General features: G+C 42.0%; 3 protein-coding genes and 1 pseudogene across 4 annotated transcripts; 2 read left to right on the forward strand and 2 right to left on the reverse strand.

Moving 5' to 3' along the window:
- Window positions 1-390: 390 nt before the first annotated feature.
- trpn1 (transient receptor potential cation channel, subfamily N, member 1) lies at window positions 391-46,790 on the reverse strand. The gene is made up of 30 exons (XM_020500105.2): window positions 46,270-46,790; window positions 45,771-45,872; window positions 41,049-41,144; window positions 39,375-39,488; window positions 38,869-38,973; window positions 35,180-35,278; window positions 34,874-34,975; window positions 34,315-34,416; window positions 33,162-33,260; window positions 32,713-32,913; window positions 32,435-32,536; window positions 32,148-32,246; window positions 30,613-30,741; window positions 30,155-30,283; window positions 29,630-29,746; window positions 29,333-29,431; window positions 28,768-28,968; window positions 28,285-28,383; window positions 27,587-27,793; window positions 24,654-24,755; window positions 24,298-24,396; window positions 24,036-24,185; window positions 23,806-23,913; window positions 12,012-12,209; window positions 9,656-9,865; window positions 8,594-9,048; window positions 6,384-6,806; window positions 4,292-4,749; window positions 3,466-3,612; window positions 391-3,177 (listed from the first exon to the last, which is right to left on the reverse strand). The coding sequence occupies exons 1-30, from the start codon at window positions 46,405-46,407 to the stop codon at window positions 3,005-3,007; spliced, it is 4,863 nt and encodes a 1,620-aa protein (XP_020355694.1). The 5' UTR covers window positions 46,408-46,790; the 3' UTR covers window positions 391-3,004.
- Window positions 46,791-47,186: 396 nt separating this feature from the next.
- LOC109903417 (cilia- and flagella-associated protein 20) lies at window positions 47,187-50,923 on the forward strand. 2 transcript variants are annotated; one of them, XM_020500103.2, is made up of 6 exons: window positions 47,187-47,557; window positions 48,054-48,133; window positions 48,235-48,346; window positions 49,069-49,257; window positions 49,706-49,816; window positions 50,071-50,923. In XM_020500103.2, the coding sequence occupies exons 1-6, from the start codon at window positions 47,474-47,476 to the stop codon at window positions 50,074-50,076; spliced, it is 582 nt and encodes a 193-aa protein (XP_020355692.1). In that variant the 5' UTR covers window positions 47,187-47,473; the 3' UTR covers window positions 50,077-50,923. The 2 variants fall into 2 exon arrangements, with proteins under 2 accessions (XP_020355692.1, XP_020355693.1); XM_020500104.2 differs by having other exon boundaries at window positions 47,199-47,557; window positions 50,074-50,923.
- dgat1a (diacylglycerol O-acyltransferase 1a) lies at window positions 50,311-77,202 on the reverse strand. Its single transcript, XM_020500102.2, has 17 exons — window positions 76,832-77,202; window positions 75,490-75,577; window positions 65,866-65,906; window positions 65,619-65,704; window positions 65,300-65,352; window positions 62,877-62,982; window positions 62,549-62,677; window positions 61,169-61,243; window positions 60,914-61,017; window positions 60,726-60,764; window positions 60,310-60,351; window positions 60,161-60,205; window positions 53,950-54,062; window positions 53,631-53,696; window positions 53,334-53,421; window positions 52,831-52,893; window positions 50,311-52,683 (listed from the first exon to the last, which is right to left on the reverse strand). The coding sequence occupies exons 1-17, from the start codon at window positions 77,074-77,076 to the stop codon at window positions 52,537-52,539; spliced, it is 1,530 nt and encodes a 509-aa protein (XP_020355691.1). The 5' UTR covers window positions 77,077-77,202; the 3' UTR covers window positions 50,311-52,536.
- Window positions 77,203-93,070: 15,868 nt separating this feature from the next.
- LOC109904404 (TBC1 domain family member 20-like) lies at window positions 93,071-130,643 on the forward strand (annotated as a pseudogene).
- The last annotated feature ends 13,536 nt before the right edge of the window (window positions 130,644-144,179 follow it).

A 144,179-nucleotide genomic window follows, 5' to 3' on the forward strand; every position in this document is an offset into this window, starting at 1 on the left:
GACAAGACACACATCTAATTAGACAAGATTAAACACACATGAAACTATAGACAAGTCAAGACACACATCAAACTACAGATGAGACAAGACACACATCAATCTATATTCAAGACAAAACACACATGAAACTATAGAAAAAACAATACAAACATCATACTATAGACAAGACACACATCAAACTATAGACAAGACTAAACAAACATCAAACTATAGACAAGACACTCATCAAACTAGAGAAAAGACAAAACATAAACTATAGACAATACAAAACACAAACTATAGACAAGACAAAACACTCATCTTTTAATCTTTCATAAATAACACATTTTGTTAGTGTGTGTGCGTGCGCATGTGTGCTTGTGTGTGCATGTGTGAATATACCTTACATTACAGACTTAAAACTTTATTGAAGTTTAGGTTGTATAAAACATATCAACAATACAATAGAATGAGGGGTTACGGATGTTTTTAAAGGTGTCTATGAACCATAGAAGTTGGCTCAACAAGTCTGGACATTTTAGAGTCAGTGAGTACTGCAAGGCACTCAAAGAGGTGAGAAAGATGAGGAACTTGGGCTTGAGTCCCAAATGGCACCCTATTCCCTATACGTATAGCACACTACTTTTGACCAGAGCCCTATGACCTTATGGGCTCTGGACAAAAGCAGTGAATAAATATGGGGAATAGGGTGCCATTTAAGATGCACCCTGAGTTATTTACCTCCTATTTTCATTCTCTGTTTAGAGTTACGTTAAGCTGAGTCCTATTCATTGTGAATTCTTATGTTATATGCTTCAAACACATCAATCTCACTCCCCAGACACACTGTACTTATCCTGGTCTGACCAGGTAAAAACAACATCCTCGCAGTTAATCTAGAATGAGAAGAACGAAGGGTTTCCCCCCGTATCTCTGACGTAATTAATGGAAGAAGCACAGTTGGCTACGGTGTTAAGTTTAGTTCAATGATAAAGAGAGTGGAAGGTACTACGTTTACAGGCCTGTTTCCTAGCTCCTGGCCATAATGTCAAGATAGAAGAGGGAGGGGAGAGAGAGAGAGAGAGAGAGAGAGAGAGAAAGAGGGTGGGGAGGGAGGGAGGGAGGGGAGAAGAGAGAGAGGGGAGGGAGAGAGGGGAGAGGAGAGAGAGAAAGAGGGTGGGGAGGTGGAGGGGAGGGGGTGAGGGAGGGAGGGGAGAGGAGATAGAGAGGGGAGAGAGAAAGAGGGTGGGGAGGTGGAGGGTAGGGGGAGAGGAGATAGAGAAGGAGAGGGGAGAGGAGAGAGAGAAAGAGGTTGGGGAGGTGGAGGGTAGGGGGAGAGGGAGGGGAGAGGAGATAGAGAGGGAGAGGGGAGAGGAGAGAGAGAGGGGGGAGAAGGAGTGACCCATAATAAAGTAAATGATGTGACAGAGAAAGCAGACTGGTTTGACCTCCTATTGCTCTATTTCACAGGTTTGACCATTTTCATTAAGTAATGGAGTTACTGAGTAACTCATGTTATATCATGATAATACAATTATACTTTTCTCTAAACACATCACTACAATAAACACTATTCATAAACATGTTATAAAAACATATTTAACTGTAGAATGAAGCATGATATAATGTATATTGTAAAATAGGAGGCTTATGTGGACATAATTGGCCGACATAATTGGCAGAGTTGACGTAGACACTTATCTACTGCCATTGAGTAAACAAAATAAACAGGTGTTTCAGTAACACCAGGTTCATTTGTCAAAGAACAATACTGTCCCTAGAAAAGTGTTATTATAATGAAATGCTACGCCATGCATAATCAAGGCACTGTCGCATGAAAGTAATGATGATAGTACAATACTACACTATAATAGTGGTGTGGCAGATAGCCTAGCGGTTAAGAGTGTTGGGCCAGTAACCGAAAGGTGGCTTGTTTGAATACCTGAGCGGCAAGGTGGAAAAATCTGCTGTTCTACCCTTGAGCAAGGCATTAACCCCCAACAACTGCTCCCCGGTGCCATTGAACTCGATTAAGGCAGACCCCTGCACCCCTGATTCAGAGGGGTTGGGTTAAATGTGTTAGACACATTTCAGTTGAATGCATTCAGTTGTGCAACTGACTAGGTCTCCTCTTTCCCTAATAAATCACATCTTCTCTCTCGCATGTTTTTACAGGCTCATACGTCTGTCATACGGCTCATCAAACGACCCTGACAGAAAGTTGTCTCACAAGAACCTCTACTGGACAATATCAGAAGCTACACACTATAAACCATAGCCTGGGACAACTTTTTCAAAAGTTATCTGATCGGATTTCGGCAATCGGATAGGATTAAATGCATAGAAATGGAACGAATAGAACAGGTGTCCCCATTTAACTAAATTATATGCCCTTTCTTTTTATTCTATTTCTTTGCATTTAATCAGATAGCTTTTGAAAAATGGGGCCCTAGGCACTGGATCACAACTGATTTCCCATTGTGGACAATCAGGTCAATTGTGAGTGAGAGTAATGTATACACGGACAGCTGATAATAAAAGGCAGTGTGTTTGGTGCTAGTAGTTCTGTTTCACAGGTTGTTGCTGTGATGTAGTAGGCCATGGCAGAATTGGGCCATTGGTAAGGCAGGGCTGGAGTCATACTGTCCAGTAAGTATTCAAGGCTCATGTTAATGTCAAGGCTGGGGTCCTGGGAGTCGGGCTAAGTTGTGTGCAGGCTCCTAAAGATGCTGGGTCCCGACAAGGCTTGGCTAAGGTCCTAAGGATACTGCTGGGTAAGGCTCTTAGGCTGCATCCCAATTCTCCACCCTTCTCCCACAGTGTGCACTTAGACTTTCTGACATGGATTTTAAAAGCATTTGATTGGATAAATCATTGGAAGGATCTTCCAATATTGTTAAATCCATGACAGAAAGTGTGCAAGAGCATACTGTGGGAGAAGGGTGGAGAATCAGGATACAGCTTAATAAGTCAGGTGTGGGTGAGTTAGTCAGAGACACTGAGTCCTGGTTCCGGATGGACTGGATCAGTCAGGGTGCTGGGCAGGGCCAGTACCAGGGTCCCTCTCCTGCATGCCTCTGTCCCCCTGTCCTCTCAGCGCCAGGTAGCGTTGGACTACCACAGCCCAGTCTGTCACTTGCTCCACACGCACCTGGCCAGCCAGCCTGGAGCTGGAGGGGAGGGGCTGGGCCTGGCCATCTGGGGGGCATAGAGAGAGCTTGAAAGATAGGAACAAGAATGTAGGAACTATATGTTTGTTGGAACTTCGATTCATGAGAATCAAGAATGTAAGATGCTCAAACATGATTTTTTTTTCACGTGCCATGCATGTATGTATCAGATAATATTAGAACACCAAATCACATGCGCATTACCAAATTATTACTTTGAACAGTTAATTGAAGTGAATTGAAATACATGAAATATGTGAATCTCAATCAATTGAAATCAGTGAATTGAAATGGATCAGTACAATCAGAGCCTCACCCTCAGGTAGGATCTGTGTCCTTTTGTTGGTCCTCATCCAGCCCAGGGAGGTGTGAGCTGGTATGTCCAGAGAGCGGGGGTCAGGCAGACCCTCTGCATCCTCCTCTTCAGTCATCAGGTCCCGGCCCTCTGTAGAGCAGATCTTACCTGGGGGGTTATACATAACACATACTGAGTGTACAAAACATTAAGAATACCTTCCTAATATTGAGTTGCACCCCACCTTTTGCCCCCAGAACAGACTCAATTTGTCGTGGCGTGGACTCTACAAGTTGTGGAAAGCGTTCCATAGGTATGCTGGCCCATTTTGACTCCAATGCTTCCCACAGTTGTGTCAAGTTGGTTGGATGTCCTTTGGGTGATGGACCATTCTTGATACATACAGGAAACTGTTGAGCGTCAAAAACCCAGGAGCGTTACAGTTGTTGACACAAACCAGTGTGCCTGGCACCTACTACCATACCCCATTCAAAGGCACTTAAATCTTTTGTCTTGCCCATTCACCCTCTGAATGGCACACATACACAATTCATGTCTCAATTGTCTCAAGGCTTAAAAATCCTTCTTTAACCTGTCTCCTCCTCTTCATTGAAGTGGATTTAACAAGATAAATCAATAAGGGATCATAGCTTTCACCTGGATTCACCTGGTCAGTCAATGTCATGGAAAGAGCAGGTTTTGTACCGTCAGTATATATATAATACATGATGTAGCATTACACTCATGGTTTGCCTCTTTGGGTAACAATAATTTGTAGTGGTTAAAACTGCCGATATTGAATCTATGAATTCCCTAAACAAGGTAGGAACACTAGTATGAAACTCACCTCCATGTTTGCAAAGCACCTTGGCGAAGAAGAAGAGGTTGGTGAAGAGGTTGAATGGAGACGGCGTGCCCGACTTCCTACTCATGTCCCGTATGAGCACGGCCCGGCCAAACTTCCACTCAGTGTCCGAGCGGGCCTGAATGCGCTGGTAGGTGTCACTCATCATGGCAATGAGCAGGTTGATCAGCACGATCACCGTCACCACCAGGTAGATGCCAAACGCCAGTTGGGCCACCACGCCGGCAGCCGGGGGTGAGCCCACCAACGTAGGCATTTCTTTAGGCTCCGTCAGGCCGAAAAGGGCGAAGAAGAGCAGGACGGACACCTCCCGAGGGGTGTGGCCTGCTGTCTCCGGCTTCACAAAGGTGGCATTGTAGACGGCACACAAGCTCATGGTGAAGGCGGTGTGGAAGAGTGCCAGGATGACGGCAAACCTTCCCAGATCCTTCATCAGGTCACTGATGAGGATAGAAAACAAAATAACTAAAATAAGGCCTAATTATTGCAGATAATACTTAAGTGAACAATAAAAACATATTTACAGAGGTACAGTGCATTCGGAAAGTATTCAGACCCCTTGACTTTTTAAACATTTTGTTACGTTACAGCTTATTCTAAAATGGATTCAATAACGTTTTTCCCTCATCAATCTACAGTCAATACCCCATAATGACAAAGGGAAACAGGTTTCTATAAGATTTTGCAAATGTATTAAAAATAAAAAACAGAAATACCTTATTTATGTAAGTATTCAGACCCATTGCTATGAGACTCGAAATTGAGCTCAGGTGCATCCTGTTTTCATTGATCTACAACTTGATTGGAGTCCACCTGTGGTAAATTAAATTGATTGGACATGATTTGGAAAGGCACACACCTGTACCACAGTAAGGTACCACAGTTGACAGTGCATGTCAGAGCAAAAAACCAAGCCATGAGGTTGAAGTAATTGTCCGTAGAGCTCCGAGACAGGATTGTGTCGAGGCACCAAAACATTTCTGCAGCATTGAAGAAGTTTGGAACCACCAAGACTCTTCCTAGAGCTGGCCGCCCGGCCAAACTAAGCAATCGGGGGAGAAGGGCCTTGGTCAGTGAGGTGGAGATGGGAGAAACTTCCAGAAGGACAACCATCTCTGAAGCACTCCACCAATCAGGCCTTTATGGAAGAGTGGCCAGATGGAAGCCACTACTCAGTAAAAGGCACAAGGACTCTCAGACCATGAGAAACAAGATTATCTGGTCTGATGAAACCAAGATTGAACTCTTTGGCCAAATGTCACATCTGGAGGAAACCTGGCACCATCCCTACGGTGAAGCATGTGTGGCAGCATCATGCTGTGGGGAAGTTTTTCAGCGACAGGGACTGGGATACTAGTCAGGATAGAGGGAAAGATGAACGGAGCAAAGTAGAGAGAAATCCTTGATGAAAACCTGCTCCAGAGCGCTCAGGAACTCCAACAGGACAATGACTTTAAGCAAACAGTCAAGACAACGCAGGAGTGGCTTCTGGACAAGTCTCTGAATGTCCTTGAGTGGCCCAGCAAGAGCCCGGATTTGAACCTGATCCAACATCTCTGGAGAGACTTGAAACTAGCTGTGTAGCGACGCTCCCCATCCAACATGACAGAGCTTGAGAGGATCTGCAGAGAATAATGGGAGAAACTCCTCAAATACAGGTGTGCCAAGCTTGTAGCGTCATACCCAAGAAGACTCCAGGCTGTAATCACTGTCAAAGGTGCTTCAACAAAGTACTGAGCAAAGCATCTGAATAGTTGTGTAATATTATTATTATTTTTTTTAATTTTATAAATGCGCAAACATTTTTAAAAACCTTTATTTGCTTTGTCATTATGGGGTATTGTGTGTCGATTGATGAGGGGAAAAAACTATTTAATCCATTTTAGAATAAGGCTGTAACGTAACAAATTGTGGAAAAAGTCTAGGTGTCTGAATACTTTCCAAATGCACTGTAGGAGCAGAGGAAGACCTGTTTAGTTGAAACATGTTGCAGTATCAGTCCTGCTGACATGTTGATAGGCTCCTACCTAGTAAATAGCCTACTTGTATAGTTTTTCCAATGATCTTCTCTCACCTGATGATGATGGCCCAGGGACCGAACAGGTGGTGGAAGGTCAGGAACTCCAGCAGCTGGATGAAGCCTAGAGTCATTGCCACGGCTAGTAGGACGTTCCGGGTGAAAAGGCAGTGGAGATGGGAGGGGGGCCAGAGCTGGAGAACCAGGGCCAGGAGATGGCAGAGCAAGGCAGCGGCGGAGAAGCCCAGGACAAGCACTCGGATCCAGGCTAGGCCGTGGCGCTCCCCTGGCTGGGTGAGCTCAGACACCAGCATGCCCCCCAGCCAGGCCAGCAGCAGCCACTCACTCCATCCAGGCAGAAGGTGACCCAGGTGGATGGGATTCAGTGGGGGGTAGGCGATGGTGAGGATGAAGAGGGCCAGGAGAAAGACGTGGGACACCAGGTAGCTCATGAACTTCACGATGGGGATGGTGTTGAACCTGGTGTGGTTTTGAAAGATTGTACATTAAATCCTAAAATAATATTCAATCCCAAGATAATATTGTCTGGCAATCAACTATTATACAAAACTGTCATTGATTCCCCGGAGGAGTTGTTATGTTTTAAGTTAATTGTTGAATAATTGATTCATGATTGGTCAAAAATAACTTAGTCTTAGTTCTCTTTTTGTAACTGGTAGAGTTTGAGATACAATGTTTACAATGTTTGAATGTAAACACATCCCACTCGGCACAAAACTGAAACGTTGTTTCAATGTAATTTGTCAATGTACTGTGACAAGGCATCTAAGTGAAAAACACATTGGATTTGAAAAAAGAAACTGTTGTTTTGAGGGTGGAATCTCAACCACATGATTATGTCATCATTGTAAAAAAATGTACATTATTATTTGGTCTCCCATGCAGGGTTTAAATCAAGCCTGGCCCCGCTTAGTGTTGACATTGGTCACTGACAACTACCAATGTGCTATCGCAGGAATGATTATTGAGAGATCTCTTAATAACTAAATATATTCACTGTTGCTATCTAAATTATTCCAAAAGATAGGTTTAAAGCAAATTAAATGTAACCATACTTTATAGGTCATATATTATCAATGAGACTATTTAACTCTATACAGCATTTGGGAAGTCATCAACAGCTATTGTTTCAATTCAACCCAGGGTTCAACTAAAACTAGACAAGACATATAGCACTAGGGTTCAACTAAAACTAGACAAGACATATAGCACTAGGGTTCAACTAAAACTAGACAAGACATATAGCACTAGGGTTCAACTAAAACTAGACAAGACATATAGCACTAGGGTTCAACTAAAACTAGACAAGACATATAGCACTAGGGTTCAACTAAAACTAGACAAGACATATAGCACTAGGGTTCAACTAAAACTAGACAAGACATATAGCACTAGGGTTCAACTAAAACTAGACAAGACATATAGCACTAGGGTTCAACTAAAACTAGACAAGACATATAGCACTAGGGTTTCAAACTTTGGTTGATTTCAAATGCAATCTTCAAGTTAATCATCAATATGTTAGAGTCACGTCTCCATCTCAACCAAAAATCTAAGTTAAGAATACGACTAAATCAAATCAAACTTTATTTAAATACATTTAAACTTCGATAAGATTAGATTTTGTCCTATTCTTGAACTTAGATGTTTGGTTGAGTTGAAGATGTTAATCCAACATATCAATTATTAATTTATAGGCAAACCGGGTATTGAATTGTGTTTGTTGTCAACGCAACCAAATATGAACATTTAAAGGAGATGTATCTTCTGCTTGGATAGTTCCATCTGTGCCACTGATTTAGTCTGGCTTTAATTACAGTTTGACTACAAATTAGTAATTGATATGTTCGATTCACATCTCCATCTCAACCAAAAATCTAAGATAAAGAATAGGACTAAATCAAATAAAACTTGAAATGCAAATTGACATTTTTGCTTTTAAATGGTTGAAAGCACAGTGATAACACATTTAGATTAACCAAAACCCTGACATTGTCTTACCATTGAAATTGGTTCTGGTTTTGATGGTTGAAAGCATAATGATAACACATTGGTAATTCTACAAACTTCTGGCTGACTTTTTGAGTTGGTAACTAAAGGTTGACATCTCATTTATCAATGTCTACCAAATATTACCCAAATTTCCACGTTGAAATGACGTTGTGTGTCCAGTGTGTTAGCCTCAAAAGGGCTCCCATTAATAAAGGCTATGAACCTGTATCTGTCTATGAAAGTCTACTCTGTACCTGTGTTTGAGAGGCAGTGAGAGGAACAGCCACAGTGGAGGGCAGAGCAGCAGGCCAAAAAACAGCAGCAGGATCCTCCAGGAGTCCCACTGCAGACTGCCATACCACACCTCCGTCATGTACTTCTGGACAGCCGGGTGGGCCACCACTCCCTTCTGCCTCCCCTCGATCAGGCAGTCCAGCACGCTGGCCCCTCTATGGTCCACCGCCCTGAGTACGGCGCCGGCCCCTCTCCCCCCGGTTGAGGCCATGCTGAGCAGGTCGGAGGCCAGGTTTTCACAGTGGTGGGCTGCTGCCTGGAGGTCCACGTAGCGCTCCTTCTCCCTGAGGGCGGCCAGGCCCAGGGCTCGGGACAGACGCACGGCCGTGTCCAGGGGAGCAGCAGAGTGAAGAACTAGCTCCTCCAGAGTAGTGTTGGAGTTCAGCTTCCCACACACCATCAGGTCAAACACAAACTACAGACAACACACCACATCACACCATCAGGTCAAACACAAACTACAGACAACACACCACATCACACCATCAGGTCAAACACAAACAACACACCACATCACACCATCAGGTCAAACACAAACTACAGACAACACACCACATCACACCATCAGGTCAAACACAAACTACAGACAACACACCACATCAGGTCAAACACAAACTACAGACAACACACACCATCAGGTCAAACACAAACTACAGACAACACACACCAACACACCATCAGGTCTAACACAAACTAGGTACTCATCAGCAACATTGATTTAAAAACATGTTTTGGCAGTGCCTGTTCTATTAAAATTGCGGTTTGCTGACATCTTGTGGTTAGACTACAAAGAAAGTAGAAAGTATAGGGAGAATATTGAAAGGGAAAGGGGATACCTAGTCAGTTGTACAACTGAATGCCTTCAACTGAAATGAGTCTCCGCATTTAACCCAACCCCTCTGAATCAGAGGTGCGGGGGGCTGCCTTAATCGACATCCACGTCTTCGGCGCCCAGGGAACAGGGGGTTAACTGCCTTGCTCAAGGGCAGAACGACAGCCAGAAAGAGAGAAGGAAAACCAACCTTCCTGTCCTCCAGCAGTCTCAGTATGTTGTTCTCTTTTCGTCGTAGCAGGAAGCTAACCGTCCCCTGGTGGTTATCCCCGGCAGCGTACTGCAGTGGTGTTCGTCCCCCCTGGCACTCTACACTGGCCGACGCCCCACTCTCCACCAGGAACCGCACCATGTCCAGACAGCCTGCTTTTGCTGCGTAGTGGAGTGGGGTCCAGCCACTCTAGAATTGGGGGGTCAGGTGTGAATGGAATTAGTGTGTGATCTGGCATAGTTTTTTATTATTGTCACCATAACATCCCCATAATGTTTGTCACATCCTCATAACAGTGTCACACTCTCCCCATAATGTTTCTATAACATCCTCATACTCTCCCCATAATGTTTCTATAACATCCTCATACTCTCCCCATAATGTTTCCATAATATCCTCTACTCTCCCCATAATGTTTCCATAATATCCTCTACTCTCCCCATGGCGTTTCTATAACATCCCCTTAACATCCTCATACTTTCCCCATAATGTTTCCATTACATCCTCATACTCTCCCCATAATGTTTCCATAACATCCTCATACTCTCCCCACAATGTTTCCATAATCTCCTCATACTTTCCCCATAATGTTTCCATAACATCCTCATACTCTCCCCACAATGTTTCCATAATCTCCTCATACTTTCCCCATAATGTTTCCATAACATCCTCATACTCTCCCCATAATGTTTCCATAACATCCTCATACTCTCCCCATAACATCCTCATACTCTCCCCATAATGTTTCCATTACCTCCTCATACTCTCCCCATGTTTCCATAACATCCCCTTACATCCTCATACTCTCCCCATAATGTTCCATAACATCCTCATACTCTCCCCATAATGTTCCATAACATCCCCTTACATCCTCATGACATCCTCATACTCTTTCCATAATGTTTCCATAACATCCTCATACTCTCCCCATAACATCCACTTACATCCTCATGACATCCTCATACTCTCCCCATGTTTCCATAACATGTCCTTACATCCTCATAACATCCTCATACTCTCCCCATAATGTTTCCATAACATCCTCATACTCTCCCCATAACATCCCCTGACATCCTCATACTCTCCCCATAATGTTTCCATAACATCCCCATACTCTCCCCATAACATCCCCTGACATCCTCATACTCTCCCCATAATGTTTCCATAACATCATCATAACATCCCCTGACATCCTCATACTCTCCCCATAATGTTTCCCTAACATCCTCATACTATCCTCATAACATCCTCATACTCTCCCCATAATGTTTCCCTAACATCATCATACTCTCCCCATAACATCCCCTGACATCCTCATACTCTCCCCATAATGTTTCCCTAACATCCTCATACTCTCCCCATAATGTTTCCATAACATGTCCTTACATCCTCATGACATCCTCATACTCTTTCCATAATGTTTCCATAACATCCTCATACTCTCCCCATAACATCCACTTACATCCTCATGACATCCTCATACTCTCCCCATGTTTCCATAACATGTCCTTACATCCTCATACTCTCCCCATAATGTTTCCATAACATCCTCATACTCTCCCCATTACATTCCCTTACATCCTCATACTCTCCCCATAGTTTTTCCATAATCTCCTCATACTCTCTCCGTAATATTTCCATAACATCCTCTAGGGTAGCCTAGTGGTTAGAGCATTGGACTAGTAACCGAAAGGTTGCAAGTTCGAATCCCCGAGCTGACAAGGTACAAATCTGTCGTTCTGCCCCTGAACAGGCAGTTAACTCACTGTTCCTAGGCCGTCATTGAAAATAAGAATTTGTTCTTAACTGACTTGCCTAGTAAAATAAAGGTAAAATAAATTACATCCTCATACTCTCCCCATAATGTTTCCATAACATGTCCTTACATCCTCACACTCTCCCCATAATGTTTCCATAACATCCTCATACTCTCCCCATAATGTTTCCATAACATCCTCATACTCTCCCCTGACATCCTCATACTCTCCCCATAATGTTTCCATAACATCATCATAACATCCCCTGACATCCTCATACTCTCCCCATAATGTTTCCATAACATCATCATAACATCCCCTGACATCCTCATACTCTCCCCATAATGTTTCCCTAACATCATCATACTCTCCCCATAACATCCACTGACATCCTCATACTCTCCCCATAATGTTTCCCTAACATCCTCATACTCTCCCCATAATGTTTCCATAACATGTCCTTACATCCTCATAACACCCCCATAATGTTTCCCTTACATCCTCATACTCTCTCCATAATGTTTCCATAACATCCACAAATTCTCCACATAACATCTCCATCTCCAGGTCAGTCTCACCTCTTCGGTGTGGTTGATCTCGGCCCCCTGGCCCAGCAGCACTCTGACCATGGCCACGTGGCCGCTGGCGGAGGCCAGGTGCAGACAGGTGCGGCCCTGCTTGTCCCTCAGGTGCAGCAGAGAGCTGGAGCGGCTCAGCAGCAGCCCCACCACAGACATGTGACCACTCTGGGCAGCCAGGTGAAGGGGGGTGGAGCCCTGAGGAGAAGGGGGAGGGACAGGAGGACGGTCACTGACAGATCCCCACAAATATATACCGTACACATATGCTCACACACAAGCTTGCAAAATGTGTACATGAACAAAAACATTTACACATAAACCCTTGCACAAATGCATACACTCATGTAAAATGCATTCAGAAAGTATTCAGACCACTTGATTTTTTCCACATTTTGTTATGTTACAGCCTTATTCTAAATTGGATTACATTGTTTTTATTCCTCATCAATCTACACACAATACCCCATAATGACAAAACAAAAACATTTATTTTTTTGCTAATTTATTAAACATAAAACACTGAAATATCACATTTACATAAGTATTCAGACCCGCACCTTTGGCAGCGATTACAGCCTCAAGTCTTCTTGGGTATGACGCTACAAGCTTGGCACACCTGTATTTGGGGAGTTTCTTTCATTCTTCTCTGCAGATCTTCTCAAGCTCTATGAGGTTGGATGGGGTGCGTCACTGCACAGCTATTTAAAGGTCTCTCCAGAGATGTTCAATCGGGTTCAAGTCCAGGCTCTGGCTGGACACTCAAGGACATTCAGAGACTTGTTCTGAAGCCGCTCCTGCGTTGGCTTGGCTGTGTGCTTAGAGTCGTTGTCCTGTTGAAAGGTGAACCTTAGCCCCAGTCTGAAGTCCTGAGTGCCCGGGAGCAGGTTTTCATCAAGGATCTCTCTGTACTTTGCTCCATTCATTTTCCCCTCGATCCTGACTAGTCTCCCAGTCCCTGTCGCTGAAAAACATCCCCACAGCATGATGCTGCCATGCTTATGCTTCACCGTAGGGATGGTGCCAGGTTTCCTCCAGACATGACACTTGGCATTAAGGCCAAATAATTCAATCTCGGTTTCATCAGACCAGAGAATCTTGTTTCTCATGGTCTAAGAGTCCTTTAGCTACCTTTTGGCAAAGCGGGCTGTAATGTGCCTTTTACTGAGGAGTGGCTTCCATCTGGCCACTCTACCATAAAGGCCTGATTGGTGGAGTGCTGCAGAGACGGTTGTCCTTCTGGGAGGTTCTCCCATCTCCACAGAGGAACTCTGGAGCTTTGTCAGAGTGGCCATCGGGTTTAAATTTTTTATTTTTTTTTCTCTTTTATTTTTTATTTGTTACATAAAACACAAGGAAGGGGTAACATTAAAGTATTAGAACATGATGGACAAACAATACAGCATCAAGACACTATCAAACATGTTTAAGTCTTTCCGCAACAGAGCCATCCTTATGTATGAGAGTGTGTGTGCATGATAGTGATATAAAATATATGTAATAATTTCCTTTTTCATGATCACAATCTTGTGAAACCCGATCCCTCCAAGATCCCCCCACAGTTCCCCAATAGCTGTCCCTCAACCATTCACCACCCCTACCACAGCCCCCCCCACCCCGGAATAAAAATAAATAAAAATAAGATAAAATCAATTCCATTCCCCACCCCCAAGAACCCCCCAATGCACCAACAACCAAGAGAATTAACTAAAGAGAAAAAAGGAAAAGACAGAAGCAAATCAGCAAACAATAATGCAAAAAAATTTAACAAAATAATAAATTTAAAACAAAGGACATCAAGGACAACTGAAATCATAACAGCAATGCCTACTTTATATGTTTGTGTGCATGTCTGGCACTATTACATGTATGTGTGTGTTCTTGTATGTGTTTATTTCAATGAGAGTGTGTGTATATGCATGTGTACAAACACCTGCATGGCATCAGCCTCAGGCAAACCGGCATTAGTTGTAAAAACGCTGCTACTTAGTGTCATTCAAATGCACTTTTATTATGTTTTATTTAGACTTTTTCCCCTTTATCTTTTGACCATCATTCTCTCTCTCACACAGCAACTCCACTCCCACTTGTCTCCAATTCCACATACCAACCCTCAGCTTCCCTCAGTCCATCCCATCATTCTCTCTCTCACACAGCAACTCCACTCCCACTTGTCTCCAATTCCACATACCAACCCTCAGCTTCCCTCAGTCCATCCCATCATTCTCTCTCTCACACAGCAACTCCACTCCCACTTGTCTCCAATTCCACATCCCAACCCTCAGCTTCCCTCAGTCCATCCCATCATTCTCTCTCTCACACAGCAACTCCACTCCCACTTGTCTCCAATTCCACATACCAACCCTCAGCTTCCCTCAGTCCATCCCATCATTCTCTCTCTCACACAGCAACTCCACTCCCACTTGTCTCCAATTCCACATACCAACCCTCAGCTTCCCTCAGTCCATCCCATCATTCTCTCTCTCACACAGCAACTCCACTCCCACTTGTCTCCAATTCCACATACCAACCCTCAGCTTCCCTCAGTCCATCCCATCATTCTCTCTCACACAGCAACTCCACTCCCACTTGTCTCCAATTCCACATACCTACCCTCAGCTTCCCTCAGTCCATCCCATCATTCTCTCACACACAGCAACTCCACTCCCACTTGTCTCCAATTCCACATACCAACCCTCAGCTTCCCTCAGCCAATCCCATCATTCTCTCTCACACAGCAACTCCACTCCCACTTGTCTCCAATTCCACATACCAACCCTCAGCTTCCCTCAGTCCATCCCATCATTCTCTCTCTCACACAGCAACTCCACTCCCACTTGTCTCCAATTCCACATACCAACCCTCAGCTTCCCTCAGCCAATCCCATCATTCTCTCTCTCACACAGCAACTCCACTCCCACTTGTCTCCAATTCCACATACCAACCCTCAGCTTCCCTCAGTCCATCCCATCATTCTCTCTCTCACACAGCAACTCCACTCCCACTTGTCTCCAATTCCACATCCCAACCCTCAGCTTCCCTCAGTCCATCCCATCATTCTCTCTCTCACACAGCAACTCCACTCCCACTTGTCTCCAATTCCACATACCAACCCTCAGCTTCCCTCAGTCCATCCCATCATTCTCTCTCTCACACAGCAACTCCACTCCCACTTGTCTCCAATTCCACATACCAACCCTCAGCTTCCCTCAGCCAATCCCATCATTCTCTCTCTCACACAGCAACTCCACTCCCACTTGTCTCCAATTCCACATACCAACCCTCAGCTTCCCTCAGCCAATCCCATCATTCTCTCTCTCACACAGCAACTCCACTCCCACTTGTCTCCAATTCCACATCCCAACACTCAGCTTCCCTCAGTCCATCCCATCATTCTCTCTCTCACACAGCAACTCCACTCCCACTTGTCTCCAATTCCACATCCCAACACTCAGCTTCCCTCAGTCCATCCCATCATTCTCTCTCTCACACAGCAACTCCACTCCCACTTGTCTCCAATTCCACATCCCAACACTCAGCTTCCCTCAGTCCATCCCATCATTCTCTCTCTCACACAGCAACTCCACTCCCACTTGTCTCCAATTCCACATCCCAACACTCAGCTTCCCTCAGTCCATCCCATCATTCTCTCTCTCACACAGCAACTCCACTCCCACTTGTCTCCAATTCCACATACCAACACTCAGCTTCCCTCAGTCCATCCCATCATTCTCTCTCTCACACAGCAACTCCACTCCCACTTGTCTCCAATTCCACATACCAACCCTCAGCTTCCCTCAGTCCATCCCATCATTCTCTCTCACACAGCAACTCCACTCCCACTTGTCTCCAATTCCACATACCAACACTCAGCTTCCCTCAGCCCATCCCATCATTCTCTCTCTCACACAGCAACTCCACTCCCACTTTTCTCCAATTCCACATCCCAACCCACAGCTTCCCTCAGCCCATCCTATCTATCTCTGCTGGCAACCCACTTCGTGTTTCTATGCAACACATATCTTTCAACTATGCTATGATGTTTAATGTACAATTTCAATCTATCTCATCGAATAGAATTTACAGATTGCAAAAATCTCTTCCCAACTCTTTTGCAATCCTGTATGGCACAGTTGTCAACATCCTGGTCCTCAAATGAAACTGGTATACTTTCCTATTTATGCAATTTTTATTCCTACCCAGTTTTGATCCTTTATATTGGGCAGACAGACCAGTTCCCTACCTCTTCCCGCTGCCACCTGACTCCTCCATTTTTGGGAAAATGCTGTAAACAATTGGTTGAACTCTTGGATTGAGCAGACCTTCCTGTACAATTCTGATAACTCCATGAAGAACATAACTCTACCATTACAATTTACAATATCATTTAAGAACAAAATACCCTTTTCAAACATCTTTTGGTTCAACCAGTACATTTGAGTTCAGCCATAATATTTGTTCTATCTTTTCAGAGAGATGGAATTGAAATTGTAGCCAGCTCTGCAATGCTTGTTTGAAAAAGACAGATACTTGGAAAAAAGTATCATTTTCAATTAATCGAAAATGAGACATGGCAATCTGCACAAAGGCAAAAATGCAATTTTAAACAATGGATGAACTTTTCTTATTAATCTACTTGAGAACCATTTAGGGTTCAAATAAAACTTTTGAATGAGTGAAGCTTTTAGAGAGAGGTTTAGGGCTTTTATATTTAATCATCTCAACCCACCCAATTCATATTCATTATATAGATAGACTCGTTTTTATTTTGTCTGGTTTAGCGTCCGAGATAAAGCGAAATATTTTTTGCTCATATGATTTGAAAAACTAATCATCAGGAGTAAGCAGCGCCATAAGTAAGTGAATAAACTGAGATATGACTAAGGACTTAATCAGGGCAATTTTTCCATAAATAGACAGGTATTTACCTCTCCATGGTTGCAGGATCTTGTCTATTTTTACATGTTTTCTATTGAAATTCATGGTGGAGAGCTTATTTATATCTTTTGTGATATGAATACCGAGTATGTCTACTTCACCATCATCCCATTTTATAGGTAAGCTGCAAGGTAATGTAAAAGTTTAATTTTTTAAGGATCCAATACGTAATATTGTACACTTATCATAATTAGGTTTTAGTCCAGAGAGTACAGAAAAGTTATCTTTAATGAGACATTGCAGGGATCTAGCTTGCGGACTTAACATAAAACTTGAGTCATCGGCATACATGGACACCTTTGTTATTAAGCCTTGGATTTCTAATCCTCTAATGTTGTTATTGGATCTGATTTTAATAGCTAGCATTTCGATGGCCACAACGAATAGATATGGTGACAGCGGACACCCTTGTTTAACTCCTCTTGACAATTCAAAACTCGGAGAAGTAGCCGTTACTTACTATTTTACACCTGGGGTTGCTATACATTATTTTTACCCATTTTATAAGAGAATTACCGAAATTGAAAAAATCCAGGCATTTATAAAATAAAATCCAGTCTTACTTTATAAATGCCTTTTCAAAATCCGCTATAAATACCATTCCTGGCTTCTTATATGTTTCATAATGTTCTATTATTTCTATTATTTGTCGTATATTATCTCCAATGTATCGTCCATGTAAAAAAACTGTCTGATCAGGATGGATAATACCTGGTAAAACCCTTTTAATTCTGAGTGCTATGCATTTTAGTATTTTTGCATTACAACATTGAAGTGTAAGTGGCCTCCAGTTTTTTTTAGATAGACCGGGTCTTTATATTTGCTATCTGGGTCTTGCTTTAATAATAGAAAAATCATACCTTCCTGTTGAGTAGGTGACAGACTACCATTTCTATAGGAGTAGTTAAAACAATCTAACAATGGAGCTTTATGTATATCAAAAAATATTTGATATACCTCTACCGGTATGCCATCAAGCCCTGGGGTTTTTCCAGACTGAAAGGATTTAATAGCCTCAAAAGGTTCTTCCTCTGTAATTTGGCCTTCGCACTGATCTTTCTGTACATTTGTTAATTTTCCATTTTTTGATATTATTTGGAAATAATTCCTTACCGTAATCTTCATTCACTGGGAGAGGATGAGACGGAAAAGAGAACATCTGCCTAAAATAATTAGCTTCCTCATTCGGAGAATCATAGATGACTCTGTCTTCAGCAATGAGTTTCTGCAAATTCTTATTGTTAGCGTTCCTGTATTGGAGATTCAGGAAGAATTGTGTGCATTTTTCTCCATATGTTCTTAGTTTTTCCTCTAACTTATTTTGTATCTCTGTAGTATTTTTATTGCTATCTACCTGTACTATTAGTTTATGGATGTCCCTTGTTAGTCTTGTTTCTTTAGCCAGAAACTGCTTTTTAAAAATTATTATTATTATTATTATTGATGAATATTGAATTGAATGACCCCTGAATGTACATTTAAAGTTATCCCAAACAATAAGGGGATTTCCTGAACCAATATTATACTGGAAAAATTCAGTTATAAATGATTTTGTCTTAGTTAAAAATAAGTTGTCCTCCAGTAAACTTTGATTACATTTCAATATCCCTGTCCACGTGGAAAATCTATAAGAGTTATGTGAATGCCAATTAGATGATGATCCGATTGCATTCTGTCTCCTATTAATACTTTTTTAACCTTTGATGCAAGAGAGAAAGATACAAGAAAGTAGTCAAGACGACTAGCTTGATTAAGTCTCCTCCATGTATATCTCACTAGGTCGGGGTTTTGTAGTCTCCAAATATTCACTATTTCTAATGTGTCCATAATATTTGTGATTTCCTTAAGGGCCCTGTGATGATAGTTTGTAGAGTGATTACCTTTAAGGTCCATTGAGGTACTTAACACTGTGTTATAGTCTCCTACCATAATGATTAGATCATTTGTTGCATGTAAGTTCAATAAATTGGTATAAATGTTTTTTCGAAGAAGTGTGGATAATCCTGATTTGGAACATTTGATTAATGAGCCAAATCTCTTTTTCATCCAATTTCATATTCAAAAGGATCCACCTTCCTTGCGAATCATTCCTGATTATTTGCACATTCAGATCAAAATGTTGGTTAATTAATATCATCACCCCCTTTGAGTTCCTTTGTCCATGACAGAAAATTATTTCACCACCCGATTCCTTATTCCACACAACTTCATCTTCAAGGATGTAGAGTGAGTTTCCTGTAAACAGTATATGCTATATTCCTTTTCTTTTAGCCATCTAAAGACTGATCTTTTTTTAATAATCTGCCAAACCATTACAATTATAACTAGCTATACTTATTTCACCCCTTACCATAACTAGATACCATTCTCAGGCTAAATTGGAATTCAAGAAATAGGTTCTAGCAATATATTTTTATTCCCTTGCCTGTGAGCCAATGCCACAGATGTTAGAAAATTTAGACAAATTATGTGTGTAACAAATCTGAGTAGGTTGATTTGTACGATATTGGATATGATATAATGAGAGTGTGTATGATGTCTGTATAAGAGTAAGACTATAATGTGTGATGTCCAAATAAATAATAACTCTGCCAATTTGCATGTTTCAGTGTCTATGTGTGTAACATGTAGTGTGTATAGCCTATAGCCATAATTGTAATCCATATCGTATCACCATCATAGTTGCATCATAATTACCATAATTACATATCCTAGCATTTCCATAGCAATTAACGTTTCACGTGATCATGAAAGAGACCTTGCATTACTCAAGAGACGGCTTCACTACAGTACAAATGTATTCCGTACAATTTGTTATTATTCCCCAATGCCCCTATTTTGATATCTTCCCCTTGCTTGTCGTAAGCATATATAAACTTGAAGACAAATGCATTAAAAAGATAGACAAACAATAAACACATTAAATTATAAAACAGTTCGCGACAATAGAGAGAAGGAGAGAAGAGAAGAGAAAAGAGAGAAAGAGAGAGTGAGAGAAGAGAGCAAGATCAGGTGTGTGTGTATGTATAACTCTGTATGTGTAAGCAAGCATGCAGTTGAGTATGTGTGTGTTCATATCCACTTAATAATGTTTCAATATTTTAAACAGTTCCCATACCTTATTTTTTTCATAATCTGAAGTCTCTGTAGAATTTAGTACAGCCACAGTGTTATGGCGCTGTCTCGGAATAGCTGTCCATCTATAAAGAGTTTTTCCACAATGATAAAGGCATGCCTACCATCCTTCCTTTGTCGTCTTTGTACCGGATACAGTCTCTTACGACGTTCGTTTATCTCCTTTGGAAATTGGTCACTGAGACCGAATTTGGTCCCTTTAACCTCCCTTCCCCTGCTTTTGATCAGCTCCTTTTGTTGGTAGTGTTCAAATTTTGCAATGATCGGTCGGGGACCCTTGGTCTTGTCGCTCCGAGCTCCAAGTCTGTGTACTCGGTGGAAAGCCACCTTGTTTACAGTCTCTACAGGAAGTTTCAATGCAGATTTCATGAATTCTCTGATGGCACCCTCTTGATAATTGGATGCGTCCTCAGGAATACCAGAAAAAAATAGATTTTCACGCATGCTACGACTTTGTATGTCTAGTAGCGTCTCCTTCATCACCCTGTTTCCCTGAGTAGACAATCCAGGTTGGAATCGTGTATTTTTACCTTGGCTGTGAGTGTCTTGTTTTCTCTTTGGAGCTTGAGACTTTCACTATGGCTGAACTCCAAACTCCCCCTCAGCCCTGCTATCTCCTCACACAACTTTTCCATTGTTGCATGGATTCCAGCCAGAGCACTAGACACTACCTCAATGCTAAGTAAATCATCCGTGTCTGTAGATTAATCTGTTTTTCTTTATTTTGTCGGGTTAAAGGAGTATGTTGTTCCTACATAGCGTAAAGCTGTTGGTACTCGTTGATTTCCCTCAGGATCTGCTTGGTATCCAGATTGGCTGTATACTGCAACTAGTTGTTTTACGAAGTTGTTTTACGAAAAGATAACAATGAGTCTTTCCCACGACGACGACAGGTGTCTGTAGTACAGACAGCTAGCACTCACGGAATCCACACACAAAAAAAGGAACACAAACTTGCAGTCCCAGCCGTAAAGGCTAACCGTATTGTGGAATCCTTAGTAACAAAACTTTAGTTCGGATTAAAATCGATTTAATGAAAAAGTTTGAATGTAAACAACAAACCGAATGTAGACAATACAGTGTCCTGTTGCGCGCTCTATCGGGTTCTTCGTCACCTCCCTGACCACGGCCCTTTCTCCCCCGATTGCTCAGTTTGGCCAGGTGGCCAGCTCTGGGAAGAGTCTTGGTTCTTTCAAATTTCTTCCATTTAAGAATGATGAAGGCCACTGTGTTCTTGGGGACATTCAATGCTGCAGACATTTTTTGGTACCCTTCTCCAGATCTATGCCTCGTCACAATCCTGTCTCGGAGCTCTACGGACAATTCCTTCGACCTCATGGCCTGGTTTTTGCTCTGACATGCACTGTCAACTGTGAGACCTTATATAGACAGGTGTGTGCCTTTCCAAATCATGTCCAATCTATTGAATTCACCACAGGTGGACTCCAATCAAGTTGTAGAAACATATCAAGGATGATCAATGGAAAGCAATTTTGAGTCTCATAGCAAAGGGTCTGAATACTTACGTAAATAAGATACTTCTGTTATAAAAAATAAAAAAATTGCTTTGTCATTATGGGGTATTGTGTGTAGAGTGATGAGTTCTTTATTTATAAGGCTGTAGCGTAACAAAATGTAGAAAGGCAAGGGATCTGAAAACTTTCCGAATGCACTAGCAATGGTCATCACAATTTGTATTTATTATTTATTATTTTTTTGTGTTACTTTTACCCCTTTTCTCCCCAATTGCTAGTTACAGTCTTGTCTCATTGCTGCAACTCCCGTACGGACTCAGGAGAGGCAAAGGTCGAGAGTTGTGCATCCTCCGAGACACAACCCAACTAAGCCGCACTTCCCACTTAACCCAGAAGCCAGCCGCAACAGAGGAAACAGAGGAAACACCGTGCACCTGGCAACCATGTCAGCGTGCACTGCGCCCGGCCCGCCACAGGAGTTACTGGTGTGTGATCGGACAAGGACATCCCTGCCGGCCAAGCACTCCCACAACCCGGACGACACTAGGCCAATTATGCTCCGCCCCATGGGTCTCCCGGTCACAGTCAGCTGTGACAGAGGCTGGACTCGAACCCAGAATCTCTAGTGGCACAGCTAGCACTGTGATGCAGTGCCTTAGACCACTGCGCCACTCAGGAAGCCATCACAATTGTTAAAAGGTTTTTAAAAACTTCTCTGTCTAGGTCTACCTGTACTCATTCTGTCTAGGTCTACCTGTACTCACCTGCTCTGTCTAGGTCTACCTGTACTCACCTTCTCTGTCTAGGTCTACCTGTACTCACCTGCTCTGTCTAGGTCTACCTGTACTCACCTGCTCTGTCTAGGTCTACCTGTACTCACCTGCTCTGTCTAGGTCTACCTGTACTCACCTGCTCTGTCTAGGTCTACCTGTACTCACCTGCTCTGTCTAGGTCTACCTGTACTCACCTGCTCTGTCTAGGTCTACCTGTACTCACCTGCTCTGTCTAGGTCTACCTGTACTCACCTGCTCTGTCTAGGTCTACCTGTACTCACCTGCTCTGTCTAGGTCTACCTGTGCTCACCTGCTCTGTCTAGGTCTACCTGTACTCACTCTGTCTAGGTCTATCTGTACACACCTGCTCTGTCTAGGTCTACCTGTACTCACCTGCTCTGTCTAGGTCTACCTGTACTCACCTGCTCTGTCTAGGTCTACCAGTACTTACCTGTTCTGTCTAGGTCTACCTGTACTCACCTGCTCTGTGTAGGTCTACCTGTACTCATCTGCGCTGTCTAGACTGCCTCATTAATTCATTACTGTTGTTGTCAAGTTCTGTTGCAACATGTGTGTCAATAGGATACCCTCAGATTAAAAATCAACAGGCTTGGCTCGAGATTACACCTATCTATACATACTTTACATTGTTTGTGAGATCAGACATAATATCACTATAATCCAAGTGTTCATTTTTGGAAGTTACTTTCATTTTAGTGCATCTAATTTGTAAACATTTCAACTGTATGAAATTATTACTTTTTTCAATTCCACAAAAAATGAATTCCACAATTCTTCTCTGTCTTGTGATGTAAGTGCCGAGATGATGCATTAAATCCCATATGGAGTGTTCTTATAGATGCAACAGAAAGACAATGTATTCCATTGAGCCCATTTCAGCCATTAGTGTTTTTGACAAGTCATTACAAACATTACAAACATTTCTGCGGTCGTAACGTTAACGGGAAAAACGACAGGCAAAGGTATGAAGAGTAAAAGGAAAGCAATCAATCCAGCGAGATGCCCAGTCTTGCAGTCAAATGACCAAATTGCCCTCTAGTGGCCTCATGGGAGGAATGTTATTAATATTTTTCATAATTTAATTAAAATATTTTCTTGTCTTTTTTTCTCTCCAGAAAATCCTATATTTGAGTTTTCTGTGATTTACATAAAGTGTAATATTGGGATGCAAACTAAAAGTTGTGTATATTTCAGCTCTATATCTATATATACTTTTTAAGCCTATAACCATGTGTGTGAGGTGTAAACTTTTGTTTCAAAGTAGATTACCAAGAAACACTCTATGTGACCCTGATTTAGCCCACTGCAGTAAAAGGTTAGTGGATTAGTGCACCCATCAAACACTGGAAATTGTTGCCTGAAAAAGACAGATCCTCAGGTGGGCGGGGCATGCACATTGCTATATGCACACATATTCACTTACGCGCATGCACACACATGAAAAGAGCATACCTGTATGTCTGTCACTTTGTCTGCCTGTACACCAGGGGAATTGAGCAGCAATCTCACCACACTCTCGTGGCCAGACTGGGCAGCCAGATGCAGGGGAGTGTATCCTGACTGGAACACACACACACACACACACAATGAAGGACTTTTTATGAAGGACTCTTTTATTCATGGAGGAGGACTGTTGATTTTCTGGTCATAAGTGAGTTGTGGGGTACTATAATGTTACCTACCTCTGAAGGGGGCTGCTGCACTGGTATTCCCTCCCTACTGTTGCTGTTTGGGATGTCACTGCGCATGGTGGCTGGCACCTTGGTAAGGATCTCTGAGACAAAGTCCACCTGACCAAAACGGGCTGCTACATGCAACGCAGTCAACCCTGTCTGGGATCATAGTTACACATCAAATCAACATACCTAAACAGTAGTTAACTTAAAACTAGTTAACATAGTTAGTTAGTTAACATTTTCTAGTTTTAAGAGTAGGGACAGATACCTTGGAGCTGGTGATCTTAAAGGAGATGCTTCCCTTCAGCACATCCATGATGTGTGTGTGACCGTTCTTGGCTGCCAAGTGAATGGCTGTCATCCCTTCCTGGGAAGATGAGAAAGTTAATAAGCTTTTGAATGAATTGATCTGAGCTACTTTTGAATTAATCGATCTGAGATGCTTTTGAATTAATCAATCTCTGTTGAGCTATTCTTTACTGTAGACTGGGTTTTGCATGACACCCTAAAACTGAATTGAATAAATGTAGCTACAGTCAGTAACAGTGCATAACTTCTGGTCAGTCTGCAGTCAGTCTTTGGTCAGTCCCCCCCAGGTGAGGTTGTGTTCTCTCCATCACTCACTGCGTCCTCTTCAGCTACAGACGCCCCAGCCTCCAGGAGGACCTTCACCACCTCGGTGTGTCCCCCAGCAGACGCCAGGTGCAGAGGACAGGAGCCATTGGTCTGGGGATGAAGGAAAGTGGACAGAATGGATAAAAAAAGTCAAGCTGGTGACTAAGCTTATCAATCACCCCTTATCCCTTTGATAATCATATCAAATCAAATTATATTTGTCACATGCGCCGAATACAACAGGTGTAGACTTTAAGGTGAAATTCTTACTTACGAGCCCTTCCCAACATTGCAGAGTTTAAAAAATACAAAAATATACATAGTAACACAAGAGGAATAAAATACACAAGAATAGAGCTATAAACAGGGAGTACCAGTACCAGATCAATGTACTGCTATTACAGGAAGTACCAGATCAATGTGCTGCTATTACAGGGAGTACCTGATCAATGTGCTGCTATTACAGGAAGTACCAGATCAATGTGCTGCTATTACAGGGAGTACCAGATCAATGTGCTGCTATTACAGGGAGTACCAGTACCTGATCAATGTGCTGCTATTACAGGGAGTACCAGATCAATGTGCTGCTATTACAGAGAGAACCAGATCAATGTGCTGCTATTACAGGGAGTACCAGATCAATGTACTGCTGTTACAGGGAGTACCAGTACCAGATCAATGTGCTGCTATTACAGGGAGTACCAGATCAATGTACTGCTATTACAGGGAGTACCAGATCAATGTGCTGCTATTACAGGGAGTACCAGTACCAGATCAATGTACTGCTATTACAGGGAGTACCAGATCAATGTGCTGCTATTACAGGGAGTACCAGCTCAATGTGCTGCTATTACAGGGAGTACCAGATCAATGTGCTGCTATTACAGGGAGTACCAGTACCAGATCAATGTGCTGCTATTACAGGGAGTACCTGATCAATGTGCTGCTATTACAGGGAGTACCAGATCAATGTGCTGCTATTACAGGGAGTACCAGATCAATGTACTGCTATTACAGGGAGTACCAGATCAATGTGCTGCTATTACAGGGAGTACCAGATCAATGTACTGCTATTACAGGGAGTACCAGATCAATGTACTGCTATTACAGGGAGTACCAGATCAATGTGCTGCTATTACAGGGAGTAGCAGATCAATGTGCTGCTATTACAGAGAGTACCAGATCAATGTGCTGCTATTACAGGGAGTACCAGATCAATGTACTGCTGTTACAGGGAGTACCAGTACCAGATCAATGTGCTGCTATTACAGGGAGTACCAGATCAATGTACTGCTATTACAGGGAGTACCAGATCAATGTACTGCTATTACAGGGAGTACCAGATCAATGTGCTGCTGTTACAGGGAGTACCAGTACCAGATCAATGTGCTGCTGTTACAGGGAGTAATAAGGGAATATTTTCTCTGTCACTTAGCTTTCTATGGCCAGCCAGGCCATTCATATTATAATTCAACAACAACATGTTGACAACAACATGTTGTGGAATTACTGGTCATGCTCTAGATTGGTTTATAAATTACCTATCAAATCGTACACAATGTGTAATGGCAGATGGTTGTAAATCTGAGTCCATAGAGGTGTGCTCAGGTGTTCCGCAAGGTTCTATTTTGGGCCCACTGTTGTTCATTTTGTATATCAACAACATTGGGGATCTTATTGAAACAGCGCATTTTCATTTTTATGCAGAAGATGCTGATCTTTATTCAAGTGGTAGTAGTTTATCTTTAACTTTTGAAAATGCCCAAAGAGCATTTAACATCATACAACAGAATCTGTATGATTTAAAGCTGGTTCTAAATTCGGGTAAAACAAAATGCATGATATTTTCAAATGCCAGGCATGTTACTAACCATGTCATTGCTACATTGGCTGGACATACTATAGAGTAAGTTAAAGTGCACAAATATTTGGGTATGTGGGTTAATGATAAGCTGAGCTTCACTGTGCATGTAGAGAACTTTATAAGGAAGCTCAAGCTGAAAATAGGTTTTTAATACTGGAATAAGGCTTGTTTTTCTTTGAGGCCAGGAAGGTGCTGGTACGATATACATTACTGGCAGTTTTAGATTTTAGTGATGTTATATACATGCAGGCCTCAGCCACTACCCTGAGAACACTTGATCCAGTGTATCATGCAGCCCTCAGGTTCATTACAAATCAAAAACGTCTAACACATCATTGTGATCTCTACAGCTCTGTTGGCTGGTCGTCATGGACCTTGCGTAGGCTTAAACACTGGTAGACACTGATTTATAAGGCCATATTGGGTAAAATGCCATTTTATCTCTGTTCTTTTTTAGTGAGGTCGGTAAATAAATATAAATTACGGTCCCATTCTCATTTGCTTCTAACAGTACCAAATATTAGAACAGGTCATGTAGAAATAGTTTTAGTTACTTAGCTCTGTGGTCCTGGAATTCTCTCCTGAACATTTTAGAATTTGATGATCTAGTTTCGTTGGTGGAGTTTAAATACTTGATCGATGTATATATCATAGAAGAGTGTAATTGTTTTAGGGGGAGCTGTTTTTAGTCAAGACTTTCGTGGTTTTTACATAAAATGTTTTTGTTGTACTGTATGTTTATAGTTTTGTTTAATGTTGTGTTAGTGTATTTAGGTTGTTTTGTCTGAAACGTTGTTCCCCCTCCTACTATTGGACCAGGTCTCTCTTGGAAAAGAGATGTTATCTCAATGAGAAAAAGGAGAAAAACCTGTATAAATAAAGGTAAAATTCAAAATAAATTAAAACAGAGCAGCACTACTAGCAAAAGCCTCCTGCCCTCTGACAGTGTTGTGGAATTATTGTGTTATTCTATAACATTGTAATTCTCTATTGTTCTGTTTCCATTATACATTTTCAGCCAAGCACAGAGAAACACTACTTCCTGACTCCTTGTGACTCCTAAACCCTGACCTCTGACCTTGTTACTCAGCGTGGTCACTCCCCCCTGTTTGAACTTGAGCAGCTCCCTGATGACGGCCAGGCTGCCCTTGGCCGCAGCGATATGGGTGCAGGTGGCCCCCTCCACGTTGGCCAGGGTGGCCAGCTCTGGACGGTGCTTCAGGAACAGCTTGACCACCTCAGAATGGTCGTTCTCTGCAGCCAGGTGGAGGGGCGTCTGGCCGTGCTGGGGACAAGACAGACATAAATGAATGGAAGGATGGATGGATGACTAACTGAATTAACCAATGAATGGGTGTTTTGGATGGGGGGATAGGCGGCCAGTAGCCTAGTGGTTAAGCGTGTTGGGCCAATAACTGAAAAGTTGCTGGTTCAAATCCCAGAGCTGACTATGTGGCAAATCTGTCGATGTGCCCTTGAGTAAGGCACCCTAATTGCTCTGGATAAGTGTGTCTGCTAGGATAGATGAATGAATGATAGTTAAATGCAACCAGGGGGGAATCTGGCCATGCTGATAGGAAAGACACAGGTAAAATAACAAAGAAATTAGACCAGGACTTTGTATGTAAAATGAGATTGTCGAAGTTACGACTACAGAGAAATTTCCTTCAGGCAATATTTACATTTTAATTTGTCTATTTAGCGCAGACAAGATTTAAATAGACACAGACAGCCACACACAGACAAAGGCAGTGTCAGACAGAGAAACAGACTCACTATGTCTGTGGCAGTGATGTCTGCTCTGAGATGCAGCAGGCTGCTGCACACATCCAGCTGTCCACTGATGGCAGCGAGGTGGAGAGGAGTCTGCTTCGTCTGGGGGTCAAACATACACAGAGGTTCAGAACACCTTATTTGTCTTTATGGATCAGGAGTGGACAAATAAAAGTGTTTCTTAAGAAAGAGAAAGATATGGCAAGAGACTTTGCTAGGTGTTCGATAATAACTTTACTTCCCCTGAGCACACAGATTAGCCTTGTGAAACTCGACTGACCACAACGCTCGTTATGTTTCACTTCAATATAATAGAACAGAATGTGAGCTTGTGAGATCAGGTTAAACAAGGTTACACACAGATGCCTACGAGAATATATATGACATCTGCCCCAATATTAACCAAATGTACTCTTTTATTTCCTATGACTAGGGACATGTTCTCAAGACCTCCATAGTTGAGGGGTCATTGCTCAGCTCACTGACCAGGGAGAGAGCGTCGATGCTGGCCAGGTGTGTCTCCACCAGTTGTCTGACCAGGCTGGCAGAGCCGTTCTGGGCCCCCAGGTGTAGTGGAGTGAGGCCCAGCTTGGTCTTGGCGTTCACAAAGGCCTTATGGGACAGCAGAATGTCAGAAATGTCCTCGTGGCCCCGCTCTGCTGCCAAGTGGAGAGCTGCCTTGCCGTCCTGTCAGATACATCAGAGTTGTGTTCATTAGGCTCCAAACGGAAGGAACCAAAACAGGGAGGGACTATGTAAACTTGTCCCATAACAAACGCTAGTTTTGGTTTTGTAAGTGGAGATTTGGGTCGGCGTCCTGTAGGATACATCAGGGTTTTGCTCATTAGGGCACGCAGCACAGACATGACGATGTCATATCTTCTTTGGCTTTTATCCTGCTTGAGTCATGATGACCACATTGCAGTGACTCAGCAAAATGAATGTTTTACAGCTCAGCAGGCAGTGGCAGAGTTTAAGAGACAGAGTTAAGTTGTGGTACAGTATACTGAATTAGCCAATGGAAAAGTCTGAAACATTCCAGGGCCCTCACCTCATCAAAGACGTCCACCCTGGCATGGTTCTGAAGCAGGATTCTAACAACCTCTGTGTGACCTCTCTCAGAAGCCAATAACAACGGGGACCAGCCGTTCTGTATGGGCCCACAGAGAGTGCCCTCTCAGTAAACAATAACACATAACCAAAAGGCAGTTCATGCCACTTCGGAATTATACTCAACCACAAAATACCCATTTAACAGCAGTACCAGTTATTTTACAGCAATAAACCAATATTTAAATATAATGAGAAACTCTCCAGTAACACCCAAGTGACATAATTCTATCAATACCTTGGAGTGCTTGTTGACTGCCATCTGCAGGCGACTGGAGGGAACACTGTTGAGCATCTCCTGTAGGACGTCAGTGTTGCCCACTCTGGCACAGTAGTGAAAGGGAGTCTCACAGGACTACAGGACCAGCCGAGAGCAGGGAGAAACCGAATGAGACACAGATGTACCTGTACACCTCAATAACATAACACCAGAACATCTAACTACTATTCAGCTACCAAACAGAACGTGTTGTACTGTACCCCCATCTGCTGTAGTGTACAGCATTGCTTAAAGGGATCATTCACTCAAAACACATCAACTTCTATACTGAAAGTATAATCTTGAAAACTTGACATTTTTTGGGATTGTAATTGTAGCGATCCTCCATAACATGATCCATGTTACAATTCCCACCAAGTTGTTTAACACTATCGGCACAATGCATAGGGTGTTTGTAGACAAATTAATAACATGCTATAGCTATTGTTGACCCACAAATACAAAGATACAAATCATGATATCAGATTGTTCCTTGTGCCATACCTCTCTGGTTGTGGCAGTGATGTCTGCGTCATATTCCATCAGAATCTTGATAATGTGTACGTCTTCTCCTTCTCTGTGGACGCTCTCCTTCTGCAGCTCAGCAGCCAAGTGCAACGATGTCTCCCCTTTCTACAGTCACACAACAATAGAAAACTGGTACATCAAAATCAAGAAATAAAGTAACATACAAAGAGGAGTTGGCCAAATTGCATGTGAAATGGAAATGGAAAATGCAAAATGGAAAAACATTTCTATAATAGAACAATGATCACAGTAATATTTCTATAATAGAACCTCTATCCCATCATCTGGTCCTGTGTGGCTCAGTCGGTAGAGCACGGCGCTTTTTAAAAATCCCACTGGAACCCCCCATATGAACATTTATGCACGCATGACTATAAGTCTCTTGTCTGTGAAATGGCATAAATGTTGATTATTATCATGAGTCTTATTCTCACCCTGTTCCCCTGGCTCACACAGCACTGGGCTTCCTCACGGCTTCTCTCACTGGTCAGATAGGTGAGAATATCCTCCACCACATGGGCATGACAGTGGCGCACAGCGACATGGAGAGGGTTCTCTCCAGCCTATGAATACAGAAACACACACATATTTCAACACACACACACATGCATGCATGCACATAAGGTGCCTTCGGAAAGTATTCAGACCCCTTGACTTTCTACATTTTGTTACGTTACAGCCTTATTCTAAAATGGATTAAATCGTTTTTCCCCCCTCATCCAATCTACATACAATACTCCATAAAAAACGGAAATATCACATTTACATAAGTATTCAGACCCTTTACTCAGTACTTTGTTGAAGCATCTTTGGCAGCAATTACAGCATTGAGTCTTCTTGGGTATGACGCTACAAGCTTGGCACACCTGTATTTGGGGAGTTTCTCCCATTCTTCTCTGTAGATTCTCTTAAGCTCTGTCAGGTTGGATGGGCAGCATTGCTGCACAGCTATTTTCAGGTCTCTCCAGAGATGTTAGATCAGCTTCAAGTCCAAGCTCTGGCTGGGCCACTCAAGGACATTCAGAGACTTGTCCTGAAGCCACTCCTGCGTTGTCTTCCTGTTGGAAGGTGAACCTTCGCCCCAGTCTGAGGTCCTGAGTGCTCTGGAGCAGGTTTTAATCAAGGATCTCTCTGTACTTTGCTCCGTTCATCTTTGCCTCGATTCTGACTAGTCCTTGCCGCTGAAAAACATCCCCACAGCATGATGCTGCCCCACCATGCTTCACCGTAGGGATGGTGCCAGGTTTCTTCCAGACGTGGTGCTTGGCAAACATGGCCAAAGAGTTCAATCTTGGTTTCATCAGACCAGAGAATCTTGTTTCTCATGGTCTGAGAGTCTTTAGGTGACTTTTGGAAAACTCCAGGCTGAATACATTTTTTGGTACCCTTCTCCAGATCTGTGCCTCAACACAATCCTGTCTCAGAGCTCTACTGACAATTCCTTTGACCTCATGGCTTGGTATTTGCTCTGACATGCACTGTCAACTGTGGGACCTTATATAGACATGTGTGTGCCTTTCCAAATCCTGTCCAATCAATTTAATTTACCACAGGTGGACACCTATCGTTGTGGAAACATCTTAAGGATGATCAATGGAAACAGGATGCACCTGAGCTTAATTTCGAGTCTCATAGCAGGGTCTGTATACTTATGTAAATAAGGTATTTCTGTTTTATATTTGCAAAAAAAATAATTGTTTTCTCTTTGTCATTATGGGGTATTGTGTGTAGATTGATGAGGATTTTGGGGGGATTGAATCAATTTAAGAATAAGGCTGTAACATAACAATATGTGGAAAAGGTAAAGGGGTCTGAATACTTTCCGAAGCCACTGCACATACAGTACAACCACATGAAAAAACACATACATGACCACAAAAAGAAAGTGTTTTAGACTACTGAAAGTGGGAAATAGACTCAATGTGCCATTGTTACACTGGTTAGACAGAGAAAAGTGTTTCTACTTGACCTTAGATCTCCAGGTGAGGTCTCCTCCCTCCTCTTTCAGGGCTCTCATCATCCGCAGTCCACCGTGGCGAGCAGCAACATGCATTGCCGTCTCCCCATTCTGACAGAGAGAGAGAGAGAGAGAGAGAGAGAGAGAGAGAGAGAGAGAGAGAGAGAGAAACAGAAACAGACAGAGAAGCTGGAGGTTTATGTGGAACACAATCGAATAGCCTTGCTTTCAGATTCAGATGAGCCCTCTGATCTGATAAACACACTCATCTCTGGCCACAGTGAAGGGGGAGCTCTAACCTCCTGCTCTGCGTTGACATCAGCCCCGCTCTTCAGCAGCATCTCAGCCACCTTTTCCCCCTCCTTCACTCTGGCAGCGATGTGCAGCGGGGTCTCCTGGGCCTTCATGCAGGGGCAGAGGGAGGACAAATGGACGGTAGAGGTTAGCAGCACATGCCAACAATAGCAGTTACTATGGTACAAAAACCATATTACTTTCCACACCATTGTCAAATATACAGCACAAATGAACAAATGTTGAATTGTGTATGTTTCTAGGACATAGGTGTATGTCTCACCTTGCCTCCTTTGAGTTGGACCTGAGCCCCAAAGCCCAGTAGCATCTGCACCACAAGGGGCTTGCAGTTCTGCACAGCGATGTGTAGGCCCGTCAGGCCGTCTTTAGTGGTGGTGTCCACATGTGCCCCCTTCAGGAGAAGAGACTTCACTACAGCCGTGTGACCTTGCTTGGCTGCAGCATGGAGACACATTGCACCTGACTGTGGAGGTGTGATGCCAGAGTATGATACATCAATTATAGGTAGGGTTCATTTGATAGGATACATTAAATAACATAGTAAGAAAGGATCATATATACATAATGATGTATTCTAAATATTTGGCTATTCTCATGCAGTATTTGTACAATGCAGTGCATTTGAAGATGTGATATTCAAATACAATTTTAGGCCAGTGATTTATGCTACTTTTGTAAAAAGTGCCCATTGGACACCTGGACTTCCTGTACCTTATTGGGCATGTGCAGTGGGACCCCTTTCTTCAGGAAGGTGAGGGCGGTCTCTGGGTGTCCACACTGGGAGGCTACATGCATCAGGGTGCTGCCATCCTAAGAGAAGACACTGTAATTTATATACAGTCTCTGGAAGACTGCACACTGGTTTTAGAAGGTCATACAAAGAGACGGAAACAAATGTGCTATTTTTATAATTTGAGGATCAACTGGTTGGGATGTCTAACTCTGACTTTTACATTATTCATGCTAATGACTACTACAGCTTCTATAGCCAGACACCATCACAGTAGCTAATGACTACTACAGCTTCTATAGCCAGACACCATCACAGTAACTAATGACTACTACAGCTTCTATAGCTAGACACCATCACAGTAACTAATGACTACTACAGCTTCTATAGCCAGACACCATCACAGTAACTAATGATCACTACAGCTTCTATAGCCAGACACCATCACAGTAGCTAATGACTACTACAGCTTCTATAGCCAGACACCATCACAGTAACTAATGACTACTACAGCTTCTATAGCCAGACACCATCACAGTAACTAATGACTACTACAGCTTCTATAGCCAGACACCATCACAGTAACTAATGACTACTACAGCTTCTATAGCCAGACACCATCACAGTAACTAATGGCTACTACAGCTTCTATAGCCAGACACCATCACAGTAACTAATGACTACTACAGATTCTATAGCCAGACACCATCACAGTAACTAATGACTACTGCAGCTTCTATAGCCAGACACCATCACAGTAACTAATGACTACTACAGCTTCTATAGCCAGACACCATCACAGTAACTAATGACTACTACAGCTTCTATAGCCAGACACCATCACAGTAACTAATGACTACTACAGCTTCTATAGCCAGACACCATCACAGTAACTAATGACTACTACAGCTTCTATAGCCAGACACCATCACAGTAAGTAATGACTACTACAGCTTCTATAGCCAGACACCATCACAGTAACTATAATACCAACCAAACACAGATGTAATGTATATCTAACAACCGCCACAGGACTCATATACTTTATTATCTTAATCATGGTTCCATATGAGATCATAGTCCTATACTGTAACTGCACATATGGCTTGTTAAGATGTAGTGATGGTAACCTACCTTAGTTCTGGCCAACACGTTGGACTTGAACTTCTCTGTGAGGACCTCCACCACGTTGGTGTGGCCACGCTCTGCAGCGATGTGCAGAGGTGACCTGTCCATCTGGAGGTTAGAGGTCAGATAATGTGGTAAGGGGCACATGGCAAAAAACTATTGAAACTTACTGGTGGACTACAATACAATACATAATTGGGCCAGTTTCCCAATTATGGGGCGGCAGGGTAGCCTAGTGGTTAGAGCGTTGGACTAGTAACCGGAAGGTTGCAAGTTCAAACCCCCGAGCTGACAAGGTACAAATCTGTCGTTCTGCCCCTGAACAGGCAGTTAACCCATTGTTCCTAGGCCGTCATTGAAAATAAGAATTTGTTCTTAACTGACTTGCCTAGTTAAGTAAAATAAAATTAAAAAACACAGTTGAACCCTGGTCTTGGATTAAGAGGCACTTTCAATGGTAAATCTCCATTGAGCATGCTTTTGATTAGGACTAGGCCTAAGAAGAGGGATTTAGAAGATAGTTTTTTTTTTATAATACAGTTGGGCTTCCGTCCTTCCAACCCACCTTGTCAGTGACATTAGGGTTGGCCTTGCTCTGGTAGAACAGTTTCAGCAGCAGCACATCTCCCTCCCAGGCAGCTATGTGGAGAGGAGTCTGTCCTTCCTCCTGTCAGACAGGAAACAACAGATGTACAACTCTACAATAACCACACCCAAAAGCTGTGCTAGATGTTTTTAACAATGTCTTGTCTATGAAGGTTTACCAGAACAGAATGCAGTGCAGAGAACAGTATATTAAGTTTGATTACTCATGCCTGTGACAGTCTTGTCTCCCTGTTTGCAAGGGGAAACTAATACACTGCCTACTCACATTTTGGATGTCTACATTGGCCCCGTTCTCAATGAGGACTTTGGCCATATCCAGGTCCGTCTTTCGGCAGCAGACATGGAGAGCTGCATCTCCACTAACCTGAAGTACAGTATCAAACACATCATGTTGCACAGACTCACTTTGTTGCTATGTTTCTACACAGTAGCCTGGTCCCAGATCTCTTTGTGCTGTATTGCCAACTCCTACAGTTGTTGTCATGGCAAAGAATATAGGAGTTGGCAATACAGCACAAAGAGTTCTGGGACCAGGCTACCTATCGATGTGGACACAATGGCCACTATATCCTCAGTTTCGAAGAGAAATGGTCAGCCAGATCTACTCTTTCACAATGTTCCCTCTCTCCCAGGCCATCAGGTTGCTGCCATATGTAACGTGTAAAAAAAAAATATGATTTTAATAGTGAACATAATTACATTACAATCATTGTGAGTTGTGTCATAAACACCACATGTAAATAGAAAGGCCAGACCAAGCCTGTAAACCCTTGGAGGTGGAGCCCAGAACACAATCCTCAGAAGACACACAGGTCAGTAAATCAACCAAACAAGAAATGATAAAAAACTGAAAAACACTAAAAACATATTAAACACCCTGATAAAGTGGTTTGGGAGATTTGCACAGATTTTCCTTTAAAACTGGGCTCTTTTTCTGTAAGTGCTCGGTTAACCTATTATCCCATTTTCACCATGACTTACAGGGCTACCCACAATTGGAAACATGTTTCTACTTTGGGCTGTATTACTAAGTCATGGTTTAATATGTCACAGAGAGTACTTTAATAGTGCCATTAGAGCATGAAGAGAGGGAGGGAATCAAAAGACTGGTGTCATTTGACATAATGTTATACATACTAGACTGGTGTTATGTGACATAATGTAATACATACTAGACTGGTGTTATGTGACATAGTGTTATACATGCTAGACTGGTGTTATGTGACAATGTTATACATACTAGACTGGTGTTATGTGACATAGTGTTATACATACTAGACTGGTGTTATGTGACAGAGTGTTATACATGCTAGACTGGTGTTATGTGACATAATGTAATACATACTAGACTGGTGTTATGTGACATAGTGTTATACATACTAGACTGGTGTTATGTGACAATGTTATACATACTAGACTGGTGTTATGTGACATAGTGTTATACATGCTAGACTGGTGTTATGTGACATAGTGTTATACATACTAGACTGGTGTTATGTGACATAATGTAATACATACTAGACTGGTGTTATGTGACATAATGTAATACATACTAGACTGGTGTCATTTGACATAATGTTATACATGCTAGACTGGTGTTATGTGACATAATGTAATACATGCTAGACTGGTGTTATGTGACATAGTGTTATACATGCTAGACTGGTGTTATGTGACATAGTGTTATACATGCTAGACTGGTGTTATGTGAAATAATGTAATACATACTAGACTGGTGTTATGTGACATAGTGTTATACATGCTAGACTGGTGTTATGTGACATAGTGTTATACATACTAGACTGGTGTTATGTGACATAATGTAATACATACTAGACTGGTGTTATGTGACAGAGTGTTATACATGCTAGACTGGTGTTATGTGACATAATGTAATACATGCTAGACTGGTGTTATGTGACATAGTGTTATACATGCTAGACTGGTGTTATGTGACATAGTGTTATACATACTAGACTGGTGTTATGTGACATAATGTAATACATACTAGACTGGTGTTATGTGACAATGTTATACATACTAGACTGGTGTTATGTGACATAGTGTTATACATGCTAGACTGGTGTTATGTGACATAGTGCTATACATACTAGACTGGTGTTATGTGACATAATGTAATACATACTAGACTGGTGTTATGTGACATAATGTAATACATACTAGACTGGTGTCATTTGACATAATGTAATACATGCTAGACTGGTGTTATGTGACATAGTGTTATACATGCTAGACTGGTGTTATGTGACATAGTGTTATACATGCTAGACTGGTGTTATGTAACATAGTGTTATACATACTAGACTGGTGTTATGTGACATAATGTTATACATGCTAGACTGGTGTTATGTGACATAATGTAATACATACTAGACTGGTGTTATGTGACATAATGTTTTACATGCTAGACTGGTGTTATGTGACATAATGTAATACATACTAGACTGGTGTTATGTGACATAATGTAATACATACTAGACTGGTGTTATGTGACATAATGTGACTGGAACGAATTGCAAAAATCGCTGAAGTTGGAGACTTTTATCTCCCTCCTTCAAACATCTGCTATCTGAGCAGCTAACCGATCGCTGCAGCTGTACATAGTCTATCGGTAAATAGCCCACCCATTTTTACCTACCTCATCCCCATACTGTTTTTATTTATTTACTTTTCTGCTCTTTTGCACACCAATATATCTACCTGTACATGACCATCTGATCATTTATCACTCCAGTGTTAATCTGCAAAATTGTAATTATTCGCCTACCTCCTCATGCCTTTTGCACACAATGTATATAGACTCCCCCTTTTTTTCCTACTGTGTTATTGACTTGTTAATTGTTTACTCCATGTGTAACTCTGTGTTGTCTGTTCACACTGCTATGCTTTATCTTGGCCAGGTCGCAGTTGCAAATGAGAACTTGTTCTCAACTAGCCTACCTGGTTAAATAAAGGTTAAAAAAAAATAATAATAATAATAATAATAAAATGTAATACATACTAGACTGGTGTTATGTGACATAATGTTATACATGCTAGACTGGTGTTATGTGACATAATGTTATACATGCTAGACTGGTGTTATGTGACATAATGTTATACATGCTAGACTGGTGTTATGTGACATAATGTAATACATACTAGACTGGTGTTATGTGACATAATGTTATACATGCTAGACTGGTGTTATGTGACATCATGTAATACATACTAGACTGGTGTTATGTGACATAATGTTATACATGCTAGACTGGTGTTATGTGACATAATGTTATACATGCTAGACTGGTGTTATGTGACATAATGTAATACATACTAGACTGGTGTTATGTGACATAATGTTATACATGCTAGACTGGTGTTATGTGACATAATGTAATACATACTAGACTGGTGTTATGTGACATAATGTTATACATGCTAGACTGGTGTTATGTGACAATGTTATACATGCTAGACTGGTGTTATGTGACATAGTGTTATACATACTAGACTGGTGTTATGTGACATAGCGTTGTACATGCTAGACTGGTGTTATGTGACATAGTGTTATACATACTAGACTGGTGTTATGTGACATAGCGTTGTACATGCTAGACTGGGGTTATGTGACATAGGGCTATAGTTGCTTGGGTGTACCCAACGCACTGTACTTTGATTGGTTGTAAATTACACGATAAGTTGTACATTTTGGGCCAATGCTTATATTGGGCCAATGCTTAACCTAATATCAAATTCATTTTGATTATGTAACTGTCCATTCATTTTACCTATCCATTTTAAAACCTTACCCTTTAATGTAATGTGTCAATAAACGTGTCAATAATGTGTCAATAAACATTAGGTAGCTATTATTATGAATGCTATATATACAGTATAGTTCTTATTCCTAAATGAAACGATGTAACCCCAGACACCTTAGTTGGTTCTTACTGTTTTCTGAGCCCTAAGCTGAGGCTCAGCTAGAGTTCCAAGGAGCTCCCTAACGATTCCAACATTCCCGGCTTCGACGGCTAAGAGCAGTGGAATGCAGCCATCCTGGACACAGACACAAAGAGATGGAAACAATGACTGTCTGTGAGCTGCAACCCAGCGCAGTCAAGAGCCAGAAAATCTCCTCAGGGTAAAGATAATATACTGTGAAAGTCCGTGGGTGCATCTGAAATGGCACCCTATTCCCTGTATAGCACACTGCTTTTGACCATGGTCCATAGGCAGGGCCCATAGGGCTCTGGTCAAAAGTAGTGCCCTATATAGGGAATAGAGTGCCACTTGAGACACACAGCCTGTGCTTAGCTTATATATACAGCACAGTCGGTTATTCCAGTCATTCGAGACCACACAGTAATACATTTGATTGGCGGATGAGGTGAGAAGTGATGGATGAGAGGGAGAAGAAGAGTGCGTCCCGCTGCGGTATCATGTGGCAGATACCCTACCTTGTCTGGTACGAGCCGGGCCTCTTTGCTGGAGAATTTGAGCAGTGTCTGGATGGTACCGAGGGATGGGGTGGCTCGGGAGGCAGCAAAGTGGAGAGGCAGCTGGTCCTTGGGCTGGTATAATGAAGAAAAGAGGACAGAATGAGGGATATGGTTGCAGGTTAGAGTTTTTTTGTCAAGGATCTTGTTCTGGAGGGAGCACTACAGAGTGGTCACTAGCTGGCATAGCCACAGAAGTCATAAAATCAGATTTTAAACCTAACCCTAACCTTAACCACACTGCTAACCATAATGCCTAACCCTAACCTTAAATGAAGACCAAAAAGCCCATTTTTGTTTTCATGACTTTTTACAATATAGCCAAGTTTAACTTTGCAGCTACCCCATCTAGTGGAATTTGCTCAGGTCTGCCTCCAAGGCAAGACGCATGACAATAAATGTCAACCTGCGATATGGTTAGGAATATGTTTTGGTGATGTAGCCAAAATCCATGTCAAAGATGCGTCTGAGTCCAACACATTTTGTCCACTTGATTAATTATTTATCTAAACATCATCATCTTGGCATTATTTTTGATCACACTGGGGGATCATTCAGTTCGGTTCACAGTTTCTGTATTCTTGTCTGTATGGGAAACAGCTGATTATTTTGACGGCACTTTTCCCGCCACTAGTTTCCTTAGAGAGTCCAGGATTGTCAGCACCCTTGGGAACATGGGTCTGCACGATGGCTGTGAGCCAATAACAACCATGGCTATTTTCTTCATCTGGAGATTGCCACAAGCACATTTCTCTCTCTCTCTCTCTCTCTCTCTCTCTCTCTCTCTCTCTCTCTCTCTCTCTCTCTCTCTCTCTCTCTCTCTCTCTCTCTCTCTCTCTCTCTCTCTCTCTCTCTCTCTCTCTCTCTCTCTCTCTCTCTCTCTCTCTCTCTCTCTCTCTCTCTCTCTCTCTCTCTCTCTCTCTCTCTCTCTCTCTCTCTCTCTCTCTCTCTCTCTCTCTCTCTCTCTCTCTCTCTCTCTCTCTCTCTCCCTCTCTCTCTCTCTCTCTCTCTCTCTCTCTCTCTCTCTCTCTCTCGCTCCCTCTCACTCTCTCACACTCACTTTCTCTCTCCCTCTCTGTCTCTCTTACTCTCACTTAGCCAAATAATTCACAAGTAGATCACTTTATGTAAAATCATCTTTTCATGCTCTATAGTGTTGGCTGAGTTGGGCCTCTGCTTAACAGAAAATATGAATGCCTGCAGATGTTTGCATGGGCAGACATTGCTATAAGAAACCACCTGATAGATTAGTCATCAAAACCCCACTAGACAGTTTGATCCTATTGAAGGTACCAGGCTGTCATTTGCGTCCTCTAAGCCCATAGTGGTTCCTGTCCTTCACACAGACTCTGGATGTCATAACAGGTCAGCTCGGCCAGAATTCACACAAATAATAGCAGTTTTCAGTTACCACTGAGGAGAGAAAAGGGCCAAATAAGCCAAACCACAGGCCTGTTTAGGAATGCTATCCTCCCTGGGCTGTCCTCAGCACAACGTCTGGGGAATAGGTTTGGAGGTAAAGGTAGAAGGGTCAGATGGAGAAAGGAATAGAACAGAATAAAATAAAATGTATTCAATATAGAATATAGAATAAAGAATACAAAGAGGCTTACACTGGGGCTAGAGACAACCTACCCCTCCTAGTGAGTCAGGATCTGCCTTTCTGGCCAGGAGCTTCACAATGTCTTCCTTGGAATGTGCTGCAGCTACATGCAATGCAGTCCTGCCATCCTATAGGACACAAACAGAGAGACTACATAGTCAATTCTGGCCGAACATAATATCATTATTGCAGATTGATGATTAGCTCAGACTGTGCACACACACACACCACCCTAATTTACAAATTGCACTGCATTTAAGATCCTGCCAGGTCTCAGTAAATATTATCCTTCCATTGTGCAGTCTGACTTAATGTATGATTGAAGTATGATGATCAGTCTATAATGTGATTCAGAGTTGCTCAAACGAGTGCAGATGTGGTTGCAGCCACCAATCCATCAGTCTGGGATTACAGTTTTTCTACGAGGGAAGCATTTTTTACCCATGCTGCTTTGTGGAGTAATGTATAACGTCTGTAACCTCACATTGAGGCACACCACAGAGAAAATCCTTAGGACAGTCTGCAACCCGGCCATGAGATATTTCACAAGCCACCCATCATTTTTTTTTCTTCTCACATTTTTTACTTCTGTCCAAATCTGAAATGGAAGTGCTCTGTTGGGGTGCAACAATTACAGAGTTGGAAAGGACTCCAATGAGGCAATGCCAATAAAAATAAGGAGAGGAGAAGCAGTGTGAAAGCTAGCTATGTGTAGACTCTTACAAAAAAGGTTCCAAAAGGGTCCTGCAGCTGTCCCCATAGGATAACCCTTTTTGGTTCCAGGTAGAACCCTTTTTGGTTCTAGGTAGAACCCTTTTTGGTTCCAGGTAGAACCCTTTTTGGTTCTAGGTAGAACTATTTTTGGTTCCATGTAAACCCTCTGTGCAAAGGGTTCTACATGGAACCCAAAAGGGTTTTACCGGGAACCAAAAGGGGTTCTTCAAAGGGTTCTCCAATGGGGACAACCAAAGAACCCTTTTCGGTTCTAGATGGCCCCTTCTAAGAGTGTATGTATGATGATCTACAAAATACATCCTCTCTCTAAATGAAGAGACCCAGTAAAAATACTGCTTGGCTCCACATAAAAAAATACATATTGTAGCAAGCTTAGTAAAGTATTAAAGTATGTTTGGAAACACACAACTTGTCAAACAGTGTGGAGTAAATGGACAGCATGACTGATTTTCTACCAGTGCCATAATTCATATAGAGTAAATGCTTTGTTACACACCAGTGCAATGGTGAGAAGCTAAATGTTCTATATAAAGGACAGAAAGACTCAATAATTAATAAGAACTATCTTTGAACTGACAAAAATAATGGCCAGAAAATGACAGGATAAAAACTAAGATTTTAGGAAGTGACACAGAGACTGTAAAAAGTGAACTGTGGGACAGCCCTTCTCTCATTAAAGAGTCTGTAACCTCACATTCCTGCTCTCCAGAGTCTACGTATTCTGACTGACACAAGTAGTCCGTCTCTCTCTCTCTCTCTCTGCTAATAACCGCTCTGGCTTCCTCCTCATCCATTGGCTACACAGTATTCCAGAAGCACCGCAGCGCGGGAACACGCTGGCATGTTCAGACACACACACACACACACACACGTTGGCAATGGGATGAGACTGCCAAACCCAGAGAGAAACCCTCTCAGATCAGACGTTCTCGGCTCTGGCTCTCTGGCTCTCTGGCTCTCTGGCTATCTGGCTCTCTGGCTCTCTGGCCTCAGACAAACGGCTCTAAATCGTTCCAGACAGGGCTGTGGGCTGTGCACATCTGCACACACTACTGCAAGGGACAAGGGATTAATGTCTCAGCACACACAGTGTTTACTGGACTGACTAGGACAAACCATTTATTAAGTCTCTGCTTACAGATGTACTATCTTAATTTGATCACTCTGTTGTCACAGAGAGCAGCAGGTAATGCAAATTGTAGTGTATTCAAGGCTTAAAAAATGTTTCTAAAGTTTGTAATTTCCAGTTTAAAAAGTCAGAATTGATTTATCATATCTAAAAATGTATCATCCCCTACAAAAATGTCAATTAATTATAATGAATAATTCACATTTCCTGTTGCTGCAGGATTATTTTCCTGCTGTGTGAAACTGTTCAAATTAAGATAGCATGGTGCTCTGGTCAAGATGTCAAGATGGGTAAATGATAGTAATGTATTGCATTCCAATTGCAGAATATGTCTACCAATATATCTACCGATATATCTACCAATACATCTATCACTATATCTACCAATATGTCTATCACTATATCTATCACTATATCTACCAATATATCTACCAATATGTCTACCAATATATCTACCAATATGTCTACCAATATATCTACCAATATGTCTACCAATATATCTACCAATATGTCTACCAATATATCTACCAATATGTATACCAATATATCTACCAATATATCTACCAATATATCTACCAATATGTCTACCAATATATCTACCAATATATCTACCAATATATCTACCAATATATCTACCAATACATCTATCACTATATCTACCAATATGTCTATCACTATATCTATCACTATATCTACCAATATATCTACCAATATGTCTACCAATATATCTACCAATATGTCTACCAATATATCTACCAATATGTCTACCAATATATCTACCAATATGTCTACCAATATATCTACCAATATGTATACCAATATATCTACCAATATATCTACCAATATATCTACCAATATGTCTACCAATATATCTACCAATATATCTACCAATATATCTACCAATATATCTACCAATGATAAATGTTTTAAGTGGCTTCACTAGATACAATGAAAATAAATTGCTACAGGCAATTTTGGTTTTGTGCATGGAGTGGAGAGATTGCATTTGCACACCATTAAATTCCCCCATAAGTCATAAGTCAGTAAGGGTTTCCATAGATTGTAGGTTTGAGCTGAAGTGGAAACATTAGGGCAGAACAGCAACAATAGACTACAAGCATAAACTATAACACATCAAATGAAAATATGAAATGAACTGAACTAAACCCGGGAGCAAATTTATCGGAAAATATAACACTTGAGCTCATACTAAATAGAAACATGCCCGGGATTTTACAATGGAGACTATGATGCATACAGTAAACCTTTATAATGATTCATAATTTCCGATTTTTCCCTATGGTAAGCTACAGCTAATTATTTCTTGCTCGGTCAGCCATCTGGGCAGCAAAGGTCTATAAAAGAGCCTTTGATTATCTCTTATGGCTGGTTAAAGTCATGGCTACTGCCTCTGGCAGCCTGGCATAGCAAATGAGTAACCCTGAAGTCTGCAATCAGGCTAAACACAATGAATGGCCAACAATGAAACACTTGCAGATCCTGATTGACTAAGTTTATTGAGGGGTGAATTTGATAGACCTCGTCAGTCTTAGCCTGATCCCAGATCTGTCTGTGCTATTTACCGCAGGAGTCGGCAAGAGGATAAACAAAATGCTCTTTAAAAAAAAACAAATAACCTAATAAAAGCATCATGTTTGTTTACTTTTTCCCACAAGAAAGAATGTGTTTTTATGCTGATTACTCAGCCTGATCCCAGATCTGTCTATGCTGTTTACCATAGGAGTTGGCAAGACAGCAGACAAATCTGTAATCAGGCTAAGTAATCAGCAGAAAAACCAATTCTATCTATGGGAAAAAGTCAACAGGATGCTTAAAATAAAAGCTTTAGATAAACAACAAAAGTGTGTAGCCCACATCATCCCAATTCCAAAGAGTTAATATTGCCATATAAAGCAGTATTGTATGTGGACGCTGTGGGAAGGGCAGTCTACTTTCCTAAACAAGCTTTAAAAAATTTCACTCAATAAAGGAACAATTCCCACTGTCAGTAGGTCTACAGTATTTTTAGATATTCAACTGCTTTTGTGCTCAATCTGCTTCAATGCTCAAGATTTCATAGATTTTTACTGCCTATCACAGCTGCTGTACATATGTGACATCATTTATTTTATAGTGAACATGGGGAGAAAAACACCTACTGAAATGATTAGTCTGTCTAGTTATGTCACCACTTTATGGCAGTGTGCGTTATCCATTTAATAAGGGAGGCTTCAGATATTATATCACACATTCTGGAGGTTCCTACTATCCCTGTTCCACCACGAAAATAAAATGTGTGAAAAACTGTAATTTTCCAAAAGTTTGGCTATTCATGAGGAGATACAGCACACCGAATGATTGTTTTGTCATTCTCATCATTGTGTTGTTTTGATTGTGACTCGCTGTGCCCAGCTGGGTCATAAACGCAATAGAATAGGACCCAGAAGAGATGCCTAGTGAGTGTCTCTACTGTAAAGGTCAGTGCCGCCAGTACGCCCACTCCTCTGCCAACAACCTTTACCTCAGAAGCAACCCTGATCTACCCCACAGATAGAGTTCTAATAGCAATACCACCAATTCTATTCCTATGAACTACCCCTATTACCCACAAGTCCTCTGCACTACTCTCGTGCCCAGTTAGAATGAGAATAGTGGTGCATACTTACATAGTTGTTTCTTAATATGTAGCCTGAAAATAGACTTTGTAGTCATCCTGTAATTTTACAATGAGTTTATCAAGGTGTTACGGTATATGCGTACAGCAGTCGGATTGCTGCCCTTGGATCAGTGCATCATCGTCGGAAACAATCCGACTGCTGCTCTTGGATCAGTCCATCATCATCATCATCCTCATCCTCATTAACACTTTCCAGTTTGAGTAATTTCTTACCTTTGTCCTTTCACTAGGGCTGCCTCCTAACTCCAGTAGTCTGTCTACTGCAGACAGGCGGTTCTCCCTCACAGCAATCATCAGGAGACTCAAGCCAGACTCCTGGAAGAGAGAAGAATCAACCATATCTCTCTCATTAGCTGACTCAATAGTATCAAATAGCTATCCACCAACATTTCATAATTGTAATAAATCATTTGATATGCTTGAAATAAAAATGTTGCATATATTCTTTCCCCTCAAAAATTATGTTGGCAAATTATGCTGGTTTGAAGATACTAATAATCATATCTTTCTTTATAGCCCACAAATATGTGTAGGCTATAAATGTATATATATATTAATAGCCCAAATATATTTGATTAACATTAAGCTAATTTGATGTATTCATTGACTTTACTGAAGTCCCACCCTGCATTACATATCATACTAATGCACATCATGATAATAAACCGGTAAAAAAACAGTTTAGATTAAAAAACAACCACAACCATTTTACCTCATCGATCACGGTTAGTTCTGGGTCTCCCTTGTCCAACCCTTTGATTGTCTGCTCGAGCGCAATCCATTCACCCTTCAGAGACAGCTGCAAGAGTCGCTGGCTGGACCCAGAGTTGACTGAAGATGTCTCAGACATATTTTACATGGGCTACCATTCGTTTTTTAAATGCACAATTTACACTAGTACATCTAATGATAATATAGTTGTTTCTTATTGCGCGTGGCTAAAAGCTATGTCCTCGTGGCAGGTGTAATTCGAAAGTAGCATTCTGATTGTAGAATTGGTGCTTCAAGTTTCCCCGTCTTTGTATGAGGTAGAATAACCAGCATTCCGTTAACTCCAACATGGGAAAATCCACCGCCCCTATCCACCACTAGTTAAACTTTTATAACTCCGCCTTTGTGCTCTTGTTACCTTGGATTCGTCTGTAGACTAGCCAAGACCCCCACTTTTCCCTCTATTTTGTAGGCTAAACATGACGATAATGACCATAGAGCTCTGATAGGCCTACGCGTTTTAGTAAACTTATTTTGGTAGTTTACTGTTCCTCCTCCATCTCATCATCCTGTGTCTGTCTGTGTGTGTTTGTGTTTGTAGAACACATACTTAGCCTTCATCTGTGATTAGAAGAATACATAATTTGTTTTATTTCATGGCTAATAAAAAACACAATAAGCATTGTTTATTCAGAGGTTAGCAAGATTTTTTTTGGGGGGGGGGGGTGACACAGTGTTACAATGTTGCAATAATCTTTGTAGAAATTGGCATGATGTTACTTACAGTCATTGAGCTATATTATAATGTTACAATGTTACAGATCATCATCAGCTATCCACGCCAAAGCCTTATGTTACCATGGTAACTGATATGCGTCAACAATTAAGTCCTACGTGAAACGCGTTGCGTTTCATAGCAACTCAAAAATAGCAGAAGGGGAGACAGCGATCAAGGGCATTGTTCATATTGCTGGAGATAGACAGTGGGGCTGGACGGCATACTTTATTACCAGTAACATTTAGGGGTTTCTGACGTTTCTTTTCATATAAGACGCTTTTCTTTTTGTCGTTTGGCTAGGAGGAACTAATGACCATTATTTTGTGCCACACGGAACTTGAAGTTGAGACAAAAGATCAATCAAGTAAACTAAAGTAACGTTACAAGTAACAACAGATGTGGATGAGACGGTGTTATAAACGCGCAAATGTTTAAAAACACCTTTCAAAGTGGATTCCTATCTATCTTGTATAGCATTGGGAGCAAACCTCTTCAGATATGGGATAAAAAGGTAAGCAGCGACTTACACAAGCCTACGCATAAATTAGCTTGCTAACTAGCAAGTTTGACATCGGCTTGCTAGCTAGGTAGCTAAAGAGCAGGGCTTGGTATGGTGCTAAGCTCCAGGGAGCAAGCAACTAACGTTAGCCATTTAACTAACCAGCTTACTCATGACAATGGCAATAGAAACCTAGAAGCTAGTTTGCTAACGTTAGCTGGTTTTGTGTTCCTCAAACTGCCCTGTGTTTAGCTAGCACTAGGGCATATTGTGTTAGCTCAAATTTGACAGCGATGTTACAGTATTGTCATTGTACTGTCTTAATCAAGGCTTAGCTAGCAAGCTAACTAACGTTTGTTTATTAGCTTGGTTAGATATCCATTAGTTCTCCAGCTTCCCTTATCTTCCTGGGTTCACATTTAATACTCACACGCATTTCTTAAAAGTAGTAACATTAGCTAGTACAAGCTAGCTAACCCATTACAAACGGTTGCTTGTGCTGTTACAGGTCAGGAACGGCCACATAAAGCGGATTACAGACAACGACATTCAGTCGCTGGTGCTTGAAGTGGAGGGAACAAATGTCAGGTAAGCTTGTTCCATCTTCATAGCCCGTTTTGGCAGGTCTGCTGTTTGTGCATCTCTTCTTCAGTCAACTACATCCAACCATGTGTCCTTAAATTCAACAGCACAACCTACATCACTTGTCCGGCAGACCCAAAGAAGACACTTGGCATCAAACTCCCGTTCTTAGTTATGATCATTAAGAATTTGAAGAAGTATTTCACCTTTGAAGTCCAGGTAGGTTATCATCCAAGTCAACAATCAGAGCCATTGCATCTGTACAATCATGAAAGCTGTGCTTTACTGTATTATAATTATTTTAATCAAGTCCTCGTAGGTTTCCGTTAGCCGGTAATAGACTGCTTTTGTCCGATGCTATTTTTTTGTTGAAAAGCGATAAATAATATTTGCTGCTGGTCAATTGTCCAGGAGAATAAGAAAAAATCCCATTGCAAAATAATCATTTTTTAGCTTATTCATTATGTAAATACCAGTCGATATAAATACATTTGACTGGTCATGCTTATCAGTCTATAGATGAATTTGCATAATTTTGTGGAATTAAATCTGTGGGTGTGTACAGTATATTTGTATGTATCTTATTTATCACACGCTTACAGCATACAGGTATAGCGCCTTTGAGTGGAAAATATGTCAGATATTGCAAGAGCTACTGCTGAAGCATCTTGTGGTGCTTTCAAGACAACTGGGAACTCTGGAAAATACGAGTTCAAATAATGATGTCAGTGATCTTCAGGTCGGAAAGTCTGTGCTCTAGGCCCAAGTTCCTGAGTTGGAATTCCGAGTTAGATGACCGTTTAAAACTATTTTTCCCATTCTGAGCCCCCCCCCCCCCCCCCCCCCCATCACACACCACTTTGTAAGGAGCTGGTGGCAGTATGCATTTTGAAAACATATACTTAATTGTTTGAAACCTGAAAGTTTTAATACAATCCCAGGTGCTGGATGACAAGAATGTGAGGCGGCGGTTCCGGGCCAGTAACTACCAGAGCACCACTCGGGTGAAGCCCTTCATCTGTACCATGCCTATGAGGCTGGACGACGGCTGGAACCAGATCCAGTTTAACCTGTCTGACTTCACACGGCGGGCCTACGGCACCAACTACATTGAGACACTCCGCGTACAGGTCAGTCAGAAAGGCTCATGGTCCAAGATGCAATATACGGATATTTTACCTAGTCTGGTCCCAGATCTTCGTGCTGACTTGCCAACTCTTATGGTCATTCCCATGGCAAGTTTGGTGACCATAGGAGTTGGCGAGACAGCACACACAGATCTGGGACCAGGCTAGCTCTTACATCAAATGTGTGTGGAGGAATAATAAGATACTGAACTCATTGTTACTGTAATACACACTTTAAAAATAATGGGGTGTCAAACTGATTTTGGTGATTGTTAATGAGCTTGATAGTCAAATGGTAGAAATGTAGGTCCATTATTTCTACAATGTTTCTATTTGGTGTTAGTCATTTTAATGTATTTTGAGTTCTCTCCCCCATGCTTTAAAATATTAGTAAGGGTATGTTCTGGACAAGATTAGATATTGCAATACCTTGCCTGTGTTTTTGTTCCAGATCCATGCAAACTGCCGCATACGGAGAGTGTACTTCTCTGACAGACTGTACTCGGAAGATGAGCTCCCTGCAGAGTTCAAACTTTATCTACCCGTACAGAACAAAGCAAAGGTGAGTACAAATAATGTCCATGCCAGTTGTCATGTAGGACTACAGCTCAGACTGGGTTTCTCCCTAATGGCACCCTATTCCTTTTATAGTGCACTACTTTTGACCAAGGCCCATAGAGCAAAAGTAGTGCACTTATTTAGGGTGCCAGTTGGAATGCAAACACTGTCTCGTATGCATCTCAAAGAATGAGCAAGATCAGTCAAAGTACAATATCTGTTGCAGTTCTTGTAGCTAATCGACACGTTTCTTTGCAGCAGTAAGGCAGCTGAATCGATTCTCCTCCCCCATTCCAGATGTGAATTTTATTTGCAGATAGTCTACATTTGTTTGAATGTTTTTGCTTTGAAGTATTTTGGAACCATGTGATTGTTTTCTCTGCACAATAAACATTTTGTAATTCTGAGTAAACCCTCAATGATTGTGCAACAAATGTATCATTAACAAGCACTGGTCAGTGTAAGCTCATGGTTATTACATACAAGACAACAGCCAGGTTCCAGTTCCACAGGCAGGATTTTATTTAACTTGTGCAGTGACAGCAGTTGTACTGTATCTAATGTTACAAAACTCTTAGCACAGAGAACATGAAAGAAACAACAAAACACATGCCATGTTCTGGAACAGTCTCCCAAGTGATAGGAGCCGCATGGAAAGCAACCTGCCCTCACCTACTTAGCCAATCTGTCACGCTAGATGGGACTTAATAGATTACAGATCTGAAGTTGAATTACAATATTTAGTAAAATGTCACATTTTGAGGGGAGGCTTTAAAAATACCTATTACCTGCCCATCAAACACACTAAGGTTGAAATTGTCAATTAAAATCATGCCAAGTTAAAACGGAATGTGAGGATAGAAGCATTATTTCTTACAACTGTCCTGAATGAAAATAACATGTACAAAAACAAGTCACGCAATATTTATTTCCTACAACACATAATAGAAGCTGGAATAAAAATACTAAGCACTTTGGAGTAAGTAAAACAAGTGAAATACAGGCTCGATTTGGTTTGTGGCTCATGTAGAGATGTCGGGCACGAGTAGGATATTTGCTGAAGAAAAGCATGTAATTGAAACCATGAAGGGTTGAGTGGGCTAAACTAGATGACGGTTTAAGTATGAGTGACAAAGGTTCATTGAAGTGCAAATATAAATGTTTACTGTTTGGATCACCATTTATTTTTAATGGGATGTCAATATTGGCAAATAAAACACCCAACTTATTGAGGACCATGTTTCTTTAGCAGATACATTCAAAGAGCACTAATTTCTTGGAAAACACCATGCAATTTTGTGCAAACAGATTAAAAAAGGTATAATTCACCCAAACACTTGACTGGTTATTACTGCAGCCACATGAAAAACACAACTTAATACTCAAAGGCATGACAAACAGCATATCGATAGGTGTACAGTACCAGTCAAAAGTTTGGACACCTCATTTCAGGGTTTTTATTTATACTATTTTCTACATGGTTGAATAATGGTGAAAACATCAAAACTATGGAATAACGTAGTAACCCAAAAAGTGTTACTATATTTGAATTATATGAGATTCTTCAAAGTGCCTTGACAGCTTTGCACACTTGGCATTCTCTCAACAGGCTTCATGAGGTAGTCACCTGGAATGCATTTCAATTAACTTTTAATCATGCACACCTGTTAAAGAAATTCTGCAAAGAAACCACACCAATAAGAAGAGGCTTGCTTGGGCCAAGAAACACAAGCAACGGACATTAGACTGGTGGAAATCTCAAATTTTGACTTTAGTTCCACCCGCTGTGTCTTTGTGAGAAGCAGAGTGGGTGAACGGATGGTCTCCGCAAGTGTGGTTCCCACCGTGAAGCATGGAGGTGATGGTGCTTTGCTGGTGACAGTCTGATTTATTTAGAATTCAAGGCACACTTAACCAGCATTGCTACCACAGCATTCTGCAGCGATATACCATCCCATCTGATTTGCACTTAGTGGGACTATCATTTTTTCAACAGGACAATGACCTAACACACCTCCAGGCTGTGTAAGGGCTATTTGACCAAGGAGAATGGAGTGCTTCATCAGATGACCTGGCCTCCACAATCACCTGATCTCAACCCAATTGAGAGTTTGGGATGAGTTGGACAGGAGAGAAGAAAAAGCAGCCAACAAGTGCTCAGCATATGTGGGAGCTCCTTCAAGACAATTGGAAAAGCATTCCAGGTGAAGCTGGTTGAGAGAATGCCAAGAGTGTGCAAAGCTGTCAAAGGCAAAAAGTGGCAACTTTGAAGAATCTCAAATTTTGATTTGTTTAACACTTTTCTGGTTACTCCATGATTCTGTGTTATTAGTTTATGTCTTCACTAATATTCTACAATGTAGAAAATAGTAAAAATAAAGGAAAAACCCTTGAATGAGTAGGTGTGTCCAAACTTTTGACAGGTACTGTAGAGTTTTTTGCATTGATCTTCATAGTTGTAGACTATTAAAGTAAGAAACAGAGAAAAGGCATACAAATGTTCTCTAGCTTTGGCAGGGTAGTGTTTCACAACAATTGCACATGACTGGACTAGAGCCAAGTGTCTCTGTAGTGTATCAGTGCATTTGAGAAACTGAAGGCCAAAAACTTTTTGTAGTACATTCTTACTAATCAGTTGAGCTTCATATAAAACATTTCCCCTTCAAAATAAACATTTTTCCTTATTTAGTAGAATATATTGCTCCTCTGCTTGCGGCCAACTGCTCATGATTGTGACACGTAATGTAATACGTAGAAGTCGTGGACGTACATCAGTACGGCGATGGGCTGGCCAATGATGAGCGAGATCCAGACTGCCGCATTACCATAGTTACCTCTCAGGAAGCGGCCGACGAACCAGGCGAGTGGAATCTGAAAGAAAAGTTGAGGCAATCATTGAAAAATCTAAAACCACTTACTTAAAAATGTGCGTATAACCATTAACAGAGGACCATGTTGTCAAACCCACTGTTTGATTACAAAAATACATTTTGTTTTTAGAAGAAATGGGTTTCTGACCTGAGACATCATGCCCATGAACGCCCACAGTCGGAACATTTTCAGAGGAACGCTCACCAAGTACTGAAATGAGAGAAGAAGATTATCAAATCGATGCAGCCTTTAAAACACTGACATGTACACCATAAGATTAAGTCAAGTGTGAAACTTGCCATGTTGGAGAGGATCAAAACCATAATGGGTAAATTGTGACTGACTGATCTAAAAATAATATTAACTAGGTAAGTCAGTTAATAACAAATTCTTATTTACAATGACGGTCTACCCCGGCCAAATCCGGACGACACTGGACCAATTGTGCGCCGCCCTATGGGACTCCCAATCATGGCCGGATGTGATACAGCCTGGATTTGAACCAGGGACTGTAGTGACACCTCTTGCACTGAGATGTAGTGCCTTAGACCACTCTAAGTAGTTATTTATGTAGATCAGTCAGTCAGCTGCAATGTCGAACACGCCCAGAGTGTTAGATGGCAACACAAATCTCAGCCACCCACACAAACCTCGTGAAAGAAGGCGGAGACCAGGAAGATGGCTGTCTGAGCGACCCACTTATTCACACCTCTCCCCATGAGAGGCTTGTAAAAGTGGCTGTGGAGTACAAGAGAAGAAAATGAATTATTTATTAGTTGGGAACTGTAGACAATAACCAAGAGCGTTGTTTATAGCCATCTTAAAAACAACTGCTATTATGTCACAGAACTTACTGTAGACAACTCACGTTCACAACACACAAAGTCAGTGCTGTAGGAGGTGGTATTGTTCCAATCACAATGTTTATTTCTTAAACTCCTACTCACCGGAGGCACCACTTGTGCACAGGAATGTTCCAGTTAGACCAGAAATAAGTGACCGTCTCAGAGTTCCTGCAAAACAACAAGTGACTCGGTCAGAAACAAAGTTGCAGTTCATTATCTAGTCACTACTGTACATGACATGGAGGGAAAGGAGGCGCAGGGCAGCCTCATTCTTGAAGGAAAAAAATCCTTCATTTAGAAGACTTTGACTAAGCTACTTTACCATTACATCTAGCACTACATGTAATCCAAACAGATGGCACATTTCACATGGTATCACTGCACAAATAACGCAAGGCTAACAGAATTGTCATCCACTTACCACCAGTCCTGGTAAAACTCCCTGTCGCCAAACCGCATCAGCTCAGCTACGAAGTTCATGGAAGAGTGGAAAAACCAATAGAAAAAGATGAGCCAGATTAAATGATTGGGAACCTGTTGGGGTAGAGGGGAGAGGGAAAGCCTTGTGCCATTAGACAGTCTGGACATCGGAAAAGTATTCAGACCTTCACTTTTTCACAATACAGCCTTATTCTAACATGGATTAAACGTTTTATTATCCGCAATCTATACACAATACCCCATAATGACAAAGCTAAAAGAGGTTTATACATTACAAATTTATTACAAATTAAAAAAACTGAAATACCTTATTTACATAAGTAGTTAGACCCTTTCCTAGGAGACTCGAAATTGAGCTCCGGTGCATTCTGTTTCCACTGATCATCCTTGAGATGTTTCTACAAGCTGATTGGAATCCACCAGTGGTAAATTCAATGGATTGGGCATGATTTGGAAGGACACGCACACCTGTCTATATAAAAAGGTCCCACAGCTGACAGTGCATGTCAGATCAAAAACCAAGCCATGAAGTCGAAGGAATTGTCCGTAGAGCTCCGAGACAGGATTGTGTCGAGGCACAGATCTGGGGAAGGGTACCAAAATATTTCTGCAGCATTGAAGGTCCAAGAACACAGTGGCCTCCATCATTCATAAATGGAAGAAGTTTGGAACCACCAAGACTCTTCTTAGAGCTGGCCACCCTGCCAAACTGAGCAATCGGGGGAGAATGCCAAGCGTTACATCTGGGGAAACCTGGCACCATCCCATTGGTGTAAAATACTACTTAAGTAGTTTTGCGTATTTATATTTGACAACTTAATTCACTACATTCCAAAAGAAAATGTACTTTTTACTCCATACATTTTCCTTGACACCCAAAAGTACCCATTACATTTTGAATGCTTAGCAGGACAGGAAAATGTTTCAATTCACACACTTATCAAGAGAACATTCCTGCTCATCTTTACTGCCTATGATCTGGCAGACTCGCTACACACAAATGCATTGTTTGTAAATGCCTGAGTGTTTATTTTTCATTTTTAAATGGATAGCCAGGGGGATACCCTAGCTAGCCATAAAAAAAAGAAAAGAAAATGGTGATGGCTGGTTTGCTTAATATAAGATATACTTTTACTTTTGATACTTAAGTATATTTAAAACCAAATACTTTTAGACTTTTACTTGAGTCATTTTCTATTAAGCCATCTTTACTTTTACTCAAGTATGACAATTGGGTACTTTGTCCAAACATTGCACTGTCTGTACGGTGAAGCATGGTGGTGACAGCATCATGCTGTGGGGATGTTTTTTAGCAGCAGGGACTGGGAGACTAGTCAGGCTCGAGGGAAAAATGAACAGAGCAAAGTACAGAGATCCTTGATGAAAACCTGCTCCAGAGCACTCAGGAACTCAGACTGTGAGCAAAGGTTCACCTTCCAACAGGACAACGACCCTAAGCAAGCATCCAAGACAGCGCAGGAGCGCCTTCGGGACAAGTCTTTGAATGTCCTTGAGTAGTCCAGCCAGAGCCCGGACTTGAACCTGATCAACATCTCTGGAGAGACCTGAAAATGGATGTGCTGCAACACTCCCCATCCAACCTGACAGAGCTTGAGAGGACCTGCAGAGAATGGGAGAAACTCCCCAAATACAGATGTGCCAAGCTTGTAACGTCATACCAAAATAATACTTAAGGCTGTTAAATCACTAGCAAAGGCACAACAAAGAACTGAGTAAGGAAAGGGTCTGAATACTTATGTAAATGCTTTTTTTTTCATGTACATATAAATTAGAAAAAATGTCTGAACTTGTTTTTCCTTTATTATGGGGTATTGTGTGTAGATTGAAGGGGAAGGGGGGGGGACTATTTAATCCATTTTAGAATAAGGCTGTAACAAAATGTGGGAAAAGTGAAAGGGTGAATACTTTCCAAATGCACTCCCTCTACACCTTTAATTATAGGGCCAGTTTCCAAAACACAAATTAAGCCTGGTCTTGGACTAAGAAACACTGATGCAGTATGTACATAGTGTAAAAACACCCCATTAGGAACACCTTCCTAATATTGAGTTGCACATAGAAAGCTGTTCAGCATAAAATTCCACCAGCAGCGTTGCAGTTCTTGACACACTCAAACCAGTGCACCTGGATACTACTGCCCTACCCCATTCAAAGGCACTTAAATGGCTTCTTGCCCATTCACTCTCTGAATGGCACACATACACAATCCATAGCTGTGTTCGAATACCCATACTGTATACTACATACTTAATGAGTATAAACACACTACTTACTAATGAGTTCATTTTAGTATACTGTAAACAAACTATCGTTTCAGTTGAGCTTACTAGAGCTCCGCATGTCTACGGGAAGTTGCTGTTGCTATGCAACCTCTTGCTAGCTTGTTAGCATAACAACATGTCTAACTAAACAATTTACGATTTCGGGTGTTTGTAAATTCAATCGGGAGTGCCAGAGTGTGCTCGTAAATCCAGAGCAATCAGCTGGTGCGAGCGTTTCGCTCCTGGAGCGTTCAGAGCACATACGCTCTGGCCGAGGAGTAGGGTTGATCCGAGCATTCAAGTACCCAACCTAACTGGCTACCGTTGGCTAGCTACTTCCAGACACAAATGAGAGAACGCCTCACTGACCATTTTACTCGCCCTAGCAGAGCTGCTTAGGCAGTTTTCATGTTATCCAGATCGTTGGTGACTAACTGTGTTGCTGGCAACAATTTAACTACGCTCTTTTTTGCAGACCTTTACTGACACCAGCCATATTCAATGGACGTTGAGCATTGGTATATTCATCAGTTAGATTGCTCTGAAATCTGAGTCAAATTGATTTATAAAGCCCTTTTTACATCAGCCGAGGTCACGAAATGCTATACAGAAACTCAGCCTAAACCTTAGATTGCCAGAACTAACAATGCCCATTGAAACGCACAACTATACCACTTAGCTAACATACCGGTACATACTGCCTTAATTTTGCCGGACCCCAGGAAGAGACGATGGGGATCCAAAATAAATACAAATACTGCTGAAATGCTTTGCGGTTCGTAAGGATAGCGTAGCTAACACATTGTCACCCAACATAACGTATTCTTAAAGTCATTACATTGCGCAACATTTTCTTAGCATTTGTCATAGGTGAAGCAATGAATGTGTCCGCTCTGCGGACTTTAGCCGCATATTTTCCGCGATTGTCATTACTCCGAAAACGTGAAACCACGCCCATTTCTGAAGAACTGCATTATGGGCCCTAAAAACAAATAGTGGCTAGCGTCTTAAACTCAAGACAGCCACACCCTCGTCTACTTACCCTTGCCTTATGCACTTGGGGGAATCTCAGCGATGGTCATCGGAACAAACGATTAGCCAAGCAAGGGAAGTTCGCAACATAAACCCCTCAGCCGTTGTTTTTTATCGAGTTTGCCTGTGCAAAATGATGTTCACTTCGGGGCCTGAAACCCCCCCATAATTAAATTCCGATTATTGTACATCCGCTAAAACCTTGGCTGCATTCCAAACACTTAAGACATCCTCAGCCCTCAAATTATGTGGACACTTCTGAGGAGTTTCATGAGGGAGGAAGGAATTAACTTTAAATGGACCGCCCTTGACCGGAAATTTGCCAATCCCGTGATAAGCGTTTCCAGCCACCAGTAGCTTGTGGGTGCTTTATATGCTCTACAGTCAATTATGATTGCATGTCTACTTATATTTATACTTACCATAGGGTTAAATTCTCGGGCCGACTCTTCTCTGTATATATCAACGATGTCGCTCTTGCCGTGGGTGATTCCCTGATCCACCTCTACACGACACCATTCTATATACATCTGGCCCTTCATTGGACACTTAACGAACCTCCAAACGTGCTTCAATGCCATACAACACTCCTTCCGTGGCCTCCAACTGCTCTTAAAACACTAGTAAAACCAAATGCATGCTTTTCAACCGTTCGCTGCCCGCACCCGCCCACCTGTCGAGCATCACTACTCTGGACGGTTCTGACGTAGAATATGTAGACAATTACAAATACCTAGGTGTCTGGCTAGACTGTAAACTCGCCTTCCAGACTCACATTAAACATCTCCAATCCAAAATTAAATCTAGAAATCGGCTTCCTATTTCACAAAGCCTCCTTAAACCACCCACCACTGAGACCAGTAAGCTCTAGTCGGCTGGCCCTCGCAACATATTCGTTGCCAGGTCATCTATAAATCTATGCTAGGTAAAGCCCCGCCTTATCTCAGCTCACTATTATACCACCCACCCATAGCGCTTGCTCCAGCAGGAATATCTCACTGGTCATCCGCAAAGTTAACACCTCCTTTGGCCGCCTTTCCTTCCAGTTCTCTGCTGCCAATGACTGGAAGGATTTTTTAAAATGTAATTTTGTTTTGTTTTGCTGGAGACATATTTCCCTCACTAACTTTAAACATCAGATATCTGAGCAGCTAACCTATCGCGGCAGCTGTACATAGCCCATCTGTAAATAACCCACCCAAGCTACCTACCTCATCCCCAGATTGTTTTTATTTACTTTTCTGCTCTTTTGCACACCAGTATTTCTACTTGAACAACATCATCTGCTCATCTTTCCCTCCAGTGTTAATTTGCTAAACTGTAATTACTTCGCTACTATGGCCTATCCTCACGCCATTTGCACACACAGTATATAGACCATTTTTTCCGTGTTATTGACTGTACGCTTGTTTATTCCATGTGTAACTCTGTATTGTTGTTTGTGTCGCACTGCTTTGCTTTATCTTGGCCAGGTCGCAGTTGTAAATGAGAACTTGTTCTCAACTACCTTACCTGGTTAAATAAAAATATATTAACTATTAATATATGCCTACTGTATGATAGCTAACAAATTAATTAGATAACTAACGTTAGTCTGCCTAGCTACTTCTGAAGGAACATTTTTTATTTCTACAATTTCCAAAAGCAATCAAACAAAAACATTACCTTTACGAAACGTGTGCGCATTAGTAGCACAATTTCTAACTTAATAGATTCGTTTTTATCATCACAAATTGAATTATGGGGTGTTTCAGGCCCCGAAGTGAACATAATTGTACACTCACAAACAAGGGCAGAGGGGCTTACGTTGCAAACTTCCCTTGCTTGGCTAATCATTTGGACCAATGACAAATATGGTCGCGGGGATTCCCCCAAGGGCATAAGGAGAGGTTAAGTGGATGAGGGTGTGTCTTTTATGACTGAAACGCAACCCTCAACATGGAGAAGTTAACATACAAGTATAAGTAAAATCAAATGTAAATAAGTTAGAAATTGTGCTATTAATGCACATGACGGCACAAACACTTCGTAAAAGTAATGTTTTTGTTTGGTTAGCTTTTGGATATTGCATAAACAAAACATTTTACTTCTTCAGATGTTCCAGCTAGGCAGGCTAATGTTAGTTAGCTCATTCAATTTGCTATCATACAGTAGGCAAATATTAATAATACAATTAATATAAGTAGACATGCAATCATAATTGACAGTAGTGCATATAAAAGCACCCACAAGCTACGGGTGGCTGAAAACAACCATTGCGGGATGACCGAGTAACAAAAAATAATCCTTCCTGCCTCCCTCGCCCCGCAGGTGTATACTCGTCAGACGTCATGATATGTCACCAGAAGTGTTCACTTCATTTGAGGGTTGAGGGTGTGTCTTGTGTTTGGAATGCTGCCTTCATATTTTGGAGAATTTAGTACGACATCCAGAAACTTCTGGCATACTAACTCTATCCATAAAATATACTCAATTCAAGTCACAAATAGTGTGGTTAGTAGGAGAATTCAAACACAGCTCATGTCTCAAGATCCTTTTTGAACCTATCTATACTGATTGAAGTGGATTTAACATGTGACCTCAATAAGGGACCAGCCTTCACCTGGTCAGTATGATGGAAAGAGCAGGTGTTCCCAATGTTTTGTACACTCAGTGTATATTGAGAAAGTATTTTCAGTCCTGGACTTGGCTTGGCTTTGTCTGGGAAAATGGCTCATGACGTATGTATGGTGAACCAACATATCTTTTCAATGGGAAAATATGACAAATGTGAAACATGATAGAAATTAAACAGATTAAGTGTTAGGTTTGTATGGAGACATGGGTTTAGGTTTGTATGGAGACATGGGTTTAGGTAATGTCTTTATTTACACTCACAGCCAGTTTCAGCATGCGCTCGATCATTCTGGAAAAGTCCATATCCTGTCGGGGGGGGGGGGGGGATGAAACAAAGTCACCCTTAAGCACAGAGAAATGGAGAAGTCCAATAGACAAAAGTCTAACAGACGGAAGACGTTAATATTTACCTGGAATGGTTTCATGGAGTTCTGAATAGTCGGCACCATCCACTGAAAGAAACATGATTAAAGGTTTTTGTGAGACATGGTTAAGGTAGACTCAGCGATATGATGCAGATGTACAAAGTAAAAAGTATAGTGGGTCAAAATCTGCAACAACAAAGAATTGGAACGTGAGGCTCAACTTCTCTGTTTTGGTCCTGTGGCTACCACGTAAGAGCGTGAAGAGAACCCATGCACATCTGCAGATGCTGTTACTGTGTGAGTCTTGCATCGCAATATCGCTGCTGCTGCTCTTGCAACGACATTTCGCTGACTAACTATCTTGTTACTTGATAATAAAGCCACCCATTAATCAAAATGTACTTGTTTGATGAGTGAAAATAAACCAAATACTAAAACCAAGGTAATAATAATGAACATACCTGTTGTACCAATCCAATCTGTAACTGTATGAAGAACAGCTGGAAAAGATTTCAGATCACCTTTTAGATTTTAAAATGCATTTACATAGACAGTATGTTGTCATGAGGGTAGTGTATATTATTTAGGGTGCATGCAAATTGCACATTCCCAGGTCTCTCCGTTTTCATTATGTGATCTTTGACCTCACCATCTCAAAGAGTCTCCTGAGCAGGAAGCTCTTGCGTATCCGTGGTGACCGGGGGAAGTTCAGCTCATAGCAGAGAGTTGGGGCAAACACAAAGTAATATATATCTATGGAGGGTGGACAGTAAAAATACAATTAAATTGTACATCTTCTGAAATAAGAATTTTGTGCAGAAATGTATCATCTGTATGGATTTAATTTAATTGTAAACAGCTACTAGTCATGCTCATTATGGTCAATATCTCTTTCTGTTCTGACCTCTGTGTGTGAGATTCCCAGGGTAGGACACATGAGCGTGTACAGCTGACCCATTTGACTGGGCGATTGATGGACCTATGGGTACACAAAACGTGTGGATGTACAAGACAGATTATTTCTGACAGCAGTACTTCTGAACAACCAGTAGATGGAGATGGCAGCACAGTAACGTTTCAGAAAGTGGGATGTTGCCGCAAGAGGGTGCATTTAATCATATGTGCGCGTGCTCGTATTTATTCAGGGGGCAAAAGATACATATTTAAACAAACCCCGAAAGCTTTTCGCAGTAAACAGCCCAGCCAAAGACAGGTCACAGAAGTTACTCATACAGCAATGGGTCATACAGCTCATTAAATACCTGTATATTTCTCCTCACGTCACACGCATTTTTGGGGAGGTCAGAGTAATTTGGACAGCCAATCAGATCTCGGGCAGCATCTGTGTTACTGAGAGGGCGCAAATGGCGAGAAAACCCATAGTTGTGCGTGTATGTGTCAACATGCTAATTTGGAGATGCTAACCAGTTGACATTATTACACCAGCACTGGAGAAAAGATCAAATACAATCAACCAGGATGGACAATGTTGATATTTTTTCTCAGGAGGGTGTACAAAGATGGCAGCCGTAGCACTTTATTTTAGTTGCGGCCATTGATACACTGAACAACAACAACAAAAATATATAAAAATATATATAAAAAAATATATAAAAAAAATCACAACATGCAGTTCATTACAGTTCATAAGGAAAATCTGCCAATTGAAATAAATTCATTAGGCTGCAGTTAAAGAACCTGGTGAGGACGACGAGCACGCAGATTAATTCTCCTGTGACGGTTTCTGACAGTTTGTGCAGATATTCTTTGGTTGTGAATACCCAGTTTCATAAGCTGTCCGGGTGGCTGGTCTCATTTGGCAGTTGGAAGTACTGCCAACTGATAAAATTACGTTGAGGTGGCTTATGGTAGAGAAATGAATATTAAATTCTCTGGCAACAGCTCTGGTGGACATTCCTGCAGTCAGCACGCGCCCTCAACTTCAGACAAAACTGCACATTTTAGAGTGGCCTTTTATTGTACCCAGCACAAGGTGAGCCTGTGTAATGATCATGCTGTTTGATCAGCTTCTTGATATGGTCAGGTGGATGGATTATCTTGGCAATGGAGAAATGCTCACTAACAGGGATGTAAACAAATTTGTGCACAGAATGAGAAACTTTTTCTAAATATGGATATTTTATTTCAGCTCATGAAACCAACACTTTACATAGTGTTCAGTATAGTTGGTTTGTACTATTTGCCATTTGTACTTTCCTCATTCGATTATGCACGCAGGTACACAAACAGAAGTGTGAAGGGACACCTGGTCAGGAGTACTCACATGAATGGGAGCGGGTCAGGGTGCGGGCTTTGGTATGCCTAATCTCTCTGCACCACATGTTCACATCCTTATACGAGTACAACTTCATGAAGAGGACGGTATAGACACACAGGGCAAAGGCTCCACCCACTACACAAGACAAAATAGATATCAAGTTTTACAATACTACACTATGTTAGAAGTGGACAAATCCTCTGAGGGGCATTTAGTATTTTTGATAAGGTCAAGGAGTAAATATACTGTTACTCACAGATAAACATTAGGCCTATGTATATGGCCATGCAGTGTAAGCGTGTGTGTGTGTCAGATCATGATCAGGCCATCTCACCTGGGGTAATGGAGGTCAGCGTGAGCACAGTGGCTGATGGGAAAAAGAGGAGGGTGGTCAGATTGACCAAGTAAAGGAATGTTCCAGTAGTCTCTGAGATGGTGCCCTGCAGAGCAACAGGAAAAAAAACAAAAAAACATTGTTAACACAGTGCTCTGGGCACAGAATTACTACATACAGTATAATACATTTATGGGCCTTTGTAGGCCTGGGGTGGTCTAGTGGTCTAAACTGGTGCCTCCAGTATACATGTACCAGTGCGAGTGTGGTGATCATTCTTGAGACGTTTATAGAACTTGGAGTCCACCTGTGGTAAATTCAATTGATTGGACACGATTTGGAAAGGCACACACCTGTTTTATAAGGTCCCACAGTTGACAGTGCATGTCATATCAAAAACCAAGCCATGAGGTCAAAGGAATTGTCCGTAGAGCTCCGAGACAGGATTGTGTCGAGGCACAGATCTTGGGAAAGGTACCAAAACATTTCTGCAGCATTGAAGGTCCCCAAGAACAGTGGCCTATTATTCTTATATGGAAGAAGTTTGGAACCACCTAGAGACTCTTCCTAGAGCTGACCACCCGGCCAAACTGAGCAATCGGGGGAGAAGGGCCTTGGTCAAGGAGGTGACCAAGAACCTGATGGTCACTCTGACAGAGCTCCAGAGTTCCTCTGTGGAGATGGGAGAACCTTCCAGAAGGACAACCATCTCTGCAGCACTCCACCAATCAGGCCTTTATTGTAGAGTGGCCAGATGGAAGCCACTCGTCAGTAAAAAAGGCACATGACAGCCTGCTTGGTGTTTTCCAAAAGGCACCTAAAATGGACTCTGACCATGAGAAACAAGATTCTCCGGTCTGATTAAATCAAAATTGAACTCCTTGGCCTGAATGCCAAGTGCCATGTCTGGAAGAAACCTGGCACCATCCCTACGGTGAAGCATGGTGGCGGCAGCATCATGTTGTGGGGATGTTTTTCAGTGGCAGGGACAGGGAGACTCGTCAGGATTGAGGGAAAGATGAACGGAACAAAGTAGAGAGATCCTTAATTAAACCCTGCTCCAGAGCTCTCAGGACCTCAGACTTGTCTTGTGAAGCGAAGGTTCACATTCCAACAACCCTAAGCACACAGCCAAGACAACACAGGCATGGCTTCGGGACAAGTCTCTGAATGTCCTTGAGTGGCCCAGCCAGAGCCCGAACCCGATCTAAAATTTCTGGAGAGTCCTGAAAATAGCTGTGCAGCAACGCTCCCCATCCATCCTGACAGAGCTTGAGAGGATCTGCAGAGAATGGAAGAAACTCCCCAAATAAAGGTGTGTCAAGCTTGTAGCGTCATACCCAAGAAGACTCAAGGCTGTAATCGCTACCAAAGGTGCTTCAACAAAGTACTGAGTAAAGGGTCTGAATACTTATGTAAATGTGAGTTTATTTTTTATACATTTGCACAAATTTCGGAAAAACATTTTTTGCTTTGTCATTATGGGCTATTGTGTATAGATTGATAAGGAGAAAAACAAAATGTAATGATTTGTAGAAGGCTGTAACGTAACAAAATGTGGAAAAAGTAGTCTGAATACTTTCTGAATGCACTGTATATATACACACTGAACAAAAATATAAAAACGCAACAACTAACAATTTTACTGAGTTCCATTTCATAAGGAAAACAGTCAATAGAAAGCAATTCATTAGGCCCTAATTTATGGATTTCACTTGTCAAGGACACAGCCATGGGTGGGCCTGGGAGGACATAGGCCTAGCCCCTGGGGACCCAGGCCCAGCCAATCAGCCAATTCCCCACAAGCGGGCTTCATTACAGACAGAAATACTCCTCAGTTTCATCAGCTGTCCGGGTGGAGGCGGATAATGGTAGAGAAATTAACATTCAATTTTGTGGCTGTAGCTCTGTTGGACATTCCTGCAGTCAGCATGCCAATTGCATGCTTCCTCAACTTCAGACATCTGTGGCATTGTGTTGTGTGGCAAACTGCACATTTTAGAGTGGCCTTTTTGTCCCCAGCACAAGGTGCACCTGTGTAGTAATCATGCGGTTCAAAATTAGCTTCTGATTGGATGGATTACCTTGGCAAAGGAGAAATGCTCACAAACAGGGATGTGAACACATTTTTGCACAAAATTAGAGAAATAAGCTTTTTGTGTATATGGAACATTTCTGGGATCTTTTATTTCAGCTCATGAAACCAACACTTTACATGTTGCATTCACACACACACACCTTTAAAAAAAGCCACATTGGTTTTTATTAGGGGGGGAATGCTTGAAAAACCTATTTAACAGATGTCCCACACCATCTCTACCTAACAGGCGTCTGAAATACTTGTTCACAAGCAACAGTGAGATTAGTGAGATTTCACAGCACATCCTTCACATTAGTCCAAGACATTATGGCATGACACTCACCACTGATAGCCTCCGCTCCGTGTACAAAGCTGCCATTATGAACACGTTCGAAACTGAGGAAAAATAAACACATTAGATTCGGGTACTCCACAAAAGACAGCCGTGTAATATGCCTACAATATTGATTCCAAAATTAGAAAATTAGCCCCCACTTGGTGGGAAAACAGTTGATGATATTTTAGTTGGTATAATGACTTGGGTTGCAAAGCAACCAAAACCAGACAATAAGACATTAAAATAAATAGATTTGGGAAGATGTACAACAATCACAATAGTAAGGATAGCATGCCAAAGAGGAGAGCGTTTTAGTCTTACATACCAATGATAAGGCAAGATGCAGGCCAGTTATATGGGTCTTTTAAAAACAGTGAAACCACTTGGATGGGGTCCACCAGTATCCCATATCTATCAGAGGAGGTAAAGAAGATATTGATGGATACTACTTTTACAAAAGAAGCTGTGGTCAAAATGAAAGGATCGGCAGTCGTGACAGAAGTGATTAACAAATGATCATATTGAAGTTGACAGCCTAAGTGTTTTAGTTATTTAAAGCTGCAGATACTTACTTTATTAGATTCTCCAGGAAAAGGCGTGCATTGCACAAGACCTGCAACAGAAGAGATTTTGCAATCAGAAGTAAACAAAATTGTATGAAGGCGAAGACTGACCAGTGATCATTCATTATCAACACAGACAGACTGGTCACAGGTCAGTCTTCCACCACGTTGAGGTGAGCCATACACTACAAGTGCCGAGGCAGTCATTTTGACTGCATGTGAATTGTAATTTCAAATACATTTCTGCAATAAAAAAATAAAAAGTAATACCCCCTTTGTCCTCAAATTTTTCTTAAATCTATTTATCACATTTGTTTGACTTCCAATATCACAAAAATAATGTGTTAGGGGGGGGGGGGGTCACATGCAGGTAAGACATTCTGATTTCACATAGTATCGGAAAGAGCAGATTAAAGTTTCCAAAACACACTTCACTTTGCCAAACTTACAATTTAAGAGATGAACTCCATTTCAAAATATCACTTTCTAAGAATAACCCCTGATCCTTGGCGCTCCACACTTTGGAATGTTGCAGTGAAAATGCCTGCCCATTGGCTTAGTAAGGGGAGGGTAAAGAGAGGCCCAGCAGTTTAAATGCTAATCTCAAAGCTATAAAGGCTGATAAGAACAATCATCCATTCTGGCAACAGATAACCTAACCCTGGAGACCAACCCACAACAGGCATATGTTCATAGCTTGCTTCTGTATTACAGCAAAAACAAACGAGATGTGGGATCAATCGAGGTGAAATATCTAGGCTAATCGTCCTTGTGTTTCTCACCATGCAGTGTTGTAGCTGTTATTGGTCTTCAGATTGGTTAGGATACACACAGGCTAGCTAGCACTTCCATTAAAGGTTTAATCTGATGTGTATCACCCTTTTGGAACTTACACTGTATAATTAATTTGATACTTATTGATTCTTGAATATAACTTATGAGTCTTGAACTTAGTTCAGCTGTCATACCTCATCAGAACCAAAAATATACATTTGTTTTACCCTATTGTTTGTAAAAGAATGTAATTGTAAACCAACACCGTATAGCCGCAAAATATGGTTAAAACTATACATTTGATTTCATGGATGGTCAGTCCTTGGATCTATTGTCTGGTCTATGAATTTGAGAGTGGTTACATTTCTCTAGCCCTATCCCTGAGCGGTTTACAAAAACAGGTCCATAGACTAGCCTTGTGACACCATACTGATCTTGCAATAGCTCACATTGTTTCACTGAGGCTAAAATGTTAGCAGGCTATCCATAGACTATATCACAGCGGTCACTCACTGGTGGTGTCACGTTCATCTAAAGCTGACAGTCACACACACACAGAGACAACACTGAAAGAGCAAACCCTGATCCCGAAACCTTGGCCCTGGATAGTGGAGTCGTGCAGACCCTGTTTGAGTTCCAAACCGAAAATAGACATGCTGTTGTTGCCATATTAAAAAAAAGAAAAAGCATGAGTCAACCTACAAGCAGCATACCAGACAGACTGCTTCATTACAAGGTTAGTTTCTGCAGCAGCAACTTCTTTACTACATTATTCAAAAGGGCTTGTTCAATTTGAGGAGCAACATATAAAAAACTAAATCATAATAATTACTAAATTACTCCCATTTCTCCCAAACAATAATGATAGCTGTGGGTTACCTGTATGTTTCAGCCCCTTCAAAATATCAACCTAAAGCACACCAACATAGCATCAATTATGCATGTAGCCAAAGGCTACCTAGCCTAACACACATGACCTGTAAGATACAGAAACTGCAATATTTATGGTCCATTGAAACAGTCCACATACTGTAGATATTGCCTAGGACCAGAGCCATTTATTGAAATAGGCAGCTCTGGTCAGGCCTACATGAAGTAGCACGTGCCGAGGAACCAACCCCTTCGAACTGGCGGGGCATCACAGTGACCGAAGAATATCCTTTGTGAGCCAGCAATGTAAAAGATAGCTACAGAGGGTCCGCCGTGTAACAGTTACATCTCTTTTCTAGCTCACATCCTCTAGCCAGCAACTTTCCACTTGAGTTTCAGACCCATTCATTAGCGGGTACAAAGAATGTAGGGATGATTCCCAGGGAATATGATGGGGGGGGGGGGGGTCCGTTTGAATGTCATAGCGATCATGTTTCAAAGACTGGATTAATACCGGCTTTGGAAATTAAACTTCTCGCTCAGATGCTTTGAAGGCAACGGCAAGATTTTTCCTGCAATCTCTCTTCAAAACAGAAAGAATTGGGTGTTTATTTTTAGTTATAATATATGAAATTCTATCCATATTAATTTAATAAATTGTTAGAAATGCGCATTATTGGATGTTCTGCCAGAAAAATAAAATACCATTGAACTTCCATTAACACTTTTTAAGTAGAACAGGAAATGTCTATCAGAGGAAGAAGAAATTCTGAGTCCTCATTTGACCTTACCCTGGGGGACAGAATTAACTGCAACACATCAACTGACAAATCAAACACTTGACAGGAGTGCTCTGGCTACTGCCCACTCCATTACACAATGCCAGCAGCCTAGCATACCTGGCAGAACATGTCAATGACTTGAACCTTGCCTATCTGAACAGTGCAAACTTAAATTGATCAAACTTCAGAGACTACATTAGGCTAAACCTAGGTAATATGGACCTCCAGTTTGTCTGGACATTTGTGCATGCCTGGTTGTGATTATCAACATACAGTAGGCTACAGCCTCCAGTAGGCTACATGAACCAGATAAGGTGTACTAGTAAAAACAGGCAATGCTTGTAAGGTGGGTGACACAATGGAGAGATTCTTATCAGGCTCCTCTCAGTAAAAAGAAAGACGACACATTAGTGTTAAAATGCCCACCACAGAGCCTAACTGCCAGAGAGCCAAGAGAGGAGTGGTGACCATTTCTTTGACTGCTATAATATAAAGTGAAGTTTGACATTTTATATAAACATCAAGAGAGCGATCAAGAAAGAGTGTGAAAGAGCACGACGGAGAAAGAATGATTGAATGACTTGGCTAGCCTTCACAGTTGAATGAGGCAAGCTGTGTGACACATGACCAAGATGCTTCAGTTCTCATTCAAAGTCCGAGTCTCTTCATAGTTCATAGAAAACTCCTCTCTCATAAGAAAAGAGGGCCAGGGATAAAAGTTCTCTTATCAAACTGATTAGTGTTTTGTTTGCCATGCACAGGCATAGTGTGGATAAGGTAAGTCAACAATGTTTACCATTTCTATTGAGACAGCTCTGAAAAGACATTAACACACCGTTGGGTTACTCATGATTCTCACTGTGTAGACAACAGCCCAAGAGAAACTGATATCTGCCTATCAATAAAACTAGCTATTGGCAGGAAAGCAAAGGCCTACTGAGAGACAGATAACCAACTATCCATCCATCCACAAAGCTGATCAGAGTTGAGTCTTTACAGATTTCCTCAAACAGGAGAGAAGTAATTGACAGAAGAGTATTCAATATTCTACAAATTGCAGTCTAAGTTCGAGTCTAAAAGGACAATGTGGGTTCTTGCAGATTTATATCAATGGCTCCAATATGGCTGATCAGTTGCCAGCAGCGTCACTGTATTCTCTATCATTTGCATAATCAACACATCCCCAGTTTAAACCAGATACAGTATCGGTTTTATTGCATTGGATGCATCTCAATCTATTCATGTCACACTTCAACATCTACAGACACTGACAACAGATCAATAAAATATCCGTAATCTATGCCGAAAAGGGATATCGCTTATATTGTTTTTGCATTTTAGTCAACCCTAATCCTTTTCCTAACCCGCTGCGTAAATACTCCTAATCTGCTACGAAATGTCAAATATTAAGTTCATTTGACAAAAGCTGGATCCCTCCTTGCCGTGACCATGAAAAGAGACACATTGTATGACACAACGTCCATAAAGCTTAGAGAACATTGTCCCCAAAAAATTGTGGTTATCATGCAATTACCCAATGATAATTTGTTGAACTTCATTCATAAGGAGGGAAAATGTATGGACATTACAGCATATGACAAAGGCCTGCTGTGTTGACTATTGGTTGTCCCAGCCCAGCAATAGATGTAATATTTATATGAAACTAAAACCTGAATGAATTGAAACACCAAACACTTAAGTGCCATGAAGGTAAAGGTAACCTGAAGAAGTGATATTCTAACATCAGGAGTGCTTTTCATTTGTTTATGTACTTCTGTAGGTTCACCAACAGACCTCCATCAATACACCCATGTCAACTGGACTCCCACTGAAGATGAGCAGTGCTGCAGGAGCATCAGGTTCTACTTCTTTTCCAGATATGAAAAGGAGACATCCCTCAGCTGGTTGTCATATGCTGTGCTTTTGACTGAATTATTCTGTTGTGCCATTTGAGTATAGCACCTTCATATCATGACAAAAGTGCCCTATTAAACCCTATGAATATATCAAATGTAATTTGGAATGTTAAAGTACAGTATGTTTACACAATAGGCTATATTGTTGTAAGGGTGAAATATAGTATTTTTCTCATCTGCTTTGCGCTGACCCATTGAATAAAAAGTATTTCTTATAGCTCTACTATTTTCTTTTAACATGTAAAACTAATTTTGCATAGACAATGTAATTGTGTTAGTCTTAGGCAAACCATTATCATAGTAGCACCTCCAAGTGCCACTCAGACCTTCTGGGAGAAAGGTATCTTGCATTGAATTTGGTAGTTGTGTGTATGATTAAAGCTCTTACTTCCATACATTTCACCACCTAGATTACAAGGGTTGGATTTGCAATAAACAATTTCATGTCAGCACAAGGCCTGTACAACATCAAGTATAATGATTAGCCTCATATACTTTGTTCACTGGAATTGTTAAAAAAAATTGAGAACATATAGCTGAACATTATGTAAACAATGTGTGAGCTAAGCTATTTTCTGCTTCATATGCACTGTCAAGGGGTGCATTGCAAATCCCCATAAGGCCAATGCCATCATACTGTAGGCCAGTGGTTCCCAACACTGGTCCTCGAGTACCCCAACAGTACAGTTTATCGTAGCCCCGGACAAACACACCTGATTCAACAAAATTTGTGTTGGGGGTATTCAAGGACTGGAGTTGGGAATCACTGCTGTAGGCCTACGGCTGCATTGCATGCCATTATCAGCTGCAAAATGGGTTCACATGTCTGATATCCTGAAAATTGTAACAATCAAATAAAACTAATTGTAGAGCTTATGACTGAACAGAAAGATCATTTTCATTTGAGAATACATCAACATACAGACAAATGAGATTCCCCTTCCACTGTTTACTGCAGGATTGTGATTAATCAACATAACGATTATTCAAGATGAACTAGTGTCCAAGTTAACAATTAAAACACATAACTTTAAAAAAAAAAACAGAACCATTTCAAAGTGTACAAGTAAGCTAACTCATATGTAAAGGTTAAACACTTTATTCACAAGTAGGCTATTATTATTATTAAAGTATCATTTCAGGTGAACAAAAAGTCAATACCAGAGGTGGCCAACCTCTCTCCACTGAATCACAGGGGAGCAGACTTCTGTTCCAGCCCAGCAATAGCACACTCGATTAAGTAATTAGGCTTGATACATTGAATCAGGTGTGTTAGTGCTGAGCTGGAACAGAAGCCAGCACACACAGCAGGGTTGGCCAGCTCCAGTTGTAATACGTTTATACATTGTGTAACTTTTAAACTGTATTTCTGTTCACAAAATGTGCTAACATAGGTACACATATAGTATACAAGGATGTACCCTTATTCTCTTGGGACCTCTTCATCTGCAGACAGGGTTTGACAGCTCTGTATCTGAGGACAGAAAACATCAAAAGAAACAGACTGCATTATTCTCAAATTAAACAGCACTGAATATTATGTAACTATATCTCGGTCCTCAGTTTCCCGCTAGAGACTGGAACTGGAGAATATTTTCACAATGTCACCTTCTCTATCCAGAGTAGTCTACTATCCCTTCTGACAGCTGGAGCTGCTAACTAATCCTTTCACCCTCTTCCATGGCTGTCATCCCCCTCTTCAAAGGGGGGGGGGGACACACACACACTCTTGACCCAAACTGCTACAAACCTATATCTATCCTACCCTGCCTTTCTAAAGTCTTTGAAAGCCAAGTCAACAAACAGATTACCAACCATTTCGAATCTCACCATACCTTCTCTGCTATGCAATTTGGTTTCAGAGCTGGTCATGGGTGCACCTCAGCCACGCTCAAGGTCCTAAATGATATCTTAACCGCCATCGATAAGAAACATTACTGTGCAGCCGTATTCATTGATCTGGCCAAGGCTTTCGACTCTGTCAATCACCACATCCTCATCGGCAGACTCGACAACCTTGGTCTCTCAAATTATTGCCTCGCCTGGTTCACCAACTACTTCTCTGATAGAGTTCAGTGTGTCAAATCGGAGGGTCTGCTGTCCGGACCTCTGGCAGTCTATGGGGGTGCCACAGGGTTCAATTCTTGGACCGACTCTTCTCTGTATACATCAATGATGTCGCGCTTGCTGCTAGTCAAGCTCTAATCCACCTCTAATCCACCTCTACGCAGACAACACCATTCTGTATACTTCTGGCCCTTCTTTGGACACTGTTACCAACCCTCCAGGCAAGCTTCAATGCCATACAACTCTCCTTCCGTGGCCTCCAATTGCTCTTAAATACAAGTAAAACTAAATACATGCTCTTCAACCGATCGCTGCCTGCACCTGACCAACATCACTACTCTGGACGGCTCTGACTTAGAATACGTGGACAACTACAAATACTTAGGTGTCTGGTTAGACTGTAAACTCTCCTTCCAGACTCACATCAAACATATCCAATCTAAAGATAAATCTAGAATTGGCTTCCTATTTCACAACAAAGCATCCTTCACTCAAGCTGCCAAACATACCCGTGTAAAACTGACCACCCTACCAATCCTCGACTTCGGCGATGTCATTTACAAAATAGCCTCCAATACCCTACTCAACAAATTGGATGCAGTCTATCACAGTGCAATCCATTTTGTCACCATAGCCCCATATACTACCCACCATTGCGACCTGTTCGCTCTCGTTGGCTGGCCCTCACTTCATACTCGTCGCCAAACCCACTGGCTCCATGTCATCTACAAGACCCTGCAGGTAAAGGTAAAGTCCCCCCTTATCTCAGCTCGCTGGTCACCATTGCATTACCCACCTGTAGCACGCGCTCCAGAAGGTATATCTCTCTGGTCACGCCCAAAACCAATTCTTTCTTTGGCCGCCTCTCCTTCCAGTTCTCTGCTGCCAATGACTGGAACGAACTACAAAAATCTCTGAAACACTTCTCCCTCACTAGCTTTAAGCACCAACTGTCAGAGCAGCTCACAGATTACTGCACCTGTACATAGCCCACCTATAATTTAGCCCAAACAACTACCTCTTTCCCTACTGTATTTATTTATTTAGCTCCTTTGCACCCCATTATTTGTATTTCTACTTTGCACATTCTTCCATTGCAAATCTACCATTCCAGTGTTTTACTTGCTATATTGTATTTACTTTGCCACCATGGCCTTTTTTTGCCTTTACCTCCCTTATCTCACCTCATTTGCTCACATCGTATATAGACTTGTTTATACTGTATGTTTGTTTTACTCCATGTGTAACTCTGTGTCGTTGTATGTGTCAAACTGCTTTGATTTATCTTGGCCAGGTCGCAATTGTGAATGAGAACTTGTTCTCAACTTGCCTACCTGGTTAAATAAAGGTGAAATAAAAATAAATAAAATTAAAATCTAGGTAGCTAACAAATGCATTGGAGTTACAGCGATACATACATCAAGATAGCTAGCTGGTGTGGGATCCTGTGTTTTACATTATAGCCAGTACCATATATATAGGATTAAATATTATCTGATGTTGGCTGTGTGAAGTATCTGCATTTGTGCACTTGAGCATAATCAAGAGAGTAAACAACTGCTTGCTACATCTACTTGCCTGTTTGTGTGTATGACAAGAACTGAGTAACATGGTGTGACCTGCATGTTGCAAAACTGTAGATAACAGCCCAGCAGATGCTTTGTCCTTGTGTTTGTATGTAACAATATTGAGCACATGGTGTGACTTGCTGTATCTTACAAAGTTGTGGTTAAGCAGGCATAGCGAGGGGTGGTCATCACAAGGTTTAACTGAAATGGAAAAATACTGAACAGCACAATTGCAGGAACTGAGCAACTGTTATAACTAGGCTGCGATACCAGAACAGTAGGAATCTATACATCGACGGAGGGAGGACTCCAGGAAGCACCAAGAGGCGTGGCAGCATCATGCTTTGGGCCTGCTTTTCTTCAGCAGGGACAGGGAAGATGGTTAAAATTGATGGGAAGATGGAGCCAAATACAGGACCATTCTGGAAGAAAACCTGATGGAGTCTGCAAAAGACCTGAGACTGGGACGGAGATTTGTCTTCCAACAAGACAATGATCCAAAACATAAAGCAAAATCTACAATGGAATGGTTCAAAAATAAACATATCCAGGTGTTAGAATGGCCAAGTCAAAGTCCAGACCTGAATCCAATCGAGAATCTGTGGAAAGAACTGAAAACTGCTGTTCACAAATGCTCTCCATCCAACCTCACTGAGCTCGAGCTGTTTTGCAAGGAGGAATGGGAAAAAATGTCAGTCTCTCGATGTGCAAAACTGATAGAGACATACCCCAAGCGACTTACAGCTGTAATCGCAGCAAAAGGTGGCGCTACAAAGTATTAACTTAAGGGGGCTGAATAATTTTGCACGCCCAATTTTTCAGTTTTTGATTTGTTAAAAAAGTTTGAAATATCCAATAAATGTCGTTCCACTTCATGATTGTGTCCCACTTGTTGTTGATTCTTCACAAAAAAATACAGTTTTATATCTTTATGTTTGAAGACTGAAATGTGGCAAAAGGTCACAAAGTTCAAGGGGGCAGAATACTTTCGCAAGGCACTGTACATCCTGTCAGCTCTGTTCTGCCCTGCGTGGTATTACAGTGAGCCCGTATATTCGAAAGTTGCATTTGCCATTTATTACTTAGCTAATAAAAAATACATAGTATACAATCGGTGACTCATTGTTATATTTATCCTGATACCAGTTTCGAATTTACGCAACTCTAACACTGGTGATATTTAATTCACTTAGCTAACTTTACATGCTGTATAGCCAGCTAATGTTAATAACTAGCAAACTTTACGTTAGCAGCTCATTTGAGTTAGCCTGCACACAGAGTTTATGTAGCAAGCTCTAGCTAGCTAGCAACACATCATTTTCAAAAAAGATTTACTTACTTTAATAGGTTCTTCCACTGCCTCCATTTTCTGGGTCCTTAGAAAAACTAAATAGGCAATCTTCCTGAAGTTTCCTGTGGTAGCAAAAAATAGCCATCCAACATGGTGCCTGGTGCGATAGCTAGGTGATTTGTGACGCAACTTCAAGCCCGCTATAGCAGTAAGCCCAAAAATTATTAATTAGGATATTTTGATACTTCAATAAAAATAAAGCAAAATTATCCTTGGTATGAATTTCTTAAAACAAACCCACATAGCTTAGTATAATTATTAATGATCAAATCTTACAACAACAAAAAAGTCAGGCTTGCACCTACCAGCATGACCACACACCAGTTGAGGATGCCTCTATAGTTACTGTAGCCACTGGCTGAGCTGAGCAGGGACTCCTGGAGGACATGGCAGCTGAAGAGACAGTAATAAGGATATACAGTATTAGATACAACTAATTAACTTCAGTTAAAAAAAAAAAATTAAACAGCTCATTGGCCGGTGCACCTCGACATCCCTCTACTCCAACCTAATATGCGGGCACCTGAGTGGCGCAGGGGTCACTACAGTCCCTGGTTAGAATCTGCGTCACATCCGGCCGTGATTGAGAGTCCCATAGGGCAGCACACAATTGGAGGGGTAGACAGTCATTGTAAATAAGAATTTGTTCTTCACTGACATGCCTAGTTAAATAAAGGTTACATAGAAATTTTAAAAAGTTAAGTGTTAGTTTGTATGTGTGTGTGGGGGGGTAAAGCAGAAGACATCACGAATGGTCTCAATATATATATATATATATATAAAAGAGGCTTAAAAACAGGTCTACGGCGAGCAGTTAGTTGATTATAGAATTGACATTGCTTTAGGGGGGAAATTATAATGTTCATAATTCATTGCATCATTTGTCACAGATATTTTCTGGCAGTAGGCTTATATCTGAGATTTAATTTCCCAAAACACTGGATATTGCACTTCGAGCTTTGGGATAGTAAACTTTGTTAGGACTTTGGCAATTCCCAGAAGGCGAAGGACATTGGTTGTGAAAACTGGAGTAAAGGGGGTTTGTTTGGTATTGCGAAACCAGAAGACACCTTGCAGTGGAAGTGATAGGCCTACACAAAACAAGCCCATAATTGAGGATCACTGAAGTGTACAGCCACAGTTGCACTAGTCTAGCACATTTAAAATGTACTGCAGCATAACTAGTTACCTGATCTGCAAAGGTAACCTATGGACTTTTGGCCTAGATTTCTTGCAAACATGTAAGCAAAGGAATCATACATGATGTAAGTGAACCTATGAAAGATTAGTCCTTTCGACCTATATTATGAGGAACCTGTAGCTTGTACCTACCTACCTGCAGCTTGTATTATGAGTAACCTGCACCTAAAGTTTAGAAAACATTTCAGGGCTGCATGTAACTTTGCGGTTAAGAGCATTGGGTCAGTAACCGAAAAGTTGCTGGTTCGAATTCCTGAGCCGACTAGTTGAAAAATCTGTCGATGTGCCCTTGAACAAAGCACTAAACCCCAATTGCTCCTGTACATTTCTCTGGATAAGAGCGTCTACTAAATGACACAAATATAATTCTAACAAAAGAGGAGTGACAGCTGTAAATGAAAGACTTCTGTGAGCTGAGCGCACAAAAAGCCTTGCGTTATGTCTTACCTAAATCTTTCGCTGGTTTTGCTCCTCTCCTTGCGTGGTGTAGTGACCGGCTCGTGCACCCGTTTTTCCTCCTTCACTTTCCGGTTGCTGTGGCTCGGTTGGCTTGAAGTTTTTTCCCCTGCACTGCCGTTGGCTTGTTTAGAATTGGCACCCGCTGGCGTAGCGCAGATGGTGGTTCTCCTTGTTCTGCGTGTCATCATGGGGACTCTATCGTTTCTGTCACCCATTTTTAACATTTGAAGCATTCAACCGTACCTTGCTAGAATTGAACTAGACGTTTTTCCTTCGAGCCTCTGCTGTAAAGTCCAGCCCGACATGCTGTCGAGGAGAAGGTTGCAGTCCCAGTTATAAACCTCAACATTATTTTGATTGAGGAGGGAGGAGCAATAGTTTGTAGGAGGTGCTGGTGGGGGGGGCTGTGACGCGGCGCACAGTTTAACGCTTTTGGAGTTAGTCATTCATTTTGTTATTTAAAAAATGGCGTATAAATGGGGAATATTGTTTATCAAAGTCTGGTTTTCCTCAAAGTGCACACATGGCAACTCCTTTGCATGCCAGAAGACAAGAGTAGTGAAACGTTACAAGCACCAGTGCACTGAGCCCACCTTCATGGATTTCCAATTGAAAGTGAATGCATATATTTTTAAATTGCTATCCCTTTGCACCAATCAGATAGCATGAAATTATAAATCCCTCCTCAAAAGAAGTTAAGTGGATTTCCTGGGACAATAGCAGATGATACATTAATAGCTGTATGGTAGATCACAACTCGAACTGAGAATTCGTTGTAATTGTTATTTTCTGTTGTTAGACAAACGATTATAAACCTGTATTTGCTTCAGCAAGTGACGGTATCACAACATATGTATTGTTGATGTGTTATTAATTTTAACAGGCTATGAAAAAGGGAAAGAAACACCAGCAAAGTACAGGACGCCGGGAAAATGGGTATGGAAATACTCAGAGACATATAGGTAAATTAACTAAATCAGTATTCAATTGTTAACAAATAGCAGATAAAGTACTCATACATTACACGTTGGGAATCGTTTTACAGATAGTTGACAGTTGAATAGACGAATAGTTTCACTAGTATTTAGCAGATCTCTGTTTGAATCCTCTGTGAATGTATATCGGCTGGTCAGCTGCCATACATGCTACGTGGAACAGCAAAGCAACGTGACTATCGATTGGCCCAGAACAGAGCTTGGATGGGATTTACCTATATTAATAATCCCCATAAGAATAGCCTGCCATTCTTCAATGGCAATATACAAATTTACATTTTAGAATCATCATAACATATTCTTCATCAAAACAGGTAAAAGTTGATAGTGTCAGTCAGTAAAGTTGCCAATGCAGTTGAAGCAAAGCAAGACTGCAAAATAAAGATGGGTCATTCCTGTTATGTGGTGCCTTTTCTGTACCCAAGAAATAGCACCTTATTTATTGTCAAATGTGGATTCCAAAGGTCTTAAAATATAAAGTTAGATGTCCTTTACCATAAAAACCCGAAGATATGGATCTCAAAGGGATTTTAATGTATTTTTACCACCTCGCCGGGTGCTATTCATCCACTACGAGAAATATGCCATTAAATAATCAAATATTCCAAATATTTATTCATTATTTTATTGTCCCTACTTAAAATATCTGTCATAAATACTTTTCTTTTCATGATTATTGTATTTATTGTTACTGTATTTAAGATTTTCTGTGTTTCCCTGATTTCACTTTCCACCCTGTTAGTTTGTAGTAATACCCCTTCAAAAACAGCCCCTGTCAATCAGTTTTTTGGAGAGATAACAACCGTTTTTTAAATTGAACCTTTATAGGCAAGTTAGTTAAGAACAAATTTTTATTTTACAATGATGGCCTACACCAGCCAAACCTTCCCCAAACCCGGACGACGCTGGGCCAATTGTGCACCGCCCTATGGGACTCCCGATCACGGCCGGTTGTGATACAGCCGGGTTTTTCAATGGTTTTTCTTGATTTTTTTTACTATTTTCTACATTGTAGAATAATAGGGAAGACATCAAAAACTATGAAATAACACATATGGAATCATGTAGTAACCAAAAAAGTTTTAAACAAATGAAAATATATTTTAGATTCTTCAAAGTAGCCACCCTTTGCCTTGATGACAGCTTTGCACACTCAAATCAAATCAATTTTTATTTGTCACATGCTCAAAATAAAAGAGCTGTAGACCTTTACAGTGAAATGCTTACAAGCCCGTAACCAACAATGCCGTTTTAAGAATATACAAAAAAAGTACGTCTCTTCTTATTGGTGTCCTTTAGTAGTGGTTTCTTTGCAGCAATTTGACCATGAAGGCCCGATTCACACAGTCTCCTCTGATCAGTTGATGTTGAGATGTGTCTGTTACTTGAACTCTGTGAAGCATTTATTTGGGCTGCAATCTGAGGTGCAGTTAACTCTAATGAACTTATCCTCTGCAGCAGAGGTAACTCTGTGCCTTCCTTTCCTGTGGCGCTCCTCATGAGAGCCAGTTTCACGATAGCGCTTGATGGTTTTGCACTTTAAGAAACTTTCAAAGTTCGTGAACTTTTCCGAATTGACTGACCTTCATGTCTTAAAGTAATAATGGACGGTTGTTTCTCTTTGCTTATTTGAGCTGTTCTTGCCATAATATGGACTTGGTGTTTTACCAAATAGGGCTATCTTCTGTATACCACCCATACCTTGTCACAACACAACTGATTGGCTCAAATGCATTAAGAAGGAAAGAAAATCTACAAATTAACTTTTAACAAGGCACACCTGTTAATTGAAATGCATTCCAGGTGACTACCTCAGGAAGCTGGTTGAGAGAATTCCAAGAGTGTGTAAAATCAAGGCAAAAGGTAGCTACTTTTGAAGAATCTCAAATATAAAATATATTTAGATTTGTTTAACACTTTTTTTTGGTTACTACATCATTCCATATGTTTAATTTAATAGTTTTGATGTCTTCACTATTATTCTACAATGTAGAAAATAGTAAAAATAAAGAAAAACCCTGAAATTAGTAGGTGTGTCCAAACCTTTGAATGGTACTGTATATATATCTAAACTCGTCAAAAAAGAAATGTCCTCTCACTGTCAACTGCATTTATTTTCAGCAAACTTAACACGTGTAAATATTTCTATGAACACAACAAGATTCAACAACTGAGACATAAACTGAACAAGTTCCACAGACGTGACTAACAGAAATTGAATAATCGGTCCCTGAACAAAGGGGGGTCAAAATCAAAAGTAACAGTCAGTATCTGGTGTGGCCACCAGCTGCATTAAGTACTGCAGTGCATCTCCTCCTCATGGACTGCACCAGATATGCCAGTTCTTGCTGTGAGATGTTACCCTACTCTTCCACCAAGGCACCTGCAAGTTCCCGGACATTTCTGTAGGGAATGGCCCTAACCCTCACCATGGCAGAACACTAACACTCCTGTCTTGCAGGAAATCACGCACAGAACGAACAGTATGGCTGGTGGCATTGTCATGCTGGAGGGTCATGTCAGGATGAGCCTGCAGGAAGGGTACCACATGAGGGAGGAGGATGTCTTCCCTGTAACGCACAACATTGAGATTGCCTGCAATGATAACAAGCTTAGTCCGAAGATGCAGCATGCCTAAGGCATGTTCACTCAGATGAGCAGGGACCCTGGGCATCTTTCTTTTGTTGTTTTTCAGAGTCAGTAGAAAGGCCTCTTTAGTATCCTCAGTTTTCATAAATGTGACCTTAATTGCCTAACGTCTGTAAGCTGTTAGTGTCTTAACGACCATTCGGGAAACAGTGTTTAAACCCTTTACAAAGAAGATCTGTGAAGTTATTTGGATTTTTACTAATTATCTTTGAAAGACAGGGTCCTGAAAAAGGGACGTTTCTTTTTTGCTGATATTATGTCTATGTTATTAAAACGGTTACATGCATTTGTTAGGGAATAGCACCATCACTCAGTGCTCCTGAAATGCAGCAGTGTTACCGAGCATGCCGTGATGCAGACCCAGAGAGACGACAAAAGTACCTTGAGACAGAGATGACAGAGAGACAGCGAAAAAGAGGATAGCAGATATCAGTGAGAGAGAGAAGCGTGTTTTAAGGGAAAAATGGAGAGAGACGAAGAGAGAAGAAAAGACCAGCGCAACAGCCAGGGCATCTTTTCCCCTTCCCCCACACCTCCCCCACTTCCTGAACATGACCCAATGCCAGGGCCCTCAAGGTTAGAGCAAGCTTGAAGCTGGGCACTTTAATTGGGCACTTTATTAGTCAGGATCTATTTGAGCTGTGTTCACAATATTTGTGCTCTATTCTATATTACTAAACATACCCATGTTTTTATTGATTGGTTTATTGATTCATTCTTTGAATAATTGATTGATTAACTGATTGGTCAATTTGATTTATTTATTCATTTACTGATTACAATACTAATAGTTCTGACTGTGTTTTAGGCAAAGACATCAAGGTCAAAGAAAGACCAACAATACAAAGAAAAGGCTTATGAAAGAGATCAAGAAACTTCAAGCCACCTTGGAAAAAGATAAATACGAGACATTCCAATGTGTTAAGGGAAATTCCAAATCTCCTCACTCAAAAGTGAATGCCATGCTGAGGCATCATCCTGTCCATCCAACCATTAGAAGAACCCTTCTGTTGCACTCATTGCTTGAAGACATTAGAACTAAATATCGCAACACCAGAAAAGGAGAGGCAGATGATTGCAAGAGTAACTATTGGGAACATGGTGAATAAGAACCGACTAGGTTTTTCAAAGGAGAGGGCTGGATTGGATGGATATATTTGTACCTTTTGTGTGGACGAAGAGAAACTGCCACTGCTGAATCCAAGCAGGGATGATGTGAGTCACATGACTACAGGGAGGAAACAAACTGTCACGCGAAACAAACAGAAGATGCAAAAAAGGTCGCTGGCAGACAATGAAGAATCTACCCAGGAAGTTCCTGTCAGAAAGTCAAGATTCATTCTTCTGCACCTTTAGGCCATTTTGGGTTGAGACACCAATGTAAAACCCACAAGAATCTCCAATTCATGGCTAACGGCCTTTACAGCCGTGGGATTGTCTCGTCCAAAAACTGCAGTGAAAAGCACAATGAAGATGCATCAAGTGAAAAGTGTGTTGCCAGGTCACATCAAGTACAGAGACATAACCTGTCTCTGCCAAAGAGATGAGGGGGTCATGGCCTGTCCCTGCTTTGAGTTTTTATTTTATTTATTTAACTAGGCAAGTCAGTTAAGAACAAATTCTTATTTACAATGACAGCCTATCCCGGCCAAACCCGGACGATGCTGGGCCAATTGTGCGCCACCCTATGGGACTCCCAATCACAGCCGGATGTAATACAGCCTGGATACAAACCAGGGACCGTAGTGATGCCTCTTGCACTGCAGTGCCTTAGACCGCTGCGCCACTTGGGAGCCCACAGAAGCAGCTCTAGAAGCTCCTGATGCTCCCAGATCTGTTTGCACCGTTGAAACCCCGTGGTGACCAGAGGCCATTCACTCTCACAATATTGACCAGTGGTGTGTGCTGTCCTATGACAATGAGCCATACCCAGGAATCATAACAGATGTACATGAGGATAACATCCTGGTCAAGTGCATGCACTGTAATGGAATAAACAAATGATTCAGGCTAAGCCCTCACGAAGTACGCTGACCACCAGGTAGAATGCCTGATCCCAGAGCTTGAAGGTACAAAAAAGGTACATAAAAGACCACTTTGGAAACCATTTAGCTACAACTGGAGCAAAGGGACTTGCAGTATGTGGAGGGGGGATGGAGTGGAGTGGAGAAAAAGCAAGAGGGGTGGAGTGGGAAGGGTTTTGGAAGGGAGTGAATTGGAGGAGAGGTGAGAGGGAAGAAGGGGAGGGGGGGACTTTTTTAAGGTTCATGTATCTTTCTATGTATGAGATATTTTATAAATGCTGTTGAACCTTTTGTGTAGGGCTGTTTATCATAAAATGCCTGATTAGTATTATTAAACTTGAACTAACAGTGATTTTCAAATGCAATCCAATTGTTTTACATGTAGTTCTAATGGAATACTCGTGTTTTAATCATATCTGTCTGTTGTTTTACAAACTTAGGTTGACAATGTTTAAATTGAAAATTAAATAAAAAGAAAGTGGTTCTATAAATGTAATGTTTTTTTTTAACCAAGTTCATAAAATATCTTTAATTGTTTCAATATTTTGTTAATTATTGTTGTTAGTTCCAACCTGTTATTGCTTTCCACCCTGTTATGCTTTATTCCACCCTGTTAGGTCAGTGTTAAAAAAAATCATAATTGAATAATATCATCAAATGTTACGTGTATCTTTGTGGTAACTTGTCGAAATAGAAGGGGACAAATACATATGCAAAAATGTTGACCAAATTCTGTTGTTATTCACTCTTATTAGAAAAAAATGTGGTGCAAATGAAAATAACACACGTTTCGCTCAATAATCATTGATGTATAATTATTTGAAGAAAATACATTAACGTAATAGAGCAAGGGACTTTGAATGTCTTAAATCTAAATCTAGATATATACATGCATTGTTAACACTTTCAGATAGTTAGGTGTATGTCCCTAACAGGTGGAAATATCCCATGGTCCATGTGTGAACAATAAATCCTAATATATATGGCGATAAGTGCCTGAGCTTGACCAATATGTTTTTCTGAAAGTCAAACATGTCCTTTTTCTGATAGAATACAAAACAAATGTAAAAATATATACTTTTTTTCAATAAAGTGATGTGGTCCAAAACACACCGTATTGTAGGAATGACCCAGGTGGGATACTAATATTTACTAGCTATGTGCCACATTGTAAATTAGTAACAGTAGAATGTGTGAAAGTACACACTTTTAACTTGCACAATTGACATTGAATAGCATTTTGTGGAAAGAATTGACTAACAAAAAGTGATATCAACCTACAATACCAGCGTAGACAAGCCTTCGCTTGCAGTGGTACTCTGGTGTTATCTTATCATCCAAGCAAACCCTGTCCACAGTCAAGACCGTATTGCTATCTGAACAACATGTATAATCTTAATTCATATTTTCTGTTGTCAAGCAGAGCACGAGTTGTGGAAGAAGCTGAAGCTGGTGGAGATCCTCCAGGCCCTGAACAGTGACCCGGTGGACATTGAGACCCTGCGGAGGGCAGCCGTCAGCGAGGGAGGCCTTCTAACAGACGAGATCAGGAGGGAAGTCTGGCCCAAGCTGCTCAGCGTCAACGTCTACAAGTTGCCTGCTAAACCTAGTGAGTGAGAGGTTTCAATGTGAGATCCTGGATGTCCATCGTTGCGTTTGGCCATTGCCCTGAGACTGTAGACTACTACAACCATTACACTGTGTCAGTATGCCTCTAGCTGTCTATAGTCTGTTGATGTATGTTGATTGAATGTAGCTTACTGTAACTTCATCAAATTCAGGTGACTTTTGTCAACATTGATTCATTCTGTATTCTTCAATACTGTGCAACAACGTAATGTAAACGAGCAACATTCAGGGCCTTTGTAAACGAGCAACATTCAGGGCCAGTTGAAATATGTTCAACTGAAAACAATGGTTGAGGGGGGGGGGGGGGGGGGGGGGGCGCTGAGCATTTGTTTTGATTCTAGCTAAGGATATCAGAGAGAACCACAAGGACTTCAACCAGATGCTGCTTGACATCAGGAGGTCCTTGAAACGTTTCCCAAGAGGTAACTCACTCACTGCACCATTGATCAATTATGATTTTAGTAAGATCATTATATTGTATATTAGATCTAATATAGAATATAGTTCATTTACTCATTGTGTCATTGATATAATAGAATAGAGTTAACTCAGTGTGTCATTGATAGAATAGAGTTAACTCACTCACTATGTCATTGATAGAGTAGAATTAACTCATGCACTGTCATGAATAGAATGGAATTAACTCACTCACTGTGTCATTGATAGAATATAATTGACTCACTCACTGTGTCATTGATAGAATATAATTGCCTTACTCACTGTGTCATTGATAGCATAGAATTTACTCACTCACTGTGTCATTGATAGAATAGAATTGACTCACCCACTGTGTCATTGATAGAATAGAATTGACTCACTCACTGTGTCATTGATAGAATTGACTCACTCACTGTGTCATTGATAGAATAGAATTGACTCACTCACTGTGTCATTGATATAATATAATTAATTCACTCACTGTGTCATTGATAGAATAGAGGTAAAATGGTGCCAGAAGAAAATGGCAGCAGTATATATAAAATGGTGCCAGAAGAAAATGGCAGCAGTATATATAAAATGGTGCCAGAAGAAAATGGCAGCAGTATATATAAAATGGTGCCAGAAGAAAATGGCAGCAGTATATATAAAATGGTGCCAGAAGAAAATGGCAGCAGTATATATAAAATGGTGCCAGAAGAAAATGGCAGCAGTTATACGGGCGCCCAACCAATTGTGCTATTATGTGTTTATTTTCGCATTATTTGTAACTTATGTTGTACATAATGTTTCTGCAACCGTGTCTTACAGCAAAAAAGAGATTCGGATATCAGGACAGCGATCACTCACAATGATTTTTTCTTCAACAAGCAGGACGCACAGGATATTCTCCGAACACCCGACAAGGCCAACATCCCAGTTATTTCCAAGAGGAAGAGACGCAGCGACAGAGGACACAGAGCCGGATGCTTCATAAGGATCCGTAGAAGGCGAGTGGGAAAGCTGCCATTACTGTCAATATTACTCGCCAATGTGCAATCATTGGACAATAAATTAGACGAGATACGATCACGAATATCCTACCAACGGGACATCAAAAACGGTTATATCTTATGTTTCACGGAATCGTGGCTGAATGATGACATGGATATTCAGCTAGCGGGATATATGCTGCACCGGCAGGATAGAACCTCATTTCCATCAACATGTTAAATCTGCAACCAGAGGGAAAAAATCTAGATCACCTATACTCCACATACAGAAACGCGTACAAAGCTCTCCCTCGCCCTCCATTTGGTAAATCCGACCACAACTCTATCCTCCTGATTCCTGCTTACAAGCAAAAAGGAAAGCAGGAAGCACCAGTGACCCGGTCTATAAAAAGTGCTCAGATGAAGCAGAGGCTAAACTACAGGACTGTTTTGCTATCACGGACTGGAACATGTTCTGAGATTCTTCCGATGGAATTGAGGAGTACACCACATCAGTCACTGGCTTTATCAATAAGTGCATCGAGGACATCTTCCCCACAGTGACTGTACGTACATACCCCAACCAGAAACCATGGATTACAGGCAATATTCACTCTGAGCTAAAGGGTAGAGCTTCCGCTTTCAAGGTGCGGGGCTATAACCCGGAAGCCTATAAGAAATCCTGCTATGCCCTCCGACGAACCATCAAACAGGCAAAGCGTCAATACAGGGCTAAGATTGAATCATACTACACTGGCTCCGACACTCGTCGGATGTGGCAGGGCTTGCAAACTATTACAGACTTACAGAGGGAAGCACAGCTGTAAGCTGCCCAGTGACACAAGCCTACCAGACGAGCTAAATCACTTCTATGCTTGCTTCGAGGCAAGCAACACTGAGGCATGCATGAGAGCATCAGCTGTTCCGGATGACTGTGTGATCACGCTCACCGTAGCCGATGTGAGTAAGACCTTTAAACAGGTCAACATTTACATGGCTGTGGGGCCAGATGGATTACCAGGACATGTACTCTGGACTAGAGGTCGACCGATTATGATTTTTCAACACCGATACCGATTATTGGAGGACAAACAAAAAGCTGATACCGATTAATCGGCCGATTTTTGAAATGTGTATATATATATACACATTTTTGTAATAATGACAATTGCAACAACACTAAATGAACAATGAACACTTTTATTTTAACTTAATATAATACATATGGGCTTTTGGATGGGTGTTCTTAAGGTGATTCCACAGGTTGGTGGTATTTTTTGATTTGGCGGTTGCTGACCCCATGCTTACATCTTTATCACAAATAAGACACCTTGCATTCCCGGGTGCCAATTCCTTGTAATAGTCCCACACTGGTGCTCTGCTTTTCTCTGCCATCTGTAAAACACACACACAGCTCTGAAGTGACAATGATACTGAAGAGTCTGCTTAGGAGACAAATACTCTCAACTGTTTGAATAAAAATAGAGTTTAAGTTACCTGTGATGAATGTTGAAAACAAAAACTGTAATTTCTATATGCAGGAAATCCTATTTTAATAATGGACATGGTAAGAATTGACTACCAAAGTGCGAGTCATAATTCCCATGACATCTTCTAGCAAAATCTGAAAAGCGGTTCCTTCATTCATTTATTCCATAGGATATTTGTAGATTCACTTAAAATAAGGTCTGTGTTTCGTGTAGGCTTACACCACCTTGCCAATTTTATAACTGTGTAGATATCCATAGGACAAGGTAACTCTGATCAATATTGGCTAAATATAAGCGAAGATAAAACATTTTGTAGAGTGGATTGATGAAAATATTTTGACCTTATCCCAGTGAGATTTACACGGGTATCAAAACGCAGAGGCGGTTTAAGCACGAAACACAGACCTTATTTGAAGTAGATCAAGACATTCTCTATGGAAGACATGAACGGTAAAATAACGAAGGAACCCCTTTCAAGTTCAGCCGCAAGTTATTACAGGAATTATAACGCCTCGACTATTTCTCTCTAAACCATATACCTTTGACTATTACGAGCCTGCTGCTGCCTACCACCCCTCAGTCTGACTGCTCTATCAAATATCAAATCATAGACTTAACTATAATAAACACACAGAAATACTAGCCTTAGGTAAAATCCGGAAACGATCACCTCGAAAACAAAGCGTTTATTCCATTCCGTATTTTATCTAACGGGTGGCATCCATGAGTCTAAATATTCCTGTTACATTGCACAACCTTCAATGTTATGTCATAATTACATAATATTCTGGCAAATTAGTTCGCAAAGAGCCAGGTGGCCCAAACTGTTGCATATACCCTGACTCTGTGTTCAATGAACGCAAGAGAAGTGACACAATTTCACCTGGTTAATATTGCCTGCTAACCTGGATTTATTTTAGCTAAATATGCATGGTTAAAAATATATACTTGTGTATTGATTTTAAGAAAGGCATTGATGTTTATGGTTAAGTACACATTGGTGCAACGACAGTCGTTGATTGATTGTTTTTTATCAAATAAGTTTAATGCTAGCTAGCAACTTATCTTGGCTTACTGCATTCGCATAACAGGCGGGCTCCTCGTGAGGCAGGTGGTTAGAGCGGTGGTCTAGTTAACTGTAAGGTTGCAAGATTGGATCCCCCGAGCTGACAAGGTACAAATCTGTCGTTCTGCCTCGTTCCTAGGCCGTCATTGAAAATAAGAATGTGTTCTTAACTGACTTGCCTAGTTAAATAAAGATTAAATAAAGGTGTAAAAAATGAATAAATAAATATAAAAAAATCGGCAAAATCGGTGCCCAAAAATACAGATTTCTGAGTGTTATGAAAACTTGAAATCGGCCCTAATTAATCGGCCATTCCGATTAATCGGTCGACCTCTACTCTGGACATGTACTCTGGGCATGTGCTGACCAACTGGCATGTGTCTTCACTGACATTTTCAACATGTCCCTGATTGAGTCTGTAATACCAACATGTTTCAAGCAGACCACCATAGTCCCTGTGCCCAAGAACACGAAGGCAACCTGCCTAAATGACTACATACCCGTAGCACTCACATCCGTAGCCATGAAGTGCTTTGAAAGGTCGGTAAATGGCTCACATCAACACCATTATCCCAGAAACTCTAGACCCATTCCAATTTGCATACCGCCCAAACAGATCCACAGATGATGCAATCTCTATTGCACTCCACACTGCCCTTTCCCACCTGACTACAGCTCAGTGTTCAACACCATAGTATCCTCAAAGCTCATCACTAACCTAAGGATCCTGGGACTAAACACTTCCCTCTGCAACTGGATCCTGGACTTCCTGACGTGCCTCCCCCAGGTGGTGAGGGTAGGTAGCAACACATCTGCCATGCTGATCCTCAACACTGGAGCCCCCCAGGGGTGCATGCTCAGTCCTCTCCTGTACTCCCTGTTCACCCACAACTGCATGGCCAGGCACGACTCCAACATCATCATTAAGTTTGCAGACGACGCAACAGTGGTAGGCCTGATCACCGACAACGACGAGCCTATAGGGAGGAGGTCAGAGACCTGGCCGGGTGGTGCCAGAATAACAACCTATCTCTCAACGTAACCAAGACTAAGGAGATGATTGTGGACTACAGGAAAAGGAGGACCGAGCACACCCCCATTCTCATCGGCGGGGCTGTAGTGGAGCAGGTTGAGAGCTTCAAATTCCTTGGTGTCCATATCACCAACAAACTAGAATCGTCCAAACACAGCAAGACAGTCGTGAAGAGGGCACGACAAAGCCTATTCACCCTCAGGAAACTAAAAAGATTTCGCATGGGTCCTGAGATCCTCAAAAGGTTCTACAGCTGCAACATCGAGAGCATCACTGCCTCGTACGGCAATTGCTCGGTCTCCAACCGCAAGGCACTTCAGAGGGTAGTGCGTATGGCCCGGTACATCACTGTGGCTTAACTGCCTGCCATCCAGGACCTCTACAGCAGGCGGTGTCAGAGGAAGGCCCTAAAAATTGTCAAAGACCCCAGCCACCGCAGTCATAGACTGTTCTCTCTACTACCGCATGGCAAGCGGTACCGAAGTGCCAAGTCTAGGACAAAAAGGCTTTTTTTTACCCCCAAGCCATAAGACTCCTGAACAGGTAATCAAATGGCTACCCGGACTATTTGCATTGTGTGCCCCCCCTCTACTCTCTGTTTATCATATAGTGGGGCAAAAAAGTATTTAGTCAGCCACCAATTGTGCAGGTTCTCCCACTTAAAAAGATGAGAGAGGCCTGTAATTTTCATCATAGGTATACTTCAACTATGACAGACAAAATTAGAAAAAATATCCAGAAAATCACATTGTAGGATTTTTTATGAATTTATTTGAAAATTATGGTGGAAAATAAGTAACATAAGTAACCCCTCTTTTTACGCTTCTGCTACTCTCTATTCATCATATATGCATAGTCACTTTAACCATATCTACATGTACATACTATCTCAATCAGCCTGATTAACTGGTGCCTGTATGCAGCCTCGCTACTGTTATAGCCCAGCTACTGTAAATAGCCTCGCTACTGGTATTTTTCACTGTCTTTTTACTGTTGTTTTTATTTCCTTACTTACCTATTGTTCACTTACCTTTTCACCTACCTGTTGGTTAGAGCCTGTAAGTAAGCAATTGTTGTATTTGGCGCACGTGACAAATCAACTTTGATTTGATTTGAACTCACTCACTGTGTCGTTGATAGAATAGAATAGCATTAACTCACTCACTGTGTCATTGATAGAATAGAATAGAATTAACTCACTCACTGTGTCATTGATATAATAGAATAGAATTAACTCACTCACTATGTCATCGATAGAATAGAGGTAACTCACTCACTGTGTCATCGATAGAATAGAGGTAACTCACTGTGTCATCGATAGAATAGAGGTAACTCACTCACTGTGTCATCAATAGAATAGAGGTAACTCACTCACTGTGTCATCAATAGAATAGAGGTAACTCACTGTGTCATTGATAGAATAGAATAGAGGTAACTCACTGTGTCATCGATAGAATAGAGGTAACTCACTCACTGTGTCATGAATAGAATATAATTAACTCATCCACTGTCATGAATAGAATAGAGTTAACTCACTCACTGTGTCATGAATAGAATGTAATTAACTCATGCACTGTCATGAATAGATTTAACTCACTGTGTCATGAATAGAATAGAATTAGCTCACTATGTCATCGATAGATTAGAGGTAATTCACTAATAGAATTAGCTCACTCACTATGTCATCGATAGATTAGAGGTAATTCACTCACTGTGTTATCGATAGAATAGAGGTAACTCACTGTGTCATCAATAGAATAGAGGTAACTCACTGTCATTGATAGAATAGAATAGAGGTAACTCACTGTGTCATCGATAGAATAGAGGTAACTCACTCACTGTGTCATCGATAGAATAGAGGTAACTCACTCAATGTGTCATTGATAGAATAGAGGTAACTCACTGTGTCATCGATAGAATAGAGGGAATGCACTGTGTCAATGATAGAATAGAATAGAGGTAACTCACTGTGTCATCGACAGAATAGAGGTAACTCACTCACTGTGTCATCGATAGAATAGAGGTAACGCACTGTGTCAATGATAGAATAGAATAGAGGTAACTCACTGTGTCATCGATAGAATAGAGGTAACTCACTCACTGTGTCATCGATAGAATAGAGGTAACTCACTGTGTCATCGATAGAATAGAGGTAACTCACTCACTGTGTCATCGATAGAACAGAGGTAACTCACTGTGTCATTGATAGAATAGAATAGAGGCAACTCACTGTGTCATCAATAGAATAGAGGTAACTCACTCACTGTGTCATTGATAGAATAAAGGTAATTCACTGTGTCATCGATAGAATAGAGGTAACTGACTCACTGTGTCATCGATAGAATAGAATGGAGGTAACTCACTATGTCATCGATAGAATAGAGGTAACTCACTCACTGTGTCATCAATAGAATAGAGGTAACTCACTCACTGTGTCATTGATAGAATAAAGGTAATTTACTGTGTCATCGATAGAATAGAGGTAACTGACTCACTGTGTCATCGATAGAATAGAATGGAGGTAACTCACTATGTCATCGATAGAATAGAATAGAGGTAACTCACTCACTGTGTCATCGATAGAATAGAATGGAGGTAACTCACTATGTCATTGATAGAATAGAATGGAGGTAACTCACTATGTCATCGATAGAATAGAATAGAGGTAATTCACTCACGGTGTCATCGATAGAATAGAATAGAGGTAACTGACTGTCATCAATAGAATAGAGATAACTCAGTGTGTCATTGATAGAATAGAATAGAGGTAATTCACTCACGGTGTCATCGATAGAATAGAATAGAGGTAATTCACTCACGGTGTCATCGATAGAATATAATAGAGGTAACTGACGGTCATCGATAGAATAGAGATAACTCAGTGTGTCATTGATAGAATAGAGAACTCAGTGTGTCATTGATAGAATATAATTGTTATCTCACTCAGTGTGTCATCGATAGAATAGAATTGTTAACTCACTCAGTGTGTCAACGATAGAATAAAATAGAGGTAACTCCCTCTCTGTGGCATTGATCTGATCAGGGGTAAGCTGATAGGTCACTGTCTGTCCTCCCTCTCAGTTAACTCAGGGCCTTACCCATCATGGGGGACATCTCAATATTGTGTTCAGTGGCTTTCTTAACCATGTCCTTCTCATTAACTTATCTTCGTCCCATTATGATGACCACTGATAAAAGAATAGTAATGTGGTGGAAACAATACAATCCAATCCTTCTATCGACCAGAGATGGGCAGTGTGTATCTGTCACGTTCTGACCTTAGTTTCCTTTGTTTTGTCTTTATTTAGTATGGTCAGGGTGTGAGTTGGGGTGGGCAGTCTATGTTTTGTCTTTATTTAGTATGGTCATGGCGTGAGTTGGGGTGGGCAGTCTATGTTTTGTGTTTCTATGTTTGGTTTCTGTTTCGGCCTAGTATGGTTCTAAATCAGAGGCAGGTGTCGTTAGTTGTCTCTGATTGAGAATCATACTTAGGTAGCCTGGGTTTCACTGTTGGTTTGTGGGTGTTTGTTTCCTGTGTCTGTGCCACACGGGACTGTTTTGGTTTGGTTTATTTCACGTTATCGTTTATTGTTTTGTATTTCATAGTGTTCAGGCTTTTCATATTAAAATCGTCATGGACACTTACTACGCTGCGTATTGGTCCGATCCTTGCTACACCTCTTCAGACGAAGAGGAGGACATCTGCCGTTACAGTATCAGTGTCTAGACAGTGCTCTTGAAGTAAAGTAGATGATGAAAGCAAGCTATTGCCAAGTATTGAGACACTGACATCTAGACACAAGTATCTGAAACCCTTGTGATTGCAGCTTGCTTTCAAAACGCTGGTTGTTCGTAAATGTATTGCATCAGCGCAATAGATTTTGTGGCTATCTCTTCAGATGCAGTTTTGCTCGCTCCTCCTCTCCTCGGGCATGCGCGTGGACGAGAAGCACGTATTACAGGAACAGCTGATTGATAGCATCCTGATTGTCCTACAGAAGAACCCTGCGTTGCACTATTACCAGGGTTACCATGACATTGTGGTCACCTTCCTACTGGTGGTAGGGGAGCGCATGGACATCGCCATGGTGTAGACCCTCTCTAACCACCACCTCAGGTTGATATGAGGAAATCGGCACACTTCCTATGAGACTCTTTATGAATACATAAGAGCACAGACCTCCAGACCTGGGTTCAAGCAATATTTTAAATATTCCCAAAATACTTTGAGCATTTGCTTGAGCCTGCCTGTAGTGACACATGGCAGGCGTGGCAATTTTGAAACTCTTTCCTTGTACCAGGCTCAATCAAACACAGCTTAAGTCTTTTAATATTATATATCCCTTATTATGCGCTTAATACCCTATTCTGACCACCAAAGATGGTTTCCCCTCTCTATCATGGTCACATTATCCTCCTTCCCCAGCAGGGATTTCATGGATCCAACCATGGACAGCACCAAGCACATACTGAACTACCTGATGCCAATACTGGATGGTGTCACGACTTCCGCCGATGTTGGTTCCTCTCCTTGTTCGGGCGGCGTTTGGCGGTCGCCGGTCTTCTAGCCATCATCAATCCACTTTCATTTTCCATTTGTTTTGTCTTGTCTTCCCACACACCTGGTATCAATTCCATCATTACATGTTGTGTATTTAACCCTCTGTTCCCCCCCATGTCCTTGTCCAGAATTGTTTATTGTAAGTGCATGTGCACGTTTATCTGGTGTGCGATGGGTTTTGTATCCATTGATTGTTTGTTCTGTTTCCGGGGGTTTTTATTATTAAATTGCTCCGTTGTAAACACCGTTGTTGCTCTCCTGCGCCTGACTTCTCTGCCACCAGTATGCACCCCTTACAGATGGAGATAGTTGATCCAGAACTACATGATTTTATGCTCAGGTAAATCTTTGTTATTAAACATTTTAGTAGACACTCTTATCCAAAGTGACTTACAGGAGCAATTAGGGTTAAGTGCCTTGCTCAAGGGCACATCGGCATATTTCCCACCTAGTTGGATTAGGGTTTCGAACAATCAACCTTTTGGTTACTTGCCCAACGCTCTTAACCGCTAGGCTACCTGCCGTCCTATGTGGATTTGGTGCAGTGAGAGAGGCACAGATCACAGTTCATGTGACTTCAACTCCAAATCTGTGTCTTCTTGTGTCCTTTAGGGAAATTGGAGAGACAATTTTCCAGATTATTTGAGAAAAGATCAAATAGCAGGTTTGAATGGCAGATAACAAGCGAGGCATGGCTGCAAGGAATACACCTTCACTTTGAAGTAATTCTACCAGTTTTCCCCAACTACAAACTCTGATTCATAGCAAGAGTTTTGAAGGTTTTTCAGTTGATAGCAGTGGAATCTATTTTGTTTTATTTTGTGTTAAAGAATAAAACATTCAGATGTTTTACCTTGTAGCCTTGTAATAATATATTTTCTATCAGCAACATCAGTTTCTACAGTGAGCTCCAAAATGATTGGGACAGTGACAGATGTTTTGTTGTTTTGGCTCTGTAATCCAGCACTTTGGATTTGAAATGATACAATGATACAAAGTTCAAGTGCAGACTGTCGGCTTTAATTGGAGGGCATTTTCACCCATATTGGGTGAACTGTTTAGAAATTACAGTACTTTTTCAACCAAATGTATTGGGACAAATTCACTTACAATGCCTTCAGAAAGTATTCACACCCCTTGACTTTTTCCACATTTCGTTGTTTTACAGCTTGCATTTAAAATGGATAGAGGTTCTGTGTCACTGATCTACACACAATACCCCACAAAGTTACATTTTTACAAATGAATTAAAAATGAAACGCTGAAATGTTTGTCAATAAGTATTCAACTCCTTTGTTATGTTGTGACGTGAATATCATTAATGTGATGATTATTTTATCAAATCAATTAAATATGTTTAATTATTATGAAGATTAAATGAATCATGTAACAATTAAGTCATTAGCAATCTTGGGGCACCATGGAAAAAGTTTGTTTAATGAGTTACCCTTTCCCCAAATTAACTCAAGAATATCAGAATATATCCTTATCATATTAGTCATCCATTAATTATTATTACCTCATATCAGTCTCATTCTGAACATCGTTGACTTCAATTCTACACGATTTGAAAGGGGTGGGGAAAGAAAGAGCGGGAGAAGGAGAGACAAAGGAATTCTGCTATTGTACATACATTTTAATAATACGCTCATCGTAAATATGGATATTTAGCACCCTAACAACCGCTCATTCGGATTTAGAAATGCAATGTGCATATTTAAGCTTGTATGTCTTTGTCGTCTCTCTGTTGAAATCGCCCGATCCTTCTGTGACGAATAGTTTGACAGAAAGTCTCTGGTTGTGTAAGTCTCTAGTTGTCCATCAGAGGTCACCATGTCCTTCGTAGTTGTAGTAGGTTTCCTTTGTTCTGGAAGTGTTTGTTGGAATGCATACATCAGACGTACCAATGGTTGTTTGATAGGGAAATGTTATTCTTTTCTCGACTTCGGTCGAGTTTCCTAGATTAGGTTACATGCAGAGCTGCAGGCGGTGCATGTCTAGTCTTCTCTGTTGAGTTTCAGAGGGTCTTGTAGTTTTAGACCATTTGTCACATATTCAGCCCACGCTCCAAATATACTGGTCTAGTAGTTTTAAACCATTTATCAGCTGTGTAGCCACCGCTCCACTCTGTCTGGTCTAGCCTGCTTGGTCTCATGTAAATTTCGTTACGCGTCCTTTTTAAACACTCTGGTCAAAGGGGGGCGTTCCATCGCGCTGGCATAATGTCTGTGCTCACCTGGGCGTGGTTACTGACTGGATACAGTTTCTCATTTAGAAGGCAAAAATCACATTGCTATCTTTTCAGAAATAGTAAATAAGCTAATATTTAATCATATAAGTCAGTTAAGAACATTCTTATTTTCAATGATGGCCTAGGAACAGTGGGTTAACTGCCTTGTTCAGGGGCAGAACGACAGATTTTTACCTTGTCAGCACAGGGCTTCGATCTTGCAACCTTTCAGTTACTAGTACAACGCTCTAACCACTAGGCTACCTGCCGCCCCATTTAGATGGAACTCTGACATATACATTGGGAAAGCACTTAAAGTTACAATGTTTCCATTATAGTGTCTTGGGGCGGCAGGTAGCCTAGTGGTTAGAGCGTTGGGCCAGTAACCGAAAGGTTGCTAGATCGAATTCCCAAGCTGACAAGGTCGTTCCTAAGCCATCATTGTAAATAAGAATTTGTTTTTAATAACTGACTTGCCTTAAATAAAAATGATATCACCAAACAATAAATTATCTGACATGATTGTTCTTTAATTCCCTCCCGACCATTTCCCACATTCTTTGTGTTAGGAATATTTGTTTAATTTTCCACTTTTGGATGTTGTAGTTTTGGCGGGAAGAATCTCCTTGTAACAAAAGGGTTCTTTCCCTTCAATACTGCAGGCCAGGGAGAGACAGTTCCTGCAAGGTATTTACAACCGTCATAAAACTAGCCAACTCCCCCCAGGAGAGGGGAGTCTTGAAACTGTTGGTTAGCCTCCATCCAGGAAGGCAAGTCATGACAGTTATGGCAAACCTGAATAAGTTCAGGAGTAAAAATGTGCTTAACAAGTCACATAATAAGTTGCATGGACTCACTCTGTGTGCAATAATAGTGTTTAACATAATTTTTGAATGACTCATCTCTGTACCCCACACATACAATTATCTGTAAGGTCCCTCAGTGGATCAGTGAATTTCAAACACAGATTCAACCATAAAGACCAGGGAGGGCAGCTATTGGTAGATGGATACAAATTTTAAAAAGCAGACATTGAATATTCCTTTGAGCATGGTGACGTTGCACTTTTGATGATCTATCAATACAACCAGTCACTACAAAGATACAGGCGTCCTTCCTAATTCAGTTGCTGGAGAGGAAGGATAATGCATGGATCAATAACATTGTAGTTACTTCACAATACTAACCTAAATGACAGAGTGAAAAGAAGGAAGCCTGTGCAGAATAAAAATATTCCAAAACATGCTTCCTGTTTGCAACAAGGCACTAAAGTAAAAGTGCAAAAAATGTGGCAATGAAATGAACTTTGTCCTAAATACAAAGTGTTATGCTTGGGGCAAATCCAATACAACACATCACTGAGTACCGCTCTTCATATTTTCAAGCATGGTGGTGGCTGTATCATATTATGGGTATGCTTGTCATTGGTCAGGTCTAGGGAGTTTTTTAGGATAAAAAGCAATGGAAAATAGCTAAGCACAGGCAAAATCCTAGAGGAAATTCTGGTTGTCTGCTTTCCAACAGACATTGGGAGGCAAATTCACCTTTCAGCAGGACAATAACTTAAAACACATGGCCAAATATACACTGGAGTTGCTTACCAAGACCACATTGGAATGTTCCTGAGGTACGGCTTGAAAATGGCTGTCAAGGAGTGATCAACAATGATTTTAAAAAGAATGTGCAAATATTGTAAAATCCAGGTGTGGAATGCTTTTAGAGACTTACACAGAAAGACTCACAGATGTAATCGCTGACTCAGTGGTGTGAATACTTATGTGATTCAGAAAGTATTTAGACCCCTTGACTTTTTCCATATTTTGATATGCTACCGCCTTATTCTAAAATGTATGAAATATTTCTCTCCCCTCATCAATCTACACACAATACTCCATAATGACAAAGCAAAAACAGATAAACATTTTTTGCAAATTTGTTAAAAATACAAAACTGAAATTTACATTTACATAAGTATTCAGACCCTTCACTCAGTACTTTGTTGAAGCCCTTTGGCAGTGATTACAGCCTCAAGTCTTATTGGGTATGACATTAGAAGCTTGGTACACCTGTGTTTGGGGAGTTTCTTCCATTCTTCTCTGCAGATCCTCTCAAGCTCTGTCAGGATGGATGGGGAACGTAGCCGCACAGCTATTTTCAGGTCTCTCCAGAGATGTTCGATCGAGTTCAAGTCCGGGCTCTGGCTGGACCACTCAAGGACATTCAGAGACTTGTCCCGAAGCCCCTCCTGAGTTGTACTGGCTGTGTGCTTAGGGTCGTTGTCCTGTTGGAAGGTGAACCTTCACCCCAGTCTGAGGTTCTGAGCGCTCTGGAGCAGGTTTACATCAAGGATCTCTCTCTACTTTGCTCCGTTTATCTATACCTTTTATTTAACCTGTATTTAAGTAGGCAAGTCAGTTAAGAAATCATTCTTATTTACAATGACGGCCTACCAAAAGGCAAAAGGCCTCCTGTGGGGACGGAGGCCTGGGATAAAAAATTAAATAGGAAATACAATATCAATATAGGACAAAACACACATCACAACAAGAGAGACAACACAACACTACATAAAGAGAGACCTAAGACAACAACATAGCAAAACAGCAACACAGCATGGTAGCAACACAACATGACAACAACATGGTAGCAACACAACATGGTAGCAGCACAAAATATGGTACAAACATTATTGGGCACAGACAACAGCACAAAGGTCAAGAAGGTAGAGACAACAATACATCACACAAAGCAGCCACAACTGTCAGTAAGAGTGTTGTCATGACTGTCCTGATCAGGTCAGGTTACAGGAGACCACAACCCTACAGATTATGTCTCAACCCCAACAGAGGAGGGGGTTTTAGGGGTCTGAAGATGTGGGGGTTTTATGACCCTCACGCCCCTGATAAATCTCAGGCCACAGACAAATTCCTTTGTCCTGTTACTATGGAGAACCAGCCTCAGAACATTAAACATGAAATAAAGGGACTTTGGAACAATGGTTTCCGTCAGCCACAATGGTGGTCATGACGATAGATGGAATATGAAAATGTATGTCATTTTTGTTTTGTTATTAAAGGTTAATAGATGACGTTATTACGAAAACATTGTAATGTGAAGAGTTTTCCTAGTATATGTTTGATGTTTATACATTGTACGTTGTGTGTAAAATGTCCAAATCAAAGGGAGTGTTTTGGTAAATTAAATGTAAAGTTAGATGTCTAATATTGGGTTTGAGTAAAATCTAGACCCTGCCCTCATTAACTTGATACGCCCAGAGAACTGCCCTAAAGTCGGTTACGCCCACTTCTGACCCAAGGGTATAAAACCTGTGAGTTTAGAATTTACGGGAGACTACGTGACCCAAGCTGCAGCCAAGGTCTAAAAAGTAAACGAACCCAGAACGCAACACAAGTTTGAAGAAAAATAAATCCTTTTCTACCCAAGCTACGGATGAGTAGCTGTGTCTAAGCGGGTGAATTCAAGCCGGACCCCCTTAGCATCCAATCTCAGCGAATCGTGGTATCTAAAATGTTTCATACCTATGCTGTGAGCTCTGAGCTACAGAGCTGTCTGTCCTCAGAAGACCCCTTCCATAGCAAGGGAACAGACTCCCAAGCCAAAAGGACACTGACATCGGGAGGACGATCAGAGAGGTGCACAGGAGAAGTGTGTTATCGAGCTGCTGAATGGTCCACGCAGAGAATCCTCGGAGGTCTACCCCACGTAATTACATCATTATATTCTGACCCATAAGAGCGGCAGTTTGGGACAAGGCTAGAGTTAGAATAGCATAGCTGACAAATTCACCCAAATGTATATTTCTCTCGTGTACTCTCTTTTTCCTCTCTCCCTTTGAAATCCCCATTTTGGGTAACACGCGCCATAGTGTGTTGGCCCGTTATACTAAGTTCTAATCAATAGCCTATAAGGTGTTTTGTCTATGTGTATCTTTTATCATCATTTTAGCTTTTTAGTAAATAAATATTCAACTAAGATTGGTGTGGTACGAACTCATTGGTGAGACCCGGGTCTGTGCAGATTCACGGGCTATACGACGTTCAGAACGAGATTGTAAGAGGTAACTGGTTAATTAGCTGATATTCTGATATTCTTTGAGTTAATTTGGGAAATAGAAACTCAATAAAAACTCGTTTTCCCATGGTACCCCAGGTTAATGAGTTAATAATTGCTTGATTCAGTTAATCATGCAGAAACTTGTAATCATTCGATGAGCAACAGTAGTCACATTAACTAATACAATGTCACGACAGTGTCCATGACTGAATCTTTGAATGAATAAATTGAGATAAAACTGTCCAGTTTGAGTGTTTGTTGCAGCTCGTTACAGTCGCTAGCTGCAGCGAACTGAAAAGAGGAGTGACCCAGGGATGTGTGTGCTTTGGGGACCTTTAACAGAATGTGACTGGCAGAACGGGTGTTGTATGTGGAGGATGAGGGCTGCAGTAGATATCTCAGATAGGGGGGAGTGAGGCCTAAGTGGGTTTTATAAATAAGCATCAACCAGTGGGTCTTGCGACGGGTATACAGAGATGACCAGTTTACAAATCAAATCGTATTTGTCACATACACATGGTTAGCAGATGTTAATGCAAGTGTAGCAAAAATGCTTGTGCTTCTAGTTCCAACAATGCAGTAATATCTAACAAGTAATCTAACCTAACAATTTCACAACTACCTTATACACACACAAGTGCAAAGGAATGAATAAGAAGAATATGTGCATACAAATATATGAATGAGTGATGGCCGAATGGCATAGGCAAGATGCAGTAGATGGTATAGAGTACAGTATATATATATGAGATGAGTAATGTAGGGTATGTAAACATTATATAAAGTGGCATTGTTTAAGGTTTAAGGTGGCTAGTGATACATTTATTACCACAATTTTTCCATTATAAAAGTGGCTAGAGATTTGAGTCAATATGTTGGCAGCAACCACTCAATGTTAGTGATGGCTGTTTAACAGTCTGATGGCCTTGAGATAGAAGCTGTTTTTCAGTCTCTCGGTCCCAGCTTTGATGCATCTGTACTGACCTCGCCTTCTGGATGATAGCGGGGTGAACAGGCAGTGGCTCGGTGGTTGTTGATGATCTTTTTGGCCGGAGGGCATCGGAGGGTCTCCTGGAGGGCAGGTGGTTTGCCCCCGGTGATGCGTTGTGCAGACCTCACTACCCTCTGGAGAGCCTTATGGTTGTGGGCGGAGCAGTTGCCATACAAGGCTGTTATACAGCCCAACAGGATGCTCTCGATTGTGCATCTGTAAAGGTTTGTGAGTGTTTTTGGTGACAAGCCGAATTTCTTCAGCCTCCTGAAGTTGAAGAGGCGCTGCTGCGCCTTCTTCACCACGCTGTCTGTGTGGGTGAACCATTTCAGTTTGTCCGTGATGTGTACGCCGAGGAACTTAAAATTGTACACCTTCTCCACTACTGTCCCGTCAATGTGGATAGGGGGCTGCTCCGTCTGCTGTTTCCTGAAGTCCACGATCATCTCCTTTGTTTTGTTGACATTGAGTGTGAGGATATTTTCCTGACACCACACTCCGAGGGCCCTCACCTCCTCCCTGTAGGCCGTCTCGTCGTTGTTGGTAATCAAGCCTACCACTGGAGTGTTGTCTAAACTTGATGATTGAGTTGGAAGTGTGCATGGCCACACAGTCATGGGTGAACAGGGAGTACAGGAGAGGGCTGAGAACGCACCCTTGTGGGGCCCCAGTGTTGAGGATCAGCGGGGTGGAGATGTTGTTACCTACCCTCACCACCTGGGGGCGGCCCGTCAGGAAGTCCAGGACCCAGGGTCTCGAGCTTAATGACGACATTCTTACATAGGTATTCCTCTTGTCCAGATGGGTTAGGGCAGTGTGCAGTGTGACTGCGTCGTCTATGGACCTATTGGGGTGGTAAGCAAATTGGAGTAGGTCTAGGGTGTCAGGTAGAGTGGAAGTGATATGGTCCTTGACTAGTCTCTCAAAGCATTTCATGATGACGGATGTGAGTGCTACGGGGCGGTAGTCATTTAGCTCAGTTACCTTAGCTTTCTTGGGAACAGGAACAATGGTGGCCCTCTTGAAGCATGTGGGAACAGCAGACTGGGATAAGGATTGATTGAATATGTCCGTAAACACACCAGTCAGCTGGGGGTGCGGCCAGGGATGCCGTCTGGGCCTGCAGCCTTGCGAAGGTTAACACGTTTAAATGTTTTACTCACGTTGGCTGCAATGAAGGAGAGCACGCAGGTTTTGGTAGCGGGCCGCGTCAGTGGCACTGTATTGTCCTCAAAGCGAGCAAAGAAGTTGTTTAGTTTGTCTGGGAGCAAGATATCCTGGTCCGCGACGGGACTGGTTTTTCTTTTGTAGATCATGATTGACCGTAGACCCTGCCATATACCTCTCGTGTCTGAGCTGCTGAATTGTGATTCTACTTTGCCTCTATACTAATGCTTAGCTTGTTTGATTGCCGTGCGGAGGGAATAGCTACACTGTCTGTATTTGGTCATGTTTCCAGTTACCTTGCCCTGATTAAAAGCAATGGTTTGCGCTTTCAGTTTTACGCGAATGCTGCCATCAATCCACAGTTTCTGGTTGGGGAATGTTTTAATAGACGCTGTGGGTACAACATCATCGATGCACTTGCTAATAAACTCGCTCACTGAATCAGCGTATTCATCAATGTTGTTGTTCGACGCTATGTGGAACATATTCCAGTCAACGTGATCGAAGGAATCTTGAAGCGTGGAATCCGATTGGTCGAACCAGCGTTGAACAGACCTGAGCACGGGTGCTTCAAGATTGAGCACGGGTGCTTCCTGTTTTAGTTTCTGTCTATAGGCTGGGAGTCGTGGTCAGCTTTTCCGAAAAGAGGGTGGGGGAGAGAAGCGTTGCGGAAGTTAAAATAACAATGATCCAGGGTTTTGCCAGCCTGGGTCACGTAATCGATATGATCGTAAAAATTGTTTGTTTATTATTGTTTTATTATTGTTTATTGTTTTCAGATTAGCCTTGTTAAAGTCCCCAGCTACAATAAATGCAGCCTCAGGATATGTGGTTTCCAGTTTACATAGAGTCAAATTAAGTTCTTTCAGGGCCGTCGATTTGTCTGCTTGGGGGGGGAATATACACGACTATGATTATGATCGAAGAGAATTCTCTTGGTAGATAATGCGGTTGGCATTTGATTGAGAGGAATTCTAAGACAGGTGAACAAAAGGACTTGAGTTCCTGTATGTTGTTATGATCACACCACGTCTCGTTAATCATGAGGCATACACCCACGCCCTCCTTCTTACCAGAGAGATGCTTGTTTCTGTCGGTGCAATGCTTGAAAAAAACAGGTGGCTGTACCGACTCCGATAGCGTGTCTCGAGTGAGCCATGTTTCCGTGAAACAAAGAACCTTACAATCTCTGATGTCTCTGTGGAAGGCAACCCTTGCTCGGATTTCGTCTACCTTGTTGTCAAGTGACTGGACATTGGCAAGTAGTATGCGCGGGATCGGTGCGCAATGTGCGGAGCCTGACCAGAAGACCGCTCCGTCTGCCCCTTCTGCGGTGCCGTTGTTTTGGGTCGCCGGCTGGGATCCGATCCATTGTCCTGGGTGATGTACCAAACAGAGGATCCGCTTCGGGAAAGTTGTATTCCTGGTCGTAATGTTGGTGAGTTGACATTGCTCTTCTATCTAATAGTTCTTCCCGACTGTATGTAATTAAACCTAAGATTTCCTGGGGTAACAATGTAAGAAATAACACTGCATAGTTTCCCAGGAACGCGAAGCGAGGCGGCCATCTCAGAGGAGTATAGAATATAGAGTGCAGTGATGTGTCCTATAAGGAACATTGGTGGCAAATCTGATGGCCGAATGGTAAAGAACATCTAGCCGCTCTAGAGCACCCTTTCCTGCATACCTATAAATGACTTCTCCGTAATCTAGCATGGGTAGGATGGTCATCTGAATCAGGGTTAGTTTGGCAGCTGGGGTGAAAGAGGACCGATTACGATCGAGCAAACCATGTCTAGATTTAACTTTAGCCTGCAGCTTTGATACATACTCCCAAGTACTTGTATGAGGTGACTACCTCAAGCTCTAAACCCTCAGAGGTAGTAATAACGCCTGTGGGAAGAGGGGCATTCTTCTTGATCCTTACTAGTCTCCCAGTCCCTGGCGCTGAAAAACATCCCCCCAGCATGATGCTGCCACCATGCTTCACTGTAGGGATGGTGCCATGTTTCCTCCAGATGTGACACTTGGCATTCAGGCCGAATAGTTCAATCATGGTTTCATCAGACCAGAGAATCTTGTTTCTCATGGTCTGAGAGTCTTTAGGTGCCTTTTGGAAAACTCCAAGCGGGCTGTCATGTGCCTTTTACTGAGGAGTGGCTTCCGTCTGGCCACTGTACCATAAAGGCCTGATTGGTGGAGTGCTGAAGAGATGCTTGTCCTTCTGGAAGGTTCTCCCATCTCCACAGATGAACTCTGGAGCTCTGTCAGAGTGACCATTGGGTTGTTGGTCACCTCCCTGACCAAGGCCCTTCCCCCCCGATTGCTCAGTTTGTCTGGGTGGCCAGCTCTAGGAAGAGTCTTGGTGGTTTCAAATTTCTTCCATTTAAGAATGATGGAGGCCTCTGTGTTCTTGGGGACCTTCAATGCTGCAGACATTTTTCAGTACCCTTCCCCAGATTTGTGACTCGACACAATCCTGTCTCGGATCTCTACGGACAATTTCTTTCACCTCATGGCTTGGTTTTTGCTCTGACATGCACTGTCAACTGTGGGACCTTTATATAGACAGGTGTGTGCCTTTCCAAATCATGTCCAGTCAAATTAATTTACCACAGGTGGACTCCAATCAACTCCAATCAAGCCCAAACAACTACCTCTTTCCCAACTGTATTTAATTTTAATTTATTTATTTATTTTGCTCCTTTGCACCCCATTATTTTTTTTATTTCTACTTTGCCCATTGCAAAACTACCATTCCAGTATTTTACTTGCTATATTGTATTTACTTTGCCATCTTGGCCTTTTTTGCCTTTACCTCCCTTCTCACCTCATTTGCTCACATTGTATATAGACTTGTTTATACTGCATTATTGACTGTATGTTTGTTTTTACTCCATGTGTAACTCTGTGTCGTTTTATCTGTCGAACTGCTTTGCTTTATCTTGGCCAGGTCGCAATTGTAAATGAGAACTTGTTCTCAACTTGCCTACCTGGTTAAATAAAGGTCAAATAAAAAAAATAAAAATAAAAATAAAAAAAAAAGTTGTAGAAACATCTCAAGGATGATCAATGGGAACAGGATTTTATTTTATTTTATTTTTTATTTCACCTTTATTTAACCAGGTAGGCTAGTTGAGAACAAGTTCTCATTTGCAACTGCGACCTGGCCAAGATAAAGCATAGCAATGTGAGCAGACAACACAGAGTTACACATGGAGTAAACAATTAACAAGTCAATAACACAGTAGAAAAAAGGGGAGTCTATATACATTGTGTGCAAAAGGCAAGAGGAGGTAGGCAAATAATTACAATTTTGCAGATTAACACTGGAGTGATAAATGATCAGATGGTCATGTACAGGTAGAGATATTGGTGTGCAAAAGAGCAGAAAAGTAAATAAATAAAAACAGTATGGGGATGAGGTAGGTAAAAATGGGTGGGCTATTTACCGATAGACTATGTACAGCTGCAGCGATCGGTTAGCTGCTCAGATAGCAGATGTTTGAAGGAGGGAGATAAAAGTCTCCAACTTCAGCGATTTTTGCAATTCGTTCCAGTCACAGGCAGCAGAGAACTGGAACGAAAGGCGGCCAAATGAGGTGTTGGCTTTAGGGATGATCAGTGAGATACACCTGCTGGAGCGCGTGCTACGGATGGGTGTTGCCATCGTGACCAGTGAACTGAGATAAGGCGGAGCTTTACCTAGCATGGACTTGTAGATGACCTGGAGCCAGTGGGTCTGGCGACGAATATGTAGCGAGGGCCAGCCGACTAGAGCATACAAGTCGCAGTGGTGGGTGGTATAAGGTGCTTTAGTGACAAAACGGATGGCACTGTGATAAACTGCATCCAGTTTGCTGAGTAGAGTGTTGGAAGCAATTTTGTAGATGACATCGCCGAAGTCGAGGATCGGTAGAATAGTCAGTTTTACTAGGGTAAGTTTGGCGGCGTGAGTGAAGAAGGCTTTGTTGCGGAATAGAAAGCAGACTCTTGATTTGATTTTCGATTGGAGATGTTTGATATGAGTCTGGAAGGAGAGTTTACAGTCTAGCCAGACACCTAGGTACTTATAGATGTCCACATATTCAAGGTCGGAACCATCCAGGGTGGTGATGCTGGTCAGGCGTGCGGGTGCAGGCAGCGAACGGTTGAAAAGCATGCATTTGGTTTTACTAGCGTTTAAGAGCAGTTGGAGGCCACGGAAGGAGTGTTGCAACTGAGCTCAATTTCAAGTCTCATAGCAAAGGGTCTGAATACTGTTAGGCTAGTAGTTGGTTGTGTTGTACTTACCAGTGTTCGCGGGGTCCGACATGCCAATCAACCTGCTATCTGCCAATCACGGGAATGCCTGGAATGTTCTGATGCCGGGCATCCTGGTGGTTGGCGGAGTGGTGTGGAGGGGGGTTGGGCAGGGGGATGGAGCATTGGAAGTTAAGACCAGGTTTAACCTTTGTTCTCTCTCTTACGTCTGGCCTTCACAAGAGAAGGTCACGGTTGGCTTGTGGGGTATCTTTAGTTTATTTGACGTGGGCTACGGCCAAACAGTAGCCTGTGTAAAGTTGGGTTAATAAACCATCAATTCGTAAACTCAATCCTCTGTCTGGACAATTGTTCCTTTATGATCTAGTCAGGTCATTACAAAACGTATGTAAATAAGATATTTCTGTTTTTATTTTTAATTTAATTTAATTTTTACCTTTATTTAACCAGGTAGGCAAGTTGAGAACAAGTTCTCATTTACAATTGTGACCTGGCCAAGATAAAGCAAAGCAGTTCGACAGATAAAACGACACAGAGTTACACATGGAGTAAAAACAAACATACCGTCAATAATGCAGTATAAACAAGTCTATATACAATGTGAGCAAATGAGGTGAGAAGGGAGGTAAAGGCAAAAAAGGCCATGATGGCAAAGTAAATACAATATAGCAAGTAAAATACTGGAATGGTAGTTTTGCAATGGAAGAATGTGCAAAGTAGAAATAAAAAATAATGGGGTGCAAAGGAGCAAAATAAATAAATAAATTAAAATTAAATACAGTTGGGAAAGAGGTAGTTGTTTGGGCTAAATTATAGGTGGGCTATGTACAGGTGCAGTAATCTGTGAGCTGCTCTGACAGTTGGTGCTTAAAGCTAGTGAGGGAGATAAGTGTTTCCAGTATCAGAGATTTTTGTAGTTCGTTCCAGTCATTGGCAGCAGAGAACTGGAAGGAGAGGCGGCCAAAGAAAGAATTGGTTTTGGGGGTGACTAGAGAGATATACCTGCTGGAGCGTGTGCTACAGGTGGGAGATGCTATGGTGACCAGCGAGCTGAGATAAGGGGGGACTTTACCTAGCAGGGTCTTGTAGATGACATGGAGCCAGTGGGTTTGGCGACGAGTATGAAGCGAGGGCCAGCCAACGAGAGCGTACAGGTCGCAATGGTGGGTAGTATATGGGGCTTTGGTGATAAAACGGATTGCACTGTGATAGACTGCATCCAATTTGTTGAGTAGGGTATTGGAGGCTATTTTGTAAATGACATCGCCAAAGTCGAGGATTGGTAGGATGGTCAGTTTTACAAGGGTATGTTTGGCAGCATGAGTGAAGGATGCTTTGTTGCGAAATAGGAAGCCAATTCTAGATTTAACTTTGGATTGGAGATGTTTGATATGGGTCTGGAAGGAGAGTTTACAGTCTAACCAGACACCTAAGTATTTGTAGTTGTCCACATATTCTAAGTCAGAGCCGTCCAGAGTAGTGATGTTGGACAGGCGGGTAGGTGCAGGTAGCGATCGGTTGAAGAGCATGCATTTAGTTTTACTTGTATTTAAGAGCAATTGGAGGCCACGGAAGGAGAGTTGTATGGCATTGAAGCTTGCCTGGAGGGTTGTTAACACAGTGTCCAAAGAAGGGCCGGAAGTATACAGAATGGTGTCGTCTGCGTAGAGGTGGATCAGGGACTCACCAGCAGCAAGAGCGACCTCATTGATGTATACAGAGAAGAGAGTCGGTCCAAGAATTGAACCCTGTGGCACCCCCATAGAGACTGCCAGAGGTCCGGACAGCAGACCCTCCGATTTGACACACTGAACTCTATCAGAGAAGTAGTTGGTGAACCAGGCGAGGCAATCATTTGAGAAACCAAGGATGTCGAGTCTGCCGATGAGGATATGGTGATTGACAGAGTCGAAAGCCTTGGCCAGATCAATGAATACGGCTGCACAGTAATGTAATGTAATGTAATAAATTATCTAACTTTCTAAAACCCTGTTTTCACTTTGTCATTGTGGGGTATTGTGTGTAGAATGAGGGAAAAAAATATTTGATCCATTTTAGAATAAGGCTGTAACGTAACAAAATGTGGAGAAAGTCAAGGGGTCAAAAGTTTAGTGTTTGGTCCCATATTCCTTGCAATGATTACATCAAGCTTGTGACTCTATAAACTTGTTGGATGCATTTGCTGTTTGTTTTGTCTGCACTTTCACCTCATAGTCATTGTATAATTTCAAATCTGAAGAGTACAGAGCCAAAACAACAAAACATGTGTCACTCTCCCAATACTTTTGTAGCTCACTGTATATTTGCATTTGCGACTCATGATCGGTGTCCATATTCATGAAGGCTCTGAGTAGGAGTGCTGATCTAGGATCAGGTCCCCCCTATCCATGTAATCTTGTTCATGATGATCCAAAATACAAAACTGATCCTAGAGCAGCACCTATTCTGTAACACTTTATTAATACAGGCCCTGCTTCCCACTCTTTTCTCCTGAAGGGGGCAGTAAGAGTCTGCATGTTCTTCTTGGAAAGGTAGGTTGTCGCAGCCAGGATATACAATTGAGTCAAACTAAGAGATATGGAGTAAAAATCCACCCGATCGATTGCTTCTATGTCTCTCCACCTGCCTTGCCATCAGCTAGGCTACTGTACCCCTGAGCCAGCTGGACTAGTGTGTAGTATGAGACTACAGAACTGAGGGAGAAAGGATGGAAGACTGTGTATTTCTTATTTATCACAGAGATTTTTTTGGGCTCCTGATGTATTTGTATAATTGATGGTCTGACAAGAATGTATGCTGTGAGATTTAATTGGGAAGGCTTTGAGTTAAAGAGCGGCCCCTGGTTTCCTGTCTCCACAGCTAACTGTCAGCCAGTCAAAGGATTCCACCGCCTTCCGCTGTGCTGTCACTTTGCTCTCTGTTTCCTCAATGTCACATTGGGTCTTGATTGTCAACCTTCTTAAGATGTCTCCACGTCAATATGATTGATGCACTGACAAGTCACTATGAGCATGGTTGAGGACTTTCTTTTTGTATGCTAGGCATGTTTTTCATCCATCTCCGAGGAGAAATGGAACGCAGCAGACAAGGAACGATATTTTGACTCGAACTGAAGCAGTGTTTTATATGACTGCTCGTCAAAGTTGTGTGACTATATCCCTCTAAAACTCCAGCATTGTGTGTGGTGTACTAAAACACATTACCATGGTATTAGATATTCTCCTAGTCTTATTTACACTGTGCCCTGGGTGTGTGTTGTGTTGAAATGCTTTGGGGTAAGCTGTAGCACCTAAACCTCTCTCTCTGTGTGTGTGTGTGTGTGTGTGTGTGTGTGTGTGTGTGTGTGTGTGTGTGTGTGTGTGTGTGTGTGTGTGTGTGTGTGTGTGTGTGTGTGTCTTGCGTGCAGTTCCTCCCCAGTTCTTGATAAAAGAAAGTTATTTTTGATAGTGGCGCCATGTAAAATGTAGAGAATAAGAGGGGTAGTGATAAATATTGAATATGGGCGCATCTTGGAAGGCCTCTTGGAAGTAGTGCACTAGGGTGCTATTTGAGACAGAGCCAAGGAGATGGAAGCTCACAGGTATAAGGGTGTTGCTCACTGCTTTTAGGCTACCTTAAGACTGCTGAGGAAATGTTCAGGAAAGTATTTGACGCTAGAGCGGTTATATAACCTAGTTTTTACAAATAGGCCCTACTTCATTTGAACAAAATTAAAGTATTACAAAGGCAAGTCATTTGACAACACAATGACTGTTGCTGTTGTGGTTGCCATCCTAAATGTTCAGTTAGCTATAGAGTTGCCTATGGATGTTACAAATTGGTGATTTTTGTGGGCGGCACTCGAGTGCTTTGTCCAAGGAGTTTTCTCCTGCAAAGCCCACAAATAATAACTAAAATAGATCTGCATTAAGTGTTGCAGTCCAAGAGGTTTCTGTAGTGAACCATGCCTAATGCCTTGCCTTTAAAACTGGTCTCTCTGTATTCTGTAATTACACCGTCCTTACTCACAGGAACTGGCATAAGCATAACTTGGCTGTGTCCCAAATGGCACCCTTTTCCCTATATAGTGCACTACTTTTAACGAGAGCCCTATGGGATGTACTCGTAGCCCTTGTTATATTCACACATTTCCCTCAGACTTGCATCCCCCACTTTGCAGGCTAATGCAGGTTAAGTGCTGGGCTGTCCTGCGGTCATCATGACAGAATAAGGAGATTGGGTTTACTGTACATCGACTAGTGGGACGTCAACGGATGTATTTTAATTAGGCAGTGTAAAAATGAGCTGTTGCTCTTGATAATGAGCTGTTGCTCTTGATAATGAGCTGTTGCTCTTGATAATGAGCGGTTGATCAATGTAGTTGTTGCTGTTTATTCCCTCTGTAAAGTGTATGGAGACTCTGTGACGATGCACTTTAAATCAAATGTGACTTGACCTGTTCATAATGGCATAGGGTGGTCAAGTGGTCTAAGCCGCTGCCTCCAGAACTCATACCGCTGCAGTATGGGTTTGAATACGGCCTACTGCTATTTCAGCACACTCTCTCCTCTAGCTCTACCTCTGTCCTATCCTATAAACAAACACAGAAAATAATAATAACTGACTAACTTGTTCATATGTGTTGCAGGGTCGAGGTGGGAACCATCTTTGCTCTGAGCTGGCTCATCACATGGCCACGTCCTGTCTGAGATCCGTCATGTTCTCAGGCTCTATGACTTCTTCCTGGCTTCACACCCACTCATGGCCGTCTACTTCGCTGCCGTGGTAAGAACCAATATTTAAACTGTGAACTCTCTGTTTATAGAATAGAGTAATGTAGAATGAAATACTAGAATAGAATGGATAGGTTATTGTCCATTTTGTAAGGAATAGAAATGTGTCTTGTGCTTTACTCTGTAACTAAATCCTTGTTTTCAGAGCATCTCTCTCATCTGCTTCCAAGTTGTCTGCTGGACATAATTATTTTTGGGGGCAGTGTGTATTTTCTATAAGTGAGCGACAGTCATTTGGGCATTTAACAATCTGAAGTGAATTCAGAGATGCATTCTTATTTGTAGTACAGTAGTTGCTAATGAACAACAAACCACTCATTAGTCTGCACATTCCACTAAGCGCTTATTAGATGGTATTGGGGAAACAATATCTCGCCAAACTTCAAACGTGTGTTTCTCGCTCGGCCCTTTGTAAATGGAGTTGTTTTGTGACTACTTGTCAAGAGCAACGGAAAACAAAACAAGACGTTTTTTTTTTAAAGGCAAGGATTCCTCTTTTCTTACGTGCACCACACACACACACACACACACACACACACACACACACACACACACACACACACACACACACACACACACACACACACACACACACACACACACACACACACACACACACGAATCCAGGGCACTTTGTTATAGCTAGACCAGTTAATTAAACAACTCTAATGAACTCACCAGAGGTTTGGTGTGGAGTACTGGCTGTGTTTGTGCTAGATTGCTTTAAATGGCCCCTTTCTTCTTCTTCCATAAGCCTATCCCCTGCTAGATACTGGAGCTGCACACAAACCAAAGGGGGCCAAGGCCTTTTGAAGTCGGGATAACAAGGCAGTCAGGAAATGTAGTTCATCCTGCCTCTTATGTTACTAGACACAGGGAGGCTTAACCCTTTCAGTCTGCGCTGTGCCAAAACCCTGTACCGTTACTCACCGAGCCTAAACCCTATACCGTTACTCACCGAACTAAAACCCTGTACCGTTACTCACTGGGCCTAAACCCTATACCGTTACTCACCGGGCCTAAACCCTATACCGTTACTCACCGGGCCTAAACCCTATACCGTTACTCGCCGAACTAAACCCTGTACCGTTACTCACCGAACTAAAACCCTGTACCGTTACTCACCGAACTAAAACCCTGTACCGTTACTCACCGAACTAAAACCCTGTACCGTTACTCACCGAACTAAAACCCTGTACCGTTACTCACCGAACTAAAACCCGTACCGTTACTCACCGAACTAAAACCCGTACCGTTACTCACCGAACTAAAACCCTATACCGTTACTCACCGAACTAAAACCCTATACCGTTACTCACCGAACTAAAACCCTATACCGTTACTCACCGGGCCTAAACCCTGTACAATTACTCACCGAACTAAAACCCTGTATAATTACTCACCGGGCAAAAACTCTATACCGTTACTCACCGAACTAAAACTCTATACCGTTACTCACCGGGCCTAAACCCTGTATAATTACTCACCGGGCTAAAACCCTGTATAATTACACACCGGGCTAAAACCCTGTATAATTACTCACCGGGCTAAAACCCTGTATAATTACACACCGGGCTAAAACCCTGTAGAATTACTCACCGGGCTAAAACCCTGTATAATTACTCACCGGGCTAAAAGCCTGTATAATTACACACCGGGCTAAAACCCTGTATAATTACTCACCGGGCTAAAACCCTATATCGTTACTCACCAGGCCTAAACCCTGTAATTTACTCACTGGGCTAAAACCCTATGTCGTTACTCATCGGGCCTAAATCCTGTACAATTACTCACCGGGCTAAAACCCTGTATAATTACACACCGGGCTAAAACCCTGTATAATTACACACCGGGCTAAAACCCTGTATAATTACACACCGGGCTAAAACCCTATATCGTTACTCACCGGGCTAAAACCCTGTATAATTACTCACCGGGCTAAAACCCTGTATAATTACACACCGGGCTAAAACCCTGTATAATTACACACCGGGCTAAAACCCTGTATAATTACTCACCGGGCTAAAACCCTGTATAATTACTCACCGGGCTAAAACCCTGTATAATTACACACCGGGCTAAAACCCTGTATAATTACTCACCGGGCTAAAACCCTATATCGTTACTCACCGGGCTAAAACCCTGTATAATTACTCACCGGGCTAAAACCCTATATCGTTACTCACCGGGCTAAAACCCTGTATAATTACTCACCGGGCTAAAACCCTATATCGTTACTCACCGGGCCTAAACCCTGTACAATTACTCACCGGGATAAAACCCTATATCGTTACTCACCAGGCTTAAACCCTGTACAATTACTCACTGGGCTAAAACCCTATATCATTACTCATCGGGCCTAAACCCTGTACAAATACTCACCGCACATCTCCTGGAACTGAAAATAGTCTGGAGTATGAGTCTGCTGAGGTAGATGGTAGATTTACATTTTAGTCATTTAGCAGACGCTCTTATCCAGAGTGACTTACAATTAGTGCACTCATCTTAAGATAGTTAGTTCAGACAACCAGTACTTATCAGCAAAGTCAGTGCTAGTAGGAAAAGTGCATTTAAAAAATATATATAATTGGTATGTTGGTCTACTATTTATGTCGATTTGAAACATCTTAACTAAGGATGTTGAGGTAGATTTTAAACATCTATCTGCAATATTAAAGCTGATCTACCCCCTAAAACAATTTTAGGGCTACATCAGCTTTAATATTGCAGATAGATTGTACCTTCCATCAATATTAATTGACTGCATCACTTCCAATCTCCAATATATATTTTTTGCAAATATATACAGTACCAGTCAACAGTTTGGACACACCTACTCATTCCAGGGTTTTTCTTTATTTTGACTATTTTCTACATTGTAGAATAATAGTGAAGATATCAAAACTATGAAATAACACATATGGAATCATGTAGTAACCAAAAACATGTTAAACAAATTAAAATATATTTGAGATTTTTCAAAGTAGCCACCCTTTGCCTCGATGACTGCTTTGCACACTCATGGCATTCTCTCAACCAGCTTCATGAGGTAGTCACCTGGAATGCATTTCAGTTAACAGGTGTGCCTTGTTAAAAGTTCATTTGTATAATTTCTTTCCTTCTTAATGTGTTTGAGCCAATCAGTTGTATTGTGACATGGTAGGGGTGGTATACAGAAGATAGCCCTATTTGGTAAAAGACCAAGTCCCTAATATGGCAAGAACAGCTCAAATAAGCAAAGAGAAACGACAGTCCGTTACTTTAAGACAAAGTTCAGTCAATCCGGAAGATTTCTTCAAGTGCAGTCACAAAAATGATCAAGCACTATGATGAAACTGGCTCTCGTGAGGACTGCCACAGGAAAGGAAGACCCAGCTTCACAGAGTTCAAGTAACAGACACGTCTCAAAATCAACTGTTCAGAGGAGACTGCGTGAATCACGCCTTCATAGTCAGAAAACCGTTACTAAAGGACATAAGAAGAGACTAGCTTGGGCCAAGAAACACAAGCAATGGACATTAGACCGGTGGAAATCTGTTCTTCGGTCTGATGAGTCCAAATTTGAGATTTTTGGTTCCAACCGCCTTGTTTTTGTGAGACGCAGAGTAGGTGAGCAGATTATCTCTGCAAGTGTTGTTTCCACCGTGAAGCATGGAGGAAGTATGACGGTGTGGGGGAGCTTTACTGGTGACCCTGTCTGTGATTTATTTAGAATTCAAAAAGGCACACTTAACCAGCTTGGCTACCACAGCATTCTGCAGCGATATGCCATCCCATCTGGTTTGCGCTTATTGGGACTATAATTTTGTTTTTCAACAGGACAATGACCCAACACACCTCCAGACTGTGTAAGGGCTATTTGACCAAGAAGGATAGGGATGTAGTGCTGCATCAGATGACCTGGCCTCCACAATCACCTGACCTCAACCCAATTGAGATGATTTGAGATGAGTTGGACCGCAGAGCGAAGGAAAAGCAACCAACAAGTGCTCAGCATATGTGGGAACTTCTTCAAGACGGTTGAAAAAGCAGTTGAAGCTGGTTGAGAGAATGCCTAGAGTGTTTAAAGCTGTGATCAATTCAAAGGGTGGCTTACTTTGAAGAATCTCAAGTATATTTTGATTTGTTTAACAGTTTTTTTGGTTACTACATAATTCCATATGTAAAGAAAAACCCTTCAAACTTTTGACTGGTACTGTACATTCATGCATACAGTTGAAGTCGGAAGTTTACACACACTTAGGTTGGAGTCATCAACCACTCCGTGTAGCCCAGCTTCTCTAGAGGAGATCTGCATGGAGGAATGGGCCAAAATACCAGCAACAAGATGTGTGAATACCTTGTGAAGACTTTGACCTCTGTCATTGCCAACAAACGGTATATAACAAAGTATTGAGATAAACTTTTGTTATTGAACGAATACTTATTTTCCACCATAATTTGCAAATAAATTCATAAAAAATCCTACAATGTGATTTTCTGGATTGTTTTCTCTCACTTTGTCTGTCATAGTTGAAGTGTACCTATGATGAAATTTAAAGGCCTTTCTCATCTTTTTAAGTGGGAGGACTTGCACAATTGGTGGCTTTTTGCCCCACTGTATTTCAAGGCCTACCTTCAAACTCAGTGCCTCTTTGCTTGACATCATGGGAAAATCAAAAGAAATAAGACCTCAGAAAAATAATTGTAGACCTCCACAAGTCTGGTTCATCCTTGGGAGCAATTTACAAACACCTGAAGGTACCACATTCATCTGTACAAACAATAGTACACAAGTATAAACACCATGGGACCAGGCAGCCGTCATACAGCTCAGGAAGGAGACTCGTTCTGTTTCCTAGAGATGAACGTACTTTGTTGCGTAAAGTGCAAATCAATCCCAGAACAAAAGCAATGGTCCTTGTGAAGATGCTGGAGGAAACAGGTACAAAAGTATCTATATCCACAGTAAAGCGAGTCCTATATCGACATAACCTAAAAGTCCGCTCAGCAAGAAAGAAGTCACTGTTCAAAAACCTCCATAAAAAAAGCCAGACTACGGTTTGAACTGCACTTGGGGACAAAGTTTGTACTTTTTGGAAAAATGTCCTCTGGTCTGATGAAACAAAAATAGAACTGTTTGGCCACAAGGACCATTGTTATGTTTGGAGAAAAAAGGGGAGGCATCATCATGTTGTGGGGGGGCTTTTCTGCAGGAGGGACTGGTGCACTTCACAAAATAGATAGCATCATGAGGAGGACAATGATGTGGATATATTGAAGCAAAATCTATCTCATGACATCAGTCAGGAAGTTAAAGCTTGGACTCAAATGGGTCTTCCAAATGGACAATGACCCCAAGCAAACATCCAAAGTTGTGGCAAAATGATTTAAGGACAACAAAGTCAAAGTATTGGAGTGGCCATCACAAAGCCCAGACCTCAATCCTATAGAACATTTGTGGGCAGCACTGAAAAAGCGTGTGCGAGTGAGGAGGCCTACAAACCTGACTCAGTTACACCAGCTCTGTCAGGAGGAATGGGACAAAATTCACCCAACTTATTGTGGGAAGCTTGAGGAAGGCTACCCGAAATGTTTGACCCAAGTTAAACAATTTAAATGCAATGCTACCAAATACTAATTGAGTATATGTAAACTTCTGACCCACTGGGAATGTCATGAAATAAATAAAAGCTGAATTAAATAATTCTCTCTACTATTATTCTGACATTTCACATTCTTAACATAAAGTGGTGATCCTAACTGACCTAAAACAGGGAATTTTTCCTTTGATTAAATGTCAGGAATTGTGAAAAAACGTAAATGTATTTAAATGTTTAAATGTATTTGGCTAAGGTGTATGTAAACTTCCGACTTCAACTGTATATACATACATACATACATACATACATATTTGTACACATTTTTTTTTTTTTTGTTTACATTTTTCACCTTCTAGCCCGACATCCCCTCCCCTAATTTGAGTAAACCAGTGAACAACAACGCTTAGGCTTCTTCAACTTCCAGCGTATAAATACTATATACATTTACGGGCACAGTCTATTTTACAATAGTTGTATTTTGTTTGTTTTTACTCTAGCCTCAACCTCTCACATCTTTTTCTTTCACTAACGTTCTGAACCTATATACGTTTTACGGACACAATATGTTTTACACTAGTTATCTTGTTATTAGTTGTTATTTTTCCCAACTTTCGGCTCCATTCAACCCCTCCCATCTATCTCTTAACACCATCCATATTGGATATTTATTTGCTATATATTTTTCAACTGTGCTGTGATGTTTCACAAAAGTTCTAACCTTTCTATTTTCATAATTTCTTCAGATTGTAAATCATTCTTGCTAAAAGTATTATTAGATTATTGATCAATTGACTATGACGTTTCAGATCATCCAGCAGTGCTATTTGCAGAGATCCAGGTAAATGTTGCAATTCTTCAGCCATTCATGGACCTGTGACCAAAAACAAACCACATATGGACAGTACCAAAACAAATGATTTAATCATTCTGTCTCGTCGCAGCAAAATCCGCAGAGCCGAGAAGGTCTTCAACAGTTACAAAAAGAGTGTAGCTAGACAAACTAACTACTGAATGGTTGAATGGGACAAAGCTAATATAATAACCTGCTAATATTCTGTATTGTTTATAGATCGTCCTGCACAGGGAGAAAGAGGTGAAGCAAACCGAGTGTAACATGGCCATGGTGTACCACATCCTGTCCTAGATCCCTCAGGACCTGCTCTACGAGGAGCTCATCACCCAGGCCCACTGCCTCTTCACCCTCTACCCTCCCTCACTGTTGGCCAAGCGAGCAAGAGGTGAGTGGGTCAGGGTCTTGCTGTATAATTTACCATACCCTTTACCTTCTGGACGATGCTTCAACTAAATCCAGTGTTGTGACTAATGTTGCCAGGAGGACTTGTAATAGCAGCCACTATTCTTTAGCTCATATCAGAACATGAGGAGAGGTGGACCATGTGTAACAGTATAACTTTAGACCGTCCCCTCGCCCATACCCGGGCGCAAACCAGGGACCCTCTGCACACATCAACAACAGTCACCCACGAAGCATCGTTACCCATCGCTCCACAAAAGCCGCGGCCCTTGCAGAGCAAGGGAAACCACTACTTCAAGGTCTCAGAGCAAGTGACGTCACCGATTGAAACGCTATTTAGCGCACACCGCTAACTAAGCTAGCCGTTTCACATCCGTTACACATGCCAGTCACATAATACAGGAGGAGGAGATATTACATGGTAGAGGATGTAACACAGTTAGATTGGGCTTGCAGACAGTGTTAACATTATCTGCAGTGTAGCCACAGCAGGGGGTTCCAGCCATCCTGCAGACTCTTGGATGTCTGTCTTTTGCAATGGGCGGGTGTTTTACTATGCAGGCCATGGATCCTCAAGACCAAGGCAGTTCCACTGCTTTTTTCATTGTTGCCCTCTTATCGGGGACTGATTTAGACCTGAGGCACCAGGGCAGGTGTGTGCAATTAATTATCAGGTAGAACAGAAAACCAGCAGTACTCTGGACCGTGTAGGGTAAGATTTGAATACCCCTCCCATAAACTACAATGCTCATATTTGAATAAAATTTATAATCAGCTTCAAGTCTGAACTGGCCTGAAACAGGGAATGTGAGGAGAGTTAGTCCTCTCTGTAGTATTAGCAGTAGATCCAATTTTGTTCAGACAGAGCAGAGGTAGAGGACTCTTGTGGTCCTTTGGGATTTGTTTTTCCACATGTCCAGCAGGTGGGGCTGTTGAGCAGCAAGTCTCCCAGCCCACACAACAGAGCGGCTCCCTATTCTGCTGGAGCTGATCCTCTTCCTCCTTAGTGTATATTGTGATGTGGCTGACGTTCAGTCCTGCCTGTCTGCATCTCAGCCCTTTGTATGTAAACGGTATCTGTCAGTCTACGAGATCTGCTAGGCTCACCTTTATGATGCTATCAACACCAGTGGGAGGTTATGAATACCTTTCCCACAAGAGCAATGTTGTTCTCCCTCTATTCATGTCTCCCTCCTGAGCAGAACTGCCATGCAAATCGGACAGAAATCTGGTTAATTTTAGATCTTACAGCATTTCTGATTCTCTCGCTGTCCTGTCAGAAAAGGTTGTCTAGAGAGATGGGGTGGTTAGTACGGTGGCTCTGGGTTTGGGGTGTCTTCTCCTATTTTTAACGTCACATCACAGTAAGAGAGATTTATTTTTATTTTTAAATGGAGGCCCCTTGTGCTATCTAATAAATAAGCCTCATCCCTAGATAATTATGGGCTGTTTGATTTTGCATGCTGATAACCCCCCTATCCACCCCCTGCTTTTAAGCATCTGTGGCCCCCGAGGAAAGATGGGGGGGGGGGGCTCCGTGTCACGTGGTACATACCCTACTGTATTGTTCTCAAGACAGAGATGAGATGAGCTGCCCTCACTGCACTCCAACCCCTGGCTTCTGGCTCTATTTGTCTCCCTGACCTTAGACTGGGCTGCAATGGGGAAAATGGAGCAGTGTAGTGGTTTCCCTCAAGAGGCAGGGGGATGGAGGTGAGGGTGACCCCCAAATGTTCTTCACAAAGGATGCACCCCCCCACGTACTGTAGGCTCTTTTCCCCCAATCTGCTCATAGTTGCAGGCCTATGTGCTTTGGAGGAGATTTAAAATACATGTCAGATCTTTTACAGGTTTTCTTTTTAATATCAGATTATTTTCAGGCCTTTTCAGTGATTTTCTTAGGATTAAGAAACATTGTGATATATCAACATCGAATCAAATCAACAGAGTGAAACCCTCTAAAAACAGAATATACTACTTCCTTACTGCAGAAGCCGCCACCTGTAACCCAACCAGTGCATCAGCTCCTCCAGCAGCGGTTGGTTGGCTGGTTGGGGGGCCTACTGGGTTTGGTGTGTGAGGTGGCTGGCCCAGCAGGACTGTGTTGTAGCCGGCTGGGCCTCCACTGAGGCTGAGGTGGGGGACTGTGATATCACCTCAGGCACATCTTTGAGCTCTGAGCCAGGCGGTGGGGGGTTTGAGGGGGTTGGAGTGGGGCTGGCTCGGTGGCGGTTTCTGCGCAGCGACAGCGAGCATGCTGGGAGGCACAGAGGCATTGGAAACGGATTAGCCAGTTAGACCTTGTGCACAATCACCTCTGAAAGTGCTCCCTCAGACGAGAAATGAACAAATGCCTCTGCACTCATTTTTCCTTTCCTTCCTTCCTCCTTCCTCAGTCTAAAAACAGGAGCTTCATACACAAAGGCAACATATGATGGTGAACAAGTCAGTGTGTAAACCTCTTGAAGGTTTAATTTTTCTCATCCATGTTTACCTCTCTGGCTGATCAACATGCCCCCTTTCAAGCTACTCAGAGTCAAAAACCGAACTAATCCATGGTACTCTTCTGTACTCAGACCTCTTGATAAGAAATCAAGCCTGGGCCAAGACAAACTGTCTCATTAGCTGATTGGCAGCTATTTAGGCAATTGAGAAATTGGTTCATTGCCTCGGTTAACCTTTCTAAGGCAGGCGTTCCGCTAGCGGAACCCCTCGACAACATTCCGCTGAAAAGGCAGCACGCGAAATTCAAAATATGTCCAATACAGCAAATGAAAGATACACATCTTGTTAATCTACCCATCGTGTCCGATTTCAAAAATGCTTTAAGGCGAAAGCACAACATATGATTATGTTAGGTCATAGCCAAGTAAAAAAAAACACAGCCTTTTTTCCAGCCAAAGATAGGAGTCACAAAAAGCAGAAATATAGATAAAATGAATCACTAACCTTTGATGATCTTCATCAGATGACACTCAAAGGACATCATGTTACACAATACATGTATGTTTTGATTAATAATGTGCATATTTATATAAAAAAAATCTCAGTTTACATTGGCGCGTCATGCGCAGTAATGTTTAGATTCCAAAACATCCGGTGATTTTGCAGAAATACTCATAATAAACATTGATAAAAGATACAAATGTTATTCACAGAATTAAAGATGGACTTCTCCTTAATGCAACCGCTGTGTCAGATTTCAAAATAACTTTATTGAAAAAGCATAATCTGAGAACGGCGCTCAGAGCCCAATCCAGCCAAAGAAATATCCGCTATGTTGGAGTCAACAGAAGTTAGAAATAACACTATAAATATTCACTTACCTTTGATGATCTTCATCAGAAGGCACTCCCAGGAATCCCAGTTCGACAATAAATGACTGATTTGTTCCATAAAGTTCCATAAAGTCCATCATTTATGTCCAAATAGCCACTTGTTGTTAGCGTGTTCAGCCCAGTAATCCATCTTCATGAGACGCAAGCACTTCGTCCAGACAAAAACTCGAAAAGTTCCGTTACAGGTCGTAGAAACAAGTCAAACGATGTATGGAATCAATCTTTAGGATGTTTTTAAATAAATCATCAATAAGGTTCCAACCGGAGAATTCCTATGTCTGAAGAAAAGCATTGGAACGAGAGCTAACTCTGTCGGGAGCGCGCGTCACGAGCCTGAGACACTCTGCCAGACCACTGACTCATTCAGCTCCCATTCCCCCCTCCTTTATAGCAGAAGCCTGAAAAAAGTTTCTAAAGATGGTTGACATCTAGTGGAAGCCGTAGGAAGTGCAACTTGACTCCATAGACACTGTGTGTACATGTTGTGGAGTCAACAGAAGTCAGAAAAAGCATTATAAATATTCACTTACCTTTGATGATCTTCATCAGAATGCACTCCCAGGAATCCCAGTCCCACAATAAATGTTTGTTTTGTTTGATAAAGTCCATCATTTATGTCCAAATACCTCCTTTTTGTTTGCGCATTTAGTTCACAAATCCAAATTCCAGACGCGCAGGCCAGACGAAAAGTCAAAAAATTCCATTACAGTTCGTAGAAACATGTCAAACGATGTATAGAATCAATCTTTAGGACGTTTTTAACATAAATCATCAATAATGTTTCAACTGGAGAATTCCAGTTGTATTTAGAAATGCAATGGAATGCAGCTACCTCTCACGGGAGCACGCGTGATCAGCTCATGGCCTTCTGGCAGACCTCTTACTCAATCAGCTCTTATTTTCTCCTCCTTCACAGTAGAAGCCTGAAACAAGGTTCTAAAGACTGTTGACATCTAGTGGAAGCCTTAGGAAGTGCAACCGGACCAAATTTACACTATATTGGATAGGCAAATAGCTGAAAAACTACAAACCTCAGGTTTCCACTTCCTGTTTGGATTTTTTCTCAGGTTTTTGCCTGCCATATGAGTTCTGTTATACTCACAGACATCATTCAAACAGTTTTAGAAACTAAAGAGTGTTTTCTATCCGAATCTAACACTAATACTAATACTATGCATATCTTAGCTTCTGGGCCTGAGTAGCAGGCAGTTTACTCTGGGCACCTTATTCATCCAAGCTACTCAATACTGCCCCCAAGCCATAAGACGTTTTAATTAATAGGTAGGTAATTGTCCAGGTCACTTTTATGTCTATTTTAGATTCTGGGGACATTACCTATATGCATGCAGTAGCATGTACACTTAAACCACTAGATGCTATTTTCCATTGTGCCCTTAGGTTTATTACTGGTGATGCTTATAGAACTCACCATTGTGTTTTTTTCAAAAAGTGGTTTGGGCCTCTACAAAACACTTATGCAAAAACTTCCTATGTATCTATCATCATTAATAAAATGTAGACGTACAATGACCAAACCCTGTCTCAGGCTTGGATAACACTGGAGGCCCCTTCGGTCTCCACAGATTAGGGTAAAGCTGATTTTAGTTTTTTTTTTTTTACCCTTTATGTGGAACAACTTCCAGAGCTCTCTGATATTGTACTGAACAAACAAAAAGGCAACATGCAACAATTTCATAGATTTTACTGAGTTACAGTTCATATAAGAAAGTCAGTGAATTAATCTATGGATTTCACATGACTGGGAATACAGATATGCATCTGTTGGTCAAAGGTACCTTTAAAAAAGTAGGGGCGTGGATCATAAAACCAGTCGGTATCAGGTGTGACCACCATTTGTCTCATGCAGCGTGACACATCTCCTTCACATAGAGTTGATCAGGCTGTTGATTGTGGAATGTTGTCCCACTCCTTCAATGGCTGTGCGAAGTTGCTGGATATTGGGGGGGGGGGGAACTAGAACATGCTCTCGTGCATCCCAAACATTCTCAATGTGTCACGGTCTTCCTCCTCTTCATCTGAAGAGGAGAGGCGAGAAGGATCGGAGGACCAAAATGCAGCCAAAATGCGGCATGACGAATATTTAATTAAAGAATGTACTGAACACTGAATACAAAAACAATAAACCAATAACGACCGTGAAGCTATAAATGAGACCCGTGCTGACACAAGCAACTAACATAGACAATCACCCACAAACAAACAGTGAAACCCAGGCTACCTAAGTATGATTCTCAATCAGAGACAACTAATGACACCTGCCTCTGATTGAGAACCATACTAGGCCAAAACATAGAAATCCCAAAATCATAGAAAAACAAACATAGACTGCCCACCCCAACTCATGCCCTGACCATACTAAATAATGACAAAACCAACAGAAACAGAACGTGACACAATGGGTGTCATGTCTGGTGAGTATACAGGCCATGGAAGAACTGGGACATTTTCAGCTTGAAGGAATTGTGTACAGATCCTGGTGACATTGGGCCATGCATTATCATGCTGAAACGGGAGTTGATGAATGGCACGATAATGGGCCTCAGGATCTTGTCTCGGAATCTGTGCATTCAAATTGCCATCAATAAAATGCAATTGTGTTCGTTGTCCGCAGCTTATGCCTGGTCATACCATAACCCCACCGCCACTATTGTACACTCTGTTCACACCGTTGACAGCAAACCGCTCACCCACAGTACGCCATACATGTGGTCTGCGGTTGTGAGTCTGGTTGGATGTACTGCTATATTCTCTGCACATTTTAGAGTGGCCTTTCATTGTACCCAGCACAAGGTGCACCTGTGTAATGAGCTTCTTGATATGCCACACCTGTCAGGTGGATGGATTATCTTGACAAAGGAGAAATGCTCACTAACGGGGATATCTTTCAACTCATGAAACATGGGGACAACACTTCTACATTTTGCGTTTATATTTTTCTTTAGTGTAGATGTTCTGGTCCCTCTTGGTCAGAACTCAATGTTGTTAAATTTCTTCGTTTTTTCAAATGTTTTTTGATTTTGTATATTGCATGTGTTGATGTATTTTTGCAGGGTTCATCTGTAAAATAGACCCTAGTCTCAGTATGACTTCCCTGTCAAAATAAAAGTTTAAAAAATGAATATAAAAGAAAAAGGTTGTGACCTTGTGTGATACGACGCTTGCCGCTGATTGTGTCAATGTGTGTAGGTGTAACATACCTCATCACATTCCCTCCATCACTTCCCCTCTCCGTAGCCCATATCCTTCCACTGATGCTGCAGTCATCCCTCTGTCCGTATCCTTCCACCCCGCGCTGAAGTCATTCCTCTCCAGGAGTAAATGACATTGCTGACAAGGGGCCTTGAGTGACAGCTGGATACAAATGTCTGCCTGGAGGGCAGTGTAGCGACACAAGCTCTCTGGCTAGTTGCTGCTTCCTTCTTATTGTAGGAAGTGCTGAGTCAGTCAGAAAGTCAGTGAGTCAGGGTTGGCCTTGGTTGATCTCACAACAGATGACGTTGGGTAGAAAGAGTTGGTGACACCCAGGACAGGTTCATATTCATTAGTGCACACACAACGTTTTGCCACAGAAAAGGAAAATTAGCATTTCTTATTAGACACTCCAGGTAGAATCCTCCCTGTTTCAGTCCGTTTTCTTCCATTTGGTGCCTAATGAATACAACCCAGGAGAGCTAGGCTGAATGAGCGGTGGCTGTGGGGCCCTTGTATATGAGACATGACATTAACTCCATACAGGAAGGTGATGTCTGCGTTGGTTTGACTTTGACCCCGTATCTAGTAACAGGTGACCTCGTCTCCCTCCTCTTGCCCAGTAGTAGGGTGATGCATGACATGAAATGCAAGTGAAAGTGTGATGACGAGTGACTAACTGATACAGTGTATTTTAGATCTAGCTGCAGCATATTGACTCTGAGTTGTGGTGTGTCTCTAATGTAAGAGAGGGAGAGAGCGAGCAGGGGTGTAGTGTTGCGTCACGCTGCACGGCTGAGAGAGCAGCTCCTGGTGGTGACATGACAAACAAGCCGGGTCGGTGATGATGACTCAACCACACTGAACATCCTCTGCTTCTTCTGGGTCACGAGGATAGCTGCATGCTGAATCACCCGTCTGACCGCTGTTGTGTCCTTACTTTAATTCGGACAAGGGAATAGGGTGCCATTTGGGACACATCCATGGTGTACTAATGACTACACAGCTACTGTGGAACAGAACCACTGACTACAGTACAGGTTAGGCCAAGGTCACATACGGTGAATGACCAGCAGGCAGGCACGGGATGGAAGGGTCACAATGCTCATAGAATTTTTTAAATTTGTTTTTAAATCCCTGTAATGACCACATATTTAATTCAAAGGTAAGACGCCAGCAGAGCCACCTGTACCTCGCAAAACATTTCTCAAATTCTCTCAAGGTTTAGAATGAGCTTTGATCATGGTCATAATCTCACTATCCTGTCAGCTGTATTCAAAGACTGAGTGTCACTGTCATTGACGAGGTCCTAGACCCTTTCAACAGGAGGAGAAACGAGAGGAGAGGACAGGCTAAGCCAGCCACCTACTGTACTGTACTATCACTGTCACATGGAGGCTGTGTTCCAAATCACACCCTATTCCCTATTTATTGCACCAATTGTTATTTTTTTGTGATCAACATTTACATTTTTTTTCACATTATACAATACACATAACGCAGGATCACGTTACAAATATTTACTTAGTGCACTACTTTTGACAAGGTAGCTCTGTTCAAAAGTCGTTCACCTCATAGGGAATAGGGTGCCATTTGGGATACTGTCGGAGAGAGGAATGAAGGAGGAGTGAGTGATAGAAGTCAGCCACTACTGTATGTACTGTAAACTACAGAAGGAGGTTCATCTGAGGAGCTGGGCCCTCTGGGGTGTTAAGCTGTTTAAAGTGGAAGTTTAAAAGTTAATTGTCTGCCGTTACCTGTCAGCTATTTTCAGCCTGGGCTCATTAGCAGACGATTCTAATGAGAGAGAGAGATGGGAGAGAGGGAGAATCAAAAAGTCGAACGAAAGACTTAAAGACATTGAGCCCCTCAGCGCACAAACGCACGCTCGCTCGGAGTACCATTTTCCGAGAGGCGTTTTTCTGTCATTAAACGTCCCGTTTTTCTTTTTACGACGTTCATAATCGGAGAGAAAAGGCATTTGCATTTCGTGTTGCAGCGCAATGTTTACTATTACTTCCAGAGGGACGATAATGAAATGGAAGTGAATATTTTACGTTTTTTAATGATGTTTTTCTCCAAACTGTTGAGGAGAAGAAGATGAAAAAAAATGTGCCTTGTTGCCGTTGTCTTGCCCATAAGGCTGTTGCTTCTGGTGTTGTGTTGCTATTGTAATTGAGAAAAATCCGTAGCCAAATTAAAATAGTTTGAGGCCATAGGGCACTGCTCCCTCCCTCCCATATGGAGCATTTTTTCTTCCTTTGTCACCAGTCTCTCTTCCTTCTGTCTTTCTTATTGACATTATTGACATTTCTTCACTCTGTCATTTACTATCTTTCACTGCAAGGCCACAAGACCTCCTCCCCCTTTCTCCTTCCACTTTGACAGTGGTAAACAACGGGCAATTTCCTGTAGTAGGACAACTCATATTGTGAAGTGCCGACCCTATTCATTTTTCTACTGTCTGTTTCAGTATTCTTGTGAGCTGTAACCAACTCAGCCGATGAGTAACTGCTAACACCCTATCAGACAAAAACAGTATCTCCTTCTGTCTCTCTCCAGCATCACCATCAACTGTTTCAAGGCCTTCCAGATGACCACTCAGCAGCAGCGGCCTGACTCAGTCCTCCGTCGGCAGCTCCTTCGGGGCCCAGCCCAAGGCCGAGGGGGCCCAGACGCCCAAATGGCCCAGCCCAGGGACACGCAGCCCAACCAAGCTGCCAACCAGCTCATCAAGATGGCCGTGTGGGGCATCTCAGCCACCCTGGGGGCGGCCGCGCTGGCTGTGGCCCAGACCGCCCTGGACTGGGCTCCTGACTTCTTTATGCAGCTCTACTGATGGACTTACTGCAGCCCGCTATTAGGTAGCAGGGGGAGGGAGGGAGACCGGTCTACCTCTGTTAAGGAGCAGGGAGGAGGGAGGGGAGTGAGAGTGGAGGGAGACGGATCTACCTCTGTTAAGGAACAGGGGGGAGGGAGATGAAATGGAGGTGGGTGTGGGGAGGGGGGAGAGGAGAACTCCCACAGTTGAGGAGTAGGAGGATTGAGATGCTAGGGACGTAGGGAGGGAGAGCAGAGCCAGTGCCAAATAGGTTGAGTCACTCACACATGCAAACCCTCAGCCTGGGGAGGTAGAGCACCCCAGAGGACCTTGTGTGCCAAAATCAGTTCTGTGAAAAAGCATTTATTTATTCAGTAGTGTTTTTATTTATGGTTTTACTTGTGCTAATATTGGGTAATGAAAGGTAGTAGATTAATTTTTGTAATGATAAGCATTTTTGAGTGCTGGCCTGTGTGCTGTCAGCAAGCATGTCTGGGGAGAAAAACGCACCGGTAGCTAATTCACAGCACCAGGCGCACAAATTCTGAAAAATACCTATCCCCCCATCCTACTTTTTTTCTGCTGAATGCCTTGGGTTGAGAGTGAAGGGAACGGTTCATTAAGGGGTGGAAACACTCACTCAATCAGGTGTTTTTTATTCAAAGAGGTCGACTATGGGGAGAGAGAGAGAGAGAGAGAGAGAGAGAGAGAGAGAGAGAGAGAGAGAGAGAGAGAGAGAGAGAACCCAATTTCTGCTTTAAACTGACACTTTAAACTAACCGGCTTCCCTTCAGTTGATGTCGATGGAGGATTTATAGAGTACATATAAAATATTAACCTGCACGCTACTAGAAGACAGTCACCTGCTGTGTATTTACATCAATGTGGAAGGAAGGCTGCTGTCCCAAATGGCTCCCTATTCCCTTTTATAGTGCACTATTTTTAATCCAGGGCCCATAGGGTGTACTGCGATATATAGGAAATAGGGCGCCATTTGGGATGCAGTCGAAATGTCCAGGCTCATGCCTCCAACAACCCTCAAGACTACCGCTGTCACTAGCCAAAGACTTATTCAGTTAGCTGTACTAACTGGATAGCCCTGCGGCTTTTTAAAGTATATTTTATTAAATGTTTTTACAAGAACCAGACTCTGAGAGAGTGTATATCCGTCCAAAGACAAAATATTTTTGACGTCTTGCGTTCTACTGGTCCTGTTTTATCACACTGTGGTGTCTTCATAATGGAAGGAGACCCTGTAAAACACTAAGGATACTTGATGATCATAATGTCACAATGCATGCTGTATGTGTGCACCCCATGAATTGTAGGGTTGTTGTTTTAACTTGCATTGGACATGATGGATAAGACAACCAATAACCAAGGGGCAGCTGTTGCTATACTCTAAGTTAATTTGATCAATACTACACGAATCACTGCCAGGAAGGACAACATGGTTGGTTTGATTCTGTAAAACGTATGTCTATGTTCCATGTAGCCCAGTTAGATGCTACTAGCCAAGCCAGAAAGTCAGAAAGGCACAGGCCATATTTTAATTTAATGTAAGTTTAATTTCAGCCTCTGGCTATTGGCAAGGGTTTAGCCAAATCATTCACACTGGTGTGCCACTGGAATACATTTAACTAATGAAGCTGACAAAGCAAGGTTTTAAAGGCCCAATGCAGCTGTTTTTACCTCAATATAATCATTTCTGTGTAACAATTTAACTATCTTAGTGATTTTTTTAAATTGTATGAAAATTGTTTAAAAAATAAACCAAAAATAGTTCATTAGCAAAGGGAAATTTCTCAAGCAATACTTTTTCTAGGACTTTGGGAGTGGTCTGAGCCCCGGATGGGATAACTGAAAAGCTGCTGTTATTGGCCGAGAGGTTTGGAACTATTTCTTGGTCTATTAACTATACTGAACAAAAATATAAATGCAACATGTAAAGTGAGCTAAACTAAAAGATCCCAAAAGTGTTCCATGTGCACAAAAAGCTTATTTCTCTCAAATGTTCTGCACATTTTTTTTACATCCCTGTTAGTGAGTATTTTCCATTGCCAAGATAATCTGTCCACCTGACAGGTGTGGCATATCAAGAATCTGATTAAACAGCATGATCATTACACAGGTGCATCTTGTGCTGGGGACAATAAAAGGTCACTCTAAAATGTGCAGTTTCGTTACACAACACAATACCACAGATGTCTCAAGTTGAGGAAGCATGTAATTGGCATGCTGACTGCAGGAATGTCCACCAGAGATATTGCCAGAGCATTGAATGTTCATTTCTCTACCATAAGCTGCCTCCAACATCATTTTAGAGAATTTGTCAGTACGTCCAACTGGCCTCACAACTGCAGGCCACATGTATGGCGTTGTGTGGGTGAGCGGTTTGCTGATGTCAACGTTATAAACAGTGCCCCACGTTGTAAACAGTGCCCCCATCCTCAGATAATCAGTGCAGAAAAGTATCGGCGGCCAACGTGCGAAAGTCCACCGCTTAGTGCGCCACACTACGGGAGTTTTAACGTAAGTCAAGCAGTTTGCTGGCCGCCTTTCTCCCGGATACCAGAGACTCCAAAACCTTTCTCACCCCTGCCATGAATTCCTCCGAATGCCCGCAAATGGCAGATTGTTGTTCCCAAACTGGTAGCCCAGGAGAGCGCCCTTCCCGACATTAGCGTAATTATATACACTATCGTCGATCAGTCTGAAGAAAATAAAGATGGCTGTAGCTCAAAAATAAGCGAGCACCGAGAAAGAAAACCCAGGCAGGCACCAGGATTCCCCAAATAATGCTCTGGAGGAGGTAAGCGGGGTTCACAGGGAGTCAGGATAGGCTGTACCAACTCACCACAGATAGGGAAAAATTTACTGGGTATTTGGGGGTTTTCAGAGGTGGCAGACAGTCTCTGAGCTAACTCCCTGATTTGCTCCATAATAGCCTTTAACCCATGGTCGCGGCATCAGGTCAAAACCAGATCAGTGTCCAGGAGGTACAAAATGGTAGACAGCCTCGTGGTCAAGGCAGGCAGAATAGTCAGGCAGGCGGGTACAAAGTCCAGAAAAAGGCAAGGGTCAAAACCGAGAGGACTAGAAAAAGGAGAATTCAAAAAGCAGGAGAACGGGAAAAATGCAGGTTGACTTAGAAACAATCAAGACGAAGTGGCACAGACAGGAAACACAGGGATAAATTCACTGGAGAAAACAAGCGACACCTGGAGAGGGTGGAGCCAATAACGAGGACAGGTGAAACAGATCAGCGTGTGACACATCCGTGACACAAACTGACAAGTTGTGTGTTCCGAGATGTCGTTCTGCACACCACTGTTGTACTGCACCATTATTTGCCTGTTTGTAGCCTGCTTGTTAGCTTGCATGATTTTTGCAGTTTTCGACCTTTCATAAACTAGCTGTTTTCGTCCACAGGACTGCCACTGACTGGTTGTAGGTAAACCCTAGACACGTGCCTGAAAAACCCAGGAGGCCGGCCGTTTCTGAGACACTGGAACCTGCGCGCCTGGCGCCAACGATCATACAGTACCACGATCAAAGTCGCTTAGGTCACTCGTTTTGCCTAATAAACTGGCTTGTGTATATAAAACACATGACATTTTGACTGCACTGGGCCTTTAAAAGATGAGAAATTACAAGAAACCCCTGGTCTGATTTCAGAATTACTCAAATTTGACCAAATTGTTTTAAATGTCTGACGTATCTTTAAATTTGACATATTTTGTGCCTATGCAGCTGTTTGCAAAATAGTTTTGATATGATTGTCAGTCATTTGTCATGATTATTCATACATTTGTTCATTTATTTGGTACTATATTTTAAGATGTGTTTTGCATGCATTACACATAAACTTTTCAAGGAAAATAACATTATAAATATTGCATAATGAACTTGTAGCAGACAGAGGCCCAACCCAACACTATTGATTAAAACATATTCAGATCCGGTTATTGAGCTACTGGCATTTTGGAGTGTTGTTGGCAGATGATCTAGTTTGGTGGGAGACACTACAGTTAGTTTATTGGCTCAGTCTCTCTCTACCCCCCCCCTCTCTTGTTGGCACCCGCTCTTCTAAATCCTGTCCAGTTGGAACAGGTTAGCATGTCTACTGGCCTTTTGATCTGCCCTGTCTGACTCGATCCTGGAGTTTTCAACTGACAAATGTTTACGGCAAGGACTATGGGCAATTGTCTGAACAACTTTCCCAAATGTGGTACACTAGCCTATACTTCACAGAGAAAGCTAACTTTTAATGGGTGTCTGGCACTGGCACTAGCCATGGTACAGGCTGTGTCCCAAATGGCAGCCTATTCCTTATATAGTGCACTATCTTTTACTGGTAGTGCACTGTATAGGGAATACGGTGCCATTTGGGGCGTAGCCACAGAGACAAGGGTTTCGAGTCTCGCCAGCATTCGACAGGTGCAAGGCTTTTTATTGCTTGGAAATAACATCGGCCTCAGTCCATTCATGTGACGACTGGTTTGCTACGCTGTGCTGTATGTGCTTCCACAAAAACCGGTTATGTTGAAATTGAACACCCAAATGTTTTCTTTTCTTGTTTGTGACTTTGATGCACAGTGCACACGTGAAATAGTTTACATTAATGGTACAGTACGATGCATTTGAAAGTATTTCTACATATGGGGCGGCAGGGTAGCCTAGTGGTTAGAGCATTGGACTAGTAACCGGAAAGTTGCAAGTTCAAAACCCAGAGCTGACAAGGTACAAATCTGTCGTTCTGCCCCTGAACAGGCAGTTAACCCACTGTTCCTAGGCCGTCATTGAAAATAAGAATTTGTTCTTAACTGACGTGCCTAGTTAAATAAAGGTAATTTTTTAAATAAAAAATAAAAAAATATCACCGAATTTACACATGCTGTTGTATTATAACCATGTCCATATTGATAATGATGAGACATATCTATGTGTGTGTATATTTGCATCTTTCATTTCAGTCTGGTATTCTGTTATGATATTCTTGGTTAGAGAACAATTTGTCTTTTGGTAAGGAAAAGCCCCTCAATAAAGACATGAAAAAAATACATTATAGTTACATGACAATCTGTTTCAGATCGGGTGTGTTAATCTCTATTACACTCCACACTGCCCTTTCCCATCTGGAGAAAAGGAACACGTATTCAGTGTCGATTTTAGCATGTAAATCTTGGTGGGGCAAACTGCCCACATTTTTCTTTAGATGCATGCCAGCAAAGCCACTACACAACACTAAACAATATATTAATTGCACTATAACGGTGACAAACGGTGCCGACAAACTGTTAGGGCCTACATAAAGCTGTCCCAACAGCAGAGTCCCAACAGCAGTCCCAACACCTTACCACTGCTACACCTGGCTATCAGCCGAGCCTTGTCTGGTAATGAAACAGTTCATTCAGCCTCATTTACTGCCTTTAAAAAAATAACTGATATGGCTGACTTGCTTAAACATATGTGATTTCTACTGACAATTGAGATGTACAAACTCTGGCACAAGGGGACGAAGAGTGGATAACAGGCAATCCGTAATTTTGATTAAGACATTAATGAGCGAGCTAGGACGAACGTAGTCAATAAAACTATTTGTTCAGCACTTTTTAAATGTACGGTGACAGAATTCAGAACATGGGACGTTCTTACAGTATTCTCCCTGTACACCAAGTCAGAACCGTAAGATAAATAAAGGGGGTATATAAGCAGACAATGAAATAAATTCTCTGAAACAGGCTATAGGCTAAATGTGCACCACCAAGTCATGCTTCATTGACAGCATGGCCAATGTTGAAAGTATATCATTTTAAACTTGGAAAAGAAACACTTAATCCCAGATTTGGGACCACACAGCCCCTCCACTGAATAGCAGGGTAGCGATTGCTTTGCAATGCTTGTCGTTAGCCACTGTCATTGATTCCTTCCAAACCCCTCATTATTGAATTTGCAATTTCCAACTTGTTGTGTAATGTTTATGTCCAATGGCCAATGAGCACCGATACATTTTATCTATAATTTTTCTTAATTATTTCTCTTCATATGACAAGAATTAAAAAGGATTTGCCAGTAGAGTGAACACTTGATTCATGATGATGACTGCTAGCTAAGATTTTGAAAGTATGATGATCAGTCCAATCAAAGCTACTGTAGATATAACGTAATTTGACATAATTTTATCTGTGGCCAATGACCATGAGCCTACTTGGATGGGCACTTCTAATGTAAGCCTATGGCAGCACCCAAGAGGGTTGAATTTTCGATCTCTACCTGTAGATTTTGTGGTGATGTCGTGTCCCCATGAGCGACAGAACACTAGAACACTGAGCCAATCACGGCGCAACTAGAGAACATTACCAACCCCTAAACTCCGTATTTTCCGCTTGCTGCACCACCACCACAGAAAGCACTGAGTTAGGCAGAACACCATCATTTTGGAGCTGCCTTAGTCAAAAAGGCAAAAAAGAGACTATGATTGTATGCGGCTTTATTAACTCAATTATTATAGATTTTTTGACATTGTTTGAAAACTGATATGTGACATGTATTAATGCCAAAGTAACAAAAACAAAAAAACTATAAATATATACAGTACCAGTCAAAAGTTTGGACACAGCTATTCATTCCATGGTTTTTCTTATTTTTTTAAAACTATTTTCTACAATGTAGAATATTAGTGAAGACATCAAAACTATTAAATAACACATATGGAATCATGTAAGTGTTAAAGAAATCAAAATATATTTTATATTTGAGATTCTTCAAAGTATCCACCCTTTGCCTTGATGACAGCTTTGCACTCTTTTATCCGCCTGGTATAACGGATACCAGGTGGAGTCAGAGGAAGACCCTAAAAATGTATCAGACTCCAGCCACCCAAGTCATAGACTGTTCTCTCTGCTACCGCATAGCAACTGGTACCGATGCACCAAGTCTGTATACAACAGGACCCTGAACAGCTTCTACCCCCAAGCTATAAAACTGCTAAATAGTTCATCCGTGTAGCTATTTGGTTAACTAATTAAGTACACTACATGACCAAAGGTATGTGGACACCTGCTCATTAAACATCTAATTCCAAAATCATGGGCATTAATATGGAGTTGGTCCCCCTTTGCTGCTATAACAGCATCCACTCATTCGTGAGGTCGGGCACTGATGTTGGGCAATTAAGCCTGGCTCATAGTCAGCTTTCCAATTCATCCCAAAGGTGTTCGATGGGTTTGAGGTTCTTCCACACCATTTCTGTATGAACCTCACTTTGTGCACAGGAGCATTGCCATGCTGAAACAGGAAAGGGCTTCCCCAAACTTTTGCCACAAAGTTGGAAGCACAGAATCGTATAGAATGTCATTGTATTCTGTAGTGTTAAGATTTCCCTTCACTGGAACTAAGGAGCCTAGCCTGAACTATGAAAAACAGCCCCAGACCATTATTCCTCCTACACCAAACTTTACAGTTGACACTATGCATTGGGGCAGGTAGCCTTCTTCCAGGCATCTGCAAACCCAGATTCGTCCGCTATACTGCCAGATGGTGAAACGTGATTCATCACTCCAGAGAGCGCGTTTCCACTGCTCCAGAGTCCAATGACTGCGAGCTTTTCACCATTCTAGCTGATGCTTGGCATTGCGCATGGGGATCTTAGGCATGTGTGCGGCTGCTCGGCCATGGAAACCCATTTCATGAAGCTCCCAACTAACAGTTCTTGTGCTGACGTTGCTTCCAGAGGCAGTTTGGAACTCGGTAGTGAGTGTTGCAGCGAGGACAGACGATTATTACGCGCTGCCTGCTTCAGCACTCGGCGGCACTTGGCGGACCCGTTCTGTGAGCTTGTGTGGCCACTTCACGGCTGAGCCGTTGCTCTTAGACGTTTCCACTTCACAATAACAGCACTTACTGTCGACCAGGGCTGCTCTAAGCAGGGCAGAAATTTTACGGACTGACTTGTTGGAAAGGTGGCATCCTACGACGGTGCCACGTTGAAAGTCACTGAGCTCTTCAGTAAGGCCATTCTACTGCCAATGTTTGTCTATGGAGATTTCATGGCTGTGTGCTCGATTTTATACACCTGTCAACAACGGTGTACATATCTACCTCAATTACCTCGTACCCCTGCACATCGACTCAGTACTGGTACCCCATGTATATAGCCAAGTTATCATTACTCATTGTGTATTTATTAATCTTTTTATTACGTGTTTTACTTTTCTATCATTTCTCTATTTTCTTTCTCTGCGTTGTTGCGAAGGGCCCGTGAGTAAGCATTTCACTGTTAGTCTACACCTGTTGTTTACGAAGTATGTGACAAATACAATTTGATATGATTTTCTTAAATGGCACCCTATTTCCTGTGTTTTACACAAGCCCCCTGTGGGGTGCACTATACAGGGAATAGGGTGCCATTTGGGGCGCAGTCTTATCAGTAGGGGTGCAGTTTAAATGCATCTGATATTCAATCAATATTTAGTTGCATGTCTATAGATGCTTCCATATTGCTAGTCAACAGCAGTTACTGAATTGTTGCTAGTTAGTTGAACATTTACAGGACTCTCATGATTAAGTTTTACCAAGTGATAAATTATGAAGAAGTTAGGAGTAGGGTGAAGTTGCTCCTATACGCTGATCTTGGGCTGTTTTGGATGTTGCCCCACTAATAATTTAAGGTTAGGATTGGGGTAGGAGAAGGGATCCTAGATCTGTGCCTAGGAGAATCTGGAAGCTGGAAGTTATAAAGGCTCCAGATGTTGACGTTCTCAGAATGTCAGAGAGCACTGAGTGCACTAGACTAGAGCTCTGTTGCTGAGGGACCACTCCATAGGGACCACTACCCTATTATCCCTGATCTCCATAGGGACCCAGTAAGGGGGAGTCATCCCGACATCTGCCTCCTTAACCCATGGGGGTGGGGGGGAGTGAGTAGGTGGTTTTGGGGTGGGTCATATTGGGCTACATCCCAAATGACAACCTATTCCATATGTAGTGCACTAGGGCTTTGGTCAAACGTAGTGCACCCCCATGGGTGCTATTTGGGACACAGCCTAGGTCTCTCGAGTGAAAGGAACCACACTATCTAGGCTAGGCCAGATCTATGAGGACAGCAGTACACAGCAACAGTGGCTCATGCCCTCATGTCATGACATGACATGAGGACAAGAGCAGAGGACTGGGGTAGAGGGGAGGGCAAAGAGGTGGCAGCAGTCGGCAGCTGCGCCAAGGGCTCTGTGTATTCCCAGAAGCAGAACCACCCCAGTGTCCCCTGCACGGATGCCACACAGCTGGGTCACAGACGTCACCAACCCACCTGCCTCGGTACCCCAGAGGGGACAGACAGAGCACCATGGAAAGAACCATGTTTTTATATTATATACGTTAGAGAGAGATACATTAGTGGACCCAAAATGACATGGTACAGTGGTCACTGTTGGACCTTAGGTGCCTCAGGAGGCACAGAGCACCGTGGTTGCCCATGTTTTGATTTCATATACATTAGACAGATACTGGACCCAGATGACATGGTGCAGTGGGCGCTAGGGGAATTCGTTCAGTAGAAGCGGTAGGGGGGTAAGTGAGTCAGTGAGAGTGGTAGCCAGACTACTTTGTCTCACTGTGAATACATCCAAAATGGCACCCTATTCCATTTATAGTGCACTACTTTTGACCAAATGTAGTGCACTATGAAGGAAATAGGGTTCCATTTGGGACTCATTCAGAGTCTCACTGTGGCTGCATCCTGGGTCCCAGAGACAGGAGGTAATGGAAACTACTAGCTGTTTCTGTTGATGTCATGTTTTATTCATAGTGCCATGCTTTAAAGTGTGCCTTTTTTGTTTCATCAAATCAGTTTGTAGATGAGAAAAACCCTTCAGCTCTTGCTGAAATAGTATGTTCTGTATTAAATTCAATATCTCCTTGTCCAGAATACAATGTTATATTAGAAGGTTCTTCACAGATGCACTTCAGGATCTGTATTTATAACGTGTCAGAGTAGGGGTGCTGAACTAGGATCAGGTCATCCCCGTCCATGTTATCTTATTAATTGTTATCTAAAAGGCTAAACTGATTCTTCATCAGCACTACAATAAGACACTTGATGCATACAGCCCCAGTTCAGTTTGAGAATGGGATGATATCAAAGCAGATGAATGATATAGCTCATAATTTCACCTTTGTCCTAGTTCCCTCATCCGTTCACCAGTTAAACCATTATCTAAAACTGTCTGTAACCACTCTGAGACAGACTTGATTGATGATTCTACAACATGCAGATACTAAAGACCTAAATACATAAATGAGGCTAAGGTCAAAATCTGAGACATCCTCATATTCCTCCTAGACTTCCAAGGGATCTGAGGAGCAAGAGGTCGAGTGAGTGTGAGACAGAGGGGTGGTAAAGGTCACTAACGAAGAGAGGGCATCGCTAGTCCTTAGAGCCATCGACCCTTTTGTCCCAAACGACAAAGGTGAAGAGATTAATATTCATATGTCCGAGCTGCACCCGCCTCTTCCATCCTCTCCCTTATCGTCCTCCAGGGGGAGGCTACCTAGCCTCACAGCGGCAACCCAGGATCGAGGTTAATTGATGGGCCTGAGATTCCCTCCGTCAGGGCTGGCTGCCGGTCAGCCGTTGTTAAAGTATTAATAATGAAAAATGACGGCGCCATTGTTTCCTCGTGCATGTAGGAAATGAGCTTCTCTTAATTAGGCCCCAGAGCTCCTTAACGTGTGTAATGAGCTTCTTCTCTTCTCTGTCTTCTCCCTGTGTGCTGAATGTCACAGGGCCAGAGCCGGCGCCATCACTACACCACCACCACTGTCCGTCCAGATTGGACCATGGATGGACAACACAGCTTCTCAGTTATGGCGATGGCGATAACCGGGAAAATTAACCAGTGGAAAAGCCACAAAGAAAACAGGTATTCAATGTATGTTTAAAAAAACGTATTTTTTTAAAACAATGCACTGAAATAGTTATGTACTGCTTAAGAATGTTATGGGTTATTAATGTGTTATGAAGTCATTATGTAGGCAGGGTACCCTTACCCAAGTAAAGTGCTTGTTCTGATATTGTGAGAAAAAGTGTTTTTCCCTCTTTTATGTGAGCAACCTGATCCATGCTAGAGTACATGCTAGAGTACAAGCTATAGTACATGCTAGAGTACAAGCTATAGTACATGCTAGAGTACAAGCTATAGTACATGCTAGAGTACAAGCTAGAGTACATGCTAGAGTACATGCTAGAGTACATGCTAGAGTACAAGCTAGAGTACACGTTAGAGTACAAGCTATAGTACATGCTATAGTACAAGCTAGAGTACATTCTAGAGTACATGCTAGAGTCAATGCTAGAGTACATGCTAGAGTACAAGCTATAGTACATGCTAGAGTACAAGCTAGAGTCAATGCTAGAGTACATGCTAGAGTACAAGCTAGAGTACACGTTAGAGTACAAGCTATAGTACACGTTAGAGTACAAGCTATAGTACAAGCTATAGTACATGCTAGAGTACAAGCTATAGTACATGCTAGAGTACATGCTAGAGTCAATGCTATAGTACATGCTAGAGTACATGCTAGAGTACAAGCTATAGTACATGCTAGAGTACAAGCTATAGTACATGCTAGAGTCAATGCTATAGTACATGCTAGAGTACAAGCTAGAGTACATGCTAGAGTACAAGCTATAGTACATGCTAGAGTCAATGCTATAGTACATGCTAGAGTACAAGCTAGAGTACACGTTAGAGTACAAGCTATAGTACATGCTAGAGTACAAGCTATAGTACATGCTAGAGTACAAGCTATGCTTCTACACCTGCATTGCTTGCTGTTTGGGGTTTTAGGCTGGGTTTCTGTACAGCACTTTGAGATATCAGCTGATGTACGAAGGGCTATATAAATACATTTGATTTGATTTGATTTGATTTGATAGTACATGCTAGAGTACAAGCTATAGTACATGCTATAGTACAAGCTATAGTACATGCTATAGTACAAGCTAGAGTACACGTTAGAGTACAAGCTATAGTACATGCTATGACCTGTGTTGGGTAGATATGGCCCATCACAGGGAATGATTCATCACAACATCACACAGGTGTCAGAGATCAAGACAAATGTGTAACGTCGTTCTAAATGTCTTTAATAGTGCAACCAACCAACCACACACTCATGGGCTACGTTCCAAATGCCACCCTACTCCCTATTTAAAGTGCATTACTTTTGACAAGAGCCATATGGACCCTGGTCAAAAGAAATGCACTACATAGGTAATAGGGACCATTTGGGACACACCCTTAGACACCTTGTGCCATATGTAGATGGATTTCTATAAAACATAAGAAGACCTGGGGCTAATGTTTTAAACATGTCCCATATCTTGCTGCATGCATGTATGTATGAGTGGAAATGAAACACATGGGCATAAACCACTACATCCTGTCACGTAACACAGAACATGCACCACACGTATGCTGCTTGCATGCCTCATAACCGATTGCTGCGCTGGGCTCCGATGCATCAGCGAGCAGCCTCGATGGCAAGTAGGCGCAAGCCATTAAGGTGACACTGAAAGCTGTGTGTGTGTGTGTGTGTGTGTGTGTGTGTGTGTGTGTGTGTGTGTGTGTGTGTGTGTGTGTGTGTGTGTGTGTGTGTGTGCTCGCACGTTTGCGTTGCTATCGCATGGAGAAGCGCGTCACCCATCACTTTCAATACTACATAGAGTGAGACGGACCGACACAATATGCTACTGTTGTTTAGCATGTTCTGCTTGAGCCTGCATGTGTCGTTTATGGTTCATATATCTGTGACAAGTCACATCCAATATATTCAAATTCATATCACAAATACAGAGTGGAGGGTTGTTGGTAGTGGTAGTTTGCATTTAAAGTTTGGTCCTTTTCTGTATGCAAGCAGCTGTGTAAAGTGGAGTGAAGTCGAGAGATGTTCTCCATCTTGGTTATCATGACAGATGTTCACACACACACACACACACCACACACACACACACACACACACACACACACACACACACACACACACACACACACACACACACACACACACACACACACACACACACACACACACACACACACACACACACACACACACACACAGATGTATCATGACAGATGTGCCACTAGCTGACAACAGAAAGAGAGATGGTGCAGCTTCTTGGGACGAGTGGTTTCTGTGCAACACCCTGCTACACCCGCAATAATAATGTGTACCTCCCAGCCAATCTACCATTACAACTTACCACCCTGCAAGAAAGTGTTTGCTTTCAAGATAATAACAATATGAGAGAGAGAGAGAGAGAGAGAGAGAGAGAGAGAGAGAGAGAGAGAAAGAGAGAGAGAGAGAGAGAGAGAGAGAGAGAGAGAGAGAGAGAGAGAGAGAGAGAGAATGAATAGCTGACCACTGCAGAACTGAGGTTGATCCCGTGTTGCTGAAGGAAATGATAGGCCTTGTTCTGAGACTGTAGTTCTGAAATGAGATCTTATCTCTCCCCTCCTCCACCCCCTCCCCTTCTCCATCACTCCTTCTCCCCCTTGCCCAAAACATCATTACAGGGCTCATGGAGATGACATTTTCAGCATTCAATAACCGGAGAGAGAGGGAAGAAAAGAAACACACTCACACACACACACACACACACACACACTAAATCCATTATCGAGACATCACTGATAATAGGATTACTCCCCCACTCTCCAGCGCCAAGGCCCGGGCAAAGTTGCCGTAATTGACTAATAATCAGTCCTCATCATTATCGCTCCCAGCTAAATCTTTCCCCTCCACTACTCCGCCAGCTACTCCATACAGAGGGGATATGGACAACACACATGGACGCACTCGGCCCAGCAGCGACACTACTTCCAATTCATTGGCATTCAGGCCAGGCCCGGGTGGGCCTTAGCTCAACCGTAGACAGGCCAGACAGGCAGGCAGGCAGGCAGGCCACAGCAGCCAGCCAGGGGGTCAGTAGCTGAGGGTCTGGGCCAGGCCAGGTGGTGGTTGCTCCAACCAGGGTAGACCCAGCAACTCGCCCTCAGGGATAATGGGGGTGAGACCCAACATGTGTGGCCATCTGGCTCAAGTCTGATTGGTGGAGCAGTGGTCTCTGGGTGGAGGAGAGGGCGTGGGGTGGGTGTTATTGGGTTCTTGGCCTGTGTGTGTGTCACAGAGGTGTGTGGCATGGAGGTGTGTGTGTGGACAGGGGGGGGGGGGCAGAGACCTGTCACTCTGTGTCAGAGTGAGGACAGCTCAGACTGGGAGGGGCAGCTAGGTTACTGACCAACAGCTGTTGAACAGGCTAGGTGAGAGATGTGTGTATGTGTATTTGTGTGAGTGCAGGTGTGTGTGCGTGAGTGCGTAATTAGGTGTGATAATGTCAGTCTAGCAAGGATTACACTCCACTTCACTATAATAGCCATATCGCACAGGACTTTGTAGCGGACAGAAACCTTTAATATGTACATTATACTGTATGACTGAACTCTATGTGCATATATAGTATGTATGATGTTGGTGTGCGACTATCGTTGCCTGAGCGAGTCGTCTGACTGGGAAGTAGTGCTGCTACTTCCCAGTCAGTGGGCGTGATGCCAGGAAACCTCTCTGCCTGGTGTGTCCTCTCTGCAGCGGGTATGAGAGGAGACTGGCATATGGTGGAGCAGCACCCTGAGATTGTTAATCAGCACGGTTTCATTAACTTCACCTCTAATAGGTCCTATCTGATGAGTTTACAATGCATTATGCATCTCACACGCGCATGGGCACACATGCATGCTCACACACACACACACACACACACACGCACGCACACACACACACACGTGTTAGGGAGGCTCACATGCACACACACGCATGCAAGCACACAGACACACACATGCGCCATGTAATAGGGAGCCTATTCCGTGTATGTGGACCTTTTTCATAGAGGCCAGGCTAGCCAGGTATATCTGTAACCCATTCATTACACATTTCCTCTGGGTATGTGGACCACCTGAGTGGGGCCTAACCTTGGCCATGGCTGCTGGGTACGAGGCTGAGCCAAGATTCCTGGCATGGCTGGCTGCAGGGAAGCAGGCTTGGAAACAGGAGAGAGAAACATGAAACACCCTAAACCTTGTCAGAATAGATCAATTACTCGCCAGCTTTTGCCAGCCACACTTATGCAGATCTTAGGAAGGGATCTGAGGTTTGTTTTCCAAGAAAGTAGCCTATATCAGATTCATCTGATATGATAGTCAAACATTTACATTGGGCACCTAAGAGGAGTGTTATGATCAAATAGACTGTATAACATTTACAGACTTGCTTTCAGGGAGTTAGATGTCATCCACAAATCTAACTTTGGATCAAACACCCTGCACCCTGTAATCAGATAAGCACTGTAACACTAACGTGACGTCATCAACTCTCACGGCCAATAGACACCTCCAACAAATACTAATTTAATACCACTCCTCAGTACATTTACAAGTGGTAACACATTGGTAAAAGTTCAATATCCATCTTCCACTTTGTAATCAACATCGATTCCAGCTTACTAGCCATGCGTGTAACAAATAATTCTAGAAACAGTATATCACTAACCTCTTCTAGTCAGAATAATTCCTTAAGAGTCTATTAACGGTATATCATTAAATTCCTTCTAGTCAGCAGCAATGAGGACGCCACAGGTATACAGTGAGCCATAACAGGTCATCTATGTGTTTGTGTATGTGAAAACAAGTTCTCTATGCTTAAAAGTGACCAGTTGAAACCAGAAACAGTGGGGAGAAGTGAAGTTGATTGGAAGGCCTATCGCAGTAATCGTTGAGAAAAGATCCAGAGGTCTGCCCATGTGTGTTAACTCTCTCCCTGATTTGCCTCTCCCTCTATGAGGGGTTAGTAGCTGGTAGCCTGATGAGGGAGTGTAATTGTTTGGGATTCTGTATTCAACCCCGGAGTAGCCACTATTAACCTCATCACTAAGGGAAACAACCTCAAATCCATCTGTGATTGATATCCCCCAAACTAAATAACAAGCTGAGGGGCAGCGGCTGTGGATCTGTGGTCTGGAGAACATAACATCAGTGACACAGGCAGGCAGGTGGGCTAGTGATGCCCGGGTTCACTCATAACCCGTAGTCCCCGTGGTTATTGCCGCGGGGCGGGCAGTTTACACCTCATGTCCACCAGATGTGTCGAACTCTTTGCATTCCAGCGGAAGTCATTCATTGTCAATGGAGCAGTCCTCAACTCTATGTTCGGGATGCCGCACTAGGCTGCGGTGCATTCTGTGTACCGCATGTGTTCAATATATTACAATTGTGCAGAGAAGTAGAGACACCGACTCCAACTAGCTAGCTTTTAGCTAGGTGAAAAGCGGAGCAAATGTGCATCAAGTACAGAAAATGCGGGCTAGACATCCTGTGAAAAAAACCCACATATGCATCTAGTGGACATCGGTTGTTAGGGTCTTCAAATATTGTGCGGATGAAGGTCGGGTAGGAGGCGGGTTGAATAAAGAGAAAACAAATCAATAAATGTATCATTCTTGTGCAATTCATATCTATAGACATTGAGGTTTTTCTTTCATTATTTTTATCTGCCTTTAGTGCATTGGTCTAAGCCTAAGCTTTAGGGTCTAACTGTACGAGTGCCAAATACACGTCAATTGCAAATCGATCCACTGAGGCAAAAAGGACAATGTCAGAGTTTGTTTGTGAAAGATTTTATATGTGATGATGAGCATACTGTAGCCTGAGCAATGTAGCAA

This window comes from Oncorhynchus kisutch, linkage group LG14, assembly GCF_002021735.2.
Source record: "Oncorhynchus kisutch isolate 150728-3 linkage group LG14, Okis_V2, whole genome shotgun sequence".
NCBI classification, from domain to species: Eukaryota; Metazoa; Chordata; class Actinopteri; order Salmoniformes; family Salmonidae; genus Oncorhynchus; species Oncorhynchus kisutch.

What these genes read in the sequence shown, in the direction of transcription:
- trpn1 (XM_020500105.2), bottom strand. Translation starts at nt 46,407, where the DNA reads ATGTCTGAGACATCTTCAGTCAACTCTGGGTCCAGCCAGCGACTCTTG. An exon ending in ACGTGTTGGCCAGAACTAAG is followed by an intron (nt 33,261 to 34,314) that starts GTAGGTTACCAT and finishes GTCTTCTCTTAG; the next exon opens with GATGGCAGCACCCTGATGCA. An exon ending in TCACTGCCTCTCAAACACAG is followed by an intron (nt 6,807 to 8,593) that starts GTACAGAGTAGA and finishes AAACCACACCAG; the next exon opens with GTTCAACACCATCCCCATCG.
- dgat1a (XM_020500102.2), bottom strand. Translation starts at nt 77,076, where the DNA reads ATGCTTCAAATGTTAAAAATGGGTGACAGAAACGATAGAGTCCCCATG. An exon ending in CCTGACCCGCTCCCATTCAT is followed by an intron (nt 61,244 to 62,548) that starts GTGAGTACTCCT and finishes GTGTACCCATAG; the next exon opens with GTCCATCAATCGCCCAGTCA. An exon ending in AGCGCATGCTGAAACTGGCT is followed by an intron (nt 54,063 to 60,160) that starts GTGAGTGTAAAT and finishes CTACCCCAACAG; the next exon opens with GTTCCCAATCATTTAATCTG.
- LOC109903417 (XM_020500103.2), top strand. Translation starts at nt 47,474, where the DNA reads ATGTTTAAAAACACCTTTCAAAGTGGATTCCTATCTATCTTGTATAGC. An exon ending in TTCAGATATGGGATAAAAAG is followed by an intron (nt 47,558 to 48,053) that starts GTAAGCAGCGAC and finishes GTGCTGTTACAG; the next exon opens with GTCAGGAACGGCCACATAAA. An exon ending in GTGGAGGGAACAAATGTCAG is followed by an intron (nt 48,134 to 48,234) that starts GTAAGCTTGTTC and finishes TAAATTCAACAG; the next exon opens with CACAACCTACATCACTTGTC.